The sequence below is a fragment of the Papio anubis genome, chromosome 12 (assembly GCF_008728515.1).
Source record: "Papio anubis isolate 15944 chromosome 12, Panubis1.0, whole genome shotgun sequence".
NCBI classification, from domain to species: Eukaryota; Metazoa; Chordata; class Mammalia; order Primates; family Cercopithecidae; genus Papio; species Papio anubis.
Window position 1 is genome coordinate 109,456,720 of NC_044987.1, and position 121,896 is coordinate 109,578,615.

General features: G+C 41.2%; 6 protein-coding genes and 10 non-coding genes across 16 annotated transcripts; 10 read left to right on the plus strand and 6 right to left on the minus strand.

Annotated features, from left to right (window-relative positions):
- Positions 1-12,509: 12,509 nt before the first annotated feature.
- On the minus strand, positions 12,510-14,811 carry LOC101021925 (olfactory receptor 5A2). Its single transcript, XM_003909788.5, has one exon. The coding sequence runs from the start codon at positions 14,152-14,154 to the stop codon at positions 13,180-13,182; it is 975 nt and encodes a 324-aa protein (XP_003909837.2). The 5' UTR covers positions 14,155-14,811; the 3' UTR covers positions 12,510-13,179.
- Positions 14,812-33,198: 18,387 nt separating this feature from the next.
- LOC101021556 (olfactory receptor 5A1) lies at positions 33,199-34,995 on the plus strand. Its single transcript, XM_003909787.4, has one exon. The coding sequence runs from the start codon at positions 33,840-33,842 to the stop codon at positions 34,785-34,787; it is 948 nt and encodes a 315-aa protein (XP_003909836.1). The 5' UTR covers positions 33,199-33,839; the 3' UTR covers positions 34,788-34,995.
- An 11,317-nt stretch (positions 34,996-46,312) lies between these two features.
- Positions 46,313-51,500, plus strand: LOC101021194 (olfactory receptor 4D6). The gene has a single exon (XM_021925707.2). The coding sequence runs from the start codon at positions 47,965-47,967 to the stop codon at positions 48,907-48,909; it is 945 nt and encodes a 314-aa protein (XP_021781399.2). The 5' UTR covers positions 46,313-47,964; the 3' UTR covers positions 48,910-51,500.
- A 12,155-nt stretch (positions 51,501-63,655) lies between these two features.
- On the plus strand, positions 63,656-65,972 carry LOC101020859 (olfactory receptor 4D10). Its single transcript, XM_021926918.2, has one exon. It carries the CDS (start codon positions 64,499-64,501, stop codon positions 65,456-65,458), a length of 960 nt encoding a protein of 319 aa, XP_021782610.2. The 5' UTR covers positions 63,656-64,498; the 3' UTR covers positions 65,459-65,972.
- A 5,096-nt stretch (positions 65,973-71,068) lies between these two features.
- On the plus strand, positions 71,069-71,170 carry LOC116269845. The gene has a single exon (XR_004177664.1). It is a non-coding gene; the product is annotated as a U6 spliceosomal RNA (small nuclear RNA).
- A 3,814-nt stretch (positions 71,171-74,984) lies between these two features.
- On the plus strand, positions 74,985-76,754 carry LOC101020503 (olfactory receptor 4D11). Its single transcript, XM_003909784.5, has one exon. It carries the CDS (start codon positions 75,734-75,736, stop codon positions 76,667-76,669), a length of 936 nt encoding a protein of 311 aa, XP_003909833.2. The 5' UTR covers positions 74,985-75,733; the 3' UTR covers positions 76,670-76,754.
- Positions 76,755-87,241: 10,487 nt separating this feature from the next.
- On the plus strand, positions 87,242-88,629 carry LOC101020146 (olfactory receptor 4D9). Its single transcript, XM_003909783.3, has one exon. The coding sequence runs from the start codon at positions 87,657-87,659 to the stop codon at positions 88,602-88,604; it is 948 nt and encodes a 315-aa protein (XP_003909832.2). The 5' UTR covers positions 87,242-87,656; the 3' UTR covers positions 88,605-88,629.
- Positions 88,630-102,413: 13,784 nt separating this feature from the next.
- TRNAV-UAC lies at positions 102,414-102,486 on the minus strand. Its single transcript has one exon. It is a non-coding gene; the product is annotated as a tRNA-Val (tRNA).
- A 293-nt stretch (positions 102,487-102,779) lies between these two features.
- TRNAV-UAC lies at positions 102,780-102,852 on the minus strand. Its single transcript has one exon. It is a non-coding gene; the product is annotated as a tRNA-Val (tRNA).
- Positions 102,853-103,090: 238 nt separating this feature from the next.
- Positions 103,091-103,176, plus strand: TRNAR-UCU. The gene is given in 2 exon segments: positions 103,091-103,127; positions 103,141-103,176. It is a non-coding gene; the product is annotated as a tRNA-Arg (tRNA).
- Positions 103,177-103,553: 377 nt separating this feature from the next.
- TRNAL-UAA lies at positions 103,554-103,636 on the plus strand. The gene has a single exon. It is a non-coding gene; the product is annotated as a tRNA-Leu (tRNA).
- Positions 103,637-106,563: 2,927 nt separating this feature from the next.
- TRNAK-UUU lies at positions 106,564-106,636 on the plus strand. The gene has a single exon. It is a non-coding gene; the product is annotated as a tRNA-Lys (tRNA).
- Positions 106,637-107,639: 1,003 nt separating this feature from the next.
- On the minus strand, positions 107,640-107,712 carry TRNAF-GAA. The gene has a single exon. It is a non-coding gene; the product is annotated as a tRNA-Phe (tRNA).
- Positions 107,713-108,939: 1,227 nt separating this feature from the next.
- On the plus strand, positions 108,940-109,000 carry LOC116269872. Its single transcript, XR_004177684.1, has one exon. It is a non-coding gene; the product is annotated as a U7 small nuclear RNA (small nuclear RNA).
- Positions 109,001-110,516: 1,516 nt separating this feature from the next.
- Positions 110,517-110,589, minus strand: TRNAK-UUU. The gene has a single exon. It is a non-coding gene; the product is annotated as a tRNA-Lys (tRNA).
- A 6,033-nt stretch (positions 110,590-116,622) lies between these two features.
- Positions 116,623-116,695, minus strand: TRNAF-GAA. The gene has a single exon. It is a non-coding gene; the product is annotated as a tRNA-Phe (tRNA).
- Between the last annotated feature and the right edge of the window lie 5,201 nt (positions 116,696-121,896).

Sequence of the window (121,896 nt, forward strand, 5' to 3'; positions counted from 1 at the left end):
TTCTCACCAGGTAAAGAAAGATTTTTATGATTTACTGACTAGGAACAATCAACCTCTTCACAATCTAGAACCTGAAGATTGGATCTTCTGAAAACATCAGAAAAAGACTGCCCTTGCCATCCACACTGCAGCAAACTTTGAAACCTTGAACCTTGGGTTAATAATCTCACAACTGAGAAAGGTCCCTCCACACTCTTGGAACTTTACATGCATTGGAACCCTTAAAGTAACACTAACTGGGAAGCTTCTCCTCAGAAGAAGATGGCATCCTTGATGTGAACAGCTTCTCCTGAGATCATGGATCAAGACATCTGTACTATAATGATACTTATTTTTGAATATTTTCCTTGCTTATGCCTCCATGAACAATAGAAGTGAATAGGGGGTCGTTTGTGTGCATTCATGGGGTATATTTTTATTTGTGAAGGATTTTTGCAGCCAGTCTTTTACATGGATAACTTTATACCTTGACAGAAAAAAGACAAAGGCCCCAATGTAGGTGAGAAATTTTCATGGTACATACATTGCCCCATAATCAGTCAGAAATGGAACATTGGTTCAATCCTCCTAACCTACATCATGGGCTAAAGAGAATATTGCCAAGAGGCCTTCACTCTTCTAGAAGGGCACCAATTGTTAAGTCCTTTTTCCCATGGTTTGAAGTAAAAAAGGAAATGGTTAGAAATGTATCCCTCATGATAGGCTCTACAGAAGATTCTACTGTAAAGGCTATCACTACACAACAGACTTTACATTCTCTTGTGAAAGTTATGCTAAATAGTAGAATTGCTCTAGATTACTTACTGGCTAAACAGAAGTATCTGTGCAGCTGCTGGCATTTGTGGTCTATGTAGAAATACACCAAATGTAGATGATAGAGATTCAGCTGTAGGGGATTAATGAAGAGACTGCTTGCTTAAGTGAGTGAACTCTAGCTAATTCTTCGATCTACTTGATTTCAGGTAGTTTGGTTTATGGGGACTCTGAGAAATAACATACTCCAAAATCTTGGTATTGCCCTCCTGATAGTCATAATAGCAGTCTCCCTGGTGGGCTATGTTCTCTCAAAAGTTTTCAATGTTTGCATGCAGCCATCTCTGCAATGTCTCTTCAACTGGAATGATAAGAGCTGACAGAAATGTGTGACCATGAGGTCACTGTAACCTATGAATGACATGCTGAGACCAGAAACCAAAACTGAGGGTAACTGAGAGTGGAGCTAAGGCCCTAAGTTTTGTCACACTCTCACCTACATGAGAACCTGACCAAAAAGGGGGACTTTTTAAACAAAATTATGGGAGCCATTGTTTTTGACTGAGCTCATGCAGTAGGCCCCAAGAAACCAGACCAAACCAAAATGGAGTCACTCGTGCTAAATGTGACATAATCAAACTAAGACTTTAAGGAAACACATAGATCCTACAACAGACAAGGTTTTGTTGCTGTTTTGTTTTGTTTTTTCATGTAAACAGGACATTCCAGCATAAGAGGGAACCCTCTACTGAGTCCTTGTTCCTACTTTGTAAAACCTACTCTTTTATTGTTTCCCAGTGGGTTTCAATACCAAATAAGTACATTTACAACGGTGATAGTGACATCAATGACTAAAGTTTCAGTCAATCTTTCAAAATTGAGAAGATAACCAAAAGGGAGGGATTGTTAAATCAATTTTAGCCTAAAGCTGCCTCCTAACATATTTTAAGTTCAACCTAAAGATTTTTCTGTAAATTGTGAACTATGAAGAGTGGAGGTGTAAATAGACCGTAGCCCACACTTGTGCCAATCACTGAGTTTTGGCCAATCAAGTATAGCCAACTGTTCAAACCATGTTCAAATAAGGCAAACGCTGATATGTAACCAATCTAGTTGTTTCTATATCTCATTTTTGTTTTCTGTAGGTCACTTTCCTTTCTCTGTTCATAAATCTTATTCCGCCACATGACTGTGCTGAAGTCTCTGAGCCTACTCTGGCTCAAGAAGCAGCCCAATTAATGAATTGTTCATTGCTCAATTAAACTGTTTTAAATTTAATTTGGCTGAAGTTTTTATTTTATCAGGAGTCAAGGAGGAAGAACTGAATAAAGTGGGCAGGAAAGTTTGAAAAGATAAATAATATTCAGCCACCCCCACCTGCCAAGCATGAACACTTTCACCTCCTTCCTCCCTGCCTTACTAGGTCTTTATCTTCTGTCTCCAGATTGAATAGGAAGAGAAGAAATCCTTGTTTTCTAGCCCAAGACACTAACAGGGATTAAGCCTATGTCATTTGCTCTTCAAAGTCTGACTTTTCTTTCAGAACACACTGGACATTATATGGGAAGAACACTTAGGGACTGGGCTATGGAGAAAACCAAAGAGTCTGTTGCAATATATTAGCAAATAAATTCTCCTAATACTTCTAACATGAATTTAGCCTTTGCTTTATCCCATCCAACCTTCCTGTTAGAAATTTTACTTAGCTGTATATAACGAGATAAAATGTTTGAAATATCATGTAGCTTCTTACCTAATATTCTTTTCCCCCTATCTCTAATCATTTCTTTTCTCCCAGGCAGGTAGGTTGTTAGGTTCTCAAGCCTCAGAGAAAAAATTTGACAGCAAAAGGCAGTTGAATTAGAAGTGATAAGACCAAAATCATGAGTGAGTCTTCAGAATGGCTTACAGACAAAGCCTGAGACACATCACAACCTTCACCCAGGTTAGGAGACACCAAAAGCAGAGAGCCTCTAACTTTGTTTTGTTCCAGGTCTTGGTTGGCAGGCAGAAACTTAAGAAAACAGAGTCATGGGGGCTTCCAAGTAGACATGTGAGTGGTGCAGTTTCCTGTGCAATATTCAGGATGGGAGAAACGGAACAATCTCCATCTAACCAAGGGTAGCTTATCAGAGTTATCGGACCTAATAAATCTTGAGGATAGGAATAAACAGAAATCACCAGCAACCCGTTTGTGATTTAACAGCTGGTATCTGATGAAACAATAGATATTTTCAGAGTTGCTAGTATGGTGAGATCAAGGATCAGATGCCCCCAATACTCTGACATCATTCAAGTTCTATAGAACTTAGACATAAACCTGAGGGATGGAGAAGAAAAGGAACTTGAATTGATTTTTTTCCCTCAGTGGAGGAAAAAGGAGAGCATAAAGTAAAAATAGAGTTATGGAATGATGATGAAAATTACATTTCTTGAATACCAGAATTTGTAGGTTGTCAAAATCCCTTGAGTGCTTATATAAGTATTATCATCTTCCAGGTGCATTATAATAGACCAACTGACTATACCTCTATTTATTTAACCATTTTCTTCTATTTTTGTTTTAAGCCACAATGTTTTGTAGTAATTCCCTGTACAGTAATAGGCAATTAACATCCCAAGAATTTAGACAACTTATTCAAAATGAGTCCTATTTTTGTGATTCTTGGTATATATTACAAAATTAATTTTAGACTCAGGAATCTTTTATTTTAATGGCAGAAAAAAAGAACTCAAACTGAACGAAGCATTAAAGTGAATCTTTTAGCTCATAAAACAGAGATATTCAGAGAAAATTTGATCCACTGGCTCAAACAGTATTACCAAATATCCAATTTCATTTATTCAGTTTAGTATGCCTTATGCAGGAATTGTGCCACCCTGTGGCAAATTTTCCTAGTAGTAGCATAATTCTTGTACAAGTTCCAGATCTCATGGTCTCACCTCATGTCATCCTAAAGAAGACAGCATCTCTCTGGTAGATACCACAGATGAAAGATTTCTTCCCAGATGCCTAGCAAGGATCTCCTTGCATTTTTCTGGCTTTGATTGGGCTATATTGCCCACTTCTACTCCAAGCTAGTTGTTACAGCTTTTGGATGATATTTGCTGATTGCTGATTGGCTTAAACAAATCAGGATTTATGTCTAAGCCCAGAATTGGAACCAAACTTACTCTATGACAGCTGAGAACAGAAAAGGACATATTTCCCCACTGTAAACAAAAAAAAATCAAGATAATCCTCTGAGAAAGAATGATTCTGGCATATAAATAAATAAATAATCACTGACTTTTGAAACAACTCTCAATGTAATAAATGTAAATTACACATAGTTACAGTTTTAAAAGTCAAGTTAATTTTAATACTTAAAATGAAAAACAGTTCTGGTTCTATCCTCATTCTTGCTCCTAATATGGCACCCTGTTCTTGTTTGAAGGACACAATATCTTCTTTAATCTGAGTGTATTAATTTTTGAATTTTTTTCCTATTCTTATAGCCCTTGGATTGTCTTTTTGTCATTGGGTTCCTTTTTTCTGTTTGTTTTAGGGCTCTGTCTCGTGGTCCTTGAGTATGCTTTCAAATTGCAGAATGAACACTAAAAAAACAAGATCTGAAGCTTGGTGTTCATGGTCAGATAGTCTTCTGGCAGACTTTCTGCTAGGTGATCTGGCAGCAACTTCACAATTGCTGAGATGGACCCCTCCTGTAAGCATCAGTAATTATGTTCCCTTGGGCAGGATTTTCTCTACATAGAAATTCAGTCTTTTGCCTAGAAGATACCAACCCAGTTAGGAGTGTTCCAAACGTTGAATGAGTGAATGGAGTAAGTGCATGGTGAACAGAGGAGCTCAAACCGGGGAAATCTCCCTTTTCACGAGGCAGATGTTATTGTAAATGGCTCTTTTTTCAACACTCCTCCTTAGCTATGTCTGATAGCTCTGAGCCCACAGTCCGTGGTTCAGTTCTCATCCAGAGAACAAACTTCCGGTCTTCTGATAGAGTTAGGGAGGGATGGTTAGGGGAAGGTTGCTGGATGCAAGAAGAAGAGAGGGGATGGTCCGGGAATCCAGTTGTTTCTTAATAGATTTTCAACCAAACTGCCAGTTCTAAGCCTCACCCACCCTGTGCAGGTTCCTAGTGATTTCTGTTTCTGATCCTTTCTGAGATCGTGCAATCAAATGGCTTCTTCCCTGCTCTTCCACCCTAACCCGTCCAAAACCCATAGTTTTCTGATTTATTTATTCTGAGTTGGTTGCCTCTCATACATCTGCTTTCTACCTTCCAACTCTTGTCACCACTTCTCCTATTCTCTACATCCTGGTGGTTTTATAATTTAAAAACAAAAAAACAAAAAAAAAAACCCTTTATTGTCATTTAAGTGGGCTACAGGAAGAAGTAAAGACAAAAGTGTGGATTTAGCCTAAATGTTTAACCAAATATCACCACAACTATATTTTCAAAATGTTGAAATCATTTTATATTTTCCCTAGAAATAAGTGACTGTATACTATCACTTACCGTATTTTCCCCCACATTCAGATAATGCAATTTTTAAATTATTTTAATATTTGTTTTGGGCTGATATTTTATTAGGTAGAAAAATTGCTTTAATTTTCCTTTGTTACCTTTGAAATAGAACCTTTTGTTCATATGTTTATATTTTTAAGCAGATTAATTTAATTCTAATTTCTATTGCCTCTGCTTATTAAAACGTAATCAGCTTACACTGTTATTATACCAATTTCTGTAGCCTACTGATTGCTCATAAAAACATGTTTTAATATTCCTAAGGCCTTATTCCTGAGTAATAAACATATATACATATATGTGTGTAGATTAAAGATACGAGGAAACCACATTTTGCTTTCATTCTAAAAGTATAATTAAATCATAGTTTTAAAAATTAAATTGCAATCTGTCAAATTTGACTGAAAAACTGAGAAATTCTGTATCCTCAACATAGAATCTGAAATAAATAACTTTATTAACATACTTTAATTGATCTAAAAAACAAGGCCGATCAACACATAATTTTGATTTGCACTATAAAAAGCTAATTATTTCTGAAACAAAAAAGAATATATGTTGTTACAATATAATATAGCATAAAAATTAGATAGTCTTGATAACCATATTTCCCCCAGAAGAAGTCTACTGAGAACTTACCTGCCACATAAATTATTTGTTTTATTTTTTATCAAGTACTTTTAGGAACTTTGCTGAATGTAAGTGATAGGGTAATTTTGACTCAGTAGAAGCCCAAATACTAAGATTTGTTTGTTCTAAAATACAAATGTTTATTCATTCATTCAACAAATATTGATCAAATGCATACCTAATGTGCCAGGCACCGTTCAGATGCTGGGACCTCAACAGTCTTATTATCAATGACAGAAGCCTAGGTGTCTGAGAGTGTACAGCATACAGTTCATCTTCCCTTCCTCTTTAGAACCCAAAAAAGACAGGTAGGTAATAATGTCACAGAAAAATTTGCTGAAGTGAATGATATGGTTTGGCTGTGTACCCATCCAAATGTCATCTTAAATTGTAGCTCCCATAGTTATCTCATTTTGTGGCAGGGACCTGGTGGGAGATAATTGAATCATGGGAGCAGTTTGCCCCATACTGTTCTCATGGTAGTGATTAAGTGTCACAAGATCTGATGGCTGTATAAGGGGTTTCCCCTTTTGCTTGGCCCTCATTCTTCTCTTGTCTGCTGCCATGTAAGATGTGCCTTTCACCTTCCACCAGGATCGTGAGTGAGACTTCCCCCAGTCATGTGGAACTGTGAGTCCATTAAACCTCTTTCTTTTGTAAATTGCCCAGTCTTGGGTATGTCTTTATCAGCAGCTTGAAAACAGACTAATACAGTGGGACTCCTACAAGACGAAAGCTGCCTTTCAAGAATAGAGAAGAGATACTATCAAACTCAGCTTTAGGGACATATGCTGAACACAAAAAAGAAGGGGAAAAAAGATTAAAATGATTATTTTAATATTCTTTAATTGACTTTAATTCTTTAATTGACTTTATCATTCTACATTGTACATACATATCAAAACATCACATTGTACCCCAAAAATATATATAATTATGATCTGTCAATTAAAGTAATACAATTTTTTAAGTGTAATGGTGAGTTACAGTTCATTGTAATTGTAAAATAAAAGTAAATCAAACATCAATCAGCCATAAAAAGGAACAAAATCATTTCTTTTGCAAGGACATGGATGGAGTTGGAAGCCATTATCCTCAGTAAACTAATGCAGGAACAGAAAACCAAACACTGCATGTTCTCACTTACAAATGGGAGCTGAATGATGAGAAGACATGAACACATGGAGGGAAACAACACACACTGGGGCCTGTCAGGGTCGGGAGGGAGAGCATCAGGAAGAATAACTAACGGATGCTGGGCTTAATACCTAGGGGATGGGATGACCTGTGCAGCAAGCCACCATGGCACATGTTTACCTATGTAAAACCTGCACATGTATCCTGGAACTTAAAATAAAAGCTGGAAAAAAAGTGATGAGGAGGACTCTCCAAGTAGGTAACTACTTTCCAGGTAGGACTCAATGGGAGAGGGTTCTTGGGAACCTTCAGGTTATTCCTGCTGCTTGGCGGGGGAGGTGGGGGAGGAGCTGAAGGGGGAGGAATGAAATCAACCACAAAAATAAAATGTATGTAAAGCTTAAAAAAAGAAACATAAAACCACATGATAAAGTTATTTGTTTTTGAAATGTTACTACAAATAGTTTGTAATGTTAAAACATAGGAAGAGGTTTTTAAAAATGGGAAATCAAATGAATAAAGAAGACCAAAGTCCTAATAAAAAGATGCTTAAGTTGCTAAAGCAAGAAAATCTCATGCATCATCTGCTGTTGGAAAACTACCAGGGATGGCACGTATGATGAAAAACAATTCCAGAGCCTTTCAAGATCTGAAAGCCACAGACATTGAAGGTGTTAAACAGAGAAGGAATACCTGCTTTGCCTTCTGGTGTCTACAAGAAAACCAGAAGTGTCTGCAAGAAAAAAAAGTGACATTTATACAAGTAGCACAGACAATACAGGCAATTGTCAGTAGTATCTCTCACAGGGCACATGAAATGTAGAGAGGGAAGACTAGATTGGTACAAGACTTCTCAGAATCTACATCTTCTTGATGACTCTCCCAGGACACCTCCCCCTGCAGCTCAGCCCCAGATGGAGTCTCACTGCCAATCCTGCCAGGCTACATACATAGCTTTCAGTTGTTAGGAAATGAGCTATGAGTTTCAGTGTTGTGTCTGACTTATAGGCTTTTCTCCTTCTAAACCATGCGGAGCAATTTTGCTTCTTAAGAATTTCTTAAGATCAAAGCAACCCAGCCTCTTGTTGCATAAGAAAGATGTTTTATTAGAACAAACAAGAATATGCCATACAATATCAAAGTGATACTTTATGCATGCCAATTTTTCTATGCATGCTCACATTTAAGTCTAGTTTGACATCATAGTTCTCTTTCAGAATAACTTGGCTTTGAGCGCAAGATGAATTCTCTGTTTTTCTATGAGGTCTCCCTGGGTCCCAGCTGCTGGTTTATTTATAGAATGTGGTCCCACCCAAAGTGTGTGGTTAGTCTCTTCAACTAGATAGTGCCAGCCATTTGGTCTGGCAACTCTGAAGAGAGATGCTGCTATATCTAGTTTGTAAAAGTTCCAAGCCATGCATGCAAGAGATTAGTGTCACTATTTATTTGCTTGTAGGAAAGAGTGAACTCTCATCCCTGGCCAGGCCCATAAGCATTATTGCATATAGGAGGTCTTAACCAGCATAAGGAGAGAAAGAAGCACAAGAAGAGAGAGGGTGGAATAAAGTCAGTGAAGGTTGATATAAACAGCTGGCTTATCATCCCCAGTGGGTTTGAAAAATGTTACAAACATGGGGATAAGTCACCAGGAAATCAGGGAGGTAGTCACAGATCAAGCTAGTGGGAGAATGTGTTGGTATACATGGCGTATCTCCTTACATGCAAGGTAGTCAGGTTGCCCCTGCTTACTTTTATGTCAGGGAGATCCAGATTCATTATCTGGACACAAGCAAGTGAAATGCAAATGATTCCTCATTTCTGTGGATGATCACAGAATAGGCAAGCTCTAGGTTTGTGAAGGTTTAAGACTAGAAACATGAGACTATTCATCTTTAGAAAAATGTTAAGCATCTCATCAGAGCTCCTTTAATGCATCACTCATTAATTCATGAGTGTGCATAATTATATGTACCTACAAAGAAAAAAAAAAGTAGGTGAATGCTGTTGGTGCCTAGGACAACAACAAGGTGTCTACGAAACTCTAAAACTTAAACCATAAAATCAGCCCGTGGTTTCACTATGCACTCTCTGTGTGTAAATTGTGTAACAGAAGCATTTTACAGAAAAAAATATATATTTCTTAGACTAAAAGTAGGAAAAGCTGTAAGTTCATCAATCTATAAGTATTGATTAGAAGGGAGGACAGTCATCTTGGAAGAGAGGAAAAGGAATGCTTGGGGAGAAAATTTGGTAGTGCCCTTGCCCAGGGCCTCAGCCGATCTGGACCCTCTAGCTGGGTGTATCAGGAACTGATCCACTTTATCCGCTTTGCTGTGATCCCTTTCTCTCCAAATAGACTTTTCATTGTAATTTGTCTTTCTATATGGCTTCCTGACAGATGGAGAATTGTGCCACTGGCACAAGTTCAAGCTTGGCAGCTTTGTTCTCCACTGAAAATTAAATCTGTCATTCTGGCTTATACAGCTAGCTGTTCTGAGCTTTGTTAACTTCAGTCCATCTGGAAAAGATTTTTGGAAGTTGCAAACATGAGTGCCACACCCTGGATGATGGTAATTTTACTAAAGTGAATTCTATCTCCAGCTGACTAGCCCTCCCAGGAAAGAGTTTTACCTCCTCCTCCTTCAAATGGAATGCCTGATTCCTTAAGGGCCCAAAATATTCTGTTTAATGTATGTCTGATTATAAGCCCCATAATAAATACACTTGTTTAGGAAACATTCAACATGTTGCTTACTGTAAACCCCAAAACATTCAAGTCTTACAACCAATCTCCATCTTATGCAATAGAATTAATCACTATTAATAAGACTTACATTCTTCTTGGTAGTTTGGCCAACTGCAAAAGTACCTTATATCTTCTCAGTGCAATGAGAAAATTACCATTACTGGTAGATATATATGTGGTTGAACAAGAAAAAGTTTTATGAAGACTTTTTATTCAGAATCTCCATTCATCAAAAAAGTTTGGATATAGTAAAGATTGATAATAGCTCCATGTAAATCCAAAGCATGAGATATTTTCATTAGTTAATTGTGTCATTTCAATGACTTTTGACATTAGGAGAACTTAAGATTAACTACCATTTTGAAAATTGACAAACTGAAGGATAGGAGCTTGGTGAGTTGGAGTACAGGTCAAGAAAGGTGGAGGGGAAAAAAAGCTATAAGGAAAAGGGGGAGAGGCATCCAGATAGCTGATAGAGTTGGCGAAATAGTCACAGCTGTGAACCTGAGCTCACTCTAATTCCCTAAGAACTGCTTCTGATATACAAGAGAAATCATAGAGATAGTAATATGGGTGTGCCTCTTGGCTGAGACTAATATGTCTCAATTGGAGTGGATACCCTAAACCTATTTCTTTGGTCTCTTTTTAACACATTACCCTGGATTTTTCTTGATTTATATAAAACTGAGTAAAGATATTGACTAATAATATAAGCTAACTTGTACTAAGTATTACCATATGCCAGGCACTGGGCTAAGCCCTCTTTATGTATATTCTCAATTAATTGTTGCATCAATTTTATGGGGTATGTTGACAAAAAGAGTCAAACTCTGTAAAATATTTGAAGAGATTTATTCTGAGCCAAATATGAGTAACCATGGCCCGCAACACAGCCATCAGGAGGTCCTGAGAACATTTGGCCAAGGTGGTCGGGGTACAGCTTGGTTTTATATATTTTATATATTTCAGGGAGGCATGATATATCAATCAAATACATTTAAGAAAGACATTGGTTTTGTTCAGAAGGGTGGGACAACTCAAAGTGGAAACTTCCAGGCTATAGGTAAATTTAAACATTTTCTGGCAGACAATTGGTTGAGTTCATCTGAAGACCTGGGATTAATGGAAAGAAATGTTCAGGTTCAGGTAAAGGATTGTGGAGACCAAGTTTTATTGTGCGGAAGAAGCTCTCAGATAGCAGACTTCAGAGACAGCAGGTTGTAAATTGCTTCTTATCGGACTTAAAAAGGTGCCTGGCTCTTAGTTGATTATCTTCTATGTCAGGGAATAAAGGAAGGAAAACAAAGGGGAGAGGAGATTCTCTATAGCATGTGGATTTTTCCCACCAGAGACTTTGCAGGGCAATTTCAAGGTGTGGCAAGGAAATTGTTTTTGGTATAAAACATTTTGATTTTCTTCCTTGTTATGCTAGAGTCAGATTGTAAAGTAAGTCACTATATCCAGGGTTAAATAAAATCCATCTGATGAGAATTTATGGTTTGTAGGGCATGACTCCCCAGACCCCTTAGAAAGGAAATTGAGCAAGAGAAAAAAATCAGAGCTTAGTCCTCAGGTAGCTACAATTATTATCCTCATTTCACAGATGAGGAAAATAGAGTTTCTAAATAACTTGGATCAGGCTATGAACCTACAAAATGGCAGAGATGAAATTAATAATCTCAGTCCGATTACTTAAAAGTGAATATTCTTAACCCTCTTTGCAATAGTCCCTCCAGATCCTCTTTCTAATGCAATAAAGCCATTGCAAAAATTACATTTCCTACCAAACTAAGGAAATCTCTTCCATTTTTTTCTATTTGGATAATGATTAAGCATTATATAATAATAATAGTAATAGCACCTCTTGGACATTTTCTATTCACAATGCAGTATTCTAAGTATTTACATGTACTGACTCATTTAATTCTTCATAATAATCCTAGGATAAAATTACTATTACAATTTCCATTTTATGATGAGGATCTGAGGCACCTGGAGTCCAAGCAACTTGCCTAAAGCCACACAGGCAGATATCATTTACTCACTTATTTATAGCCTAACCAAGAAAGGCCACAGCTGAATGAATTTATTCCAGTTCTTTACTGCCAGTTCAAGGATACATAACAAGTTCTGAGAAAATGTAGAGGAGAAAAATCATTTTCTTCAATTCCTTGGCTAAGTTCTCTTCTAGAATTAATCACAACCCTGGTAAAAATAGAGAACTTTTCATCTCAGATGAGCGTATGCTTCTCTTTAGATTCCTAAGAAACTTTAATTGTTGGTTAGAAAGCTGTCACTTTGGGCTTAAGCAATAATTCCTTGGTTTTATTTAAATTGTTTTAGTGGCCTCTTTTTGTAGTTGATTGAATTGGCCAAAAGGTTGTTTGTTCAGTCATTAAGGACTACTATTCTTGCACTGTTATAAAAATATTCCTTAGACTAGTTAATTCATAGAGATTTAATTGGTTCACAGTTCTTCACGCTTTACGGGAAGCATGGTGCTGGCATCAGCTTAGCTTCTAGGGAGGCCTTAGGAAGCTTACAATCATGGCAGAAGGCAAAGGGAGAGCAGGCACATCACATGACAAAAGCAGGAGCAAGAGAGAGAGAGGCAGAGTGAGAGGAGAGAGAGAGTGACAGGGGGTGGCGGGGAGTGCTACACACTTTTAAATGACCAGATCTCACAAGAACTCACTATCATGAATACAGCACCAACCTATGAGGGATCCACCCCCAGGATTCAAACACCTCCCACCAGGCCCCACCTCCAGAACTGGAGATTGCAATCAGACATGAGATGTGAGTGGGGACAAATATCCAAATTACATCAAGGGCCAAATCAGAATTCTTGCTTTAATGCATCTAAAGAGTATTAAAACTCCCCCATCAGTCACAGGGCCTCCTATGGCCATGATTCTGAAACACGGGAAAGTGTCTGCCCTGTGGTTTTCATGGGCTCTAAAGCAAACCATTTGAGAATCTCAGAAGAGGGAAAGGCAACTATGTTTAGAAAAACATCATCCTCTTCAGGTCATTATACCATGCTGTACCTTGAAGATCACCACACTAAATGCTGGACTAACATTTTTTCGATGATTTTCTTCCTATACATACAAACTCTGTTTTGACATTCCAGGACGTGTTTTGTCATGGTGAAGTTTTCTGCTAGGCAGAGCATTTAAAATCTCAAACTATACAATGCTATTCATTTTACAAAGCAACAATGGCCAAAATGTTTTCTAATAGCCAACAGGCAAACTATTAGTGAAATCTTAAGAAGGAGGGGAAAAAGCCTGATTCACACAATTCATTCTATAGATCAACTAGTTTAAAATTACGTAAATGCCTGCATAACTGACCCAGCTCACAGCTTCATTGTAAACATTAGCCCAAGGTCATAAAAATGAATGGTCCACCATGAGAAATCCCGAGGTCCCTTTCCATGGCTTTCCTCATGGCATTTTTAATCTCCTTATTCCTAAAACTGTAGATGATGGGATTCACCACAGGGATCACCAAGGCATAGAATATGGACACCACCTTGTCCCTGTTTAGGGAGTAGCTGGAACTGGGTCGCATGTACATGAAGAATCCAGAACCATAGAAGAGGATCACAGCAGTCAGGTGAGAGGCACAAGTGCTGAAGGCCTTGGTCCTACCTGTAGCTGAGCTGATCTTCAGAACAGAGGCAACAATGTAGCCGTAAGAGATGAGGACCACTAGTACAGACACTATTCCAACGAGAACACCCACTATGAAGGTCACCACCTCGCTGGTGAAGGTATCAGAGCAGGACAGAGCCAGGACTGGAGGGAGGTCACAGAAAAAGTGGTTGATCATATTGGGTCCACAGAAATCATGCTGATAGACAGAGTATGTTTCAATGAAAGAGCTAAGGAATCCACCCACATAGGCGCCAACCACCATCTTTAAACAAAGGGTATGGGATATGAGGACTGTGTAAAGCAAGGGGTTGCAGATTGCAGCATACCGATCATAGGCCATAGCTGCCAGGAGAAAGCATTCAGTCAGCCCCATCCCACAGAAGACAAAGTACTGAGTGGCACAGCCAACAAACGAAATGGTTTTCTGCTCTGTGATGATGACAGAGAGGATCTTGGGGGCAGTGGAGGACACATAGCAGATGTCCAGGAAGGACAGGTTACTGAGGAAGAAGTACATGGGCGTGTGCAGGTGAGAGTCCATCCTGATGAGAGCAATGAGGCTTAAGTTCCAGGTCAACGTCAGCAGGTAGAGTCCCAGAAATAACATGAAAAGGAAAATATTTATTTGAGGATGGTCTGAAAGTCCCAGGAGGATAAATTTTGTCACAATTGTGTTGTTCCTTCCTACAGCCATAGGCCTGCTTCCTGCATAAAGGAAAGAAGAATCCCGTGGTCAGTTAAATTTTGTTTGTTATTGTAAGAGTGGGTATTTCCTGGAAGATCATACAGTCAGCACCCAGTTAAACAACACCCAGTTAAAGCCCAGCCACCTGCCAGGCAAAGATTTTTCAGAGGAAGTCAGCCTAGGATAATCCATATGCTCTATGTTTGTTGACCAAAAGAGAATCCATCTAATAATAAAGTAGAAACTGATTGGGAGTTAGAAGCGCGAGTTTTGTCTTCAGCTCCATTCATAACTTGCTGGGAACTTTGGAAAAGTCATTTCTCCAGATTCTCATTTTCTCAAATGGGAAATGAGAGGGTTGAATCAGATGAATTTGAAGTGTCCCTTTGGACTTAGGTTTGCTATGGCTTTTTTAGACTTTCTGACTTGAAAATAAAGTATAAATAAATAAAGTATAATAAAGTTAGCCATTTTTATGCATTATAGATCTTTAGTATAAGAACTCAGAAGAAGGGAACTGAATACAGTGGGCTACAATTTTTGACATATCCCATTTTGTGGGAGGAAATCCAGGCAACAGTCTAACAATCTATTCTTCTAGGTAGTAAAACTAAGTGGGAAAAAAATATGTGTGTGTGTGTATACATATTTGTGTATATATGTATACTTGTGTGTGTATATATAGATATATATATGTTATACATATGTGTGCAGGGATAATTGTATATATGTGTATGTTTGTGCACATATATACACACACACACTTATCATGTTTAAGACCAGAACATTTATTCTAATTATATAATGTTCTTAATAAAAGTCATTGCACAAAATTCATAGAATGATGAAAATTTCAACTAGCACAGTCGGCACAATTATAGGAAAGAAGGGATATGAACAGGTCTCCATGAAGGGGAAAGGGGAGCATTACCTAAGCTGACTGAGATGGGCTGAGCCATTGTGGTCAAGAACCAACAGCAATCAATATTTCCTGGGCAAGAAAAGCAGCAGGGAGAAGAGGGTTCATTCAATATTTAAAGACAGTGATAAGCAAGGGACAACTTTGATGTCATCAGGCCAGATCAGACAATCACTATGAAGACAAGAGGTAAGCCCATACATATCTGGCAGTTAAGAAAGACAGACTGGCACTGATGTAAGATCAAACTGAGGAAACAGGCCAGGCGCAGTGGCTCACTCCTGTAATCCCAGCACTTGAGAGGTGGAGGCAGCCCGATTGCTTGAGCTCAAGAATTTGAGACCAGCCTGGACAACATGGCAAAACCCTGTCTCTACTAAAAATACAAAAATTAGCTGGGCATGGTGGCATGCTTCTGTAGTTTCAGCTACTGGGGAGGCTGAGATAGGAGAATCGCTTGAACCCAGGAGGCGGAAGTTGCAGTGAGCTGAGATCGCATGCCACTGCACTCCAGCCTGGTGACTGAGCGAGACTCCATCTCAAATAATAATAATAATAATAATAATAAAATAATAATAATACAAAAATTAGTGGGCTGTGGTGGCACATGCCTGTAGTCCCAGTTACTTGGAAGGCTGAGGTGGGGGGATCACCTGAGCCCAGGAGGTCTAGGCTGCAGTGAGCCATGACTGCACCACTGCACTCAAGCCTGGATGACAGAGTGAGACCCTGTCTCAAAAAAAAAGGAAACTTTTTTTAAAAATTAGGAAATACAAATGGGTATAAAGAGGCAGAAATGCCCTGAGAAAGAAGACTCTGGTGAAATTAAGGTTACTGTATTTTATTATCTGCATGGAATTTGTTTGCCCATGCATGTTTGCACCCAATGGTAACTGTGGTTCTCTGTCATTCATCATATTAAAAACTTCTCCAACTTTGTGTTTTTTACAAATTTCTAATCTCCCTGCAAGTCACTGGTCAAGCAGTCAAAACCAAGACGAGCCTAGATTGATCTTCACTAAAACATCAATCTATTTAATCCTATCAGAAAGGAAGTAAGATGAATTTGTTATCTCTTATCTTGGTGAAATCTTCCCTACCAGAATTTAAGTTACTCAAAGACAGGCAGAGAGTTTTGCCCATTCTGTTTACTGATCTAACCTTGTAACCACCCAATGGGTTCACCTTGCCCACTGCCTAGACAGAGCTCATTTATCAAGACAGGGGAATTACAATGGAGAGAGAGTAATTCATGCAGAGCCGGTTGTGCAGGAGACCTGAGTTTTATTATTACTCAAATTAGTCTCCCTGAGCATTCAGGGATCAGAGTTTTTAAAGATAATTTGGTGAGCAGGGGCTTCGGAAGTGGGGAGTGCTGATTGGTTAGGTTGGAGACGGAATCAAACGGACCCAATTGAGTTTTTCTTGCTTTCTTCGGTTCCCCGGTGGGATGGCAGAACTGGTTGAGCCAGTTTACAGGTCTGGGTGGTGTCAGCTGATCCATCTAGTGCAGGGTCTGCCAAATATCTCAAGCACTGACCTTAGGTTTTCCAATAGTGATGTTACCCCTAGCACCAATTTGGGAAGATTCAGACTCTTGAAGCCAGAGGCTGCATGACTCCTAAACTGTAATTCCTAATCTTGCATCTAATTTGTTAGTCCTGCAAAGACAGACTGGTCCCCAGGCAGAAAGGGGGTATCTTCAAGGAAGAGTTGCTATTAATTTTGTTTCAGAGTCAAACCATGAACTGAATTCCTTCCCAACATTACTTCAGCCTATGCCCAAGAATGGACAAAGATAGCTTAAAAGTTAGAAGCAAGATGGAGCAGGTAGGTATGATTTCTTTGACTGTCATAATTTCCTCAGTTATAATTTTGCAAAGGCAGTTTTATCATAAGTACAAAGAATAGGGCCTGGGACATAGGTGCCCAGTAAATCTTTTGTTGAATAAATAGATTTTTTTTCCACCACTTATCCTCAAAGTTTGGCAGAAGGGTTTGGCCTATGACTTACTATATTTGGCCTGTTATTATTATAATAACAAAACATGTAATATATAACTAATCACAAACAATAATCATATAACAATCATAATATAATAATATAATCAAACACTTATTTAGTACTTATTGTGTGCCAGGTACTGTTTGAAAGGCTTGATTTCTATAAACCCATTTAATTATCCTAATAGACTCAAGAAGTGGCAGCATTACTCGGCCCCTTTTACAAATAAAAGGCAGAGTAGGCTGTAAATGTATAGTTGTGATTTGCCGCTGGATGGATGAGGTACGAGGGAATGAGCTGGACTTACTGGATTACACTGGGCAGAAGGATCCTTCAATCTTGTGCTACAAGAGAAAAAATATTGATTGCTTTGCTGCCATAACATCTTTTGCAAACTAGGTCATCTGCATTTCCCACTGCTCCATGACTGGTTTCTGGTTCCATCAATTTCTTATGCCTTGGCCTCATGTAAATAGTAAACCATGCTTCTGGAATCCCCGCGCCTTTGTTAACAAGTCTTCCAAATAAATGGGCTGTGGGAGTTCATTATTTTAATGGGCAGAGGTAGCCACATTCTTTCTCCAAGAGGCTGCCCTCTGCCACTCACTCCAGGGTCCAACATAAAAAGCCCAGCAATCATTAGAGCTAAACATTTCTGAGCACTAATTGTTCCCTGGAGTGGTGGCAAAAAGGGCCAACCGCTCATCACAGGAGCCTCTTTCCATCCCCCTACCTATTCTTCTCTGAGCTTTCTCTGATTTGAGTCCAGGAAAACTCCCTGCTGGGTTAGTAGACGCCTTTTGTTTAAGAGAAATTTCATCAGAAATAAACCACACATAAACACACCAAGCCTTGTACTGAAATATACTGGTTAGAAACACATGTTTGCAACACAGAGAATTGGGTTTAAATTCTGGCTCTGCCCTTTTATCAACATAAACATGTTCAACGTTGTTTAATGTCTTAAACTTATCAACTCCCTCATTTGTAAAACTGGTGTAACAAGAATACCTACCTCAAAAGAGTTGTGATAATTAAATAAGCTGTGAATAAGGTAGGCATAGCACAGTGCCTAACAAACAGAAATCACTCAATGAATGTAAACTAATGATGTCATTAACTCTGTTTCTTGGGTCATGGCCAAAAATGTGTCTCTCCTTTCTGTCTTTTTCTTGTGACTTATTTGTACCACGATAAAAAGATGTCTTTTCTCTTTATTTTTTTTAATGAGGCTGGATGGGATGAAGGGCTTGATGGGGCTCTTCTTTTCTCTTTTTAATATTTTGGGTGCTACTGCCAGCAATGCCACTACCTGGATGTGCCACTGTGGGCAAGTCAATTAACCCCTCCAGTCTGAGCGAATTGGGCTCACTCTCCAAGAATTCATCCAGCCCTGAAAGTCTGATGTTTCAAAACATTGATTTCCTGTTTTTTGAAATGTTTTCTTTAGGAATGAAGTTCATAAAAAATGAATTAATCTATTTCGTGGAGACCAAGTTAGCAATCCTCAGTCTCAAAAGAAATAAAATTAAATGAGAGAAATGTCTTCTATATAAAGGGATATAATTACTGAGACTCTTGACTTACAAGGTAATAAGCTTAATTTAGGAAAGAAATTTAGTAACTAAGATTGTTGAAAGAAAGGAAGGTAAATGGCTTCAAGAATCAACTGTGAAGATGAAAAGGCAAGGAAGTTCTTCATCAAGAGAAACATTCTTATCTAAGGTTGAAGATAAACTATTCTAGGAAATTCTGTGCTGAAAGAGTAAACTCCAACTAATTTATGAATGAGTTTTGATACTGAGTTAAGATCTGGGGAATTTAAAAGGTAAATCACACAGTTATGATCGATACATTTTTCTAGGATTAGAAAAGGCTGATAAGATAGGGTAGTGATAGATTTCATCTATCATGGCAACTCTGATTATAGTGATAATGACTATCTACAAAGTAAGACTGAAAATCTTAAGAATAAAGAGCAATAACGTCTTTTGCACCAATTTGGAAGGAACTGGAGGCCATTATTCTATACGAAGTAACGCAGGAATGGAAAACCAAATACTGTACATTCTCACTTAAAAGTAGGAGCTAAGCTATGAGAACACAGAGACATACAGAGTGATATGGACTTTAGGGCCTCAGGGGGAAAGGTGGAAGTGGGATGAGGAATGAAAGACTACATATTGGTTATAGCATACACTGTTTGAGTGACAGGAACATTAAAATCTCAGAATTCACTACTAATAGAATTCATCCATGTAATCAAAAACCACTTGTACCCCAAAAGCTATTGAAATAAAAAAAGAACAAATTATAAATTAACAATGTCTGCATTGGACAGAAAAATGCAGAATGAGGACTCAGAATGTATTTATTAACCTAGTCTATAAGAAATCTGAGAATGAGGAAGAAAGTCATCCTACTAAATCCATCTGGATAAAACCATAAACTCTTCATGCCCTTACTTTCAAAAATCAAATTTAATCAAAATAGCAGAAGTTTAAGTGAACATCAGAAAGTATCCAAGGAAATATGTTACAGAACAATATGAATATATTTAATATTAGTCAAGTGTACACTTAAAAAATAATTAAGATGATGTGATGGTTAATTTTAGGTGTCAACCAGACTAGATTAAGAGATATCCAGATAGTTGGTAAAGCACTATTTCTGGGTATGTCTGTAAGACACAGGATGTTTTGAATCAGTGGACTGAGTAAGGAATATCCGCCCTCACTTAATGTTGATGGGCACCCTCCAATCGGTTGAGGGTCTGGAAAGAACAAAAAAGCAGTGGAAAAGTAAATTCCCCGTCTCTCCTCTGAAGCTGAGATACCTTTCTCTCATCCTTTGATATCATATCTCCAGGGTCTCCTTTGAAGTCTGGGATTTGCATTAGTATCCCCTTAGGTTATCAGGCATTTGGCCTCATGTTGAGAGTTACACCATTGGCTTTCTTGGTGTAGGGGCCTTTGAACTTAGAGACTGAACCACGCTCAGGAAGTCAGGATTCTGTGATTCTTCAGCTTGCAGATGTCACATTATGGGACTTCTCAGCCTCCATAATCTCATGAGCCAGTTCTCCTGATAAACCCACTCTCACCTATCCATCTGTTAATATCTGTCCATCTGTTCATCTGTCTGTCTGTCTGTCTATCTATTAATACATCCTCCTGGTTCTGTCTCTCTAGAAAACCCCAACTAATAAATATGGTAAATTTAACATCATATGCTTTTTACCACAATAAAAAAGTATGAAAGCAAATAGCACATAAAGGCAAATAAACTCCACACAGAATTATAAGTGTTTACAATTGGAAGTGCTTTGAGGTTCGACTCAAAATATATCTTCCTAGGATCCTATGCATCTTAGAGCTTGTTCTCTGAGAGCATCTCCTGAAATATTATTTACTTTCGTTTTAGCTTAACATTTTAGCATAGCTATTTTGATGAGTTTACTTGAATCGTTTCAAAGAAACCCCAGAGAAAAATCCAAATATGCTTAGTAGTAAAACATCTTAACTCTCAAATTGGAATTTGGAAAGTTATCACGGGGTGCATTTCTTCCACTGGCGACTAGTAAACATTTCAACCTGATACGGATCCAAAGTGTTTTTACAAGACATCCCTAACAAACCCAAAGTGAAGGTATATTTAAAAGCTGTAGAGGTCTTTAACAATTTATACAAGAAGGAAAGCGCAAAGACATCATAGGACCTGAATTCTAATTCCCATTCTACTATGGCAGATTGGGCTGTTGATCTCTCCTGACCCCTCTCTGGACTTCAATTTTTTTATTCTGAAACCAAAGAGCTAAAATAGCAAACCTCTAAAAACTCAAACAGCATGATTACAACTAACTTTATTACTAAACCATTGTCTGTCAAAAGCAAGCGCCTATTAGTTTTTATCCGTATGGAATGTTGCTGCCACCTAGTGGAAACATGCCTAAATTGTAGGGTCAGTTGCAATTGTGACTGATCATCTTCAAACACATTACATCCTCACTGTGATCCAAGCACTGAACCATGTGCTTCTCAAGCACCTGAACTCAATATTATCATGAAGTTCAATTCTGAGAAATAAACCAGATCAGGGAGAGGGGCAACATACTAAGCATAATGTAAATGATAAATAACAATAACAAGCAAATACATTTAGATAAGGGTGATGTAACTGATAACAGGTAAGTCATAAGTTTACATTCATGGCATAATCTTTTTAATCAGATTTTTAAATATTTAAAAAGAGATGCAATGATATAACAGGAGACAAATGAGAAGAGTAGGCATCAGAAGTAAAAATAATTGGTAGTAGGACCACACGTCGTGGGTTGAAATCCATCCTATTGCCAGTGTGTGGTCTTGGATGCCTCAGTTGATCTTACATAAGCTTTTCCTTTATCTCTGAAAGTGCACCAAATATATCAACATTGTATGTTTGTGTGAAGAGCATATAATATACAATCTATATGAAAATCATTATATAATCTATTCAATCATGAGGGGTTATCATTTTGATTTTTAAATTGCCCATTTGTCTCAGAAGAAACATCTCCAGTGTAATATTCTGATAATTAGTTTATTAGAGATAGCATGATAATCTATATTATTGTTGTCCCTGGCTAACTATATGTTTTTGTTAAATACCAGTTAGCTATATGTTTTCATTAAAATGTCATCTAATTTGGATATGGTTTTTAAAAACTTTCAGTTTTAGCCAATCTTGGCACAGTATTTTTTAATAAAAAATTACCTTAGCTATCAGGGTCATTTTTATTAATTGTGTACTTAATATTATCATAGCCCTAATTATTTGTAAATAATATAAATTTTATGCTCCTGAAAAACACTTGAAAGTATTAAACTCTCATGAAATTGTCAGGTAAGACTTAAACTAAAAAATGAATCATTAGAAAATTTTAAGTGTTAATTCCAACTCAAATGAAAATATGCTTAATCATTGATATAGTGAAAGTTGCAGTGAAGATTTAAAATAATGTTAATGCAAAAAATAAAGCACAAGTTTCTCTACTTATCAAGGTATTTGAGGACTCATATGAATTGACAACATCATGAGTATAAATTTTCCAAGAAGACTTTGAACATTGCTCTGACTAAACATCCATTGAAATGAATTTCCCTCAGGAACTCTCAAAGGGAGCATCTCAAAAGAAAAGAATCACAAGGTACTCATCTAGTTTCAGAACAATGACCTGAGCTCAGAAGAGAAAGGAGGTTCTGGAAAGAAGCAGTTTTCTATCACTTAAATTATCCTTCAGCCCAGCCCCCAGACACATTCCTGAGTCCTGGTCCAAAGGGACTGGGGAAAGAATGCTGGAAAAAAGAAACTGAAATGAGTATTAAAGTACCAGTAGTACTAATGCCAGCAGTTTGGCATCAAGGTATGATGCTCTCAGTGCAGATACCTGTATCTTCAATGCCAGCACCTCAGCCATGAGACACTGTATTGTGCATCAGAGCTAGTGACATGGTGACTATCTGCAGGAAATACCATCCTGATCCATAACAGGAAAGAAGTAAAACAATAGATAACACAATAGGAGATTATTATACAAAGAGTGTGTGAGCCACTCCCTGATGGCTTCCAGAATGAGGAGGAATTTTGAGGACTGTGTGGGTATAGAAGGAATTCAAAGGAATCTGGGGTGGTAAGACACCCTGGAAACTTTGTTTTGATAACTATTATTGTGATCATGTTTCAGTCTTTCAGCTGATGTGGGCAAGAAGAGTGGTTATACATAGCATTATTAATTTAAACTCTGAGATAAGAGGAAATAGCCTAGGTAAAGTGTGTAGAAGATGAAAAACAGCCCACAGACAAGACTTTGAGGATTATTCCCGCATGTAAGGATATAGAGGGAGAGAGAATCTGATGATTACAATGAGCCTACCATCTCTTATGTCCATTCTGTTACCCCAACACACACACATACACACAACATATTTTCACCTACAGTTGTGAGGGCTGAAGGCAAGAAAACAATAAACAAATGCAGCCGGTGACTCCTCCGTAGTACCAGAGTAACTCCTGGCTATGTCTTTATTGAACTGCCACCCATGGCTACCTTGGCTTTTAGAATTGAAAATTGCATCTACTTCTGCTTTAGGATTCCACTCCTGAAGATCGACTGTGTGGCTCTTGTTCTGTTATCTCTCTTAGAATTAGGTTCTTTGGGAATTACCTTCTCTCAAATCCAAATACCTGGTTAGGGATATATATTATATACATATTTCCAAGTTGGATGTATCCCCAAAAATATGTAAGTCTGGTTCGACATTTTAAAAATCAGTCAATGAATCTCTCTTTATCAATAAAGTAAAAATCAAGAAGAAAATGTATAAAATCAATGAATTTGATATATGTCTTTTACAAAATCCAATATCCATTTATGATAAAGACTCTTGGCAAACTAGGACTAGAAAGAACATCTGACAACTGATATAGTTCATAGATCAACAACAAAAATACCCTACAGCTATTATTACACTTAGTAGTTAAAGACTAAATATTTTTCTCCTAAGATCAGGAAAAAGGCAATGACGTCTGCTTTCACCATTCATTTTATACATTGTACTGGAGTTCCTATCAATAAAGCAGGAAAAATAAGTAAAAGTTACATAGATTGCAACGAAAAATATAAAACTTCCTTTATACACTGTAGTAGTCTGTTTTCACATAGCTGTAAAGAACTTCCGAAGACTGGATAATTTATAAAGGAAAAAGGTTTAATTGACTCAGTTCTACATGGCTGGGAAGGCCTCAGGAAACTTACAATCATGGGGAAAGGTGAAGCGGAAGCAAGGACCTTCTTCACATGGCAGCAGGAGAGAGAGTGAAACAGCGAAGCAGGAAGAGTCCCTTATAAAACCATCAAATCTCATGAGAGCTCACTCGCTATCATGAGACCAGAATGGCGGAAACTACCGCAATGATTCAATTACCTCCCATCAGGTCTTTCCCTCAACACTTGGGGATTACAATTCAAGATGAGATTTGGGTGGGGACACAAAGCCTAACCATATCATCCTCAAATAATATGATTGTAGAAAATCCCAAAGAATCTATAGCATAGGTTCAAGAACTAATAAGTTAAACAGTGCCCCAATAAACAGTCAAATTATAAAAATTAACTGTAGTGAACAATGGTAATTGAGCTAGTAATGAACAATTAGTAATTGAACACTATTAGTAAATGGTAATTGAAATTTTCAAATGTATCATTTACAATACAATAACATTTTTAAAAACATGAAATACTTAGGTATAAACCTAATGAAATAAATAAAAGATCTGTGTGCAGCAAACTATAAAACACTGATGAAAGAAATCAAATATCTAAACATACGGAGATATATACCATGTGTATGGATTAGAAGACTCAATGTCGTATCATAATAAATATCAATTCCCCCAAAATAGATCTCTATATTCAACACATTTTAAATCAAGTATCAACAGGATTTTCTGTAGATATTTTCAAATTGATTCTAAAATTTTTATGTTGACGATGATCACTTTGAAAAAATAAAAGTAATACAATATTTATGGAAAGATAAAGGAACTAGAAGAATCAAAATAATTTTGATATAGAAGAACAAAGGTGAGGGACACACATTACTTGCTTTGAAAAGATACGCATATATCTACAATAATTAAGAAAGTATGACATTAGAGAAAGAAAAGAATACATAAATCAATGCAACAGAATAGACAGTTCTGTTCTGAAGAACAGAAATAGACCCACATACTTACAATCAAATGACTTTCATCAGTATGCAAAAAACAGCTCAAATGAGAAAGAATATACTTTTCCATGAATAGTGCTGGGACAATTGGATATCATTGCGCCAAAATATGAAACAGTTCATACTTCTCACCATACACAAGTAATTAAATCATACAACTAAATGTAAAATATAAATTATAAAATTTCTAGAAGAAAAAATAGAAAAAGGTCATTATGACAGCGTTATGCAAAGATTTCCTAGATGTTACACCAAAAGCACAATTAAAAAAAGGAAAAATGGTAAATCAGACATGCAAAAATTGAGGATTCTGCTCTCAAAAAATATTATTAATGGCATGAAAAGACAAGTTACAGATTGGAAAAAAAAAGTTCAAATTATATATTTGATAAAGGAATTATATGTAGCATATATAAAGAACTTTCAAAACTAAGTATTACATTTTAGAAACTTTTTAAATGGGCAAAATATATGTGAACATATAATTCAGCAAAATAGATATATGGATGGACATACGATACTCAATGCCACTATTCATTAACAAAAAAGAAATTCAAATCAAAACTAAACCCCGCTAATATCTATTAGAATGGCAAAAAATAAAAATAAAAAACAAGTAGCATATAGTAAGTATAGCCATTCTAGAAAACAATATAGATATTCCTCAAAAAACTAAACATAGAACTGCTATATAACCCAGCAATCCCACTACTGGGTATATATTCAAAGATAATGAAATCAATATGTCAAAGAGATAACTGCACTCTCACGTTTATTGCAGTACTATTCACCATAGCCATGATATGGAATCAAGCTAAGTGTCCATCAATGGATGAACGGGTAAAGAAAATATAGTATATATACACTATTCTGCCTTCAAAGAGAAGAACATCTTGTCATTTGCAACAACATGAATAAACCTGGAGGGCATTATGGTAAGTGAAATAAACCTGGCACAGAAAGACAAATACTGTATGCCCTCAATTATGTGAAATCTAAAAAAAATTGAACTCATAGAAGCAGAGAGTAGAATGGTGGCTACCAGGGGCAGGGGTTGAAGGAGCAGGCAGCTGTCACTTAAAAGGTACAAAGTTTCAGTTAGACAGGAGAAATAAATCTTGGAGATTTGTTGTACAGCATGGTGACTATAATTAATGATAATGTGTGTAGTATACTTGAAAATCACTGAAAAAGTAGATTTCAAAATGTTCTCATCAGAAAAATGATAAGTAGGTGAGCTGATGGATATGTTCATTTGCTTGACTTAATAATTCTTCTATGTATACATATATCAAAACATTATGTTATATATCATAAATATATATAATTCGTCATTTGTCAATTTAAATAAATAAATGAAGAGACCTAACTCTCAATAAATAAATAATACATACTTAAGCAATGCACAAATGAATAATTTCTCCCTTATCTATATTTTTCTTTGAATTCTACTCAGTCTATCCTGGCTGTATCTCCGTTCATTTTTTTCTCTGCCTGGTTGGATAACTTTCTCTCCTTTAATTAGCCATGGAATTGAGATCAATCATCCACTGTTTATCGTAGCTACTTTGAAAAGGCCAAAGTTCCATGTTCTCAGCTTAAGAAACAAGAGAATCAAATATTTTACTTTTTCCCCTCCACCTGCAAGCACATGTACTAATGGCTTGCCTTTTGTTAAATGTGTGGACCAATATTACTTTTTATTCGTATGTAGCTCTCCATAGAATAAAAGTCCTACATCTTTATATTACACCTTTATATTCCATAGCAGAGTAAGTTTTTTTAAATGTTTTCAGAAAAACAAAATGCCCTATTCCTAATGTCTCTTTCCTGGAAGAAGATAGTAGGTTTCTGTGGAAAGAAAATGGATTTATGAATTGAGGGGTATGATTGACCATATCAACACATTTATGTGAGTTTCAAAATAAATGCATGTGCCATATGTTTATATGCAATGTTTGGTATTACACAGATTCAAATATTGGATCAATCCCTTACTAGCATAAAATTTCAAGCAATTTATTTAGCTTCTCTCAATTTCGGTTTCCTCCTCTGCAAGGGGAATTTGGGAGAACTTACTGAGCTAACACTCATAAGGCACATAGTATAGTGCTTAGTACATAGTAGGAGCTCAGGAAGGTTAAGTTCCCACCCTTTTAACATACTTCTGGCCAAATAGGTTATACTAAGAAATGGAAAAGGGTCAATAAATATATATGTATAGATAGGCAATGTTGCTTTCTTTTGTGGAGTGGTGTTTAACCTATCCTTATGCTCCATTGCTATCTTGAGGATTTTCGTCATGTACTACCAGAAAATGTCTTGATTGGCCTTGGGGGATTGGAGGCCCTGGCCACTGGGATGGAGTTTAATAAGCATCAGTTTTGGAGCTTTTAGAGTTTGTGTTCTAGACAACCCCAGAGAGCAATTAACCATAAAGCCATGAAGTTCAGGTGATACATTCCTCCCTTTCAAAAAGACCCTCAGGGGCAAATGTAATGAAACATCTCCAAGGAGAGAAGAAAAAAAACCTCTCCCCAATTTACCCCCAACCCCAACTTTGAATGTTTTCCCTAAATGACCCTAAATGCACATATTAGCTGATACGAGAAGAGCTTCTTAAAGATTGCAACCTCCATCCTTTCTGTACATATCTTTTTCCTCCTTTACTCTGCCCCAAAACACACCTTCTATGCACCAAGAGGATATTTTGATCCTTGATGAAAAAACCAGCCTCAAGCTCTCTCCAAACTCATTAGCACTTTGGGAATTGGAAGCAGCCACTGAAACCCGATTAAACTCCTTCCAACAGGGTAAGTGCAGTTTACTCTTTGTCTTCACCCCCATATTAATCTCACATGATAGAATCCCCTATATCCACAAGCCCATTTAGGTAACCAAGAAGTTCTTTGACTTTTAGTTTTTCTCCCTGCACCTCTCAATGCGATTTGTCTTTCCTCAAATTCAGCCAAATCTTTTTGTACTTTTTTTAATACTTTTTTTGTACTTTTTAAAAAATAGACCTTATTTTTTAGAGCAATTATAGAGTCACGGCAATATTGACCAGAGATTTCCTATTTATCCTTTTACTGCTACACATGCATAGCGTCCTCCATGATCAACCTCCCCCACCACAGTGGTACAATGTTACAATCAATGACCCTACATTGGCACATTATCCATAGTTGACATTTAGGTTCATTCTTGGTGTTGTGCGTTCTGTGGGTTTGCACAAATGTATAATGACATGTATCCACTGTTATAGGATCATCCATAGTAGCTTCACTGTCCTAAAGACCCTCTGTGCTCTGCCTGTTCACCCTTCCCTCTCTGACCCCTAGCAACTGCTGATCTTTTTACTGTCTCCATAGTTTTGCTTTTTCCAAAATGTCTCATAGGTGGAATTATACACTATGTAGCCTTTTCAGGTTGCTTTATTTCACTTAGTAATATGCAAGTAAGGTTCCTCCATGTCTTTTCATGGCTTGATAGCTCATTTCTTTTCAGTACTATACTTTTCAAGGTGTCTGCTGTATACTTTTTTGTTTTCAAGCATTCTCTGCTGTCATTTAAGTACTTAAGTAGAATACGGAAAATTTGAATTTACAGATTTTTTTGCCACAGTTTTTCAAATGTACATTATTCTTTTCATATTTGAGCTTTCTCCAATTCAAAATTGAAATTCCAGATAATATGCAGAAATTTAGGATTTACGTTCAATTTTGTTATCTGTCTCAGATAATTCTATGCTCTTGATTTATCAGTTGAATAGATTTCCCAGTGCAGTGTTTTATTAATTGTTGTATACGATAAGCTGGACTCTGTTTGATATAGTTTGAGTGTTTGTTCCTTCCAAATCTCATGTTGAAATGTAATCCCCATTGTTGGAGGTGAGGCCTGGTAGGAGGTGATGGGGCGGATCCCTCATGAATAGGGTAGTGCTATCCCCTTGGTGATGAGTGAATTCAGGCAACAGCGGGTTGCTTAAAAGAGCCTGGCCCTTTTCTGTTGCTCTCTCTCTCTTGCTTCTGCTCTCACCATATGAGACGTCTGCTCCCCCTTCAACTTCCACCATGATTATAAGCTTCCTGCAGCCCTCATCAGAAGCAGATGCCAGCACCACACTTGTACGATCTGCTGAACTGTGAGCCAATTAAACCTATTTTCTTCTTTTTTTTTTTTTTTGAGACGGAGTCTCGCTCTGGCGCCAAACCTCTTTTCTTTATAAATTATCCAGCCTCAGGTAGTCCTGAAAAAGGGCCTAATACACTATTCTATATTGTCTTAAAAGGGCCATATTACTAAAAGAGAGCTAAAAGAAACACATGGTCTCTTTAACTGGTAAGCAGTTGACTATTAAGTATTCAGTAGTATTTTTTAAGTCTTCAGAAAACCATGATGAATTATTAGCTTTATAAATGCATTAATTGTTCATTACAAATTTTGTGAACAGTAAACCCAGCATACTATTAGATGCTATGGTAAAACAAATATGAAACCAGTCTTTTCAAAAACCAAGGTTACTCTAAGGAGGGAAATTTGCTCACCATGATAATCTGAGTAAGGCATTTAAGAGCCTGATTCTGAAATCACAGCCCAATCTTGGTTATTCTCTACTGCTCCTGTGATGGGCTTCCTGAAGTACATTTGAGCCCTTGCAACTACCAAGATGATTAAAAGGGAATGACATTTCTGAAGGAACCTCTATGCCCTTAAACAGAGCCTCAATTATTAGTAAGTAATCCACAAAGTAATTTAGAAGACCTGTAATCCAGACACACTTTACATAGCAGGTTTTCTAAACACTGCAGATGCCTCTAAACTCCAAAACCCTCCTTCTCTTTTCTCCCTAATGCTGTGAATCATACCATCTGAATCTTAATTCTTGAATTAAAGTCTTGACCCCTTTAGCATTATCACCTTACATTGAGAGGAACTCCTCATTTCATCAATCATTTGTACATTCAGATGAAAGAAAGACCTGGAAGAGCAGTACCTTGAGGGCACCAGGCACCGGCAGGAGCGAGAGGAAATGGCATCATGAAGTGAAGGACATGCAGCTCAGATCAGGATTGATGGGGAAATCACAGAACACCTCCAACTCCACAATTTGGCTGACTGAGGTCCTTCTCATCATTCAATTTTTTCCTCCATCACCAACTGTGTCTGTGAAGTTCAAATGAGGCAAACTTGGTTATAAAGTTTAGCACTTCCTCCAGATATATTTGATGGAAAATGAACAGAATCATAAATCAACTCTACAAGTCCCCATCAATTACCCAGTATTTTCTATGTGCAAAGGACTGTGCTAGGTGCTTGGTTTTACTGTATTATTATCTTCCCGTGTCTATCAAGGACAGTGTAGTTCATGAAGATCCTGGAATTGCATCTACGAGTCTAATGAGGTCACTGAGCCTCTCAGACTCTTCCTCTTCAGCTCTGTAAAATAGACCCGGTGTTGATTACACCTGTATCATAGAATTGTAGGGAGTCCAGGCTCCCCAAGTTTGCTGCAAGAGTGAATAAAACCTCCTTTCCCTCTCAAGGGAAGAAGCACCTCTTCGTGAGCGGGGTTCCGTGCCATAAAGCACTCCATACGACCCTTAAGATACCTTCTCTCTAATGTTCTAAAATAAGCTCCAGGGCATCCATACGTGGGAATAAAACTCTACATACACTTTTCCTTTTGTTTCAATTTGTCCAGCTCCACTTTCTGTTTCTGGGGCTGGGAAATCTCATCCTTAAATACAAAATTTCTCCCTCCTGATGACAACATTCAAAACAGACTTTCAATTAACCCATCAGACCTCCAGTCATTAAGTTCCTCAACCTCACTCGTAAACACTTCTTACAAACTTGCATGGTCCATTAGTGAACTTCTTATTTCTCTAACATAAGCATACTTCAACCTATTATACAAGGAGGAAGTGTTTCAAAATTAATGGTCGGTTCTATCAATAATACTTTAAGGAATAGGTGCTGCTGATAACAGTCACAGTCCAAGTTTATTAAGCAAACATTCTATCTCAAGACCCATCATGAGCCCTTTATATATTATCTTAAGCAATTTTCAAGCTCTGTTGTTACTGTTGGTTTTGTTGTTGTTTTGAGACAAGGTCTCCCTTTGTCACCTAGTCTGGAGTGCAGTGGCACAATCACAGCTAACTGCAGCCTCAACCTTGTGGGTTCAAGCAATCCTCCCACCTCAGCCTCCCAAGTAGCTGGGACCACAGGTGTATGCCATCGTTCCCGACTAATTTTTTTCATGTTTATTTTTATTTGTAGAGATGAGGGCTCACCATGTTGCTCAGGCTGGTCTGGAGCTCCTGGCCTCAAGCAATCCTCCCGCCTGTGCTTCCCAAAGTGCTAGGATGATGAGCATAAGCCACCACACCTGGCCAGTAGTGGCTGTTATTCCCATTTTACAAATGAGGAAATTGAAACTCAGAAAGGCTAAATGAGTTGCCCAACATCCCACAGCTGGCAAGTGGCAGAGTCAGAATTAGAACCAGGCTTTTTCTAAAGCCTACCCAGGATCAAACCACTACCTTCTTGCAGAGCTCTTTTTGTTTTAGCTGCCAATGTCTCCATGTGGCTCTACGTCTGCTCTCAATTATGCCAAAGTTTGTTGCACGTTCCTCTTTTATTTCCTCAAAGGATAAAGAATCTTCTCTTGACTCTAGAAAGTTCACAAACCTTTTACAAACAGGAGCAAAACCTTAGAATATAGGATGAAGCTTAAAGTCATACCAACAATATTGTGACTACTGTGATGAAGATCTAAAACTCTGCACAAATGGCAGCATGGTGATAGCTAAAAGGAGCTTCACATTCTCCCATTATCCAAATTTGAGGGGTTTAGCACTGAAAAATATGTAGAAGGAACTATTGAGAGGGGAGCAAATGAGGCCCAATTTCAAGGGCATCTGTCTGAGCAAGTTCCAGGAAAAAAACATTAAGAATGTTAATGAGACCTTAACTGGCAATGAGTAGATGTAGACTGATTTGTGAAAACTGAGGATGTCAAAATAAAGTGGCTCTCCTAAACTGAGCAAGAAAAATTCAGCACAAATAGAGTATTACTTCCCAAATTGTGAAGTTATTGACTTGCAATGATTTCTATAATGTATACAAGTTACAAAGGTTTGCGTACTGTGATACAAACACCTATGCACATAAACATATACTTGTACATAAAAACTATACACCAAAATGTTAAGAGTTATTATTTCAAGAGATAGATCATAATGTTCAGTTTCCTTTTTTTTTATTAATCAGGAACATCATTTTTTGTTTCAATAGTTCACATTTGTATATTGATCGTTAACCAAATATCTCACAGTTCTTTAATTTAAAAGGCAGTTAAAATAATTTCATTGATTTCCAAATTATTTGGGTTAAGAATTGAAGAAGGATCAAGATATATTCCAAACCTTTAAGGGTCATTCACCATGAGCCACATGGCCATCTGACCACATTTTTCCCGATGCTTTCTGTAGGATTAGGGACCCAGATTCAGAGACTCGATGACTGCAGTTAGCTTCTGATTAATGTGCATTGACACTCAGTGTGGATGTGTGAGGGAGCAATGGGAGTCCTTACTGGTGTGGATTTAATAAAATCAAGTCCCTGATCTTGAAAGATGCTTCATGCACTGAAAATTCAAATAATTTGATTGAGGATACTTTGTAACTTAGGTTTAAAATAACAACAGCAACAACAACAAATACTTATAGAACAGTTACTATGGGCCAGGCATATTTTAAGAAGATTAGAAGATACATGACGATGATGATAGATGATAGATAGATGATAGACAGACAGATAGATAGATGATAGATAATTAGATAGATCCTATAACAATGTAAATGCTATTATTATCTTTAATTTTACAGAGACCTAGTCAACATCGCACACCTACTAAGTGAGGCTGAGAATTGAATCCAGGCAGTCTAGATCCAGAGCCCACACTCAACAATTAAACAACTCAGGCCAGGAGCAGTGGCTCACACCTGTAATCCCAGCACTTTGGGAGGCTGAGGCAGGTGGATCACCTGAGGTCGGGAGTTCGAGACCAGCCTGACCAACATGGAGAAACCCCATCTCTACTTAAAATGCAAAATTAGCTGGGCGTGGTGATGCATGCCTGTAATCCCAGCTACTCAGGAGGCTGAAGCAGGAGAATCGATTGAACCCGGGAGGCGGAGGTTGCAGTGAGCCGAGATCGTGCCGTTGCACTCCAGCCTGAGCAACAAGAGTGAAACTCCATCTCAAAAAAAAAAAAAAATTAATTAAAAAATAAATAAATAAAATAGAAAGCTCAGACTGAGATAAATTTGAAATTCAACCTACATTAGTATATTTGGACCCAATATTTGACAATTAAGAACATTTTTATATACATGTGGCCTAATCCTTTGCATTAAAAACATTCTATCTGATTAATCATCTCACAACTACATAGCTGAACCTAGTTCCATTGATCTTTCCCTCCTAATTGGAAACTTAGGTAAAGGAGATGAATAGTTATTCCAAGGCATGACCTGACTGACCTGAGGCACACAGGACTGTCCTAATAACTACCCACTGGTCACTTGTTATATGTCAGGCACTTAAAACAAATCTATAAAGTAATTGCTATCATCCAGTTTTAAGGATAAGTTGAAGCCAGAGATGTTAGCTATCTCACCTGAAGTAACACAACTAGTAAATAAATGGTCAAGGCAGAAGTTGATCCTAGGGATCTGGGATCCAAAGTTTAAACCCATATCAGCTACACTATACTGCCTAAATGTTTAAGATGATGACTGCAATTGCCTTCGAGAGAGAAAGAGACTGAGACTGAGACCGAGAAAGGGAAACAGTCTTTGCATAACGCTGTAACCTGTAATCCTCTGCCTTCCCTCTCATGTGTTTTGTAATTATTTGCTAATACCACCTGTAATGCGGACTGTCGTTACCATCTCAGGTCTGCATCTTGTCCTTGTGGTCCACGGGAAGCATGTCCATAATCAAACCCTGGAACAGCTCATCAGTGACCATGTTCATCCTCCTGGGATTCACAGACCATCCAGAACTCCAGGCGCTCCTCTTTGTGACCTTCCTGGGCATCTATCTTATGACCCTGGCCTGGAACCTGGCCCTCATTTTTCTGATCAGGGGTGACACCCATCTGCACACACCCATGTACTTCTTCCTAAGCAACTTATCTTTCATTGACATCTGCTACTCTTCTGCTGTGGCTCCCAAGATGCTCACTGACTTCTTCTGGGAGCAGAAGACCATATCATTTGTGGGCTGTGCTGCTCAGTTTTTTTTCTTTGTCGGCATGGGACTGTCTGAGTGCCTTCTCCTGACTGCTATGGCGTATGACCGATATGCAGCCATCTCCCGCCCCCTTCTCTACCCCACTATCATGACCCAGGGCCTCTGTACACGCATGGTGGCTGGGGCATATGTTGGTGGCTTCCTGAGCTCCCTGATCCAGGCCAGCTCCGTATTTAGGCTTCACTTTTGTGGACCCAACATCATTAACCACTTCTTCTGTGACCTCCCACCAGTCCTGGCTCTGTCTTGCTCTGACACCTTCCTCAGTCAAGTGGTGAATTTCCTCGTGGTGGTCACTGTAGGAGGAACATCGTTCCTCCAACTCCTTATCTCCTATGGTTACATAGTGTCTGCTGTCCTGAAGATCTCTTCAGCAGAGGGCCGATGGAAAGCCTTCAACACGTGTGCCTCGCATCTGATGGTGGTGACTTTGCTGTTTGGGACAGCCCTTTTCATGTACCTGCGACCCAGCTCCACCTACTCGCTAGGCAGGGACAAGGTGGTGTCTGTGTTCTATTCACTGGTGATCCCCATGCTGAACCCTCTCATTTATAGTTTGAGGAACAAAGAGATCAAGGATGCCCTGTGGAAGGTGTTGGAAAGGAAGAAAGTGTTTTCTTAGGTCATGTGTAGAAACTTATGTATCCAAACTGCTGGAGAATTAAATGATCCAAGCCTTCACCTCCACCTCTGCCTCGGGCAAGGGAGACATTTGGTGCTCTTACTTGAACGTGGAGACTCTTCCCTCTAGATTCCTCTCACCCTTCCTCATGGTCACTTGTCTACTGACCATGCCATAGATAGCCAAAAAGGAAAAGGAATTTCTTCAGGAAAAAAAAAAAAAGAACCTCCACAATAATCACAATAACTAACATTTATTGAGCACTTAGCATGTACCAGGCACAAAAGTGATTTAATTAAATACTCATTGCAGTAGTAAAATACACATTGAACTATCCCCTATGTTACAAAATAAGGAAACGATGTGTCAGCAAGGAAAACTAACTTGCTCAGGGTCACCAAGGAAGGGGCAGAACTCTGATTCACACCAAAGCCTTCCTGACTCCAGAACCCACGGTCTGCCCAAATGCTGCAGTCCACATTCAACAAAAAATAGCCCAAAAGTAGTACAAGTATATAACTCTTGTTATTGGCATATGGCAGAATCTGAAAAGATACACTGTGTATAGTTAAGGTAAATGACAAGAACAAGATGACACCTCATCAAATGCCCTCTCTAGGATCTCCCTGTTGAATTCCCATTATGGCTACTGAGTAATTTGCTAAGCAAATGCTGAAGGACATTCCCTCCCCTTGGCTGCCATTTCTCTCTATCTCAGCTATGTAAGGACTGGGGAAATTTGAGTCCAATGGTGTCACACCAATACTCTTCTTTTCTCAGTCTCAGTCCCCTAAACTGCCTACTCAGTCAGAGCCTCCTTGATTTTTCTTTAATATTTTGCTAAATGTTGTGTTTTTTTCTTTTAATTTTATTTTATTTTAAGTTCTGGGATACATGTGCAGGACGTGCAGGTTTGTTACATAGGTAAACATGTGTCATGGTGCTTTGCTGCACCTATCAACCCATCACCTAGGTATTAAGCCCCACATCCGTTAGCTATTTATCCCGATGCTCTCACTCCTCCCTGCCCCCTGACAGGCCCCAGTGTGTGTTGTTCCCTCTCTGTGTCCATATGTTCTCACTGTTTAGCTCTCATTTACAAGTGAGAACATGGGATATTTGGTTATCTGTTCCTGTGTTAGTTTGCTGAAGATAATGGCTTCCAGCTCCATCCATGGCCCTGCAAAGAACACTAACTCCTTCCTTTTGTGGCTGCATAGTATTCCATGGTATATATGGAATGGTCTTTTCTTTATCCAGTCTATCAATGATGGGAATTTGGGTTGATTCCATGTCTTTGCTATTGTGAATAGTGCTGCAATGAACATACACATGCATGTATCTTTATAATAGAATTATTTATATTCCTTTGGGTATATACCCAGTAGTGAGATTGCTGGGTCAAATGATATTTCCATTTCTAGGTCTTTGAGGACTTGCCACACTGTCTTCCACAACGGTTGAACTAATTTACATTCCCACAAGCAGTATAAAAATGTTCCTATTTCTCCACAGCTTCACCAGCATCTGTTGTTTCTTGACTTTTTAATAATTGCCATTCTGACTAGTGTGAGATGGTATCTCATTGTGATTTTTGATTTGCATTTCTCTAATAATTAGTGACGCTGAGTTTTTTTTCATATGTTTGTTGACCACACAAATGTCTTCTTGAGAAGTGTCTGTTCATGACATTAGCCCACTTTTAGATAGGGTTGTATGTTTTTTCTTGTGAATTTGTTTAAGTTACCTTTGTCAGACGGATAGATTGCAAAAATTTTCTCCCATTCTGTAGGTTGTCTGTTCATTTTGATGATAGCTTCTTTTGCAGAATCTCCTTAGTTTAATTAGATCCTATTTGCCAACTTTTGCTTTTGTTGCAATTGTTTTTGATGTTTTCATCATGAAATCTTTGCCAGTACCTATGTCTTAAATGGCATTGCCTAGATTTTCTTCTAGGGTTTTCATAGTTTGGGGCTTTACATTTATACCTTTAATCCATCTCGAGTTAATTTTTGTATAAAGTGTAAGGAAACAGTCCCATTTTCAATTTTCTGTACATGGCTAGCCAGTTTTCCCAGCACCATTTATTAAATAGGGAATCCTTTCCCCATTGTTTGTTTTTGTCAGGTTTGTCAAAGATTCGATGGTTGTAGATATGCAGTCTTATTTCTGAGATCTCTATTCTGTTCTATGGGTCTATGTGTCTGTTTTTGTACAAGTACCACGTTGTTTTGCTTACTGTAGTCTTGTATTATAGGTTGAAGTCAGGGAGTGTAATGCCTCCAACTTTGTTATTTTTGCTTAGGATTGTCTTGACTATACTATCTCCTTGATATTAACCATGCCATTCCTTTACCAGTTGTGTCCTTTTTGATCACCACACCTGAATTCCCCTTACTATCTTCTATCTGAACCCATTGCTCCTATAAAATTCCTGTTTCTCCTCTTGAATAAATTAAACCTTGCAGCCCACATTGGGTATAATTTATTTGGCATCAACTCAGGGAGATATATCCCAGGTTCCCACTTCCAGATAATTACCCCTTCATTTCAGGCAGTTACAGTGGAGTTGTCCCACACAACTATTTCTGCTGGTAAATCTCTCTCTCTGGCCACTTGCAACACATTCACTTTTCCTTGGTGTAGGTCAATTGGATAAGTAGATATTTGACTCGATCATTCATATAAGAGAAGTAATTATTTCCTCCATATCTGGAAGAACATAAACAATGCATAGGAAAGCAGAGATCCCTGTCTCAGGTTTCCTGGGTTCTTCATCCTCTAAATTCATTCCTATCCATGGCCAATAAAATGTAGAATGACTCCTACTATTCATATATACAGGTACTCAGAGAGAGAGAGTTGAAATTTGCTGAGTGTTACTAAGTTTCAAGTTCTATTCTGAACATTTCATACATGTTAAGTCACTGAATCCCCACTCACACAGCCATTGAGTGGAAACTGACTCAGCATGGCTTCTGAGACAAAACTCATCAACACTTTGTGACATTTCCCCCAAGTGGGCCCCTGATAAGGTTGAAGTGGGGAGGTTTTATAGTGGCAGCCAAATATACCACCTAGGGAAAATACTAAAGAATCTCAACATATGCCTCCCACTTCTGTCTACTGGAAGCATCCCATGCCTCCATTTTTCTATTGCACATCTTCCAAATGTAGGCCCAGAAGCAGAGGCCACAGTTATGTCTAGAACTACAGAACCATTGCCACTGCGGTCAAGCTGGTGTACGAAACTGCAACAATTAAGTCAGTAACATTTTAGGAATGAAAAGCTGACAGTATATCTATATATTAAGGGACACTTGCTTTACAGAAATATAAGCAAATGAATCAAAAATTTACAGGCATTTTACTATTACAAGGGAAATTCAAGAAAGAATATGAGGAGAGATTGTCTGATCCTCACCCCTATTTGCTTGCAGTTACATCATTAGCTTCTTCAGGCATTATTGGGTAGTAGAGAACAGCAGAAGGCAGGGAGACAAAAATCAAAGTATCAGTTTAATAATGTTAAACCGACAGATAATGTTCTGGTGGAGGACATGGCTTTGACCTGGTCCTATGGCTGCCCCACACTGTACACCACAATTAGACAGGCTAACCCAGAAGAAGCAGGCTTGCCCTGTTGCACTAATTGCGTAGATGAGAGAAAATCAGTCCACATGCTGTCTGCAGGGAGACAGATCCCAAAGAAAGAGAAGGAAGATCAGGAGGCCAAGTTCTCCTGCCTAATTGTTTTCCCCGATTCACCAGTCCTTTAAATCAGGGGTGTCCAATCTTTTGGCTTCCCTGGGCAACACTGGAAGAATTTGTCTTGGGCCACACGAAAAAACACATTAATAATAGTTGATGAACTTTTAAAAATATCTCAAAAACACTCTTAATGTTTTAAGGAAGTTTACAAATTTGTATCAGGCCACATTCAAAGCCGTCCTGGGCCACATGCAGCCCACGGGCTGTGGGTTGCACACGCTTGCTTTACATCACTCCTACCTTCCTAGAAAAGACTGAGTGAAGAAGGAGGCACAAAACCTGCATGCCATTTCAGTGTAAGTTCCTCTCCAGGAAAACAGGAGGACAAGGGAAGGAACTCCCCATACACATACTAAGACCTTTAAGGTTCCTTCACCCTGATCCTCTAAGAAGCACTAAACTGAAGTTCCATCCATGACTATGAGGGGCCACCAGACCAGGAAGCCTCATTTAGTGGAATCCAATTTGCCAGTATCTCCAGGTCTCAGTCGAGGCCCCTTTATGATGACATTGGTCACATCCAATGCTTGGATCTTACAGGATTATTATGAGCCAAAAATAAAAAAAAAAAATTGATTTTTAGAAACTTCTTAGAAAAAAATTAAAACATTATGTAAAAACCAGAGATTCTTGTTGTTACCAAATGCCGCTTCCCCCAAGGAAGCATTCCCAGACTCCCTGGACCTCACTAAATCCCTGGGCCAATCTCGCCACATTCTTGCCCTTTGGTGTGAATCATCACAGTTGTAAGTATATGCTTGAGGGTGGGGGTCACATCTGTCTCTTCGTGAATATATTCTCAGCATCTAGAACTCTGCCCGATACACAAAAAGGAATAAATATGCATTTTTGGTCAATCACTGTAATTGATCTGTTTGAAGAAAATCAATTATGTGACCCAAATTGTAACCACTGTCACAAGAAATAGACTCTTGAACTATAATATTGTTGATGAAATTGCTGTAATGGTTATCATACAAGGACTTTGCATCACATTGATGTTGTTATAATTTAGAGAAGGGACCTTTAGAGATTCCTCAGACTTCCCTGTACACAGTTTCATCACCTCCTTATTAGATGTGCTATCATAATTGTGTGTGTGTGTGTGTGTGTGTGTAAAGGAGAGAAAAAACATGCATACGTGTTGCTTAGTGACTTTTTAATAACTCCCATTGCATCTGCAACTGCCTGCTTCTCCATTGAAAATTGTATTTCCTACAAATATCCAACGTTATTCCCTATGCTAATTATTATAGTAGACTTCTAATTCAGTGTCAGTTAGGAACAGTGTAAACTGTTCCTGTGTTTGGGTGAAGAAGGGCAGAGCAGTGATGATGGGGAACTTGTCAGGCTCACTTTACCAATGCAAAGGTAGGTGAGGGCATCCTGAAAATTTTGCATACCTACAACCTTATGATTTCGATAGTGTCTCTGAAAGGCAAAATGTCCATTTGCAATTCTGGAAGGATATGTCATCTTGAACTAAAAGTTTCGGGCCGATTAAGATCTCCTGCCTCTAACCTAAAATACTGGGCTTCTTAAGACACATTCAAATTAGGTAATTTTTCAAAAATTAAAACTCATTCCATAAACATTACTAAGCCCCTACAATGTTTAAAAAAAAAAAAAAAACTGGTATGGTCTCTTTCTTAAAAGGTGATTAAAAGTTAGATGGCAGCAGAAAGAAAACTATATAATGATATTAGGATTATGATAATATTAATACCCTACATTTGTATAATGCTTTGAAGTTTACAGTATTCTCTCATATGCATTAAGCCATTTAATTGACTTATACAGCAACATAAGTGAATAGGGGATGTAAGATGAGGCTGAAAATGGCCTAAAGGAAAACAAATACTGTTGGGGAACTACTGCACATCAGGAGCTGGACACCCATTTGTTCATTCATCTTCAAAAAGAATTATTGAATAACTGTTATGTGCCAGGTAGGAGCTGGGGATACAATAGTGACAAACCCTTGCCTTCAGGAAAGGTAGAAACATTTGGAGGAAAAGGCAGACACACATAGACCCATAAAGGCAAGGAGTGAAAAGTGCTAGATTATGACAAGCAAACCTCACTATGCAAAGTAAGGTGTATGTTCCCCATTTCATGGAATAAGATCCCAGGGTTCATAAAGGTTAAATTGCTCCAGGTCACAAGAGCCACAGTTTAAAATACTGGAACCTGGCTTCAAAGGCTCTGCTCTTTTGAACAAGCTAATTCTACGTTCAATAATGTAACCCTGAGGTTACAAAATAGAAAGGCTATCATTTGACCCTGACCTGACATTGAACCTGATAGTCCAGAACCTTCTAAGGTGATTGGCCAGAATAATAATATTATGGAATAATATTAATCTGAAAGAGAAGTCAACAATAAGTAGATTTGATCTCAGTTCCCAGAGACCTGAGTTGGCTTGTCCCAGGTTCTCCTCTAGGTGCCTCCAGCCAATGCCTCATGGAGCCATAACACACCCAAAGAAAAATTAGAGCTATCTTTCCCACACACCCTTTTCTGTAATAAGTCAGCTTCTGAGAACAATTTTAAAAACAAACAAAAAAAGAAAAATACAAGATACATAATATCAGAGCTCAAATTAACGGAGAACTTTTTTCTTCGAATTGTAAATAGGTATAGTAGTTTTTCTGATTTTCAAAATCAGAAGCCATTTAAAATCATTTTTTTAATTAGACACAACAGAATATCTTTTTAAAATAAAAACACCAAAATCCAATTATCAACAGATAATGGCTACTACTGTTGTCATTTATTAATACATCTTTTCAAACTTCTAGCCATGTAAATATTTTTCCCAAAAATAACATCATGTGACATATTCAGTGTTTTCATCTGTCACTAAAAAGAAGTCTCTCCATGTTTAAAAGTACAATTCTACGTTATCACTTTGAATGTCTGCAAATACTGAATTGTACTATTGGGCCGTATTTATTGAACAAATTTTCTGTATCGGACGCTAACTTAAATTCTAATTTCTACTATTTGAAACAGCACTGAGATGAACTCTGCTTATATTTAGGACATTAAGCATTTGGTTTATTAACTCTTTAGCATAAATTCCTAAAGTAGAAATTTTGAGTCACGGTGTTTGTACATTTTACATTTTGACAACATATTTCCAGAATGACCCCAGAAATGTTGCCCATGTGTGCACTCCTATTAACCATATAAAGGTGTCACTTTCCCCACATCTATGCCAACAGTGGACTATTCAACATTGGCTAATCTTCTAGCTGAGAAATGATACCTCATTGCAACTTAATTTGTATTTCCTTTTTCTTTCTTTCTTTCCCTTTTTTAATAGAGACAGGATCTTCCTATGTTGCCCAGGCTGGTCTCAAACTTGTGAGCTCAAGATATCCTCCCTCCTTGGCCTCCCAATATATTTATTTGATCAATAGTTGATTGATTGTCTTTTCACATGTGGGCTAACCAACTGTATTTTTCTGTGAATCACGACTCATTTTTGTTTTAAAATATCAAAATGTCTGTGTCTTACAGATTTATAAGAGCTCTTTATATATCAAAGATGTTTAAGCTTGTTTTATTTTTTTTAGATATTTTCCCAAGTTTTTTATTTATATTTAGTTTTAAGCTTATTTATAATGCTTTTAAAATGTAAAAGCTTTATATTTTTACTTAGTCAAATATAATTATTATTGGCATAATGCTCCCCTACTCCAAAAATTATGAAAACATTTATGTAAGTTTTAGTCTAATATTTTAATTGCTTTTTTTGGTATTTATATTATTAAGGTGACAAAATCTTCTTGTCTTCCATTTCTATGAGAAGTTAAAGAGTGTTGCAATTTATTTCAGCTCACAGTATCTATCTATAAAAAGAAAAGACATTAAACATTCAAACACAATTAGAATTGGGCTGTGTTTTTTGTTTTGTTTTGTTTTTTGTTTTTTCTTTGGAGACAGGTTCTTCCTCCATCACTCAGACTGGAGTGCAGTGGCGCAATCACAGTTCACTACAGAGCTTCGATGTCCCAGGAAATTTGATGTGCCCAGTTCAGCCTCCTGCGTATCTGGGACTACAGCACACACCACCAGGCGCAGCTAATATTTTTTGTAGAGAAGTTTCTCCATGTAATCCAGGCTGGTCTGGAACTCCTGGCCTCAAGTGATCTGGCCACCTCCACCTCCCAAATTACTGGGATTAAAGGCGTGAGCCACCACACCCATTCTATTTCTTTTTTTCATTTTTCTTTTTTATTTTTTTTTTCCACTTTTATTTTAAGTTCAGGGATGTAAGTGCAGCTTTGTTACATAGGTAAACTTGTGTCACGAGGGTTGTTGTACAGATTACTTCATCACCAAAATGTTAAGCCTGGTATCCATTAGTTATTTTTCCTGATGGTCTCTCTCCTCCCACCCTCCACTCTCCAAAAGGCCCCAGTAAGTGTTGTTCCCCTCTATGTGTTCATGTGTTCTCATCATTTAGCTCCCACTTACAAGTGAAAACATGTGGTATTTGGTTTTCTGTGCCTGCGTTAGTTTGCTAAGGGTAATGGCCTCCAGTTCCACCCATGTCTCTGCAAAGGACGTGATCTCATTCTTTTTTATAGCTGCATAGTATTCCATAATGTATATGTACCACATTTTCTTTACTCAATCTATCATTGATGGGCATTTAGGTTGATTCCATATCTTTGCTATTGTGAATAGTGTTGCAATGAACATACACATGCATGTCTTTATAATACAATGATTTATATTTCTTTGGGTGTATATGTAGTAATAGAATTGCTGGATGGAATGGTATTTCTGTCTTTAGATCTTTGAGAAATCTCCACACTGTCTTCCACAATGGCTGAACTAATTTACATTCCCACCAACAGTGTATAAGCATACTTTTTCTCCACAACCTTGCCAGCATCTGTTATTTTTTGACTTTTTAATAGTAGCCATTCTGACTGGTATTAGATGGTAACTCATTGTAATTTTGATTTGCATTTCTGTAATGATCAGTAATGTTTAGCTTTTTTCCATATGATCATTGGCTGCATGTATTTCCTCTTTTGAAAAGTGTCTGTTCACATCCCTTGCCTCCTTTTTTACGGAGTTGTTCGGTTTTTTTCTTGTAAATTTATTTAAGTTCCTTATAGATGCTGGATATTAGACCTTTGTTGGATGCATAGTTTGCAAAAAATTTTCTTCCATTCTACAGGTTGTCTGTTTACTCTGTTGATCGTTTCTTGTGCTGTGCGGCAGCTCTTTACAATACCTTTATCATCAGTTAAAATTAGAAAACGAACGTGCCATTTGACCTAGTAAGTTCATTTCTGGAAATGTATCTTTAAAAGAAATCATAGATGCACATGAAAATGCATTTACAAAATGTTGAGTGCAGGATTATTCAAAAAGACTAATCAGGGACTGACTAGGCAACTGAAGAGATCAAGGTATGACTTTTGTAGCCCCTCACTTCCTGTACATTCTACAAGCCTGACTCACAATGCCTCACACTCACCCTGGTTTCCATACTATCTATCTTAAGTCCTGAACCCCAAACTGCTGTGCTCTCCTGGCTGGTGTCTCATTCCATTTTAGCCATCATGACTGATGCTTATTCTTCACTTGCCTGACTCCCACATACCTATGAAAACCTGTCTCTACCTTAGTCACCGATGTATTTCCCATCACATTCCACAGGGGATCAGGGAGACCTTGCAGCAACAACAAAGAACTACATACAGTAAAACAGTAGAATGTACGTAAGGAACTGTTAAGAGGCTACATGTGAAAAATGATAGAGTAGGAAATTAAGTCACACATATGTTTTTGAATGTATGAAAGCCAAAACAAAAATACATAGTCAGGGCCTGGCGCGGTGGCTCACGCCTGTAATCCCAGCACTTTGGGAGGCTGAAGTGGGTAGATCACCTGAGTTCAGGAGTTCCAGACCAGCCTAGCCAACATTGCAAAACCCCGTCTCTACTAAAAATACAGAAATTCGGCCGGGCGCGGTGGCTCAAGCCTGTAATCCCAGCACTTTGGGAGGCCGAGATGGGCAGATCACGAGGTCAGGAGATCGAGACCATCCTGGCTAACAAGGTGAAACCCCATCTCTACTAAAAAATACAAAAAATAACTAGCCGGGCGAGGTGGCGGGCGCCTGTAGTCCCAGCTACTCGGGAGGCTGAGGCAGGAGAATGGCGTAAACCCGGGAGGCGGAGCTTGCAGTGAGCTGAGATCCGGCCACTGCACTCCAGCCTGGGCGACAGAGCGAGACTCCCTCTCAAAAAAAAAAAAAATACAGAAATTAGCCGGGCATGGTGGCTCCTGCCTGCAATCCCAGCTACTCGGGAGGATGAAGTAGGAGAATGGCTTGAACTGGGAGGCGGAGGTTGCAGTCAGCCAAGATTGCACCACTGCACTCCAGCCTGGGCAACAGAGAAAGACTCTGTGTTAAAACACACACACACACACACACACACAAAAATACACAGTCAGTTACACAATTCTTATTGCCTCAGAAAAGAATGCACACTGATGTCCCACAGGAGCTCTGCCTTGCACTTTCGTCTAGGATAAATGTCTTCTTTGGAGTCTCCTGTGAAGAACTAAATAGATCCTGCTCTGAGTACAATCCAAAGATGGATGCTCTTCCTTGTAGACACTCTAATAAAAGGCAATGACATAATTCCAAATACATTGTACCAGTTAGTATGTTACTGGAGGCTAGCATATTAAAGTAAGATTTCTTTTGGGCTGTATACCTTAAATATGTGCAATTTTTAAAAGATTGTAAAAAGTTTTTTAATTAAAAATAAATAAACAAAAATAAAAGCGGCAACTCACTTCCACAGGAATGAAATTATTCTAATGGTGGAAACATCAGGGATCTAACAAGATAACAAGATTTTTAAGAGGACTTCTGTATGTTCTAACCCCACAAACTAAACTATAAAATACACTCAACTGTAAGAGAACTGAAATAAGAAAAATTAAGAACTATGTTGCTTATGGAACACTTTCTTTTGCTTTTATTTCAGGGAAAGTGCTCTATCCTTTGTTCATCTGGTATACTGTCTTCTTTCTTATCCTATATTTTTTCAGACATAATTATGTTTTTTCAAATGCCAATTGCCTACTTTTTATTGTTGAATTAGATTTTGGTCATCTCAATTTTTTTTTTTTTTTTTTTTTTTTGAGGCAAAGTCTCGCTCTGTCGCCCAGGTTGGAGTGCAGTGGTGCAATCTTGGCTCACTGCACGCTTTGCCTCCTGGGTTCACGCCATTCTCCTGCCTCAGCCTCCCGAGTAGCTGGGACTACAGGCGCCCACCACCATGCCTGGCTAATTTTTTGTATCTTTAGTACAGACGGGGTTTCACTGTGTTAGGATGGTCTCAATCTCCTGACCTCGTGATCCGCCCACCTCAGCCTCCCCAAGTGCTGGGATTACAGGCGTGAGCCAGTGTGCCCGGCTCCTTAAATTTTTAAAAATTATCTAGAATATGAGTCCTTGGGACATACAGATATTCTTTTGTTTCACAGGCCTGCTGTATCAAATGGTTTGGGGGCGGGGTTATTGTTTTGTAGAGACAGGAACTTGCTCTGTCACGAGGGCTGGAGTATAATGGCACAATCATAGCACACTGCAGCCTTGAATTCCTGGGCTCAAGCGATCCCCCTACTTCAGCCTCCTGAGTAGCTCAGGTGCACACCACCATGCCTGGCTAATTTATTTTTTTTAATTTGTTGTTGTTGATAAGATGGGGTCTCACTATTGCCCCGGCTGGTCTCAAACTCCTGATCTCAAGCAATCTGCCCGCCTCGACCTCCCAAAGTGCTGGGATTACAGGCATTAGCCACGGCACCTGGTTCATACAGATATTCTTACTAAAAGAAGTTTGTCCTCACATGACTGAATTTCTGATTTGGGGAAAAGCGGTATTAATATAGTAAATTGCTATTATATAGCAATAGTAGAATATCCCTAGAATCTGAGTCAATAAACCTGGTTACAACTCTCTATCTTTCACCAATTCAAACTCTGATTCTGAAAAAAAATAAATGTCCTTCTCTAGTCACTCCTGAAGTAAGAAGCATTAGACTAATTTATCTCTGAAGTCCTGTGATGCTCTAATGATCAGTTTCTCTGTGATACTAAAACATGCCCTTAACAATGATTGTAGCTCTATACTCTACCAAGAGCCCTGTGTGTCAATAGCAAGGTCCAGGCTTCCCAGAGTGCCAAAGAGGAGTAATTATGAGGGCCTGACTCTTCTCTTTTTATAAAGGATGAGATGAGGAATAGGTAGACAGGCTACTTAATAAACACTCTAAGCCTTACATACACACTAGAATTCTCGTAAGCCAAAGTAAGCCCCAGACTCTCTGATTTCTCAGAGTGGTACTGAAAAACCTCTGGAGACTGTTATGTTAAAGAAAAATTATTCACCAGACAACTATTAAAGACAGGAAGATAGATTTCATTTAAAACTCTTGCAATAGAAGAAAAAGATTGAACTCAACTTAAAATATAGCAAAGACAAGTGAAGATTTATAAGCAATGAGCAGAGTGAGGGAGGTCAGTGGACTGGAAATTACTAAGAAGTGATATCAAAGGTAGGGTGGTTCTTGCTAAACTAGCATAAAAGAATTCTTGCTAAAGACTGGCCAAGGACTTAGACACAAGGACTTAGATATCGAGGGTGAGGGATGAGGTTAAAAATAATAAATACATAAAAGGGTAACGGGTGAGGAATTTGATTAGATTTCAAGGGTGGGAAATTCTCATTAAACTGACTTGGCAAGATTCCTGTTAAAACTGGGCTCAGCAAAGACAGACACAGAAGGTCAAGATTGAGTCATAGTCAAGAAAAGGGCTCAGAGGAGCCTAAGCAACATTTGGTCAAGGAGGGAATCTTTCTCAAGTCAGGAGAATGATTTGGATTTGAATCCTCAATTTACAATTCACTAATTTTGCAACTATGCAGATGTGAGTAAGTCATTAACTGCTCTAAAGCTTCAGTTTCCCCATATATAAAATGTAGATAATCGTTCTAAAAACTCTTCAGAAACTTCATGAGAATCGAAATCAAGATGAGCTATTGCAGGTGAAAGCCCTTGGTAAAGCATAGGCGAATGGCCACAGTCCATCCATCTCTCTCTGGTCAGAGTGAGGATACAGACATATGATGGTTTTTCCCTGTCAACCCAGGATATTTACAATAAGAAAGAAGAACCATATGGAAGAAGAATTTCCAGACCACAAAGGGAAGGCTGGCCCAGTTTTTCTGTGTAGTCATGATGACCTCGATGCTTGAGAGCAGTATGTGATCAATGATTTTGCCACCTCATGTCACCATAATCCAAGTTCTAATATATCTTCGCCCAGGGTAGGACGTGGAAGACAGTCATCCTCGTCATGGACCAGATCAACCACACTAATGTAAAGGAGTTTTTCTTCCTGGAACTTACTCGTTCCCGAGAGCTGGAGTTTTTCTTGTTTGTGGTCTTCTTTGCTGTGTATGTAGCAACCGTCCTGGGAAATGCACTCATTGTGGTCACTGTCACCTGTGAGTCCCGCCTGCACACTCCTATGTACTTTCTCCTGCGGAACAAATCAGTCCTGGACATCATTTTTTCATCTATCACCGTCCCCAAGTTCCTGGTGGATCTTTTATCAGAGAGGAAAACCATCTCCTACAATGGCTGCACGGCACAGATCTTTTTCTTCCACTTTGCTGGTGGGGCAGATATATTTTTCCTCTCTGTGATGGCCTATGACAGATACCTTGCAATCGCCAAGCCCCTGCACTATGTGAACATGATGAGGAAAGAGGTGTGGGTGGCCTTGGTGGTGGCATCTTGGGTGGGTGGTGGTTTGCATTCAATCGTCCAGGTATTTCTGATGCTTCCACTCCCCTTCTGTGGCCCCAACACGCTGGATGCCTTCTACTGTGATGTGCCCCAGGTGGTAAAACTGGCCTGCACTGACACCTTTGTTTTGGAGCTTCTCATGATCTCTAACAATGGACTGGTGACCCTGCTCTCATTCCTGCTGCTCCTGGGCTCCTACACTGTCATTCTGGTGATGCTGAGATCCCACTCTGGGAAGGGGCGGAACAAGGCCCTCTCCACGTGCACTTCCCACATCCTGGTGGTGACTCTTCACTTCGTGCCTTGCGTTTACATCTACTGCCGGCCCTTCATGACGCTGCCCATGGACACAACCATATCCATTAATAACACGGTCATTACCCCCATGCTGAACCCCTTAATCTATTCCCTGAGTAATCAAGAGATGAAGTCAGCCATGCAGAGGCTGCAGAGGAGACTTGGGCCTTCCGAGAGCAGAAAATGGGGGTGAGCAGTCAGATGGAGAGTGGAAGTCCATCTGATCTAGTTTTCTCAAAATGCTAGCCTAAGAGTAACAGGTAGCTAGCTCTTCTTCCACCACTTCATTGTATATCTTCATAGCCACTCGATTCTATTAGCGAGAGTATACAAACAAAAAGAAGAAATGAGATTAAACAATGTGAGCTATCGAGTTTGTGGACTCAGGAGAAGAAGGCGGTATAAGGTTGAAAGCAATACCCTAAATGCTTTTTGGTGTTATCTGTGACTCATACCAACACTTATCTCACTTTTAGCACCCGTAATATGGAAATATCATTACTTACTCACAACGTTGTCAAAAGAATGAAATGTGATCAATGCAGTGACGATGATAGTTGTGAAGGTTAGTACTGCTCCTGGCATTAATCAGGTATTCAATCAACTTTCCCTATTACCTATCCCTCTCTTCCTAAATGTGCATATATGCAGAATATAGACACATTTATTTCATATATGCTTTCTGTGGTGACTCTGCTATATCCAGTCAATTATTAAAATCACTTGATTTTATATTTTAAGTACAGAATTTTAAGTATATTTCACCAATTAGTGAAAATGGGAAGAATATTTTAAATTGTAAGTCAAATATGTACATGGACAAATTTATACATGGACCAAGTATTTCCTGTTCTCAGGTCTAGTCTACTGATTTACTAACTGAAATTAAAAAGATGCTTGTACAGTTTGGGTACATATATGCACAGAGACAATTTCTTTATGTTAACCTGAACTTCCTTTTCTTCTTTATACACTCTTTACATTTCACCCTCGGGGCTTTTGTGATTGGAATAAAACCATAGTTTTTGTTTATGTATGGGTAGACAATTCAAGACAAATCATGGTGGTTCAAGAAAACAAAACCTGTCTAATAAATACATTTTATGCCTTCATGGCCCTTGGCCCACTTTTTGTTCCAGGAGAGAAAAGAAACACATTGTATTCAGGGTCATTTGGGAATAGCCACTGGGTCTGTGTTAGAATCCATCTCTCTCTCAAGGGAAGGATTCCAAGACAGTAGATATGTAAAGACAATGAATCCTCCTTCTTCCTCTATACTCATCTCAAATCCACCCTTCGGCCTTCAACAGTCATTCAAAAATTATCCAAGAGAAGTAAGGAAGCTCAAGAAATTGCAACACATTGAAAAAAGTTTTGCAAGGTACCGAACTGTTATAATGCATTAATATTTGGCCACGAAGATCCTAGTAGTTGACATACATCTGTGATCCTCCCTGAGTCCTACAAGACCGAGATAATGAGCCAAGACCCTGCATCAGCTCACCGTGCAGCCCCAAGGGCCTAGAGTCACAGCTACTCATGGCAGGAGGATCATTTGAACCCAGGAGTTGGAGACCAGCTTGGACAACACAGCAGGACCTTGTTTCCACACACACACACAAAAATTATTAGCCCCCTCAGGGAGCTTTATTAGCTGTTTTTCCTAATTGCTCCTTTATGAGGAAATTCAATACCAAAAATATACTGTATATATTTATGTGTACTGAAGCCTTTTGAAGGGCCATACCTCACTGTAATAAGTAAGTTTTGTTGCTTCCCTGAGAATGAATTGTCTCTTTGGACATGTCAGGCTCTCATTGAGTATGAATGATTATATGACATTAAATGTTTCCAGAGACCAATATTTCCCCAAAACTCAGAGAATCACAGAAGAGGTAGATTCATGTCCATGCGTTCTGGGGCCTTGAAAGAATTTGGAAAGCAGAGAAATGTGGGCATCCTTGTGTGTGTCTGTGTGTGTGTGTGTGTGTGCATATGTGTGGATTTGCTTGCAGTAATAACTTGGAAACTGTTTAATAACTCCCTCTGGAACTCTGACACTACCAGAAGGATGCCCATTCTATTTCCACACTCACATCCAATAAAATTTCCTTTGCTAATTCTCATATTAGGCCTGAGCCTGAGACATTAGTGCACATAGCAAGGACATTTTGAGCCAAGGAGAAGAGCCAACAATGATGTAACTCTCTTAGTCGGCTCTTTCCAACATGAAGGCTGAAGAGAAGACATTGAAATCTGGTATGATTTATTTTCAGAAGGACTTTACCGTCAAGCGCTATATTTCCCCATGATTGTATATGCTGAGGCCCGGCTACCCAGTCTCAGATGGTGTAAATTCATAGTTGGACACTGAAGGATTTAGGTAAGAATATTGAACTGTCAGAGTGTGAGATATTATGGATTATGCATGAATATGATGAGCATGAAAAACACGTCAAGTGTATAAGATATGGCAAAAATAGTTGAAAACTTTAGCAACAGGAAACCAAAAAAAATGGATGTTAAATATTGGGAAATAAGTAATATCTTCATAAAAAGGATCCACAGCAATGGGGTCAGCATAACAAAAGAGAAGGCAGTTTGTATTTGATGGAAAGAATAGACCAGGCGGTGGCTCACATCTGTGATCCTTTGGGAACCTGAGATGAGCAGATTGCCTGAATTCAGTTGAGTGTTCAAGACCAGCCTGGCCAACATAGTGAAATCCCATCTCTACTAAAAACACAAAAAATTAGCCAAGCGTGGTGGTGCACCCCTGTAGTCCCAGCTACTCAGGAGGCTGAGGCATGAGAATTGCTTGAACCCGGGAGCCTGAGGTTGCAAAGAGCAGAGATCACACCACTGAACTCCAGCCTGGGCAGCAGAATGAGACTCTGTCTCCAAAAATAAATAAGTAAAATAAAATGAAATAAGAAAAAGAAAGGAGCAGATTTTGTTTCAGTTTAGGGTTTGCCCATGAGGATCATGAAGCTCTTTCTATAAAATAGGTGCTTACTTACAAAGACATGACCTTAACCTCAAATTCCCTTAACAACTGTGAAGGTTTCAGAGTCAGCTCCATATGCATACTTTGCCCATGGCTCACTGGGTGTCGTTTCTCTTTGATTCGGAGACAGCCTTATTCCCAAACCCATTCACCCAGTGCTGAAGCCTTGGTTCCACTCAGTCAATTCACACATGTTCACTGAAACAAAACTAAGCAAGCTGATTCAAAGAGAAGCTGTCCTTTCACAGAATAGCATTTTACATTTCGCAAATGTCTTCATAAATGACCTTTCATGATAGGCAGGATTCAGTTTTAGCTATTGCAAGAACAGAAGTCCAAACACAACATGTTCTCACTCAAAGGTGGGAATTGAACAATGAGAACACTTGGACGCAGGAAGGGGAACATGACACACCGGGGCCTGTCATGGGGTCGGGGGATGGGGAAGGGATAGCATTAGGAGATATACCTAATGTAAATGATGAGCTAATGGGTGCGGCACACCAACATGGCACATGTATATATATGTAACAAACCTGCATGTTGTGCACGTGTACCCTAGAACTTAAAGTATAATAAAAAATAAATTAATTAATTTTAAAAAAGATTCGGTTTTAGGAGAAACAGAAAGGAACCAAGTTAACTAAATGCCTACTACTGAATGATGGGTATTTTACAAACACTACTTCATTTACTCCTTATGCTACCTAACAAAGTGTTATGCTTCCCAGTTTCCAGAGGAGTAAACTAAAGAAAACTAAAAGACGGCCGGGCGCGGTGGCTCAAGCCTGTAATCCCAGCACTTTGGGAGGCCGAGATGGGCGGATCACGAGGTCAGGAGATCGAGACCATCCTGGCTAACATGGTGAAACCCCGTCTCTACTAAGAAATACAAAAAATAGCCGGGCGAGGTGGCGGGCGCCTGTAGTCCCAGCTACTCGGGAGGCTGAGGCCGGAGAATGGCGTGAACCCGGGAGGCGGAGCTTGCAGTGAGCTGAGATCCGGCCACTGCACTCCAGCCTGGGCTACAGAGCGAGACTCCGTCTCAAACAAAAAAAAAAAAAAAAGAAAACTAAAAGACTTGCCAAGGTAACAAAGCAGGAAGAGACAGAATTCCAGCCCCGGCGTGCCCTACTCCAAAGCTCTTAACATTATCCCACACTGCATTGTCATAGACCGCTGCGGCATTTCACCACTGAGGATCTGAGGCACAAGAGGCAAAGCGGTTTTCTCAAACTCACAGAACCTTTTCATAGCCTGGATCAGAACATGAATCTCTACCTAGCATCCCTGAAACCAAGTCAAAGATATGAGCAACATAGGCTGGGCACAGTGGCTCACATCTGTAATCCCAGCACTTTGGGAGGCCAAGGTGGGAGGATCACCTGAAGTCAGGAGTTTGAGACCAGCCTGGCCAACATGGTGAAACCCCATCTCTACTAAAAATACAAAAATTAGCCGGGCGTGGTGGCGTGCACCCGTAACCTTGGGTACTCGGGAGGATGAGGCAGGAGAATTGCTTGAACCCGGGAGGCAGAGGTTGCTGTGAGCTGAGATCACGCCATTGCCCTCCAGCCTGGGTGACAAGAGTGAAACTCTATCTCAAAAAAAAAAAAAAAATGAGCAACGTAGCTTATTAGCCTGTGTTTGTCAAGATCCTTCTCACTCACTCAGACTCAAAGGCCAAGGACATATAAGTCACGATGTGCATTTATCAACTAGATTTATTCATTAAAACAAAAAATATTAATAAGCATCTAACACGTGCCCCACACTAGGTGAGGCTTTAACAACATTAGGATAAATAAAACATTGAGCAGACAGGATGAACTTGAGACTTAATAGGAAAATTATACTGAATTATGGAGAGACGGACATATAAGAAATTAGATGCTATAAACCATGATAGGTGTCAGGGCAGAGAATGGCGGAGACACAAAGGAGGGACCTGGGTGAGGGGAGTTAGGAACATGTGCTCAAAAGAGTATACCATGAACCTGAATGTTGAAAGACCAGGATTGGTCAAGGCAGATAGTTGGGATATTCTGAGAATGGGAAGGACATGGTAGGCAGAGGGAGCAACAGGAACGTAGACCCAAAAGCACAGGCAAACAACAATTTGCATAATATTTGAGCCACTGAAACCAGAATCAAAGGAAAAAAGGCACCAGATAATATCCAAGACGAAGAAAAGTCTTGGATGTAAAAAAAAAAAAAAAAAAGGAGTTTGGGGGCTTTTTTGGTGCTTTTCTTGTTTTGTTTTGTTTTGTTTTTTTGAGACAGAGTCTCACTCTGTCACCCAGGCTGCAGTGCTGTGGTGTGATCCCAACTCACTGCAACCTCCACCTCCCTGGTTCAAGCAATTCTCCTGCCTCAGCCTCCTGAGTAGCTGGGATTGTAGGTGCGCACCGCCATGCCCAGCAAATTTTTGTATTTTTAGTAGAGACTGGGTTTCACCAAGTTGACCAGGCTGGTCTCGAACTCCTGACCTCAAGTGATCTGCCCACCTAGGCCACTACGCCTGATCCAAAAAAAAGGAGTTTAAACTTTATTTTTCAGGCAATAGGGCACCATTTAAAAAATTAAACAAAGAAATAACATGGTCTTATTTAGGATATAAAGACATTTCTGGAAACAACAAAGAGAATGAGGTAAGAGGAATGTAGAACAAACAAAAGGAGACCAGTTAGGGAATTCCCGCAATAATCTAACAATAGATGAGAGGCTTTAACTGAGGATGGAGAAGAGAGAACAAGAGAAGTAAAGAAAGTGGAATCCTAAGAGAGTTAACTTTGCACAATGTCCTGGTGCCTTTCCAAGTGGGTAGCTCAGTATATGTCATTGGGATGAAATGCCGTCCCCATTAGTACATGCTGTGGTGTTCACTGTGCCCACGTGGAAGAAATAGACTCAGGAAACAAAGGGTCACATTCTCTGGAGCATGTGAGAGGCAACGTGTGTTTTGGGTTTGTTTATCCACACGATTTTTTAAGGTTATCATCCTTCCAAAGCTTGTTTTTCCACAACCAGAGCACGATGCCTCCCAGCTGTGCACTGAACTGAGGACCTTCCATCTGTAATATGGTGCCAGATGACTCACGCAGATGCTTACACTGAGTATGGCTATTTTCCCCTGAGTTAACTTTTGTCATGCTGCCACCATCATAAATTTTATAAATTATTGAAATGATGGTGTTAGACTCCAGAAAAATATATATATATTGAAGTGTCGTGAATAGAAAATGTGTTGGGCTGAAACTCAAAAACTGACTTCACCACTACCTTGCTGTGTGGTCTCCTACATGTCACTTGAGCCTAACAGGAAATTTATTTTTCTTTAATTGATCCAAAAGCAACAAAAGGTTACTGGTTCTTTGAAAAGATAAATAAAATTGACAGACCATTAGCAAGATTAACCAGGAAAAGAAGAGAGAAAATCCAGATAACCTCACTAAGAAACGAAACAGGAGATATTACAACTGACACGACCAAAATACGAAAGATCATTCAAGGCTACTATGAACACCTTTATGCACATAAACTAGAAAACCTAGAAGAGAGGGGTAAATTCCTGGAAAAATACAACCCCCTAGCTTAAATCAGGAAGAATTAGATACCCTGAACAGACCAATACCAGTAACAAGCAGCAAGATTGAAATGGTAATTTTTAAATTACCAACAAAAAAAGTCCAGGACCAGACAGATTCACAACTTAATTCTACGAGGCATTCAAAGAAGAATTGGTACCAATCCTTTTGACAGTATTCCACAAGATAGACAAAGAAGGAACCCTCCCTACCTCATTCTATGAAGCCAGCATCACCCTAATACCAAAACCAGGAAAGGACACAACCAAAAAAGAAAACTACAGACTGATATCCTTGATGAATATAGATACTAAAATCCCTAACAAAATACTAGCTAACCGAATCCAACAACATATCAAAAAGATAATCCACCATGATCAAGTGGATTTCATACCAGGGATGCAGGGATGGTTTAACATACACAGTTCAATAAATGTGATGCACCACATAAACAGAATTAAAAACAAAAACCACATGATCATCTCAACAGATACAGAAAAAAACATTTCACAAAATCCAGCATCCCTTTCTGATTAAAACTCTCAGCAAAGTCAGCATATGAGGGACATACCTTAATGTAATAATAGCCATCTATGACCAAACCACAGCCAACATAATACTGAAACATTATGTTGAAAACATTCCCTCTGAGAACTGGAACAAGACAAGGATGCCCACTCTCACCACTCCTGTTCAACATAGTACTGGAAGTCTCAGCCAGAGCAATCAGACAAGAGAAAGAAATAAAGGGCATCTGAATCAGTAAAGAGGAAGTCAAACTTCCACTGTTTGCTGACAATATGATCTTTTACCTTGAAAACCCTAAAGACTCCTCCAGAAACTCCTAGAACTGATAAAAGAAACAGCAAAGTTTACAGATATAAGATTAATGTGGCCGGGCGCGGTGGCTCAAGCCTGTAATCCCAGCACTTTGGGAGGCCGAGATGGGCGGATCACGAGGTCAGGAGGTCGAGACCATCCTGGCTAACACAGTGAAACCCCATCTCTACTAAAAATACAAAAACTTAGCCGGGCGAGGTGGCGGGCGCCTGTAGTCCCAGCTACTCGGGAGGCTGAGGCAGGAGAATGGCGTAAACCCGGGAGGCGGAGCTTGCAGTGAGCTGAGATCCGGCCACTGCACTCCAGCCTGGGTGACAGAGCGAGACTCCGTCTCAAAAAAAAAAAAAAAAAAAGAAGATTAATGTACACAAATCAGTAGCTCTTCTATACAATAGCAATGACCAAGCAGAGAATCAAATCAAGAACTCAACCCCTTTTAAAATAGCTACAAAAAAAATAAAATTCTTGGGAATATACTTAGCCAAGGAGTTGAAAGTCCTCTACAGGCAAAACTACAAAACACTGCTGAAAGAAATCATAGATGACACAAACAATTGGAAACACATCCCATGCTGATGGATGGGTAGAATCAACATAGTGAAAATGACCATATTGCCCAAAGCAATCTACGAATCGAATGCAATCCCCATCAAAATACCACCATCATTCTTCACAAAATTAGGAAAAAATTCTAAAATTCATATGGAATCTAAAAAGAGCCCGCATACCCAAAGCAAGACGAAGCAAAAAGAACAAAATCTGGAGGCATCACACTACCTGATTTCAAACTATACTATAAGGCCATAGTCACCAAAACAGTGTGGTACTGGTATAAAAATAAGCACATAGACCGGTGGAACAGAGTGGAGAACCCAGAAATAAACCCAAATACAGTTGAATTAATTAATGCAAAAAAACAAAAATTCTAAGTTTCAGCAAGTTATAGACGGCTACAAACTAATTATGTCCACTTCCTGAAAAAAAAAAAAAAAAGAGGTATTTGTTGGCTCTTTATTGGTAGAGCCAGAGGCCAACAGAGAGAGCAGCACGAAATGCACACATAATAAGCACCCAATTAGTGAAAAAAAAACTGATGAATAAAGAAACATGAGTTTTAGCTTTTTAATGGTTTCTTACTGCCTAAAAAATAAAGTTTAAACTCCTTTTTTGGGCCAGGCATGGTGGCTCAAGCCTGTAATCCCAGCACTTTAGGAGGCCAAGGCAGGTGGATCACCTGAAGTCAGGAAGGCAGAGGTTGCAGTTGCAGTGAGCCAAGATAGTGCCACTGCACTGCAGCCTGGGCGACAAGAGTGAAACGCCATCAAAAAAAAAAGGGAAGGAAGGAAGGAAGGAAGGAAGGAAGGAAGGAAGGAAGGAAGGAAGGAAGGAAGAGTTTTAGTGACAGAAAAACAATAAATAAAATTTATGTACTTCAGAATATATCAAGAAAATTAAAACAAGCTGTAGACTAGGCAGATTTATTTGCAATACATATTTCTAATAAAGGACTTGTATCCAAAATATATCCTAAAACTCAAATTAAGACAAATTAATATAGGAAAAAATTTGAATAGACACAAAATCAAAATAAACTATATGAAAAGTACATTAAAAATGTGCAACCTCACTGGTAGTCAGGCAAATAAAAATTAACACCATGGCCAGGTGCAGTGGTTCACGCCTGTAATCCCAACACTTTGGGAGGTCTAGGCAGGCATATCACTTGAGTCCAGAAGTTCAAGACCAGCCTAGGCAATATGGCGAAACCCTGTCTCTACAAAAAAATACAAAAATTAGTCGGGCATAGTGGTATGTGCCGGTAGTCCCAGCTGCTTGGGAAGCTGTGTTGGGAGGATCATTTTAGCCAGGGAGTTGGAGGTTGCAGTGAGCCAAAATCACGCCACTGCACTCCAGCCCGAGCGACAGAGTGAGACCCTGTCAGAAAAAAGAAAAACACCACAATGAGATACTACCACATACCCATGAGAATGATGAAAATTCATGATGCTAACAATATCGAATGTTGGGAAGAACATGAAGCAACTGCAACACTGCTGGTAGATCTGTCAATTGCTGCAATCACTTTTCAAAACAGTTGGGCAGTTTCTTATAAAGTTGAACATGCATTACCATATAGTGCCCTAATACCTCCAGGTATTTACCGAAGAGAAATAAAAACCTATGTCCACAAGACTTGAACAAGTTTGTTTAGAGTAGATTTATTCATAATAGCCAGAAATGAGAAACAACTCAAATGCCCATCAACAGTTAACTGGACAAATGAATTGTGATATATCTATTCAATGGAATACCATTCACAATAATTAGGGGTAATTAACACATTCAAGAAAACAGATGAATCTCAAAAACTCTTTTTAAAAAGCCAAACACAAAAGAGTTTCTCTATATTATAACTCTATAAAATTGATTTTTTAGAACAGAAATGAAATTTTTTGAATATATATATTTATTTTCTTGACTATTATACTTTTAAAAATTATTTCTGTTCTAATATATATATCTTGTTATATATTCTGTTCTCTCTATCTATATATATTGGTGGGAGGTGTATATGTTTCCATTGCTTGTCAGTCTTTTTTTTTTTTTTTGAGACGGAGTTTCGCTCTTGTTGCCCAGGCTATAGTGCAAACTTCAGTCTTTCATACAGCTGCAAGAATGATCCTGTATGATTATGTCAGTGCCCTATTTAAACCCTCCAATTTCACTCAGAATAAAAATAAAATTCTCATAATGGACTACTCATTCTGTATAATCTTGACATCATCTGCTAAGCACTGGTCTTTTTGATGTTCCAAAAACATGGTGCCTCTCTCCTTAATACGCTTGTATAAAACTCAGTTCCTATCCATTCCCACCTATCTCACTGCCTACCTAGTGGTTTTTATTCTGTTTACCACCAACATACTCTATACATTTGACTAATTTACTTTATTTATTGCCTGGGCTATCCCACTAGAATAGTAGCTCCATGAGGACAGGATTTGGGTCTGTTTTATTCACTGCTGTACTTTCAGTTCCTTGGTTATAAAATAGACTCTTGAGAAGTAATTGTGGTGTAAACAGGTTTTTACACTTTTCTGTGTATTTGATATAAATCACAGACGCCAGAGAGCTTATATAATCACTAAGTCCCTGTGTCACATGAATGCCATTACTGCATCCTATTCACATATTAATTCTTGTTTCCAGTTAAATTTAAAATCTTAAAGTTCTATTCCCCAGTACTAAAATTCCAAAACAGATTCACATTTGTCTGGATCCAATTCATTATTCTCCTCACCTTCATCGAAAAGCATCAACCACTCTCAGACTCATTGCCTGTTTAATACGTCTGAATCAGGAGTCTCCACACATGTAACACAATTCACCATAAAGCTTGTAGGTAAAGTACATTCTTGTTCTTTTTATTAATTGATTCTCTTCCTTTCCTTGTATCTGCTGCTTCTGACTCAAGTCAGACATTGATGACTGAGACAGAAGAGGATGGAGACAAACGTCCATTCAGTCTGCTACTCCAGAACCATGTTAGTGAGACCCAGAAAAAGGTAAGAAAAAAAAAAAAAAAAAAAAAAAACAAGCATTTTCTATCTCAACATGCATGTTCAGTCTCATGCTGTTCTTTGTAGACTAGTTTAATGTAATAAAACACAAGTTCAAACTCATTGTCATTCTGGAAAGAGTGGAGGTGGATTCTATGGAAAATCAAACCTTTCAACAAATTGAGTTAGGCTAAAATAATTATTGCATTTATGTGAACAGTTTTATTATCTTGCACTGACCCATCTGTCTCCCAATTGAAAGAGTCCACATAAGTAGTGTTGGAAATAGGAAAATGTATATTCCCCAAATATCACTTAAGTTGTGTATGTTTATATGGGCAGTTATTAAAACATCATGGTCATACTCAAATGAGATGGACAGTAAGAGTGTGTGTGTGTGTGTGTGTGTGTGTGTAAAACAAAAAAAGGCATCATGGGGCTATATTTATTCTGAGTTTAATTAGAAACTGGACTGGTAACAAATTACTTGAGGTCCAGTTCTCCCAGGTTTTTGGCAATTTAATTGGAACCCACCGGTAGATGATGTCCTCTGAGCCTTGCAAGCTGTGAAAATTGGACTCAAAGCCTCTCTGGCATAGCATTTGGCATGTATTAACAAAGTTCTTATTAAACTGTGGTTAAGGAGATAGGTTTCCTCTATTGCCTCTAGAGAATTTGGACACCAACCAAAATGTACCCAGATGTGTCTACGTACACATGGTATGCTCTGGCAACACTTTAATAACTCCCATTGAAACTCCATCACCAACAGCAAAATCAGCCACTTGACTTCTCTGTTGTCCAGTAACATTCTCTTTCCAATTCATAAATTAAGCATAAGCCTCAGAGGTTTGAACATAAGTCAAGGACACAATGGAAGAACTTTTATAGGTGTGATTCTTTGAGTCTGACTTTTCTCTCCAAAAGTGGAGCAAAGACACTGAGATATTTAGCATTGCAAAGGGCTTAACCTTTAGGCAAGATTTTCAAGAATCAATGTCAGTAGTCTTCTGTTATGCACTGTACCTAATAGCATCCAATTTGTAGTTGGAGTTTTGGGATCAAATGAACTAGGTAGAGACAAACTTCTAGGTAGGATTAAGGTTATGCCTAATGAAATTGAGACGTTGTTATTGATTATGTATGACTAATTTTACTTTGAATATTTTCCAGGTATACCAAGTGCTTCAGACTTAATCATCTCAATGACAGAAACAACAAAGGTGGGTGTTAAATATCGGAAAAATTGATATTGTGTTAAGAGAGATGCTGGAAACGTGATCCATTTGGTGTGAGAGGAGGCATCATGCGTTCGCTGTGACCCTTTGAATTGCTTATGTGTGAGGCCACCTCAGCCTAAGGTCAATGCAAAAAGGGTTTCCAGACCGCTTTCTGCCAAATGCTTACCTTCAGAAAGACTTTTTCACATGCTTTCCCAATACAAAGTTTCAACCTATAACGACTGAACTTTGGGAAAAAATAAAATATTGTGTCTTCTATTCTGTTTCCTTACCTTCCATTTCACACGGCCTTTCTTCACCCAACAAAGGTTCATGCTATATTCCATATGAAAGACAAGATTTACACTAGTGCAGACTTACCTAACAGGTGGTGGTGAGAATTACATAAATCATGTTTTTATACCACTTCACATATACAAATGACTCAAATAATGGATTTCGTTACTGCCAGAAATGATCATATCTCCTACCATATGTGCTGTGCCACCCAAATCTCTTACAACACATCTCACTTTGTATCATGTATCATGTTCACTTATTTGCATAAATTTTCCATTTCTGTTGGTCTGTAAACACTTTAGAAATGTGGCCCAACTTATTTGTATAATTTGAAGATTATGATAAATGTCCACAGGCTATGTATAAGGTGGCGCGAGTAATAACAATTACAAAATTTATTTCAAATGACCAATGACAGCTGATAAACGTAGGCATTATTCTAAAGATGACAATGTCTCTCATTGCTGTGTGATCCCTCCACCCTCTAAGCTTTGATCCAAAGAGGGATAGAGCAGAAGAAAGCGTGACGGTATAGTATCAGCTGCCTCCCAGAAGGGGGTCACTGTCTTTTTCTCACCCCAACACTCAAGCAAGATCTATAACCTTTCATCACCACTTTCCAGAACATGCACTCCATGTAATACTAGAAGTGCATGGATCAGAGTTGAGGAGTAAAGAAGTCAAAAGGACCGGGCACGGTGGCTCACGCCTGTAATCCCAGCACTTTGGGATGCCAAGGCGGGCGGATCACGAGGTCAGGAGATCGAGACCATCCTGGCTAACACAATGAAACCCCATCTCTACTCAAAATACAGAAAATTAGCCTGGCGTGGTGGCAGACCCCTGTAGTCCCAGCTACTTGGGAGGCTGAGGCAGGAGAATGATGTGAACCCGGCAGGTGGATCGCGCCACTGCATTCCAGTCTGGGCGACACAGCCAGACTCCGTCTCAAAATAAAAAATAAAAAAAAAAAAGAAGGAGAAGTCAAAGGACATTGTCCCTACCCATCATGGATGAACATTTCAGGCTTTCCTATCTTGATTAGGAGAACAAGAAGCTCAGTAGGCTTAAACCATTCATTCACAAACCAAACAATACCTAGGCACCATTGAATGTAATAATAAATCTTTGATTAATGAGGTTTCTGTTACTAATAAAAATCTCCTTCCATTCCACACTTCCTCCCTCTGTGCCAACCACACTGCATTTTCCAGTGTTATCTGTACAAGCATATCATCTTCACCACTGACTGACATTTTACAGGCTGTTTTCTTTGCATGATACATCTTGCTTTTGTTTCCTGGAAATTCATCTAAATTGAAGGAAAACTTCCCCTCCTCTAGGAAGGCTTCCCGCACTAGTCTCAGCTAGAGTGCTGCCGTGCTTCCACAGCACTATATTGGTACCAGCATCATCTCCTATGTGTGGTTATGCACTTACATTTTTATATTTTCCATCAGAGCGAAAATTGCTCCAGAGTAAGAACTTTGCTGTGGTCATATATATACTGCTAGTACTAGCAGAATCCCAGCCACACCATAAGGATTACAAAATGTGTGCCAAAGGACTGAAGGATTCATTGGCTAAACAAAAGCCTTCTCACTGGCCTAATACATGGAGGGTCAGGAATGTAATCAAATCCAACATTAAAGAGTCAGGTTCCATTTCAATGACATTGATTTCTGCCGCACAGTCTTATCGGAGGTGCTGCAGAGGTGTGGAATATTGGGCTGAACCTATGCTGATCCAAACTCACCTGAAAATTTTATAATTTTTTTAAACAGTGCTTCTGAGACTGTTTTTCTGCCACCTTTACCCTAAAGTGAATGGGAAGAAATAACTGATCAACTGAATGCTTAAACAATGATCATATGTTACAACATATGTCATGTTGTAAGCTTTGGAGGTAAACAGAATCACATCCGAAGTTCAGTTCCACCACTTACTACTGCTGTGAGTTTGAGAAAATGAGCCCACCTTTCTGAAGATCATTTCTTTATCTGTGGGGAGAAATTTTTTTAAGAAACCTTCTTTATAGGAATACATAAAAGAATAATTCACAAGGCACGTTAGCTCTTGGGGTATGGAGATTGCAGGGACATCAAGGCTCTCCAGCTGATTTTCTCCCAGCCACATGCAGTTGGTGAAAACAGGATCTACTGTTGGTGAAGACAGGAAAGGGGAAGGAAAAACAGGACAGGAGGTTAGACCTTTCGACAAAGCCTGAAATTGGGCATCAACATTCAGACCCCAGGGTCTATACCCTCACTCAGTCTACTTTTCTCTTTTCTGAGACAAGGTCTCACTCTGTCACCCAGGCTGGAGCACAGGGTGCAATCATGGCTCACTGCAGCCTGGACTTCCGGGGCTCAAGTGATCCTCCCACTTCAGCTTCCTAAGTAGCTGGGACCACAGGTGTGTGCCACCACACATGGCTAATTTTTTTATTTTTTGTAGTGATAGGGTCTCCCTATGTTGCCTCACTCAATCTTGTCTTCTCTTAAGTGAATCTTTCCCTTGACTCACATTGCTACTCCTCCCTGCTGACTCGAACTAGTATTAAACACGCAGAGTCCATCTGACACAAGGCACAGTGGAGGAGTCAGAGCCCGAGTCGTTCAGCTAGTTGATGGCAGAATAAGGACCAAGTAGAACCAGTGCTTCAATCTCCCCAATCCAGAGCTCTCTTCACTACATCCCACTGCCTCTCTCGGCAGGGAAATTCTTCCTTTGGGGAAAAAATAAATCACCTTTCAGATTTTCAAAACTTCTGTTGGTTCCTATCAAAATTTATTCCTGTACAGGGCAAAAAAATAACTGATAATAATAATAGTGACCATAAACCAGGAGCAGCCACAGCATAAAAAAAAAAAAAAACTGGTACTTTCACTTCTGTCTTTTGAGAAAGCCAGAACTTTTGACCTCCAAAGCAGTATAAGTGATAAGAAGAGATGAAAAGATTTCCTTAAAGCAGAATAAAGAGAGGAAAAATTTATTACATTGGGAGTTTTGTACCAAAAACATCAAACTAAACTTGGGTAATTGATTTTTTAAAATACACTATGTCACTACTTAACATATTTTCTTTCCCAAAATAGTTCTATAGGAGAAGAATTATTGAATGACTTTGCATATGATAATTTGATTTTATCACCAAACTAACTGTAACAATGCAACAAATTGCAAAAACTACAACCACATGGGAAGTTTCTGCACTGAATTCTAGGTGTTTAGGAAGAAAACAAAATAAATATCCCAGTGCTTTCATATGACATGGTTTAAACCCAAAGAGAATAAAGAGGATGATTCAATGGAGATGAAAAACTGCACCAGGGTAAAAGAATTTATTTTCCTTGGCCTGACCCAGAATTGGGAAGCGAGCTTGGTCCTATTTCTTTTTCTACTCTTGGTGTATGTGACGACTCTACTGGGAAACCTTCTCATCGTGGTTACTGTCACCTGTGAATCTCGCCTTCACGTGCCCATGTATTTTTTGCTCCGTAATTTATCTATTGCCGATATCTGCTTCTCCTCCGTCACAGCGCCCAAGGTTCTGGTGGACCTTCTGTCGGAGAGAAAGACCATCTCCTTCAATGGTTGCTTCACTCAGATGTTTCTCTTCCACCTTATTGGAGGGGTGGATGTATTTTCTCTGTCAGTGATGGCACTGGATCGATATGTGGCCATCTCCAAGCCCCTGCATTATGCGACCATCATGAGTAGAGACCGTTGCATTGGGCTCATAGTGGCTGCCTGGGTGGGGGGCTTTGTCCACTCCATCGTGCAGATTTCCCTGTTGCTCCCACTCCCTTTCTGTGGACCCGATGTTCTTGACAGTTTCTACTGTGATGTCCCCCAGGTCCTCAAACTGGCCTGTACAGATATTTTTGTACTTGAGCTACTAATGATTTCCAACAATGGACTGCTCACCACACTGTGGTTTTTCCTGCTCCTGGTGTCCTACATGGTCATATTATCATTACTCAAGTCTCAGGCAGGAGAGGGCAGGAGAAAAGCCATCTCTACCTGCACCTCCCACATCACTGTGGTGACCCTGCATTTCGTGCCCTGCATCTATGTCTATGCCCGGCCCTTCACTGCCCTCCCCACAGATAAGGCCATCTCTGTCACCTTCACTATCATCTCCCCTCTGCTCAACCCCTTGATCTACACTCTGAGAAACCATGAGATGAAGTCAGCCATGAGGAGACTGAAGAGAAGACTCTGACCTTCTGATAGGAAATAGACCAGTACTTCCCTCCTTCTCACCACTTTTGAAAATGCTTGCCCAGGAAATACATTCTACTCACTAATTGATTTCTAATTATTTTTTGGTCTAATAAGAAACACATGACTTTCAAACATTCTGATTAGCAGGTCATAATAATGTAAAAAAGATTGGTTCTGTGTCACAGGAGAAAGTAGAGAGATAAAATTGTTAGCGGGAGAGGTGTATATTGTTTTTGCAATACAGCCTTGGAAAAACTAAAGGAAATGAAATCAAAATACACTCAGACATTTCCACTACAATCTTGTACTACTGCCAGGGATGGAGCTGAGACACACATTAGAAATATGATGCAGCTTGGGCATTAGGAATCTGTAAGATCTTTCATGGAGTCATCATATCCTAATTAAAGAAATCACATCCAAGTTAAGTTCCTCCTCCAATCCTATAATATGAACCAAATAAATATCACTGCTAGGTTTTTTAATCTAAAGCCCACCTACTGGTAGCTGACAGCAAGTTCTTGCATCAGCACAGCTTGAGTTAGAACATGACCTCACATATTGTGACCTCTGTAACCTTGAACATAGTTCTAACTTGATCTTCCCCTGAATCCCAGGTCTGCTGGCCCCCACTCCAGGACATTCCCTCAGTAGCCTCTGCTTGGCTGTAGCACAGAACTTGGGACCTTGTTTCAATTCCCTATTCTCTTTCTCCCAATCTCCCCCAGTAGGATTATGCTTTATTTATTGTCATATCCCCAACACCTGGCACAGGTATAATATAATAAACACTACTGAAAATTACTGAATTAAAACATTCAGTGAAGGACTATCACCTCTCACTCATTTCTGGTATTCAAATCATTGGAAGGTATTGTTAAGAAAATAATTCATTTTTACTCTCTGAAGACATGACTTCCTAAAAAGGACTGAAATCTTGGAAGCCGCTTCAGACTGTACATACTTATTCAAAAAGCTGGAATAATAAAATGGAAAACATTATGCAATATATCAAGTTGGTTTTTATTTGTTTATTTAATGTGCTATTACAGCTGCTGGGAGTTATTCTTTTGTTTTTTCTTTCACCCATTTCTGAAGGTAGATCCTAGATATCTTAAAATTGTTGAAACTAGCAAAATTTGTGTGTCTGTATACAAATCTCAGTTCACAAATCAGATATGCAAAGGCCCTGAGATGGGGATGTGTACACAAGGTCCAAGAAACAGCAAGGAGACCCTTGGGACTAAGTGAGAAGAAGCAAGTAAGAGAGAGGAAGTGCCTGTAATTGAGTTCAGAGAGATGGTAGGGTCATGGGGCCAGGTCATCGCAACTTTGTGGACTGCTGCAAAGCTTTTAGCTTTCACATTAAGATGTGACACATCTGGAGGTCTTTGAGGAGCAGAAGAGGGGTAAGGACAAAAACCGGGGAGCAATTCAGAGCCTACTACAATAGCCCCATGAGAGAAAGAATGGAGACATGACTTAGAATGGTAATGGTGGTCATGGTGAGAAGTTTGAAAAAATTTGAAGGTCAAGTTGGCACGATTTGCAGATGAACCCAACATGGGTTTCCTGACTACTACGTATCCCATGAGAACTCCATCATCCAATTTGGTCATCAGGCCATTGAATGATCCCTTCAGATCCAATATCTCCTTTCGGTACTTATGTGTCACACTTCAGACTCATCCTGCATGCATGAGATTGCAAGAATAGAAACTTATTTCCCAGCAGAAGCCAAAGGTTAACCTCTTTTAGTCCCATTGTAGGAGTCAATATAGCTGTGGAATCTTCTTACGGACTCATGCTTCCCAGAAAGCATCCAGGTAATCAAAGCTGGGAAAATAAATTAATTAAAATTAAATTAACTTTTTATATTCATGAATAAATGCTGTACCTGGAAATAATCAATAATGTAGAAAGTCCGGTTTTTGTTTTGTTTTCTTTGGTTGGTACCATGTATTGTGTTCCTTATTTATATTTTCAAATCACTTAATAAATATTATTTTTTAACAAAGGCAGCAGTATTTCTTGGAGAAATGACTGATTTTAGGACTGGGGCAGGGAATATACAATATAAGCCTGGAGCATCTTTTAGCACCAAAAAACAAGGAAGTGTTTAAAAAGCAAAACGGTGGAAGTATGTCAAAGGGGCATAGGAGTCAACTGAAAGAACTTCCCATAGCCAAAGTTGGAACAACAAAATACATAAAGTAGTCATGGATTATATTCCAAAGTATAAAATAAATATCCATGAACCCAATCATAAATAAATGATTCAATAAATAAATAAATGAAGGATAATAGACAAGTCTTGCATGCAGAACAATTCCAAACAATGTATGTAGATTCTCTGCCCTCAAGGACATGGAGCATGATTCCAATTCTTTTTCTTTTTTTTTTTTAAATTGAGACATGGTCTCACTCTGTTGCCCAGGCTGGAGGGCAGTGGTGCGTCTCGGCTTACTGCAGCCTCAACCTCCTAGGCTCAGCCGATCCTCCCACCTCAGCCCCACAAGTAGCTGGGATTATATGCAGGTACCACCATGCCCAGTTAATTGTTGCATTTTTAGTAAAGACAGGGTTTCACCATGTTTCCCAGACAGGTCTCAAACTCCTGGGCTCAAGCAATCTCCTGCCTTAGCCTCCCAAATTGCTGGAACTACAGGCACAAGCCACCACACCCAGCCCCAACTCTCTAAGTGTGAGTTATAAGTGGTTATCTCCTCTCTCCAAAAAAGTACAGTTTTTTTAAATCCTGGAGAAACCTGACAGACTACCTCAGCCAGGTGTTCAAAGTTAACATCATCAGTGACCAATCATGTTAATGGCACGTACCCTAATATGGTTTGACTATGTCCTCGCCCAAATCTCATCTTGAATTGTAGCTCCCATAATTCCCATGTGTTGTAGGAGGGATTTGGTGGGAGATAATTGAATCATAAGGGTGGTTTCCCCTGTACTGTTCTCATGGTAGTGAGTAAGTCTCACAAGATCATATGGTTTTATAAAGGGTTTCCCCTCTTTCTTGGTTCTCATTCTCTCTTCCCTGCCACCATGCAAGACATGACTTACTCCTCCTTGCCTTCCGCCATGATTGTGAGGTTTCCCCAGCCATGTGGAACTGTGAGTCAATTAAACCGCCTTCCTTTATAAGTACCCAGTCTCTGGTATGTCTTTATCAGCAGTGCAAAAACAGACTAAGACATACCCTTTGATATGATGTGATGAGAGTGGCATTTGGCCTCTGCGTTCTTTCTCCCAGATATCTGCAACCCCTGTCTAACCATGAGAAAATCATCAGGACCAGCCAAATTGAAGAACGTTGTATAACAAGAGTCCCCAACCTTTTTGGCATTATGGGCTGGTTTCGCAGAGGATAATTTTTCCACAAATGAAGGTGGTGGTGATGGTTTTGGGATGTTTCATGTGCATTACATATATCGTGCACTTCATTACTATTACATGTAATATATAATGAAATAATTATACAACTCACCATAATGTAGAATCACTGGTAGCCCAGGGCTTGTTTTCCTGCAACTAGATGGTCCCATCTGGGGTGATGGGAGACAGTGACAGATCATCAGGCATTAGAGTCATAAAGAGCATGCAACCTAGATCCCTCGCATGCAGAGTTCATAGTAGTGTTCTCACTCCTGTAAGAATCTAATGTCCCCACTGATCTGACAGGAGGTGGAGCTCAGGCAGTAATGCCAGCAATGAGGAGCGGCTGTAAATACAAAGGATGCTTCTCTCACTTGCTTGCCCCCCACTCACCTCCTGCTGTGTGGCCTGGTTTCTAACAGGCCAAGAGCTGGTAACAGTTCATGGCCTGGTGGTTGGGGACCCCTGTTCTGTACAATACTTGACAAAGACTCTTCAGTACTGTCAAGGTCATCAAAAACAAGGGAAACAATGGGAGCAATTATGGCCAATATTCCATTTTCAGAAGCTTAAAGCTGTAGATCTTAAAGATGGTCAAACAATGAAGCTAGCTATTGAATAGAATCACATTTCTCACTGTGTGGCCATCTTGGTGTCTCGTTTCATTTGACTTTATTTTTCTTAGTATAGACAGTCAACCATGCTACTCTGTCCTGTGCCTGCTTCAACTTCTTCCCAAACTGGGGATTCCCAGTCAGTAAAGTAGGTGTTGAGATCTGGAGAAGGGAAGAGCCTTCCCCAAAACTTGCATGCCCCTGTGCTGTTTGTTACTAAAGGTTCCCTTTCCAGTTCTCTTTGTGTAAGTTGTTAGACTTGGATATAGAATAGAATGGAAGACCAGGCAGTGAGTCCAGTCCCCTCGTCAGCTCCAAGTTTCTCTGCACCATGGGCACTCATGGAAGGGTGCCCTCTGATCACCAAGAACAGCACTTTTTGGACTTTCTCAGGAATACAGTTGACATATTTCAACACAACCTTTCTTCCTTTTGGAGCCAGAAGATAAAGGGAATTCACTCTTTCAGTTGCCTCTGGAAAATTTTAGGCTCTAGACAAAATGTGTATTCCTAAGTGTATGTGTCTGAGTGACTTCTTAATTACTCCCACTGAAACTACCTCACTGTCAGCAGAATTTTTCCACAACTACATCCAACTGTAATCCCTCAGATAATTCTCACGCTAGTTCTGGGATTAAGGAACTGGTAAATATCATGGGAACCCTGTGAATCAGTGTGAAAGAGCCAAGACAATATTATTCCCTAAGTCCTTTCCACATTAAGATAGAAGAGATGCCATTGAAATAACCGGCCTTCAGAGGGGTGTTGAGCAGAATTTTCTGAAGTTGAATGATTCCTGAGGTTCATGTGAACATTATTTAAGATGTGGGAATTCTTGGAAGAAGGTTGCAGATTTTAGGTAAAAAAATAAAAGTCTGCATGTGTGCGTGTGCCTGGGGTGTCTGGGTGTTTATGCATAGGGTGAGAAATAAGAATAAGAAAAATTAAAATCTAGGTGTAATCATTAAGATTCACAAATACACTATGACTAAAAATAATGTAATATGTATACAAGATGCTGCATTCCGGGGAGAACCTTCCTTTAGTAACAGACAGCACAAGTTAGAAATGCTAACAAAGAGTACGTTGTGGAATGAGAGACAGAGTTGAGGTCAGTTTGGAATTGGGGAAAAGGCAGCTTTTGCTCTCTGCGACCTCTTGAATGATACGGACAAGACATTTTTCTCAGTCTTGTTTTCTCTAGACAGATCTTCTCAGGCTGAAATCAACAGAGGTAATTCTTCGCCTGAACTTCAACCTGCAGTAATAAATGAAATATTTCAAACGCTCACAAAAGTTGAGAGACTCAGACAATAAACACCTGTCTACCCCTCTTTAGATCTAACACAAAAATAAGAAGTTTATGGTGTAGATGACAGGGGAAAACTTCACCTTCATCCCCTGAAAGTTCACTGAAAATCAGCTGACAAAAGGCAGACAATTAGGAGGAAAGGAATACAAATTTATTTGATCATAGTTTTACATGACATGGGAGCCTTCCGAATGAAGACCCAAAGATACAAGGAAAAGGTTCATTTTTATGTTTAGGTTCAACAAAGTATGGACAGCCATGTAGAAATACGATTGGACAAAAAAGGTATGGTTGCTTGCTTTGGCAGCACATATACTAAAATTGGAACAATACAGAGGAGATTAGCAGGCCCCTTTACCAGGATGGCACGCAAATTAGTGAAGCGCTCCATAAAAATAAAAATTAAAAATTAAAAAAAAATGGTATGATCTCATGCTAACGGACAATGGGGAAACCCAGCAAGGCCTGTCTGTTTAGATCGTATTTGGCCTCTCTGTGCAGCAATTCCTTCCTCCTGGGTATGAGGAAGTGCTCTCTCTCTCTCTCTCTCTCTCTCTCTCTCTCTCTCTCTCTCTCTCTCTCTCTCTCTTCTGGAATGGAGTTCCTATGACCTGCAATCAAACAAAGTAGACCTGAGAATTTATTTATGGCCGACTCTTACACAGAAAATTGGAGTCATGGGGAAGTTAGAGTAATATGTTTAGGTTTTATGGCTGGCTTTGGAGAAAGAGGGTTCTGGTTTCCATGACCCGCCTTAGGGAAGAGGTATTGGAGTTTCTACAGCTAACCTTGGGGAAGAATGAAGGACCAGCCACCCAACACAGGAAGGCAGGAGGAGGTCAGAGAAAAACTTTTACTTCTGAGGCTACTTCTGAGGCCTTCATTATGGGGTATTGTTTTCTGAGAGCTTACAATAGCAATGATTTTCTTTTCTCTGTCTTTCCATGCTGTCATGTTTGCACCCTTTCTTTCCAGCCAAACTTCCCACTCATTAGCAACTTTCATACATTTAAATAGTCTCCTAAGGCCAGAAGGTCCTTTCTCCCCATTCCTATATGTCCGAAACATAAATGCCACTTCCTCCTTACAGTTTCACTGAGCCTCTTATTTGGAAATCATCCTCTTCTCACACTCAGCTTTTCATCTGTCCTTAGATGGCCCCCATCACTCCCATGTAACTATCAGATTTCAATGCTTCCCACTCACTGCATTTAGATTTTATTCCTTTCTCTCAAATAACCTAGAATTCTTCCCATACTCCATCAATATTTGCTAAATAATTGGATGGATTAAAAGTAGCAGAAGGGTGAAGCAGAAGCTGGGGGATGTTGTCTTTAAATTACCAAAGGCAGTTCATGAACATGAGACCTATTTCTTTTTGACCAATAGGCCCGGCCTGGGGTCTGGGATATGGTTTACCTTCCACCCATGTGTGTGTAAACAATGTGCTGTTTACATGGGGGTCCCTTTGCAGAGTTTAATAACTAAATTGGTTTTCCTCACATTTCTAGTAACTATACTGAGTTGGTGTTCCTAGCGACCATTTCCTCTCTCTTTAAGCTAATCAGGATTGATAGCTACCATTTAGTTCAATGCACTCCATTTACTGATGAGGCTCCACTGTTAGAGTTACCCGGCGTAGCACTAATCATGACAGATAACCAGCCCGTATGCTGAGAAGCTTACACATGCTAATTCTCCAACCCTCATAACTTCCCTGTGAGGTGAGTAATATTATTATCCCCATTCCACAGATGAAAAAGTAGAGGCTCAATAAGGTTATGCACTTGCTCAAATTGCACAGTGGCAAAGCCAGGACTTGAACCCAGACGAGCCTTGATCCCAGAGCCCTTGCACTGAACAGTTTCTCTGGTCTGCTAATAAGATGTCAGAGAAGAAGCCAAACCAAGCAAGTGCTCTTTTTACTGTCATACACTGTCACCACTCTCTGGGTCACTGGAAGGCAAATACCTCCTAATTCCTTTGAAACAGCAAATGTTCTGATGAAGTGGTTGAGGATACACGTTTGGGAAACATGCAGCTCCTCCAAAAGAATGTCCATAAATATATTGGAAATATATTTATTAAAGAAGCCGTGTGTGGGAATTATTAACCTGGAGTTTTCTTTAAGGTAGCATACATATAATTATACTTATTACAGATTAGGCAATGCTCTAAGTACTGATGCTCTACATAGATTAATTTATTTAACCCTCACAAAAGTCTTATGAAGGAGATGCTATTGTCTCCAAATTACTGATACAGAGAATGAGGTCAAGGGATGAAGCAATTTGCTCGTGTTAGCACAACCAGTAAGTGCTCAGTTGGGATTTGAACAGGCTGTGTGGTCCCAGAGTCTAGCAGGCATCTACCTCGAAGGTAAAATACTTCTTGGCAGCTTGCTTTTGGATTTACCTATTAAATAGATTTTGGACAAAATTGCATAGAGAGGAAAGAAAACTTGAAGACAAAGTGAGCTAAGTGAGAAGAAATACCTTCATTTAAATTGGAGAACACACCCAAAGAATGGGAAGAAAGGGACTTTTGCCCTTCATTTGTTTCTAATTATAGAAAGAAAAAGGAGGTAAACTAGGAAGAAAGAAAATAAGGCCCATTTCAAAGATATACCAAAAAAAAAAAAAAAAAAAAAAAGAAAAGAAAGAAGAAAGGAATTCAAAAGCAACACAGTTATAAGGTAAGTGTATGTGTAACAGCTTTTTAAAAAACTGCCAGCCAGGTGCGGTGGCTCACGCCTGTAATCCCAGCACTTTGGGAGGTCAAGGTGGGTGGATGACCTGAGGTCAGGAGTTCAAGACCAGCCTGGCCAACATGGTGAAACCCTGCCTTTACTAAAAATACAAAAATTAGCTGGGCATGGTGGTGGGCACCTGTAATCCCAGCTACTCGGGAGGCTGAGGTGGGAGAATCGCTTGAACCCGGGAGGCAGAGGTTGCAGTGAGCCAAGATGGTGCCACTGCACTCTAGCCTGGGCGACAGAGCAAGACTCCATCTCAAAAAAAACAAAAACAAAAAAAAAACTGCCAAATTATTTTCAAAAGTGATTTTACCCTTTTACCTTCCCACTGGAGTTCCATTCCTCTACATCTTTGTCCACTCTTGATATAACAATCTTTTTCATTCTAGTGACTCTACTATATACTATTTTTAAATTACACTGTGGTTTTAATTTATATTTTCTCAGTGATAAATGATGTTGAGCCTTTTCATGTGCTTATTTGCTATCTCTGTGTCTTCTTGCTGAAGTGTCTGTTCAAATAATTTGTCCTTTTTTCTCTTCTGTTTTTTTAACTTCTTTTAGCGACTTCACTTTGTTAAAATAATTTGTCTTTGTTGCTTAATTGGGTTGTTTGTTCTCTTACTATTGAATGTTAAGAGTTACAGCCATTCCACTCCTAGCTAGTTACCCAAGAGAACTGAAAACATAAGTCCACACAAAGACCCAAACGTGAATGTTCATAGCAGCTTTATGGGTAATATTCAAAAGCCACAAATAACCCAAATGTTCACCTACAAGTAAACAGATAAGCAAACTGTGGTATATTCATACAATAGAAAGGAACAAAATAGCAGTACACACAAAACGATGGATGAATTTCATGGTTGAAAGAAGGCAGACAAGAAGAAAATACACATAGAATTTCACTTATAGAATATTGTAGAAAATACAAACTAATATACAATGACAGAAAGCAGATCAGTGGTTGCCTGAACAAGGAAGGGTAAATGGGACAGGTTACAAAGGGGCACAAGGACATTTTCTGGGTGATAGGTATATTCACTCTCTTAACTATAGAGATGGTGTCACAGGTATATACTATGTCAAAACTTATCAGCTGAGTGCAGTGGCTCACGCCTGTAATCCCAGCACTTTGGGAGGCCAAGGTGGGTGGATCACAAGGTCAGGAGTTCGAGACCAGCCGGGCCGATATGGTGAAACCCCGTCTTTACTAAAAATACAAAAATTAGCCAGGTGTGGTGGTGTGCACCTTTAATCCCAGCTACTCGGGAGGCTGAGGCGGGAGAATCGCTTGAACCCGGGAGTCAGAGGTTGCTGTGAGCCGAGATCGCGCCACTGCACTCCAGCCTGGGAGACAGAGTAAGACTCTGTCTAAAAAAAAAAAAAAAAAATTATCAAAGTGTGAATTCAAATATGTGCAGTCTATGGTATGTCAATGATAGCTCAACAAAAATTATTTTTTAAGAAAGAAATTGAAACAACAGAAGAGAAGCTCTGAGTAATATTTTTATTTCCATAGCTAAGGAGCTATTTACCACCCAGGGGTTTCAGTACCTAAAGTAGATTAAAGTAGAGAAAGAAACAAAGAAGTCCCCTTAAAGAAGAGTAGAGCAATAGAGATGAATTTTATGGCTTAAACATTTTCTAATTTTTCACAAAAATAAGTTTGTGATTTAAGAAGACAGGGGTGCTGCTTCCGTACAATTCAATCCAGTGGGGGGCCATTTTGCAGACAGGGGTTCTTAGAACCATTTAAATGGAGCATCCAGTCTCGGAAAAAAACAACAAAATCCTCAGCCCTGTGAAACTCAAGGTGTTCTAGTCACACCAAGTAAGCACTGCCTTACTCACACAACAAACTAATCCCATTTTTATATTTCCCATGCCACAAGTCTCTTTCTAAATAGTTAACATCCCCCTCTGTTTATCTTGAATAATGTTCTAAGTATCTTGAATAACTGGAACATTATTTTACACATTTTATGCATTTTTTAAAATTGTAATTTACATAAGTGTATGCATGATTGTGTAATAAAATGTCATTTTACATGCATTGGCAATAAACTTGAAATTGTATTTCATGTGGTGGTAATATCTCACAAGTTTTCAAGCCAAATACTTGAATCTGTTAAGAGAGAGTAAACACTTTCTGAAATAACATTATTTTTTCCAAGATATTCAGGAAAGAGAAAACATGATTCAATGGAGTTGGGAAATGTCACCAGAGTAAAAGAATTTATATTTCTGGGACTTACTCAATCCCAAGACCTGAGCTTGGTCTTGTTTCTTTTTTTATGTCTTGTGTACATGACGACTCTGCTGGGAAACCTCCTCATCATGGTCACTGTGACTTGTGAGTCTCGCCTTCACACCCCCATGTACTTCCTGCTCTGCAATCTAGCCATCCTTGACATCTGCTTCTCCTCCATAACTGCTCCTAAAGTCTTGCTGGACCTTCTGTCAAAGAAAAAGACCATATCCTATACAAGCTGCATGACACAGATATTTCTCTTCCACCTCCTTGGTGGGGCAGACATTTTTTCTCTCTCTGTGATGGCATTTGACCGCTACATGGCCATCTCCAAGCCCTTGCACTACGTGACCATCATGAGTAGGGGTCGATGCACTGCCCTCATCTCTGCCTCCTGGGTTGCGGGCTTTGTCCACTCCATCGTGCAGATCTCCCTGTTGCTGCCCCTCCCTTTCTGTGGACCCAATGTTCTTGACACTTTCTACTGTGATGTCCCCCAGGTCCTCAAACTCGCTTGCACTGACACTTTTGTTCTTGAGCTCCTGATGATTTCCAACAATGGCCTGGTCACTACCTTGTGGTTTACCTTCCTACTTGTGTCCTACACCGTCATCCTAATGATGCTGAGGTCTCAGGCAGGAAAGGGCAGGAGGAAAGCCATCTCCACTTGCACCTCCCACATCACTGTGGTGACCCTCCATTTCGTGCCCTGCATCTATGTCTATGCCCGGCCCTTCACTGTCCTCCCCACAGATAAGGCCGTCTCTATCACCTTCACTGTCATCTCCCCTCTGCTGAATCCTTTGATCTACACTCTGAGGAACCAGGAAATGATGTCAGCCATGAAAAGACTGAAGAGAAGACTCGTGCCTTCTGAAAGGGAATAGAAAACAAATCCAGGCCAGGTGCAGTGGCTCACGCCTATAATCCCAACACTTTGGGAGGCCAAGGCAGGCAGATCGTGAGGTCAAGAGATCGAGACCATCCTGGCCAACATGGTGAAACCCCATCTCTACTAAAAATACAAAAATTAGCTGGACATGGTGGTGTGCGCCTGTAGTCCCAGCTACTCGGGAGGCTGAGGCAGGAGAATTACTTGAACCTGGGCGGCAGAGGTTGCAGTGAGCCGAGATCACGCCACTGCATTCCAGCCTGGCAACACAGCAAGACTCCATCTTGAAAAAAGAAAAGAAAAGAAAAGACAATAAATTCAGCTCTTCATCATCAAGGACACCTTATATTATTTTTCCCATGAATTCACATTTACATACACAGACACACTGTCAGTAAACCAACTATACTGACTACGAACAATTTGTCTTCCTATTTAAGTTAGCAGATAACTGATAACCCAAGCTTCTGTGCAGCATGAAGTAACTAGTGTTATAGGAGTGAACTGACTGTTATTTTTCCAAAGACCAAGTAACCGTATGTCAATCAAGACAGCTATATGGCGGGCAGATAAGATGATTAAGTCCAACATTTTTTTCAGAAGATAAGGAAATAAAAGCCCAGAGAGATAAAGTGATGTATTCAAGGTCTTATATTAAGTTAATTACAGAGACATCTTCAGATGCCCAACCCATTGTTCTTCCACCACATGAATGTAATGTATTACATTGTTAGACTTGTCTATACCAAACTATAATCCTGTTCCAGAAGGATCTCATGATCAACGCCTCTGGTGTACATATACGTGGGTATGTATGGCCCACTGGAGTTTGAGAAATTGGCCTCTCCTGAGTTAAATTAAAGTGGGCTCATGAGCTACTGAGAACTTCATAGGTTCATAACGGTTATCCTCCTGGATTCCTATCAAGATTGATGAGGCTTGGGAAGATTTCTTATCATGGCCTAAAGGTATGTATCTTAATGCAGAACTAGACATGCCAGACATTCTCCTGATGAGTTTGGATAAAGGCAAGACTTCAGGAACCACACACATGAAGCAATCTAGCTCTACCATCAAAGGACTGATTTTCCAGTTGTAGCCTTACAAGGGTCAGTTTTGACTTGGCCTTGCCATTGAGAATTCACATTTCTTTTCACTGGAAAGAGACAGGATGGGAGAGTTAGAGAAGGGAAAACTCTACCCGGTCTATTTTTTCAAACTTCTAGTGTTCGTGAAGAGGCAGTATAGGTATAGGCTAGTGAGAGACAGCAGTAAAGCATGGTGGATGAAAGTTCTAGTTTCAGAATCATACAGACCCAGGTATGAATCCTATTTCTGCCATTCACCAGCTGTGTGATCCTGAGCAAGTTATTTCATCTCTCTCTCCAAAGGTCATAGTTCACCTACACAAAGATTCCCATTATAATATCCACCTCATGAGGTTGTGTAAAGGACAAAATGAGATGGTATACATGAAACATATGAAACCTGGCAGAGAATAAATGTGCAATGAAAGATAAATGTTATTATTAATATCACCTTTATTGGTTTGCCTAACACACCTTCTGTTTCCCATTGGCCTGTCACACCCTTCCCCCATATGACCCATACTCCTCATTTTTAGATAAAACTGGTTGAGTAGAAAACATGAAAATGTATATTGAGCTCAAAACATCTATCATGTTAAAATGTCTAGCTATTATTAAAACATGACAGTAGGTTTGCTTGTTATTTATGAGGCTTAAAGAGTCACCCTGGGCGGGTGCAGTGGCTCATGCCAATAATCCCAGCACTTTGGGAGACCGAGGCAGGTGGATCACCTGAGGTCGGGAGTTCAAGACCAGCCTGCCCAACATGGTGAAATCCTATCTCTACTAAAAACACACACACAAAAAATAGCCAGGCGTGGTGGTAGGCACCTGTAATCCCAGCTACTCAGGAGGCTGAAGCGGGAGAATCATTTGAACCTGGGAGGCGGAGGTTGCAGTGAGCCAAGATTGTGCCACTGCACTCCACCCTGGGCAACAGTGTGAGACTCTGTCTCAAGAAAAAAAGAAGAAGAAAAAAAATTCACCCTTAAGCTAATGAGAGAAACAGTACAGGAGAATTTAATATCAAAAGAAAATAATGGGTCAAAAATAAACCCTGGCTTTCAGAGTAGCCAAGAGGACAGGCCCCATGGGATGGAACAGAGAGCCCAAGGAGAGTAAATTAGCCAAAGGATAACGAATGTTGAAGGATAGTGAATGTTGAAGACAAACTTTACTTAAGTCTCTCATTGGATCCTGCCTGGCCCTATAAGCATTCATGAACTAACTGGCTCAAATGTTTGCCACTTCCTGTCACCTGATCGACAAAATCTAACTTCTTACAATATTAACTTACTTCTGCAAGCAAACAGATTCTAATAAAAAGTCACACTTGCCAAATTACTATTCATAGGGTCCTGCTACGTTTGCCCAAGTAGGTTTGGTCTCAAGAGTCCCTAGGCTTTTCTTTATGAAATCGCCTATGAAAAAATACACACTACAAGCCACTTAATAGCCCATTTCATGCCAATCTGTCCTTTGCCCTTTTCTTTTCTTCCTAACTCTTGTGACTCACCCAGATCAATTTTTTATCTCTATATCAGAATCAGATGACACCACAGATCTGTAGGGCCTGACTCAGAAGCAGAATCCCAAGAGATCAAGAACCCAGGAACTCTTGGCATATCATTGCCAAGAGTTGACTTCCTCATGACCGTGTCTAAACATGCAACATAACCTGATTCAATAAGTCAGGACAGAAAAAGCAATTGCATCTGATCACACAAACAAGTATCTACAGTGACATAAAATCACAAGTTGTGTAGCATTTTTCCCATTTAAACTAGTTTTTACTAGTTTTTGTTTGTTTGTTTTGTTGTTCGTTTTTTGAGATGGAGTCTCGCTCTGTCACCTAAGCTGGAGACAGTGGTGTGATCCCAGCTCACTGCAGGCTTCATGTCCTGGGTTCCAACAATTCTCCTGTCTCAGCCTCCTAGGTAGCTGGGATTACGGACGCCCACCACCACACTCGGCTAATTTTTGTATTTTTAATAGAGATGAGGTTTCACCATGTTGGCCAGGCTAGCCTCAAACTCCTGACCTTAGGTGATCTGCCCACCTCAGCCTCCCAAAGTGTTAGGATTACAGGCGTGAGCCACCGCACTCGGCCTAGTTTTTACTTTTTTATTTTGTTTTGTTTTGTTTTTGAGATGGAGTCTTGCTCTGTCACCTAGACTGGAGTGCAGTGGTGTGATCTTGGCTCACTGCAACCTCTGCCTCCTGGGTTCAAGCAATTCTCCTGCCTCAGCATCCCAAGCAGCTGTCATAGATAAATAAAAATTATATATATTGACAGTGCACAGTACAATGTGATGTTTTATTATACATATACATTGTGAAATGATTGTTGTATGCTTTCATGCTTTCACTATTTTTTAAGCTCTGCTGCTAAGAACTGTAGAAAAGTCAACTGACTCTGGAGACACACGTGGTTTTCAAACTGCTCTTTTGTATATGCGCTCCCCAAATCAAATGTTTTCATAATGAATATCTCTGAGTAAGCGTGAAAAAATAACGTAAAATAATTATGAAGTAACTGAGTTGATGAATATCAAGAGCTGTCCCTAGATGTGAAGTGAGCTATACATTTCAGAGATGTAGGTTGAAATAACTGTAGGGGCTGACAGGGCACAGTGGCTCATGCCTGTAATCTCAGCCCTTTGGGAGGCCAAAGCAGGAGGATCATTTGAGGCCAAGAGTTCAAGACCAGCCTGGCCAACATGGTGAAATCGCATCTCTACTAAAAATACAAAAATTAACTGGGCATAGTGGCTCGTGCCTGTAATCCCAGCTACTTGGGAGGCTGAGACAGGAGGATCACTTGAACCCAGGAGGCAGAGATTGCAGTGAGTTGGGATCATGCCACAGTACAACTCCAGCCTGGAAAACAGAGTGAGACACTGTATAAAAAAAAAAAACTGTCCTGGGACAACGTACATGTTGCTTTAAACAGAAAATATGGCCGGGCGCTATGGCTCAAGCTCGTAATCCCAGCACTTTGGGAGGCAAAGGCCGTTGCATCACCTGAGGTCAGGAACAGCCTGACCAACATGGTGAAGCCCCATTTCTACTAAAAATACAAAGCTGGCCGGGTGTGGTGGCAGGTGTCTGTAATCCCAGCCACTTGGGAGGCTGAGGCAGGAGAATCACTTGAACCTGGGAGGCAGAGGTTGCAGTGAGCCAAGATCACACCATTGAACTCCAGCCTGGGCAACAAGAGCAAAACTGCATCTCAAAAATTAAATTAATTAATTAATTAAATAGAAAATGCTTACATAAATCTACACAGTCTCTGAGAGCTGCTCTGACAGTAGCCACAGAGTTTTGAATTTTTCATGGCTACTCTTTTATTTATTTAAGTTTCATTTCCTAGCTGATTGCAGGCAAAGTGACTTTGGTCAAGAGGAAGACTGCACAGTCACTGGTGTGGTTTAACAAAACACTTTCTTCCTGGGCCAAATGGGAAAATGCACCGTCTCATGTGTTTCCTCTAGAGGAAAGGGTATGTCCTGAGTGCACGGGGGCGTCTGCATGTATGTATGAGAGGGAACAGAGAAAAAATGAGAAAGAGGGAGAGAGAACAAAAGAGAGAGAGCACTTGGTGACACTTTAATGACTCCCACAGGAACTCCTGAGTTGTATTGTAGTGTATTGTGTTGGCCACTGAGCTTCCACATTCCTGCCTAACAATATTCCCTTTGCTAATTCCTATCTTGGGCTTGTCGCTGAGAGACTAATACAGGTGGCCAAAATGTAATAAGGCAGAAAAGAGTCAGAATACTGTAATTACCTGAGGTTGCCTTTTCCCATCTGTGGAAAGAAGATAACGAAATCACTCACCTTGAGGTAGGCTTTACATTAAACAGAGAATTTCCCCAGTACCTATTTCTTCTAAAAGGCAGCTGGAGCATCATAAGAGGATCAATTTCCCACTTGAAGAATAAACCAGCAGTTAGTATTAGTGCCTATGAACTTCTGAAACTGAAAAGCTGTTCATGCTGAATTTTGAGAAATGCTGCAAATGTGTAGAATGTTCCTATAGAAGCCAAGACTCTTAATAAGCAAAGAAAAGAGGTCATTTTTCACTATTAGAAAGAGGGAAAGTATGGCTTGCAAAATATAGGAAGATGGTCAGTTGGCTTCAGGAAATGTGGTTGTATTTTACTTGTTGGGATATTGAGGTTCAAAGTTCATTAAAGGTATTTGAGAAGGTGCTGACATCACCAGCTCTCAGGAGGATGACTGAATCGGAAAAACAGCTTTTAAAGGCAGTAATTCCTGAGTTTAGTAGATGCAATTTTGCCTCTTGACTGGGAATGAAATTTTGGAGGCTTTGAGTAAGATGTTTTCATGACTGGATTATCTGTGCCTTAATGTGCCACTGAATATGAATGCTTCTAATAAAAGTTTCAGGGATTCAATCAAGAGTAAAGGATTTTCAAAATTGGAAAAGAGAAAACCATGACATGTGGGGCATCCTAGAAAGTCAACTTAATATAGAGAATGAGGAGGAATTTGCTCAGTGGGATGCTGGGGTATGGGGGGGATCCCTCAGTTTGCAGACTTTGTCCAAGATACTTGATAAGCTTGTTTCCAAAGAAGGGTCCCCTTTGAGGTGATTTTTAAGAAATCCTCAGTATCTTTATTGTGACCTTGCAAAAACACATGAAACTGTATTTTTATTCATTTCCCTATCCGCTCTTTTTTTTTTTTTTTTTTTTGATACGGAGTCTCGATGTTGCCCAGGCTGGAGTGCCATGGTGTGATCTCGGCTCACTTCAACCTCTGCCTCCCAGGTTCAAGTGATTCTCCTGCTTCAGCCTCCCAAGTAGCTGGGATTACAGGCACGCAGCACCATGCCCAGCTAATTTTTGTATTTTAATAGAGACAGGGTTTCACCACGTTGGCCAGGCTGGTCTCGAACTCATGACCTCAAGTGATCCGCCAGCCTCAGCCTCCTAAAGTGCTGGGTTTACAGGTGTGAGCCACCGCGCCCGGCCCCCACCCACTCTTTATTGTGCATGTGTTTCAATGCATTGTGCATAATTCTATACTTTCAAAGTATCCTTCCCCCTCTGTAAAAGACACCCTCTAGGGGGACATAGTGGCTAACACCTGTAATATCAGCATTTTGGGAGGATGAGGCAGAAGGATTGCTTGATCTCAGGAGTTCATGGCTGCAGTGAGTCATGATCATGCCACTGCACTCTAGCCTGGGTGACAGAGCAAGACCTTGTCTCAAACACACACACACACACACACACACACACACACATACAATCCATAAGAACCTATCAGTCTATTATTTTCAAGGGGAGTTCACGTTTGAGATAACGTTGCTCACAACTCATTTCTGTACCTTGCCATTGGAACACTATGTGGTTGATGCAGGTTCTTTGTGAAAATGTATCTAAATACCGCAAAGTCTGATTCTTCATACTCTGCTTTTTTTTTTTCAAGGTCACCTCTGACATACCCTCACGCTAAGTCACTCCCAGCCATACCTCTCGCTTGCCATATCCTGGCTTCTAACAGCTCCACCTTATACTCATACTACTTTCACTTGATTTGCTAAAACTTTTTGTGAACTCTTTCTTTTGCAGCATCTTCTGGGAAGGACTGATCAACATCAGGAAGAAGTGTAGTTGAAGTAGGTAAGAGCATCAGTCTTTGAAATAAGACAAATCTTGGTTTGAGACAAAGTTCTACTAGTTGTGAGACCTTAAGCAAGTTACTTAATCTTTCTGTGCCTCAGTTTCCTCATCTATAAAATCAGGATAATAATATCTATTTCACCTGAATATTACATATTCTGAAACAGATACAATGAAGCAGTTGGAGGCCGGGCACGGTGGCTCACTCCTGTAACCCCAGCACTTTAGGAGGCCGAGGAGGGCGGATCAACTGAGGTTAGGAGTTCGAGACCAGCCTGGCCAACATAGTGAAACCCCATCCCTACTAAAAATACAAAAATTAGCCGAGCGTGGTGGCAGGCGTCTATAATCCCAGCTACTTGGGAGGCTGAGGCAGGAGAAATGCTTGAACCCGGGACACGGAGGTTGCAGTGAGCTGAGATCATGCCACTGCACTGGAGCCTGGGCAACAAGAGCAAGACTCCATCTCAAAAATAATAAAATAAAATAAAATAAAATGAAGCAGTTGGTATAACACATGAGAATCACCCCATAAGTGTTCTCTAAAAGCAAACAAAAAATTAGCAAAGCAGAGCTCCATCGTTCTGCCCACATTTCTACAATGCTGAGACCTTGAAAATTGCATGGAAGTCCTGGGGTTTGATGGTTGGATGACTGGATTTCTTATTGAGGATTACGGTGTATATTCTTCCAGTATAGGTTTATAATATAAATATCTATATTTACAACTGCACACAAAAATTAATTTAATTTATATTTTTGTTTTGTTTTGTTTTGTTTGAGATGGAGTCTTGCTCTGCTGCCCAGGCTGAAGTGCAGTGGCATGATCTCAGCTCACTCCAACCTCTGCCTCCCAGATTCAGGTGATTCTACTGCCTCAGCCTCCAGAGTAGCTGGGATTACAGGCACACGCCATCAAGCCCAGCTAATTTTTGTATTTTTAGTAGAGACGGGGTTTCACCATGTTGGCCAGGTTGGTCTCGAACTCCTGACCTCAGGTGATCCTCCTGCCTTGGCCTCCCAAAGTGCCAGAATTACAGGCATGAGCCACTGCGCTCAGCCCACTCTTTCTATCTTAACTGTAAACTTCTTAAGGACAGAATCTAATTTGAGTCACCTTTCCCTCAAAAAGACCACCTTTGTGTTATGGAAATCATACATAGAGGAAGGAAATAAGAAAGAATATAGAAAAAAGTAAAGAACAGGAGAAAGACATAGGGGAGGGAAGGAGAGGACAGGTGATACAGGACACTCTTAGGCTTGTCACAGCGGTTTCCTGAGCAGAAGATTTGAAAACCATCGACTGATCATTGCAATATCCAAAAGAAAGTTCCTAGAGTGGGCTGCTGTCATTTACTAAAATACGTGTCTACATTCCAGATTAACCAAAGGTGCCTTCTTAGATGATTGCTTCACTTTCCAGCCCTGGTAAGTACAGTGTAGGGAGTTCTTCCTTCAAGGATTCTGGAGACTTGAAATCTGTGGTGATTATTCTGAACCCTTATTCTTGCCACCCCAGGTTGTTGACATAAACACCTTCGGGGGTGATTGAGAGAATCTGAATAAATACCAAGGGAATGGGAAAGACAGCTGTTGTTTTGCCACGTGAGTGAAAGAAAGAGTGCTGCTTAGGGAAGCATAGTCTTTTAAGGACTTTTTTTCCCTAAGTTTAGAAGAGTAAAATGGAAAAAAAAAAAAAATAGAGAAATTAAAGCCAGAATCAGAGAAAGAACTACATGTGGACACCAGGGTCACCTACATAACACAAAAGTTTAAGAACACCTAAAATCCATATGTGAGTAAAAAATAAAATGGTAACTCTTGGGATGGTCACAGTGGCCCCTGCCTGTAATCTCAGCACTTTGGGAGGTCCAGACAGGTGGATCACTTGAGCCCAGGAGTTTGAGACCAGCCTGAGCAACATGGTGAAACCCAGTCTTTTTATAAAAATACAAAAAAATTAGCCAGGCATGGTGGCACAGCCTGTAGTCCCAGCTACTGGGGAGGCTGAGGTGGGAGGATCAATTGAGCCCAGGAAGCGGAGGTTGCAGTGAGCCACGATTGCACCGAGCCACGATTGCACCACTGCACTCCAGCCTAAGCAATGGAAGTGAAATCCTGTCTCAAAAAACAACACAACAAAAAGGTTACTCTCAGATGATAGCTGGTGAAGACTATAACCATGTAACTATAAAAATAACTGTTATAAAAGTGAGTTGTCCATTAAATTTTGCTTTAAATGTAATTCATTCTTTAACCATGAGATTAAAGTGTTATAAATGATAAATGTTATATGTTTGTTATTTAAAACTTTATACTGAAGTATAATATGCTAACATACAGAAAAATGCACATACATATACAGCTCAATGAATTTCTTTTTTTTTTTTTTTTTTTGAGACAGAGTCTCGCTCTGTCACCAGGCTGGAGTGCAGTGGCATGATCTCAGCTCACTGCAACCTCCACCTCCTGTGTTCAAGTGATTCTCCTGCCTCAACCTCCCAAGTAGCTAGAACTACAGGCATGTGCCACCACGCCCAGCTAATTTTTGTATTTTTAGTAGAGACGGGGTTTTACCATGTTGGCCAGGCCTCCACCCGCCTCGGCCTCCCAAAGTGCTGGATTACATGAGTCACCACGCCCCGCCAACTCAATGAATGTTTTTACACCAGCGGAATATGACTACTGGTGTAAACCAGCACCCAGATCAAGAAACAGAATATTACCAGCGCCCAGAAGCCTCCCTTAGGCTCCCTTCAGTTTTGTACATATGAATAAAATGGAAGAGTGCATACTCTTTGGTCGCTGGATTATTTAGAATGACATTATGTTTCTGGGATTCACTTACATTATTATGTATAGTGCAAATCATTCTCATTGCTGTATAGTATTGTGTGAATGTAACACAATTTGTTTATCTTTTCTACTGTTGATGGGTTTCTGAGTCATTTTCCAGTTTGAAGAAATTATAATCAGTGCTACTGGTCAGGTGTGGTGGCTCATGCTTGTAATCTCAGCACCTTAAGAGGACAAAGTAGGAAGATCACCTGAGGCCAGGAGTTTGAGACCAGCCTGGGTAACATAGGGAGAACCCCAACTCTATAAAAAAAAAGTTAAAAATTATTCCAGCTTAAAAAAAAGAAAAAGAAAAAAAGAAAAAAATTATTCAGGTGTAGTGACAGGCACCTGTAAGTCCCAGCAACTAGGGAGGCTGAGGTGGGAGGATCGCTTGAGTCCAGGAGTTAGAGGCTACAGTGAGCTATAAGCTCACCACTGCACTCCAGCTTGGGTGACAGAGTCTCAAAAAATAAAAATAAAAAATAACAGTGCTGCTATGAATATTCTAAGACATGTCTTTTGATGAACATATGTACATATTTCCTAGAAGCAGAAATATGTACTTAGCAGATATATAGGTAATGACATACAGATAGATCCTTTAAAAGAGATATATCATCATACATGTAGATATATAGATATCCTCCTATGCATATATAAAACTATATCTATATACAGTCTTAGCAGAGATATTCAAATAGCAAAGTGGTTATACCAATTTTACACACCCACTAGCAGCGTATTAGAGCTCCAATTGTTCCACATCTTCACCACCACTTTTTCATCTTTTCAGTTTTTATCTTTTTCAATTTAGCCATTTTGGTGTGTATATTGTGGCTTATTGCTCTAACTAATGAAGTTAAACTGGCATTTGGATATCCCTTTTGTGAAGTATTGGTTTCAACCTTTTGCCATTTTGAGGTTGGGTCATCCAGCTTTTTTACTGATTTGTAGAGGCTCTTTGTATATTCTGAACATGAGTCATTTCTCAGATAAACGTATTGTAAATATCCTGCTCCATTTGCAGGTTACCCTTATAATGATGCCTTTATGAACAGAAATTCTTAATATATTCAGATTTCTTCCTATTATTTATTACTTTAGGTGTCAGATTTTATAGTGAAAGTACAATTGAATAGATTCACAGACTTGCAACCTCTGTTTCAGCAGCAGCCATGAGAGAACCTTGTCTCCTTGGATGACTGAATCAAAAACTTGGGTAATCTTTCATCCAGTGGTGGCATAGTGACTTGCAGACACAGCGAGTGCACAGAGAAAAGAACTTCCTCCTAATTCTAAGCCAAAACTTAAAAGACCACACTAGATTTTAGGACATGTTAATATAATTTAACTGCACTATTATTTCTTCCAGAGATGAACCTGATAAAGGATCTGTGATTCAATGGATCAGGGAAATGACACCAGAGTGAAAGAATTTATCTTTCTGGGAATTACTCAGTCCCGAGAACTCAGCTGGATCTTATTTATCTTGCTGTTGTTGGTGTACATGACAACTCTGATGGGAAACCTCCTCATCATGGTTACAGTTACCTGTGAATCTCACCTTCACACGCCCATGTACTTCCTGCTCCGCAACCTGTCTGTTCTTGACATCTGCTTTTCCTCCATCACAGCTCCTAAGGTCCTGATTGATCTTCTATCAGAGAGAAAAACCATCTCGTTCAGTGGCTGTGTCACTCAGATGTTCTTCCACCTTCTTGGGGGAGCAGACGTTTTTTCTCTCTCCGTGATGGCGTTTGACCGCTACATAGCCATCTCCAAGCCCCTGCACTATATGACCATCATGAGTAGGGGACGATGCACAGCCCTCATCGTGGCTTCCTGGGTGGGGGGCTTTGTCCACTCCATAGCACAGATTTCTCTATTGCTCCCACTCCCTTTCTGTGGACCCAATGTTCTTGACACTTTCTACTGCGATGTTCCCCAGGTCCTCAAACTTGCCTGCACTGACACCTTCACTCTGGAGCTCCTGATGATTTCAAACAATGGGTTAGTCAGTTGGTTTATATTCTTCTTTCTCCTCGTATCTTACACGGTCATCTTGATGATGCTGAGGTCTCACACTGGGGAAGGCAGGAGGAAAGCCATCTCCACCTGCACCTCCCACATCACTGTGGTGACCCTGCATTTCGTGCCCTGCATCTATGTCTATGCCCGGCCCTTCACTGCCCTCCCCACAGACACCGCCATCTCTGTCACCTTCACTGTCATCTCCCCTTTGCTCAATCCTGTAATCTACACGCTGAGGAATCAGGAAATGAAGTTGGCCATGAGGAAACTAAAGAAACGGCTAGGACAATCAGAAAGAGTTTTAACTCAACAAGGATAAGATAGTACCCATATTTTAAAATAGACATTAAAGGCCGGGCGCGGTGGCTCAAGCCTGTAATCCCAGCACTTTGGGAGGCCGAGACGGGCGGATCACGAGGTCAGGAGATCGAGACCATCCTGGCTGACACGGTGAAACCCCGTCTCTACTAAAAAAATACAAAAAACTAGCCGGGCGAGGTGGCGGGCGCCTGTAGTCCCAGCCACTCGGGAGGCTGAGGCAGGAGAATGGCGTGAACCCGGGAGGCGGAGCTTGCAGTGAGCTGAGATCCGGCCACTGCACTCCAGCCTGGGCGACAGAGCGAGACTCCGTCTCAAAAAAAAAAAATAAATAAATAAATAAAATAAAATAGACATTAAATTTCGCTTTCTCAAAATGGGAAAAGAGCATGTTCATGCCCAAAATAAAGAGATACCTATGGCTACCATCGAGTCCTAAAAGAAGTTGTTCGATAGTATGTGCTGGGGACCACGTGGATGATACTGCTTTAAGACAAAATCCGTTCAAGTCTTTCCCTACTCACTTTCAATGATTCATTCCACAAATTTTTATAGAACATACACTATATGCCTGAAAGTACTGGGATTCAGATTGCTGCAAAAAGATTACATGTAGTCACCTTCCTGGAGGCATAACCCAAAATACTTTTTAAAAAATATAAACAGGCTGGGCGTGGTGGCTCATGCCTGTAATCCCAGCACTTTGGGAGGCTGAGGCAGGCAGATCACCTGAGGTCGGGAGTTCGAGACCAGCCTGACCAACATGGAGAAACTCAGTCTCTACTGAAAATACAAAGAAAAATAGGCCAGGCGTGGTGGCGCATGCCTGTAATCCCAGCTACTCAGAAGGCTGAGGCAGGAGAATCACTTGAACCCGGGAGGCAGAGGTTGCAGTGAGCTGAGATCGCACCATTGCACTCCAACCTGGGCAACAAGAGCAAAACTCCATCTCAAAAGAAATAAAGAAAATAAAAAATAAATAAAGTGCTAGGGAAACTGTTGCCACGATGTTACTTGAGAGTTTCCAAAGACATTTAACAGCCAGTAGACATTTTCAAGGGGGAAAAGATAAGAAAAGAACAATACAAACAAAGAAAACAACATGTACATGTCCATATGAGGTATCTTATGCCTGTAATCCTAGCACTTTGGGAGGCTGAGGTGGAGAGATCGCTTGAGCCCAAGAGTTCAAGACCAGCCTGGGCAACTTAGTGAAACCTCATCTCTACAAAAAATCATAATAACAGGCCCGGCGCGGTGGCTTATGCCTGTAATCCCAGCACTTTGGGAGACCGAGGCAGGCAGATCACGAGGTCAGGAGATCGAGACCATCCTAGCTAACACAGTGAAACCCTGTCTCTACTAAAAATACAAAAATAAAATTAGCCAGGCATGGTGGTGGGCGCCTGTAGTCCCAACTACTGGGGAGGCTGAAGCGGGAGAATGGCATGAACCTGGGAGGCCGAGCTTGCAGTGAGCCGAGATCGCACCACTGCACTCCAGCCTGGGCAACAGAGCAAGACTCTATCTCAAAAATAATAATAATAATAATAAATAAAAATTAGCCAGACATAATAGTGCATGCCTGTAGTCCCAGCTACTCGAGAGACTGAGGCAGAAGAGGTTGAGACTGCAGTGAGCCATGTTCACTTTACTGCACTCCAGCCTGGGCGACAGATCAAGACCCTGTCAAAAAAAAAGAAAAGAAAAGAAAAGACAAAAAGAAACCAGCATGTGCAAAGGAAGAAAATGAAGCGAGATTGTGCCACATTTGTGCAACAATGAACTCAGCGCAGCCATGGTGTAATACACTCTTGGGGTGAATACTGGCACTGGACCTTTAAAAGAAAAGTAGAGAAGAATAACTCCATTTATGACCACCTGAACAATGCAAGCCCATGATTTCTGTTGAGGAGAGAGAATCCCCAGTTCACTTCAAGGACATAATTTCCTCCTAGGAGAAGGAGATAATGCTGTTAGTGAGAGTGTTCATAAAGAAGAATCATTGTTGAGGCTGTGGACAGCTCCTTTGATTGTGTGGGAAAAAAATGAGCAAAGGCAGATGCCAAGTTCTCACATGGGAAGCAACTGACTGCCCGTTATATAGCAGGATTAGCCAGACCCAAATTTCCCATTGTTTCTGTACATAGGGATCTCACCACTCCTTTACCTGTGCCACTCAATCTATTAGAAGGTAAAGAAAGGGTATAAAAAGCAGGATTGTTTAATCAGTGAACCTGAGAATTTGCCAGTCTCTGTTGTGAAAGAGACAAGGATAATGCTAGGAGATTTCTCTGACAATCCAACTGATATTCTGCTAAGATCTATTGACTTCACTGTACTGTGATCCCCACTACGATAAAGCTCAAGCCAAAGCAGCTGGCACACATTTATCAATCAGAGTAGGCCAACCATTGCAACGAAAGCATCCACAGTCTAAGCAGTTAGCCACAACAACAGTTTACTTCTTACTCATGTCACAGACCAATGCTGATCTGCGGAAAGAGGGCTCAGTGCCACACTGTCATTCAGAAATACAGGCTTCTTCTGTCTTGGGCTCCACATTCTCTAGATTCTCAGAATCCTGTCCATGATCCAGCAGATGGAGAAAGGGAGAGAGAATTAAGAATAAGTGATTCTCCTGCCTCAGCCTCTTGAATAGCTGGGACTACAGACATGCACCACCATGTCTGGCTAATTTTGGGTTTTTTTTTTTTTTTTTTTTTTTTTTTCGTAGAGATGAGGTCTCACTAAGTTGCCCAGGCTGGTTCAAACTCTTGGGCTCAAATGATCCCTCCATCTCAGCTTCCCAAAATGCTAGAATTACAGGCATGAGACACCTCGTCTGGACATGTTCGTGCTGTCTTGGGCTCCACATTCTCTAGATCCTCATAGTCCTGTTCCCATGGTGCCAGCAGAGGAGAAAGGGGAGAGAGAATTTGGAAGAATTAAGTGGGAAGGCGCTGGGCACAGTGGCTCACGCCTCAATCCCTGCAGCACTTGGGAGGGCTGAGGCAGGTGGATCACCTGAGGCTTGCAAAGTTCAAGACCAGCTCTGACCAACATCATGGAGAAACCCTGTCTCTACTAAAAATACAAAATTAGCCGGGGTGGTGGCACATGCTTGTAATCCCAGCTACTTGGGAGGCTGAGGCAGGAGAATCGCTTGAACCCGGGAGGCAGAGGTTGCGGTGAGCCGAGATCGTGCCATTGCACTCCAGCCTGGGCAAAAAGAGCGAAACTCTATCTCAAAAAAAAAAAAAAAAAAAAGAATTATGGGGAAGGGAAGGGTGTGTCTTCATGGGACAGTCCTGGAAGTGGAGTGAACTACTTATGACCACATTCATTGGTCAGCCCTTGGTCACATAGCCTCACCTAACTGCAAGGGAGCTTGGAGAATGAAATCAAACTCTGCTCCCAGAAAGAAGAAAATATGAAGAATGAACTGTAGTGATCTCTTCCACATGTGAGATTCACTGCTAAGAAATCACAATTGGGTTACATTACAAAGATTAAGACTTTGTCTCTAAAAGGATTCTCTTAATACATAAAAATGTTTGCAACAGGGCTGGGTGCGGTGGCTCATGCCTGTAATCCCGGCACCTTGGGAGGTCGGGGAGGGTGGATTGCTTGAGCTCAGGAGTTTCAGACCAGCCTGGGCAACATGGAAAAACCCCATCTCTACAAAAAATATAAAAATTACCAGAGCATGGTGGCACACGCCTGTAGTCCTAGCTACTCAGGAGGCTGAGGTGGGAGGATCACTTGAGCCAGGGGAAGTCAAGGGTGCAGTGAGCCATGAATGCCCCACTGCACTCGCGCCTGGGCGACAGAGTAAGACCCTGTCTCAAAAAAAAAGAAAAAGTTTGCTGGAAATATGACTAGACCCTTAGAACACACAGAGAACCAAACCAGAATGAAGGAGATGGGGGAAATTTTTTCTTAACTTAAAGGAAGAGCGAAATGATCAGAGTAAACCCTGGGATTAAGATGACAGTAGACTAGGGGCCGGGCGCGGTGGCTCAAGCCTGTAATCCCAGCACTTTGGGAGGCTGAGACGGGCGGATCACGAGGTCAGGAGATCGAGACCATCCTGGCTAACACAGTGAAACCCCGTCTCTACTAAAAATACAAAAAATTAGCCGGGCGTGGTGGCGGCGCCTGTAGTCCCAACTACTCGGGAGGCTGAGGCAGGAGAATGGCGTAAACCCGGGAGGCGGAGCTTGCAGTGAGCCGAGATCGCGCCACTGCACTCCAGCCTGGGCGACAGAGCGAGACTCCGCCTCAAAAAAAAAAAAAAAAAAAAAAAGATGACAGTAGACTAGAAGGACGGGGTCCCATGAGATAGAACATTAGGGTAGAGTGCCCAAGAAGACAATTGTCATAGAAGGCAACTCTCACTTAATCCCAAACTTTTCATGGGCTTGTTGTAAACAAGTTTTATTAATGCAGAAGCTCTTTTAGCAATGAATGTTCTCCAAAACTACCATTTGACACAGCAATCCCATTGCTGGGTATATAACCAAAAGAAAATAAATTATTCTACCAAAAAGACACATGCACCTGTATGTTCGCAGTAGCAAAGACAAGGAATGAGCCTAGGTGCCCACCAATGGTGGACTGGATGAAGAAAATGTGATACATTATATACCATGGAGTACTATGCAGCCATTTTTTTTTTTTTTTTTTTTTTTTTTTTTTGAGACGGCGTCTGGCTCTGTCGCCCAGGCTGGAGTGCAGTGGCCTGATCTCAGCTCACTGCAAGCTCCGCCTCCCGGGTTTACGCCATTCTCCTGCCTCAGCCTCCCGTGTAGCTGGGACTACAGGCGCCCGCCACCTCGCCCGGCTATTTTTTTGTATTTTTTAGTAGAGACGGGGTTTCACCGTGTTAGCCAGGATGGTCTCGATCTGCTGACCTCGTGATCTGCCCGTCTCGGCCTCCCAAAGTGCTGGGATTACAGGCTTGAGCCACCGTGCCCGGCCTATGCAGCCATTTTTTAAAATGAATTATTGTCCTTTACAGTAACATGGATGCAGCTGGAGGCCATGATCCTAAGCAAATTAATGCAGGAACAAAAAATCAAATACCACATGTTCTCACTTATACGTGAAAGCTAACCATTGATTTACACATGGACACAAAGATGGGAACAATAGACACTGGGGCCTACTTGAGGGGAGGAGGGTGGGAAGAGTATGAGGGTCAAAAAACTACCTATTAGGTACTATGCTCACTATCTGGGTGACAAAATCATTTGTACACCAAACCCCAGCAACACACAATTTACTCATGTAACAAGCCTACAAATGTACCCGCTGAACCTAAAATAAAAGTTAAACAAAAATGAAATCAATGTTCTCTTCTTTGCTGATTGACATTCCCTGTGTTCTATTTCCACCACTCAAAAATGTTCTGAATTATTTTCCAATATTGGATATCTTTCCCCAAGTATGAAAATGCTAATATAGACACAAATTAGTTTTCAGCTGGATCCAGACTCTGTTGCCCAAGCTGGAGAGCAGTGACACGATCTCAGCTCACTGAAACACTGCCTCCCAGGTTCAAACAACTCTCCTGCCTCAGCCTCCTGAGTAGCTGGGATTACAGGCGTGTACCACCACGCCTGGCTAATTTTTGTACTTTTGTTTTACTAGAGAGAGGGTTTCGCCATGTTGGTCAGGCTGGTCTCGAACTCCTGGCCACAAGCAATCTGCCTGCCTTGGCCTCCCAAAGTGCTAGTATTACAGGTGTAAGCCACGGAGCCCAGCCAGAGAGCACTGAATAATCCTAAACACTACATGAACTGATGATACTCATCAACCCCTTAGTCATCAATATCTTTCTTGTTTTCAGTTTTATTTTACCTTCCTTGATGCTGGTATTGCATTTTGTTGTCGTTTTGTTTGTTTGTTTGTTTTGAGATGGAGTCTCACTCTGTTGCCCAGGCTGGAGTGCAGTGGCATAATCTCGGCTCACTGCAACCTCCGCCTCCTGGGTTCAAGCGATTCTCCTGCCTCAGCCGAGACTACAAGCATGCGCCACCACGCCCGGCTAATTTTTGTATTTTTTAGTAGAGAAAGGGTTTCACCGTGTTAGCCAGGGTGGTCTTGATCATCCTGACCTCGTGATCCGCCCACCTTGGCCTCCCACAGTGCTGGGATTACAGGCGTGAGCCACCGCGCCCGGCCTTCTTCTTGTTGTTTTAAACGGAGTTTCGCTCTGTCACCCAGGCTGGAGAGCAGTGGCATGATCTTGGCTCTCTGCAACCTCTGCATCCCGGGATCAAGCGATTCTCCTGCCTCAGGCTCTGGAGAAGCTGGGATTACAGGCACCTGCCACCATAACCAGCTAATTTTTGTATTTTTAGATTTTTAGTACAGAGGAGGTTTCACCATGTTGGCCAGGCTGGTCTCAAACTCCTGACTCAAGTGATTCGCCCACCTCGGCCTCCTCAAGTGCTAGGGTTACAGGTCTGCGCCACTGAGCCTGGCCTGTTGCTAATATTTCAATTTAAAGTAATAAAAATGGAATAAGGACCAGCATAAATATAATTGGTTGAGGCCATCTGGGGCCGAGGAAGAGCAGGGGCACAGACACTGTCCAGCAAAGTTCAGTTTGGAAGGAGAGCACTGTATGTGCAGGGCAGTAATCAAAAAAGAAAAAAGAAAAACCAAGAAAGGAACGGAAAGTGTTGGAGCCAGGTAGGAAGGTAGGAACTGGGGTCAAACGCTGGAAGTTGACTGGGAAGACGTTAGCATACCTTCAAGTAAAGGTATCCAAGGCTTATTGATTAACTGTTAAGCATATGAATGTCAAACTCAATTTTAATCCTACTTCTATCATTTACTAACCTATGAAAATCTTGATGTTAATGTACAGAAGTGACTGCAAATCACATAAATGCATGCTGCTAGATCCAAAATAAGTGTATCCTAACTCAACCTCACCTTAACAAGATCCGCAAAATGCCTGTGACCTCTCTAAAGCCACCAAAATAAGAACTGTGATGGAAGGGAGGTCCGAGTAGAAACAGGAGCCCTAGCTGATTGTGGTTATAATATTTTACTATTCCAACCTCTACAAAACATGTGACCATGTGAGCGTATTGCTAGGGGTCTTCCCAGGGCCTTGGGCCCCACAAATAAGGGGCTACAAGGCTTAAGCTCCGTTAGCCTCATGAGAAATCCAATTTTAATCCTCCAGCCAGACTAAGGTCTTCTCAGAACTGGCACCTCTGGGCCTGAGTCAAATGTACTAATATGGGTCTGTCATGGATTTCATCTTTTTAGAATTTCATAATGGCCGGGCGCGGTGGCTCAAGCCTGTAATCCCAGCACTTTGGGAGGCCGAGACGGGCGGATCACGAGGTCAGGAGATCAAGACCATCCTGGCTAACATGGTGAAACCCCGTCTCTACTAAAAAATACAAAAAACTAGCCGTGCGAGGTGGCGGGCGCCTGTAGTCCCAGCTACTCGGGAGGCTGAGGCAGGAGAATGGCGTGAACCCGGGAGGCAGAGCTTGCAGTGAGCCAAGATCCGGCCAGTGCACTCCAGCCTGGGAGACAGAGCGAGACTCCGTCTCAAAAAAAAAAGAATTTCATAATATAGGTATCAGTGAAGTGCTGCATAAACCACATTCAAAACTAAGGTTTTATTTCTAGACAAATCGGACCTGTGAATATATTGGTGCCAAGTAATCTGTTTAACAAACAAACCACATTTACATTCAAAATGGCATCTGCAGGGGTGAGATGGCGTTTTCCACTGGATCCCGGAATGGCAAGAAGAGGCCCTTGAGCCTCAGGGGTACTAACAGGTTGCTTCCTTCTAACAGAAGTTCCTGGGGACAGGAGCCCTCCGCTGTGATTTAAGGTGCGAAAAACTGACTATTTCATCCTGCTTGCTCCTTCTTTACATTTGGGAATTTCTAAATCTTTGAACGTTATAGCTAACTCCAAGCTAACAAAGACCTCCCTTCTTTCCACACTTTGTTAAAAATCTTTCTCGTGACTAGGTACAGTGGCTCATGCCTGTAATCCCACTGCTTTGGAAGGCTGAGGCAGGAGTTTGAAAACATAAATATTCCACCTTTGCTCTATGAAGATAGCAAGGTTGGCATCCAAAATTCATGACCTCCAAGTGTCTTTTCTCTATACCCCATTACTTCTAATTATAGTTCAACACAAAAGGAAACAAACAAACAAACAAAAAACTTGTATGCATTATCTTGTGTTCTGATTTTTCTTAATACTTTTAAATACTTACTCTGAAGAAAATACCTGGCCTTTTAAAAACTAAAAATGTTTGAAAATGATGACATTCTGTGAGTTATTGATGGATTAATAGTTAATTGGGAGTCAGCCTAGAAAATTAGCTTTGTGTTGCTTGAACTTCAAAGGGAAGATCATAGGAGGTAAGTTAACTGAGTAGGAGTTGTGCTCTGATGAAACAATGAGAGCTAAAGTACTGTGAAATCCAGAGAGGTCAGTGGTTTGCAGCAGGACCAGACATTGGCCTCAGTATGGGCAGAACATGGAGGGAAGGTGTACAAAGGCACGTCAAAGATACACACAGCAGGACATTAGTTAAAGCGGCAAAAACAGATTTTATTCAGTAACTACTGACAGTAGGGGAATGAGCTGGGCTCCACTGTGATTTGTGCAGAGGTGGTTCGAGCATTTTACAGGGAGAATGAATGAAGAATGGGCGAGTGTGAGGTCTCAGTAGAGTCAGAGAAGTGAAAAATTGCAAACGGTTCATCAGTAGCAATGCAATGAGGCCAGCTGTGTCTGTTAGCTGGCAATTATCCAAGTTAGGATTCCACCCTCCCACAGAGACTGGAAGACAGAGGCTTCATCCTTTTTGATGATTACGTTTCAAAGGAATGGCTCCCAGGTCCTTAAGAAAGGCATTTCTCAGTTCTAAGAGATACATGCTCACAATCATAAGCCCTTTTTTGTAAATGCTCTAAGTAAGGGAGGTCAGGGGCCTATCATCAGGGTTTGGGTAAAACAAACCGTAAATTCTCCTGGTAGTATTGAGCTTACTCAGGCAGGCATTTAATGGGGGGCTGGGGTCATTCTAAGGACACAGCCTTATGCTGCTAGAAGCCATGTGAGAGTTTGGTCTAGTTCAGGGGTTTGGACGGAGCTATATGCCAAGAGTTCTGCAGTTCTCAGGAGCATGAGGTTTAGGGGATAATGGAGATACTCATTACCCTAATTGTAGTATCAGTTTCACAGGTGTGTGTGTTTAAGTGTGTCTGTGTCAAAACTCATCCAGTTATATCCTTGAAATATGTGCAGTTTACAGTGCGTAAGTTATACCTTAACAAAGCAGGGGGCTATTTCATTTTAGGCAGTTTGCAAAACACAAGAGACATCCAGAAGCCTGTCAGTACCCAAAGTGGTATTTATTTTAAATGTTCTTTTTAAAACAGAGTGGAAAGCAGGAGGAGTTAAATTAGGATTTACAAGAAGTGATGTTTGGCAACAAAAGTTAAAAAGAGTGTTTCTTTACTTTGTACTCTAATTGTTTTATCCCTTGACTTATCTACTTTTTAAAAGTTAATATCTTTTGTTTTGTTTTGTTTTGTTTTGTTTTGAGACAGTGGTCTCACTCTGTCACCCAGGCTGGAGGGCAGCGGCACAATGTCGGCTCAGTGCAACCTCCGCCTCCCAGGTGCAAGCAATTCTTGTTCTTCAGCCTCCTGAGTAGCTGGAGCTACAGGTACACACCACCACACCCAGCTAATTTTTTGTATTTTAGTAGAGACGGAGTTTCATCATGTTACCCAAGCTGGTCTGGAACTCCTGCTACTTGGGAGGCTGAGGCAGAGAATTGCTTGAACCCGGGAGGCAGAAGTTGCAGTGAGCCAAGATTGCGTCACTGCACTCCAGCCTGGATGACAGAGCAAGAACTCCCTCTCAAAAAAAAATAAATAAATAAATTACAAAAGAGGTTGAATTAAATTTACTTCACAAGAAAGATCAATTTTTTAAATATTAAAAAGGTCTTTTTCTCAGAAACACATTTAATTGGATATGCACGAACCACATGCCAATCACAGAATGGGGACCAGCTGGAGCACTGACACATTCCGTCCTTAACCAAACACCAGTCAGGCTTCTCTGAGCCCTCTTCTCCACTAGGCCTAGACCTTGGCCTCAGTTCCATCCTCAGCTTGCAGATAGTCCAGATTTATTAAGTATCCTGCTAATTCAGTGTATCAAGAATCCCTCTGACCCTTGATATCTGATCACCCTGGTCCACCCTCAGCAAGAATCCTGTTAATTCAGTGTACCCAGAATCCCCTTACCCTGGATGTCTCCTGTTCCTAATTTTCCATCCACTGACCCCACCCCACCCCAATTCTGCTCCTTGGCTGTAAATTCCCAGCTGTCTCTACCACATTTGGAGTTAAGCCCAGTCTGTCTCTTCTCTTGTGATAATCTTTTCTTTAAGAATACCTGGGAGTAGGAGAGAGAAATAAATAAAAATAAATAACAAACTAAGTGTGGTGGCTCATGGCTGTAATCCCAGCACTCTGAGAAGCTGAGGCAGGAGGATTGCCTGAGCCCAGAAGTTGAGACCACGGTGGGCAACATAGCGAGACTCTGTCTCTATAAAAAATTTTTAAAATTAGCCAGGCGTTGGCCGGGCACGGTGGCTTACACCTGTAACCCCAGCATTTTGGGAGGCCGAGGCGGGTGGATCACGAGGTCAGGAGTTTGAGACCGGCCTGACCAACATGGTGAAACCCTGTCTCTACTAAAAATACAAAAATTAGCCTGGTGTGGTGGCACATGCCTGTAGTCTCAGCTACTGAGGAGGCTGAGGCAGGAGAATCACTTGAACTCAGGAGGTGGAGGTTACAGTGAGTCGAGATTGCACCACTGCACTCCAGCCTGGGCGACAGAGCAAGACTCCGTAACCAAAAACAAAAAGAAAAAAGAAAAAGAAAAAAAAGCAAAGGAATAAAGAATCACTACTCCATAGGCAGAGCAGCCCACTAGGGCTGCTGGCTGTCCATCTTTATGGTCATTTCCTGATTACATGCTAAACGAGGGGCGGATTATTCATGAGTTTTCTGGGAAAGTCAGGGACAATTCCCAGAACGGAGAGTTCCTCATCTTTTTAGACCATATAGGATAACTTCCTGACATTGCCATGGCATCTGTAAACTGTCATGGTGCTGGTGGGAGTGTCTTTTAACATGTTAATGCAGTATAATTAGCATATAATGAGCAGTGAGGACACCAGAGGTCACTCTCCTGACCATCCTGGTTTGGTGCGTTTTGGCCGGCTTCTTTACCACAACCTGTTTTATCAGAAAGGTCTTTTTGACCTGTATCTTGTGCCAACCTCCTAGCTCATCCTATGATTTAGAATGCCTTCATCTCCCAGGAATACAGCCCAGTAGGTCTCAGCCCTATTTTACCCAGCCCCTATTCGAAATGGAGTCGCTCTGGTTCCCAGGCCTCTGACAAAAGGTTGAAACATTAGAAAACGTTTAACCGTACAACAATCAGGAGAAAATATAGCATAATTTTTGAAGTATAATTTCAAAGTGAGGAAGTATTTTCTAAGCAGGAAATGTTAAAAGCCCCTCTCCCGCACCCACCCCCAAAAAGATGATGAAATTGACTTCATAAAAATGTTTACTTTCTGCATCGCACAGAATATCAAAAATAGAATCAAAAGATAAATGGCAAATCTGGATACATTTGCAAAATATATCCTAAATCTGAATTTACAAAGAGCACCTAAAAACCTATTTATTTATTTATTTATTTATTTATTTAGAGACGGAGTCTTGCTGTGTCACCAGGCTGGAGTACAGTGGCCCGATCTCGGCTCACCGCAACCTCCAGCTCCCAGGTTCAAATGATTCTCCTGCCTCAGCCTCCTGAGTAGCTGGGACTACAGGTACGTGCCACCACACCAAGTTAATTTTTATATTTTTAGTAGAGACAGGGTTTCACCATGTTGGCCAGGATGGTCTCGATCTCTTGACCTCATGATCCACCCTCCTCAACCTCCCAAAGTGCTGGGATTACAGGCATGAGCCACCGTGCCAGGCCTAAAAACCAATTTAAACACAAATTAACAGAATATATATATTAGAAAATTGAACAAAAGGGGTGAACAGATGGAAGGAAGAAAGGAAGCTTTTAAGTACATGAAAAACGTTCAACCTAACTCACAATAAAACACACATACCATTTCTAGCTGACTCAAAATTCAATTATTTTCATTTGAGAGAGACAGGAAGAACAAGGGCTTTCATATTGGTGTGAGTGTAATTTGATACAAACTGTTTTGAAAGGAGCTGTGGCGGGTTTGGTGGGGACAGCAGGGAGGTTGGTGGGACGGGTTTGCGGAGGGCGTCTCGCTTTTTTGCCCAAGCTGGTTTTGAAATCCTGGGTTCAAGCCATACTTCCACGTTGGCCTGCCAAAGTGCTGGGATTACAGGTGTGAGCCACAGCGCCCAGCCATCAATTAAATTTCTAAGACAAAAAGGCAACCCTCTTCTTGCTTGGGTTGGTACTGTGTTCTGTCCCTGACCAGGGGTGTAACCCTGGGCCATTTCTTAACCTCACTATGCTTCCTCCTCCTCGTCTGTAAAACGGGATAAATAATAATAGAGTCATGGTGAACATTAAATTAGCTACCCATGTAAGTGCCTGTTCAAGGTTTTGCTAGGATTATTTTACATATTGCCCTATCTAAAACCAAGAAACAAGGAAATCTGCTCAGCCTTGTTCCTAAGACTAGATACAATTTAAGTGTTCATCAAAAGGCATAAAGAACTGTGATATATCCAAACACAGGAAGTAAAAGGATAAGCCAAGATGTATGAACGAAATAGGAAGATTTTCAGAATATTGTTGAGGAAATGGGAGCGGTACCTATGTGTGTTACCTTTGTACAAAAAGCGTCAAGTGGCTTATAAAGTAAATGTACATGTATACTGGTGAATGCATAGACGTTTTCTGAAGGGTCACAAAAGAAACAGCTAATCGTTGAAAGATGGGACGGAGACATCACTGTGAAATACATGGGGAATTCTGAATTCTGTGCATGATCAATTTTTTCACAAGCTTTTTTTTTTTTTTTTTTTTTTTTTTTTTGAGACGGAGCCTCGCTCTGTCGCCCAGGCTGGAGTGCAGAGGCACTATCTCGGCTCACTGCAAGCTCCGCCTCCCGGGTTCACACCATTCTCCTGCCTCAGCCTAATTTTTTTGTATTTTTAGTAGAGACGGGGTTTCACCGTGTTAGCCAAGATGGACACCATCTCCTGACCTCGTGATCCGCCCGCCTCGGCCTCCCAAAGTGCTGGGATTACCGGCGTGAGCCACTGCGCCCGGCCTCAAAAAGCATTTTTAATTTAAATAAATGCAGTATGAGGGCAGTGAACTTGGAGGTAATCAGCAAACAGGGCGCGGCCTTCGTGATGTCCTTCGACTTAGTGGTAGCAATTTTTAGAGATGGCCCAAGCAAGGCTTAGAAGAAGGTAGGTCAGCCAAGGTGCAACACCCAGGAACCCAGAAGCCGGCTCGCCAGGCAGTGGAAAGGCGCAGGCGCAGGGGTGCGCGATGCCTCCGTGGAGCGGAGCCGCCTGCACCTCCAGAGAGGCGCCACACGGGGGCAGCCTCGGAGGCCGACTCCGCGCCGCGCGCTAACAGGAACCCAGCTGGCGCAGCAGGCGGGGAGTAAGCCGCAGAAAACCCGTGAAACACAGGTGCGTTGTCAGCTTCCTGGTGCAAAACCCAACACCTGGCTCACAAAACACAAGGTAATACCCCGTGGTTCCACTGGGGCTCGAACCCAGGACCTTCTGCGTGTAAAGCAGACGTGATAACCACTACACTATGGAACCTCACAGGAACCAATGGCTTCTCCAGAATTTAATAACTGTTCCAAAAGACGTTTTAGCACCGGGAAATGGTTATGTGGACTTGACATCCGGCGATTGTGCACAGAGAAAAATTTTCAAAAGGATTCCTCATTTTCCAGTGTTCAAAGGAAGACGACCGCGCAGAAACATTGTAGAAATGTCTGCGTCTCCAGCTTCCTGAAGCAAAACCCAAGATTGGGCCCGCAAAATGTTAATACTAAGCATTTTAGAGAAAGGAAAGAAAAGAAAAAAAAAAAAAATTGGGGACCATGCCGTGGTTCCACTGGGGCTCGAACCCAGGACCTTCTGCGTGTAAAGCAGACGTGATAACCGCTACACTATGGAACCGCGTGCAGGGTTTTGACGTCTGGATTTAGTAATTCTGCATAAAGACATGTTAACTACATGGACCGAAACGGGTTTACTGCTCAGCGATCGTGAACAGAGAGACAAATTTACACAAGGATTACAGATTTTCCAGTGTAATTCCTATCCACACTCTCCTTAGAGGCAAAGGTTTCACACTTACTCGTCGAAAGAAAGTGCCTCCCCTGATGTATTCATCGCGGAGAGATCATACGTGTCTGGCTCTGTGGCGCAATGGATAGCGCATTGGACTTCTAGATAATTAGAGAAATTCAAAGGTTGTGGGTTCGAGTCCCACCAGAGTCGCTTTTTTGTTTGAAGGAGGGCAAACGGAAAGTTAGGCAGAGGGAATGGATATACAATAGATGAAACGAAAAACATCTACCACTTAAAATTTCCAGAAGGATGTGAATTGCAGCTAATCGCAGTTCCTGGTTATGTCCCTTCACTAGAAGGCGTTAAGAATCCCACTCCTCTATCGAACCTTTTCTCCTTCACTTTTATGTGGCCCCAGTTTCTGGTGACGAGATAAAGAAATTAGGGAAAGGTAATCAAAGTTACCAAATTATTTCTCCCATATTATTCTTTTATATCAGGAATAAAAGTAATTTTAAATTGTTCTGAAACTTTAGTCGCCTAGTGTTACCCGAGTTGCCTTAAAATAAGCCGTCGTTTCGTCAATTACCAGAATGGCCGAGTGGTTAAGGCGTTGGACTTAAGATCCAATGGATTCATATCCGCGTGGGTTCGAACCCCACTTCTGGTAAAGGTTAGTTGTTTTTCCGAGCAAAAACCTTTTTTCCTAATCCTTGGCAATCCATTTTGCAATCTTAGGCGTCCAGATAATAATAACTATAGTTAATATCATTTTGCCAGAAACCTTAAACATGGCGACAGCTTCATAGTTTATATTTTGAAAAGTAGAAAGAAAACGTCTGAAAGAAAGAAAGAAAGAAAAGAAAACGTCTGGGTCCAGCTATACTACATGGGGGTGAGGGAGCACACAAAGAGAGACCCATTGTGCTGCAAAAACGTTCACTCTGAGTCGACAGTTATTACTTGAGTTCCTATTACGTGCCACGTACTGTTCTAAACACTGGGGTTGTGGTGATGCAGGCAGGTTTTCTTTTCTTTTCTTTTTAAGTAAAACAACAAAAAATACAAGAGTCTTACAATCAAGACCACTGCCCAATACCACTTACATGACAAAGTGACAGAAGAAAAATATGGGTTAAAAACAAGCAGACAGCTGGGCGCGGTGGCTTACGCCTGTAATCACAGCACTTTGGGAGGCCGAGGCGGGCGGATCGCGAGGTCAGGAGTTCGAGACAAGCCTGGCCAACATGGTGAAACCCCGTCTCTACTAAAAATACAAAACTTCGCCGGGCATGGTGGCGTGTGCCTTTAATCTTAGCTACTCAGGAGGCCGAGGAAAGAGAACCGCTTGAGGCGGAGGTTGCAGTGAGGTAAGATCGCGCCACTGCACTCCAGCCTAAGCGACAGAGCCAGACTCCCGTCTCAAAAAAAAGTGGAGGTTCAGAGGTTTGGAAAGAAAGAGGCCAAAGGCTAATAACCCGTGGGACTGACCTCACAAGGCACAGGCAGCTGGTTTCCAAGGGCTCTGGTTTTAGTTTTCTTCCTTGAGCCGAGACTGGCCATCTGATGTGTAGGGATCCGCATCTTCATTTGTGAAAACCGTACCTGTCAAATTTGTGATTTTTCAATACCAGCAACTCCCATCCAAAGCAATGAGGCATGGAGGGAGTCCCCCAGAGGAGGAAGTGTGTGATTTAACCCTTCTCTTCTGGCTCTTTATAGAGAAACTTCAAAGGAAGCTTTGATCTAAGGTGCCACCTATGCCATCCCAGAAGCATGGAATATTTTATTAATAACAAATCATATTTTTCACAGCACTTTGCTAGGCTGTGGCAGGCGGATCACGTGAGGTCAGGAGTTCCAGACCAGCCTGGCCAACATGGTGAAACCCCGTCTCTACTAAAAATACAAAAATTAGCCGGTCATGGTGGTGGGCGCCTGTAGTCCCAGCTACTGGGGAGGCTGAGGCAGGAGAATCGCTTGAACTCTAGAGGAGGAGGTTGCAGTGAGCCGAGGTCGCGCCACTGCACTCCAGCCTGGGCGACAAAAAGAGAAAAAAAGAAAAGAAAAAGAAAAAAATCAGAACGTCCTCTCATAGGTTTCATTGCCATTCCTCAAGATGTAGCCATTTTAACAGGTTGTTTTCTATCTTTATAGACCTTCTATGTATATGTAAGGAACATTTACATATAATTATATGTAGTATTAAAGGATATATGTTTATATACTCTCATATACATAATACACAAATATTTCAATTTCTTCACAAGCATTATGCCATTCACATTGTTTGGCACATTTTTTTTTCCTTAACATAACCTCTTCCCATATGGCTTTTTAACCTTTGTCGATTGTTCTCTTGATGTATTTCTTTATTTAAAAATCGGAATCTTATCGTTTCCCCCACATAGTGGACTGTCACCCAGGCTGGAGTGCAGTGGGCCAATCCCGACTCACTGTAGCCTCCGCCTCCCGGGTACAAGCGATTCTCCTGCCTCAGCCTCCCGAGTAGCTGGGACTACAGGTGTGTGCCACCACACCCAGCTAATTTTGTATTTTTAGTAGAGACGGGGTTTCACCTTGTTAGCCAGGCTGGTCTCGAACTCCTGACCTCGTGATCCGCCGGCTCGGCCTCCCAAAGTGCTGAGATTACAGGCGTGAACCACCGCGTCCGGCTGAATTCTCTTTGAAGGGATCCAATGCCTTAAGAAATGAGAAGGCAAAGAATTTATGAAGAAGTAGGTCGAATTATAGAATTGACTAATTAGATACGTCTGAGACCCAGCTACCAAGGTATCAGACTCCCTAAAAAGATAAAATCCATCCTGTAGCTTGCCTGATCAAAATCTTTCAATGGAAGCTTCCGCTAAATGGTCAGATGCCCAAGGTTAGTAAATATTGTCATTTTCCATTTGCTATTCCCTCGGCTAGAAATTCTTTTTCCAAGTCTTCAGGTGCCCAGTCGCTATCCAGGTTCAGGCATGATCGGTTCAGGCATGATCAACCCCTGGAAAACTTGGCTCTTACTTCGGGTGCCGACCAAGTCCTCCGGTGTCCGAAAAGGCTGGCCTCCCACCACCAAAGCGCGTGACTGGGGGCTTCTGTTTTGCGCGTCTTCCAGTTCCACTGAGGGCCGAGACTTGGTCTTTGCGGCCCCAGTACCTGCTTAGTTCCGAGAGTGCGGTATGCACACAATAAATGTCTAATCGATTATTGGAAACCTAATTTTTCATCACTGCTTCTCCCACAAGAAGGTCTAGGACTGACTCCTCAAAGACCAAAACCGGAATTAGAAATCCCGCTGTTTACCCGGAGGCCCGCTCAAATGCCTTAAATCTGGGGGGATTTCCTCGTGGGAAATTCCCCTTAGGGCGCGGGGCAGGTCAGGCAGGCGGTTACTTTTTGGGTCATTATTGTCTGTGATGGGAGAAAAGGAGAAATGAAGACTCGATTTTGCTGAACCCCTGTTCAATGTCAATTTTGCAGGTTCACCTCTCAAGAAATCAGCAAAAAGACTCAGAATTGTAATCGCGGAAAGAATGTGGCCACGTGGCCTACTTTCCCGTGGATAGATTAGGCAAATGCGTTTCTTTAGGGGCCCGGATAGCTCAGTCGGTAGAGCATCAGACTTTTAATCTGAGGGTCCAGGGTTCAAGTCCCTGTTCGGGCGGATGCTATTTTAGTTTCCAACATAAATGGATTTGGGCGAGGTTGAGCAAAAAGAGCGTTATGCAGAATTCGTTTGGGTTGCCCCATCCTTGAGGGAAACCAAAACTTGCTAGTGGGTTTTTGCTGGAAAAAGTGAAACATGTGGAAAGTGCCAAGAAACTTTCTCTTCCAACATCAGGCTTTCTTTTCCAACCTTTATACGTTGCTTTGTCTTAGGATATTCTTTCTTTTAAATTGCGTTTATTTTATATTCAAAACAGATCAATTAACACACCTGTCGTCAGAGTCACAATAGCAATATTCTTGGCAAGAATTGTGCAGTTTTTGGCACCGAGGAATGTTTTCAGGCACTTTTATTGAAAGTGCGATGAGGAAACTGAGATTCAAGAAATATTTCAGATGAAGACAAGTGAAGACACAAGATTCCTACATCTACAACTGGACAGAGTCCTTCACCAGATTCTTCATGCTCCGGTGGGCCCCTGACTTGTGTCTCTTGCGGTAAAGACTAATGCTTTTGGACACTGTCCTCATGTCTGTAGTCGATGAAAAAAACGTGCAGCCCCAGAGAGCTGACTACACTGGTGATCAAACCCAAGACCTTCCTCCTGTGAAACAGGAGTGTTGGCCACCTCAATAAAAAATCTTGTGCCACGTATTGCCATTTAACATCCAATAGTATAAATAGGGCGATTACGGAACTGGGAAGAAATCGCTCTACGACTTCTGATTCCTTTGAGAGGCTTAAGCTCATTATGCATCCTCATAATGACTTTGACTTCTGATTTCTTGAGAAGCTTATTCTTTGCATCCTTACACTTTACTAAATACTATCGTGTCATTAGTTGGTGCCCGCTTAGGAGACAAGGAGAACAGCTGTCTCTGGGTGTGTACGGCGTAGGTGCAAACGTGCAAGGGGACTGGGGAGGGAGGCGAGCCTCCAGAGAGGCTAAGAAGTGGACTATAGCCCTGTGTGTTCAAAGCGGTTAAGCCAACAAAAGCTCTGCCGAAACCCGGGATCGAACCAGGGACCTTTAGATCTTCAGTCTAACGCTCTCCCAACTGAGCTATTTCGGCAAGGACATGAGAACATCCCGCCCTGTCAAGGAAATTTAAAAGAAAAAAAAGAAGAAGATGAAACCGGGCTCAGTGGCTCACGTCTGTAATGCCAGCGCTTTGGGAGGTTGAGACGGGCGGATCACCAGAGCTCAGGAGTTCGAGACCAGACTGGCCAGCATGGTGAAACCCTGTCTCTACTAAAAATGCAAAAAAAATTAGCCGGGCGTGGTCGCAAGCGCCTGTAATCCCAGCTACTCAGGAGGCTGAGGCAGGAGCATCGCTTGAACCAGAGAGGCGGAGGTTGCAGTGAGCCAGGATGGCGCCATTGCACTCCAGCCTGGGCGACAAGAGAGGAACTCCGTCTCAAAAACAAAAACAAAAAAATCCTGTTTCCTCCCACTTTCAGCCTTTTAGTTCTTCATTTCACCTTCCAAACTGTATTATTTTTAGCCCTGAGGTTTTAAGAACAATCAGTGAGAAAATTAATTCCTTTCATGTGAGGAAACTTTCGCGTTCTGCCTTTTCCTAGGCCACATTGTATTGCCTTTCTCATGCTTTCTCTCTTCCCAGAGCCCTAATATGAGTAAGAACCGCCGCTTTCTAAGAACCTACTGTGTGTCCAGCAGGAATCTGCAGTGTTGCATTCAATCCCGTCCTCCCCCACGCCTGCCTTTAATTGATATGATAATATACAAATTTTTAAATGAGTTACTAATGTGCCACCAATCACCCAGAACTATTTGGGAGGCTCCAAAGCATCAAAGGCTGAACACCAGGGCTGGAGAAGGAATGAACTGGAGGAAGGAAAGGAGGAAAGACTGGGGGAACCCAAAGCTCTCCACCCTTGTCCTCTCGCCCCACCCTGGTCCGTTCTTGCTCGTTCAGAAACTGGTTGGAGTAAAGAGATTCCTCTTTTCAAGACAGCCAAAAGTGGAACTGATCGCTTTCGAAGGGACTCCCTCCGGAAGAAGGAGAAAAATTCGAGAAACTTACCTGTTTCTCTCCCTGGAATGCCTTCTGACCCCCGTGATTTACTTTCCGCAATAAAGAATCTCGACTCGCCCACCCAGCCCACTCTTCCTACGAGCAGCGAGGATCGCTGTCCCTCCAGCACATACCAATCAACTCAAGTCACCTGAATATGGGCATATTGGGCACACATTTCTTTGTAATGGTTCCTCTCCTATTACAATATGTATCTGTTGTTTCATCCCTGGATAGAAAACCCTTTAAGAATTATGGTAACAGTGTTACAGCTCTTTTAGAATTTGTTTAGCAGGTTTTTTGGTTTTCAGAGGAAAATAAAATAAAAACAATAATTATAATAATGGCTACCGTGTTTTGAATGCTTGCTTTTAGGCTATTAAGCACAGTACATGCATTGTTATGCCATTTAATTATCACAAGCTTATGAGATGGAAGCTATTATTATTCCCTTTCTGCAGGGGAAGCTGAGCTCTAGAGAAGGGGGAGGTAATGCTGGGATCTGTGTGCACCACGGTAGAGCATTCCTGTGGGCAGGGTGAAGGCCCTGCCTCACGATTGGGTGCTGTCTCCATCCTGGCCTTTCTCCACTAATCAGGACTCACTGGGCACCATAGTCCACCAGGTAAGAGGGCAGCCTCTTACACGTTCAGCCCACATCCCCATCCTGTCAATGAGGAGATCAAGACCGACTTTCTTCTGTTGCCTGGCTGAAGCCAGGAAGGCTCCATCATTAGCCAAGCAAGGGATGCAACCGGTCCTTTCACCTCACAGGGAAAATTAGCTCACCTTGATTACCTTACATTTCAAAAACCTCTGCAGGAGCCGGATGTTTCTCCCACACCCCGCCTTTTTTTTTTTTTTTTTTGTTTTTTTTTTTGTTTTTTCTTTGAAACGGAGTCTCGCACTGTCACCCCGGCTGGAGTGCAGCGGCGTGATCTCGGCTCACGGCAACCTCCGCCTCCCGGGTTCAAGTGATTATCCTGCCTCAGCTTTCCGAATACCTGAGATTACAGGCGCCAGCCACCACGCCCAGCTAATTTTTTTGTATTTTTACTACAGGCGGAGCTTCACCATATTGACCAGGCTGTTCTCCAACTCCTGACCTTGTGATTCGCCCGCCTCGGTCTCCCAAAGTGCTGGGATTACCTGTTTCCCTTTTTAATTTGTAGTAGGGGAGAACTAACGTTTCATTTTTCCCATTTCGGTCCCTTGAATACGCTGTCTCCTAATATGCACCCTCTTTCTCCCACCAACAGAAGCTGCTGTCTCCACCTCAACTTCTTCCTGTGTTCAGATCACATTTTTGAGAGGGGAGTCGGGGGTGGATTTGACCTGTTTTAACGAGGGAAATGGCTCTGTTTGGGGCTTCAGTTTCTAGATGATCATCTCTTCCTTTTTATGATACAGAAAACTCTTTCCTAAGGTAGTAAGGAGGTCTAGGAAGGTGCAGGATCCCAACCATATTCCTCAGGCACCCAATCAGAGAGAACCCAAGAGGGAAGGTCAGCAGGAGCCGTCACAGGTGAGCGAAGAGAGGCTGCACTGCGGGGGCGGGGGGGGCCGGTCCTTTGATAAATCCGCTGTTGGGATACAGCAGCTCAGCGGCTGACTACAGAATAATCTGCCTATTGCAGCCCCCAAAGCGATGGACTGGAAGTTTCCCGTATACCTCTGCACAAAGGCCTATCCCCACAGGGGCCCCAGGTTTACCCTCCTATAAGCGATTGGGGTCGCAGTTTACACAATCCAGGACTTGATTGCCTTCTTTTGCAGTGGGTTAACAAACAAAGACCCTAAAATTGGTTCTCATTCCCTTAATGAAGAAAAATTAGAGCCGCCCGAACAGGGACTTGAACCCTGGACCCTCAGATTAAAAGTCTGATGCTCTACCGACTGAGCTATCCGGGCTCACGGCAGAGATTCTGCTTCCATTAATGAAGACTGTGTTATGATTATGCCGCGAACTAATGGGCAGGGCGATGGACGAGTTACTGGGCTCTTTTGTGTGTGATCCAATCCAATTCCGAGGCAGAAATCCTGCGAGGACTGGGAGGAGGCGAAGTCGGGCGTGGGGAAGAAGGGTGATTAGCTTGTTCTTTGGCAGCTGAATACAGATTGTTAAATAAAGCACGCTCTCCTTATATTTAGAGACTGCTCGGCAAACGCGAACCCTCAGTTCTGCAAAACCGAGCAGGGGAGAGAAAAAGCCGCCCACGAATTGAACTGTGTGCACCGCCTACGCGTGTCTTAGCCCTGAACCCAAAGCGCATCTGGTCAGAGACCACAGTTCAGTGTTTAAAGACATCAGGCTGCCCCTTCCGAGAAGACGCCACTTCGTGATTCCTTGCCCCCATCCCAGGTGCCCACCTCCAAAATGTAGCGCGAAGCAAATTAGCTGAAAAGAGATGACGGGTGGTAACCACAGCCCTCCGGCGATCCGGTGAGCGCGCTCCGAGCCCGCCCCGCCCCCACGGCCCCGGCCTCGACGCACGCGCAGCTCAGTCGCAGCGCGCGAGCCGACCCGCCCCTCCCACTTCTTCCCTCTACACGCAGCTATTTTCTGCCCACAGACATCAAGAACTTTCAGTTCTCTAGGCCTCGCACGTGCTGTCCCATCGCTAACTGAAATGTCACCTTCCTTTGAACTCCTTTCCCCTCGTTGACTCCAAGCACCTGTAGAGAAGGAAAAATAATCTTCCCTCTACCAGTTTGAGTTATCAGCCGGACTCCTGTAACAACAGACAGAATGAAGACAAAAACAAACAGAAGTGTATTAACGTGTGGGACATACCCAGGGAATGAGTAATTCCAAAGGTGTGGCTGAGAACTCCATTTTATACAGCATCGGCAACGAAGAACACCACGTTTTTGGAGAAGTGACAATACAAAGGAAAAGGACCTTAAAGGGAGGGCGCGGTGGCTCACTCCTGTAATCCCAGCACTTTGGGTGGCCGAGGCGGGCGGATGACCTGAGGTCAGGAGTTCGAGACCAGCCTGACCAACATGTGGTGAAACCCTGTCTCTACTAAAAATACAAAAATTAGCCGGGCGTGGTGGCGCGCGCCTGTAATCCCAGCTACGCAGGAGGCTTAGGAAGGAGAATCGCTTGAACCCGGGGGGCAGATCGTGCCACTGTACTCCAGCCTGCACGCTTTGAGACAGAGCGAGACTCTGTCTCAAAGAAAAAAAGAAAACAAAAAAAAGAAAAGGACCTCGGGTCTCCAGGGACAGCAAACTGTGGGAAAGCAAATATGTGGGAAATTAATTTTAGGTAGATAAATGCAGGTTCCTAAAGCTTGTTAAATATACTCCGCTGGTCCCGTCTCCAAGCTGTTAAGGGTCTAAAGTTGTCTTAGGTTATCAACTTTTGTCCTTCCTGGTAGAGAAGGGAGGAAGAATGCCTTTGTAAATATATATCCTGCTTTTAGGCAGATAGGGGGAGGCTACGGAGCTTTATTTCAATCAGCTTCTTCCCAATTGCCTTTAGCGCAAAATAATCTTTGCGCATATTTTGGCATATTTTGGGGTGGTATATACTGCTACCCTTTACACCTTTGAGAATGCAGCTTGGCCAAAGCAGTGGTTCACGCCTGTAATCCCAGCGCTTTGGAGGCCGAGGCGGGCCAATCACTTGAGGTCAGGAGTTTGAGACTAGCCTGGCCAACATGATGAAACCTGGTCTCTATCAAAAAATACAAAAATTAGCCGAGTGCGGTGGCGCCCGCCTGTAGTCCCAGCTACTCGGGAGGCTGAGGCAGGAGAATCACTTGAACCCGGGAAATGGAGGTTGCAGTGAGCCGTGATGGCCTTTAATCAATGCTTTAATAGAGAAATATACAAGACCTTTGGTAACCCAGAGGAATGACTAGAAGGAAGGCAGAGTAGCACCTCGTAGGGGTGGAAAAGGCATTAGAACTGTGCCTTGAAAGGTGAGTAGGAGTGTGCAGGCATGCAGGAAATGTGATTCAGCCAGAGATACCGAGTCTTCCTCTCTGAGCTTGAATTCCAAATACTTCTCACCAGGATTCCCCCTCTCCTCTTCAGGCTGAAAACCAGACAGGCTTTTTAGGGCAAAGGCTAGGCCCAACATTTCCTAGGAATATGCCTCCCACTTTTGGTCCCAAGGCGGTTGGCTTTTGCTCAGAGCAATAGTAACAATCTCATTCTTCACTCTTACCTGTGTGTAAATAACACTTTAAAGCATGTTGTCAGGTTCTCCAAAGAAATGGAACCAATAGGACAGAGACAGATAGAAACAGAGGTAGAGACAGATTATTTTAAGAGCTTGGTTCACACATTGTGGGGGTCAGCAAACCCAAAACCTGTAGGGCAGACTAACAGTTTGAAAATTTAGATAAGAGTTAAGGTTGCCATCTTGAGTTTAAATTCAGCAGGGCAGGCCAGGTGCGGTGGCTCATGCTTGTAATCCCAACACTTTGGGAGACCGAGGCGGGTGGATGACCTGAGGTCAGGAGTTCCAGACCAGCCTGGCCAAAATGGTAAAACCCCATCTCTACTAAAAATACAAAAATTAGCCTGGCATGGTGGCACACACCTGTAATCCCAGCTACTTGGGAGGCTGAGGCAGGAGAATCTCTGGAACCCAGGAGGCAGAGGTTGCAGTAAGCCCAGATCATGCCACTGCACTCCAGCCTGGGTGACAGAACAGGACTCTCTCTCAAAAAAAGTAAATAAATAAATAAATAAATTCAGCAGGGCAGTAAGCTGGAGACTCAGGAAAGCAGGTTTTCTATACCAAAGTTTTTTTTTGTTTGTTTCTGTTTGAGATGGAATCTTGCTCTGTTGCCCAGGCTGGAGTGCAGTGGCACAGTCTCGGCTCACTGTAACCTCCACCTCTCAGGTTCAAGCGATTATTCTGCCTCAGCCTCCCGAGTAGCTAGGATTACAGGCATGCGTCACCATGCCGGGCTAATTTTTGTATTTTTAGTAGAGACGGGATTTCACCATGTTGGCCAGCTGGTCTTGAACTCCTGACCTCAGGTGATCAGCCCGCCTCGGCCTCCCAAAATGCTGGGATTACAGGCGTGAGCCACGGTGCCCGGCCTATAGCAAAGTTTTTAGGAGAATTCCTTCTTCAGAAACGCCAGTGTTTGCTCTTAAAGGCTGAGGCAGGAGAATGGCGTGAACCCGGGGGGGCGGAGCTTGCAGTGAGCCGAGATCGCGCCACTGCACTCCAGCCTGGGGCACAGAGCAAGACTCCGTCTAAAAAAAAAAAAAAAAGGCTTCAGCTGTTTTAACGAGGCACATTACGAAGGGTAATCTTCTTTACCTGGAGTCTACTAATTTAAATGTTAATCACATGTAAAAAACACCTTCATTGCCAGGGGCTGTGACTCACACCTGTAGTCTCAGCACTTTGGAAGGCCGAGGGCAGGTGGATCACTTGAGCTCCTGAGTTCGAGACCAGCCTGGGCAACATGGCGAAACCCCGTCTCAATACCAAAAATACAAACAATTAGCTGGACGTGATGGTGCGTACCTGTAGTCCCAGCTACTCGGGAGGCTGAGGCCAAAGAATGACTTGAGGCCCAAGAGGTCGAGGCTGCAGTGAACTGTGATGGCGCCACTGCACCCCACCCCTGAGCAACAGAACAAGAACCTGTCTCAAAAGAAACCAACAAACCAAAAACATCTGCCTAGTAACATCTAGAATGGTGTTCGACCAAACCTCATGAAAAGTTTAATTCTCTAGTCTGTTAGATGATCACTTGGGGTTTCTTCTTATTGCTCATCATTGAATTTTCAAGAGCCCCTCATCAAGATACATCTTTCCACCCAAGAACTCAACGATTTTGGGGGTGAAGCCCCATATCAGATAGCATATTGGCAAACATTAACAGAAAGGGGACAGGGGTATAAATAGGCCTAAAAACCATATGGCTGGTTTCATTTTGCCTTTTACCACACTGCGAGTTCTTAGAATGTGACACATGGATCTCCTTCCTCCCTCTCTCCATGGTCCAGCCTGGCTAAAAAGAAGGCACCCCCTAAGTGTGTTGTTCCATTGCCTTGCCTTGAGTGGAGTGGCTCAGTGGCTCATCTTCTTTTTTTTTTTTTTTTTTTTTTTTTTGTTGTTTAGATGGAGTTTTGCTCTTGCTGCCCATGCTGGAGTGCAATGGCGCAATCTTGGCTCACGGCAACCTCTGCCTCCTGGGTTCAAGCAATTCTCCTACCTCAGCCTCCCGAGTCGGTGGGATGACTGGCATGCGCCACCGCGCCCAGTTAATTTTGTATATTTAGTAGAGACGGGGTTTCTCCATGTTGGTCAGGCTGGTCTTGAACTCCCGACCTCAGGTGATCCGCCCGCCTTAGCCTCCCAAAGTGCTGGGATTACAGGCGTGAGACACTGTGCCCAGCTGTGGTTCATCATCTTAATGAGGCTTTCTACCGGAATTCAATCCAGATCCTCCGAGTTCCACTGACATCCACCCCCATGCCGGACCAGGGTGGACAACTCTGGAAGCCTAGAGACAGATGGGATGGCCGATTCCCGGGGTGTTTCCAGGTGATCTCTGCCAGGAGCTTCTCTATTGGCGTTGATAACAAATTAGCCAATGGATACAAACCTATTTTGTAAACTGCCAGGTGTTGAAGATCCAGCGGTGTCCTCTGAAATCCAGTTCTTCCTGCATACAGTGTCTGGATATCTTTGCTGGGGCGGAGAGGGTGGTGCATCGAGTTCAGAGGGGTGCGAGGATAGGATGTACAAGTGACTTGCAATTTGGCACATAAAAATACAGGACATCCCATTAAATCCAGTTTCACAGAAACAACAGATATATACTTTGTATGTTCCATGCAATATTTGGGACATGTTTATACTCAGAAGTATTTGTTGTTTCTCTGAAATTCAAATTTTGGCCAGGTTCAGTGGCTCACGCCTGTAATCCCAACACTTTGGGAGGCTGAGGTGGGCGGATAACCTGAGGTCAGGAGTTCGGGACCAGCCTGGCCAACATGGTGAAACCCTGTCTCTACTAAAAATATAAAAATTAGCCGGGTGTGATGGCAGGCACCTGTAATCCCAGCTACTCGGGGTGGCTGAGGCAGGAGAATCACTTGAACCCGAGGCGGAGGTTACAATGAGCTGAGATCCCGACACTGCACTCCAGGGAGCAAGACTTTGTCAAGAAAGAGAGAGAGAGAAATTAATTGGACGTCCTGTATTTGGTCTCCTGACCCTAGTGTAGATTTAAACCAGAAAGGACTTCTGATCCCTGTCTCCCACCCCAACCAAGAGCTGTTCTGGGATCATTGCTATTGTTTTTGTTTTCTTTTTTAAAGACAGGGTTTCACCGTGTTGGCCAGGCTGGTCTCGAACGCCTGACCTCAAGTAATCCGTCCATCTCGGCTTCCCAAAGTGCTGGGATTACAGGCGTGAGCCAGTGCGCCCGGCCCCGGCCCTTGTGGTTAAAACAGCTGGACGAAGCCCGTGCGCCTAACGCTTTCGAGAACTTCTTTGGCCAAGAGGGGGCCGGGCTGTCACCATTCCCGGCGTGCCCGCGACCAAGCAGGCGACGGAGGCGGCGCAGGCCGAGAGCTCCCGCCCCCTGACACTGAGAGAAAGGTTGCAGCGCCCACGGCTGCCTATAACCCGAAAGAAGAGAAGCGGGGTGCGGGGGAACAGGGTTGCTCAAGAAAGTGAGCTGTGCGCAGTGCTCCGGGAGAGCTCGGCTCAAACCAGGCCTCAAGTCAGGGCAGAGGTATAACTTCGTACTGGGCAGTTTAAAAGGTAGGACATATGTCCCCAGTATCCTCCCTCCCACAGGAAAATGCCGATGAGTCAGTATTCCCTTAACTGCTCCAGCCCGAGATCCCACAGGGTGTTGACCCTGTTGACTGTGCAGAAATCACATGTAGTGACCTGTTGACTGTGCAGAAATCACACGTAGTGATGACTAACACCTAAAACGGAAGCCCTGCCGAAACCCGGGATTGAACCAGGGACCTTTAGATCTTCAGTCTAACGCTCTCCCAACTGAGCTATTTCGGCTGTATTAGAATAACTTTTTCTTTTTTTCTACAAAATTATAATAAAATAGTATTTGTTCATGGTAACAGATTATATGGATTCAGCTAGAGGTAGGCATTTTACAAATGTTACAAAGGTGATAAGGCAAGGCCCTTGTTTACAAATTAGAAGTGATAAATCACTTTTCTCAGGGGTTTTTTTGTTTGTTTTTTTGTTTTTTAAGTTCCCTGCAATTCACTTTTTTCATTTAAAAATATGTTTTGATGGACTTGTTTCATGGCAGTTTTGTAGACCTATCGTGCTTTTTAATCCACGTTTACCAGTATTGGATTGTATGGTTATAATGTAATCTATGTAATCAAACTGACAATTATAGGCTTTTTTACGTTTTTCTATATCTCATTATTAAAAACAATACTGCAATTAATTTTTAAAATATATTTGTTGTTCTTGTGCAAAGGCAGATTTTGCAAGGTAGATATATATGAACATTATGATTTTTACAGATATCTTCAGATTGAAATCCAGGATATAGAGAAGAGGTAAGGAAGGCCACTTGTAAAGGCTTCAAATGTAAACTTTCAATCCTACCTCCACATGAGGTAAACATACAGTCACTGTACAGTATTTGTTAAAAGCATTGATTTACTAAACCTAGCATTAAAAATATACCTCAATTTTTGTAATACCATCTTGGCATTTTTCATTTTTAAATATATATAGTCAAAAAAATAGAATTTACTCAGGCTTCCCTCAAACTCTAAGAAGTAAGCTGTGGTTTAATAATATCTCTAAGATGCCGATTTTATTCCTCCCCCACCTCCCATTTCATAATTTTCATCTCTTGCATTTATTCACTTAAAAATGTTTTAGCTGGGCGCATCGTCTCATGCCTGTAATCCCAGCACTTTGAGAGGCCGAGGTGGGCGTATCACCTGAGGTCGGGAGTTCAAGACCAGCCTGACCACCATGGAGAAACCCCGTCTCTACTAAAAATACAAAATTAACCTGGCATGGTGGCGCATGCCTGTAATCCCAGCTACTCAGGAGGCTGAAGCAGGAGAATCCCTTGAACCCAGGAGGTGGAGGTTGCGGTGGGCAGAGATAGCACCATTGCACTCCAGCCTGGGCAACAAGAGCAAAACTCTTGTTGCAAAAAAAAAAAAAAAAAAAGATTTTATATAAACTCCATAAGGCTGTTAGAATAATTCAACACTTCATATTCACTTGTTTCATAAATAAGGAGCCAGCATGGGCTCATTATAATTTGAAATAAAAATATAACCTTAGTTTAGAATTTATAAACAATGGGATTAAAATGGAGGATGAGTATAGACTGTCATTCTCAAGAGAGATTAAGAAAAGAGTACATCTGAAATGAGATGTTTGTGGCTGTCACGCCTAAACTAGGTGACTTTACAATTTTTTCAGACTCAAGAGCTTATCATTTGTTTAGCTTAAATTTCACCCTTTTGGTTTCCCTGGGTAGTTGAATTAGGAAAAATTCTAAAATGACCCACAAAACACCCTCCCAGCCCCACAAAACCCTGCATAATCCCTGGGACTATGAAATTCATCATATTAATTTATAACCTGTTATTAGGTGATATTATATAATACAGGTGACTCTAAAATATGTGATTATCTGGGTGAGCCTGACCAATCACTTGAGCCCTTTAAAAGCAGAGGGTTTTCTCTAGCTGGTTGCAGAAAGGAGTCAGAGACCCAAAACACAAGACTTGAAGATGGAGGGGACCACGTGGCAAAAACATGTGGGCAGTCTCTAGAAGTTGAGGGTGGGTCTCAGCTGACAGTCAGCAAGGAAATTGGTCTTCATTTCTACAACTGCAGGAAACCTAAGTTAGCCAAGAACAAGAAGGAGCTTGGAAGCAGTTTTCTCCCCAGCGCCTCCAGATGAGAACTCAAGCTAGTCAACTCCTTGATTTCAGCCTTGTGACACCCTGAGTAGAGAACCCAGTCACATCATGTGGGACTTCTCATCCACAGATGAACAGATAAACAGTGAACAGATAAAACAGGTGTTGTTTTAAGCTACTGTGTATTAGTTATGCAGCTATGGAAAATTAATACCGTCGTATAGACTTGCCGCAGGCTAGGTATATTAATGACAAATAGTGGATTTAATTCCTTTTGTGGTCACTTATTTGCCTGTTCTTGAGTCACTTACTTGTCTATGCTCAAGTCGGTTTCGGCGGCTGTGATCTCAGCTCACTGTGCGCCCGGACTCCGGTTCACGCCGATTCTCCTCAGCCTCCCCGAGAAGTTGACTACAGGTACCGCCACCACACCGCTATTTTATTTTTAGTAGAGACGGTTTCACCGCGGTAGCCAGGATGGTCTTGATTCTCCTGATCTCGCGGATCCGCCTATTCACCTCCCATGCCGGATTACAGGTTGAGCCACCGCTACCGGCACTTTTCTCCTCTTTTTCTTTTTTCTTTTTTTTTTGAGACGGGAGTCTTGTTCTGTCAGCCAGGCTGGAGGTAGTGGATGCATCTCGGCTCACTGCAACCTCCTCAGCCCCGGATTCGCTTGATTCTCCGCCTCGACTCCCTGAGTAGCTGGGATTACAGGCGCCCGCCACCACGCCCAGCTTGCTTATTTATTTATTTATTTATTTATTCATTTATCTGTCTATTCATCTCATTCAGACAGAGGTCTCGGCTTCTGCTGTCGCCTCAGGCTAGAGTGAAGTGGCAGGATCTTGGCTCACTGCAACCTCCGCCTCCTGGGTTCAAGCGATTCTTCTGTCTCAGCCTCCCGAGTAGCTGGGCCTACAGGTATGTGCCACCACGTCCAGCTAATTTTTGTACTTTTAGTAGAGACGGGATTTCACCATATTGGCCAGGCTGGTTTCAAACTCCTGACCTCGTGATCTGCCCACCTTGGCCTCCCAAAGTGCTAGGATTACAGGCGTGAGCCATTGCACCTTGCCCCAGACTAATTTTTGTATTTTGAGTAGAGATGGGGTTTCACCACACTGGCCAGGCTGGTCTTGAATCCTGACCTCTCAGGTGATCCACCCTCCTTGGCCTCCCAAAGTGCTGGGATTACAGGTATGAGCCCCTGCGCCTGGTCCCAGTGTGATATATATATAAAATATAATTATATATATTATATATTTATATATTAATATAATTAATATGATCTATGATATATAATATATAAATAATATATGATATATACATATCCCAGGGTGTATGTGTGTATATATACATATATACATATCCCAGTGTGATAGATATATATATAAATTATATATATGTGTGTGTGTGTGTGTGTGTGTGTGTCTAAAATTGCCCTAGCCCCTAATTAAATTAGAATCTCTGCAGATGGTGTCAAGGTATTATATGTGTTTTTAAGTTGGCTAGTTGATTTTATGTGCAGGTTCTCTGTCTCTCATTCCTCAGTTCTCACAAAATGCCACTATCACATGTTAAGACCCATTTTTAAAAATTGCTCACTCGACCTCTGAACAGGAATGTCCTACAAGCATGTCTAAAAATGAACCTGTTGAGCTCTGTGGCTCATACCTGTAACCCAGCACTTTGGAAGGTTGAGGTGGGAGAATTGCATGAGGCCAGAAGCTTGAGACCATCCTGGGCAACATGGTGAGACCCTGTTTCTACAAAAAATAAAAAATTAGCCAAAAAATAAAAAATCAGCTACTAGAGAGGCTGAGGCAGGAGGACTGCTTGAGCCCAGGAGTTGGAGGGTGCAGTGAGCTATGATCATGCCACTACCCTCCAACCTAGGCTACCCAGTGAGACCCTGTCTCTAAATAAATTAAAAATGAACCTAATTTTCCTTCTAAACTTGCTTATCTTACCACCGTCTTCCATCTAGGTTTCCGAAGTCAGAAAAATAAGAATTTCTTCTTCCCTTTGCCCTCTATTTATGGGAAAGCCATGAAATGATTTCACTCTACTTCATCCTTTCTGGAATCCCTCCATTTCTCATCTCATCATATCCTCTCCAACCTCCTTTTTTTTCTTTTTTCTTTTTTTTTTTTTTGAGAGGGAGTCTCGCTCTGTAGCCCACGCTGGAGTGCAGTGGCACCATCTCGGCTCACTGCAACCTCTGCCTCTCTGCCTCCAGGGTTCAGGTGATTCTCTTGCCCCAGCCTCCCGAGTATCTGGGAATACAGGCACCTGCCAACATGCCTGGCTACTTTTTAAATATTTTTAGTAGAGATGGGGTTTTGCCATGTGGGCCAGGCTGGTCTGGAACTCCTGACTTTAGGTGATCCGCCTGCCTCAGCCTTCCGAAGTGCTGGGATTACAAGCATGAGCCCACCACACCCAGCCTCTCTCCAATCATTTTCCACCCTGCTTAAGAATGTTTCACTAGCTCTCCAGTTGAAAACAAAAACCCAGGCTCTTGGGCCAAATGCAGTGGCTCAGGCCTATATTCCCAGCACTTTGGGAGGCCGAGGCAGGCGGATCACCTGAGGTCAGGAGTTTGAGACCAGCCTGGCTAACATGGTGAAACCCTGTTTCTGCTAAAAATACAAAAAATTACCATGCCTGTAATCCCAGCTACTCGGGAGGCTGAGGCAGGAGAACTGCTTGAACCTGGAAGGGGCAGGTTGCAGCAAGCCTAGATCGCGCCACTGCACTCCAGCCTGGGAGCCTGAGTGACATAGCCAGACTCCATCTCAAAATAAATAAACAAACAAACAAATAAATAAAATAAAAAGCAAAGCAAAGAAAAAAACCCCAAGCTTTTTTCCCCCCCTTTAAATATAAACAGAGACCAGGGGCTCACCATGTTACCTAGGCTGATCTCGAGTTCCTGGGCTCAAGGGATCCTCCTGCCTTGGCCTCTCAAAATGTTAGAATTGCAGGCAGGAGCTACATGGCTTCTCCATAGGGTACGTAAAGCCTTCCATAACTTGGGGCTAACCTTTCTCCGGCAGCATATCTCAGTGTTCTCTCTTTGACCCTAAACGCAAGCTATTCATGCAGTCATCTGAACTCAGAATGTTTTGGCCTTGCATTTCATCTTCCTCCATGCAGCATTTTTGACATTGCCCTTCTCCTAATCCCTATGTAACCTGCAACTCTCAGCTCACATACATTCTCCTAGTTCTAGAAGTCTTCTCAGACATGTCTCTCTCCCCTCCCTCCTAATTCACTACAGAATAGTTGTCCCTACAGTGCTTTCACACCACTTATAAAACTGGATTGCAATTGCCTGTT

Excerpts from the sequence above, each read along its gene's own strand:
- LOC101021925 (XM_003909788.5), bottom strand. The coding sequence starts at position 14,154 with ATGGCTGTAGGAAGGAACAACACAATTGTGACAAAATTTATCCTCCTG.
- LOC101021556 (XM_003909787.4), top strand. The coding sequence starts at position 33,840 with ATGTCCATAATCAAACCCTGGAACAGCTCATCAGTGACCATGTTCATC.
- LOC101021194 (XM_021925707.2), top strand. The coding sequence starts at position 47,965 with ATGGACCAGATCAACCACACTAATGTAAAGGAGTTTTTCTTCCTGGAA.
- LOC101020859 (XM_021926918.2), top strand. The coding sequence starts at position 64,499 with ATGACATGGTTTAAACCCAAAGAGAATAAAGAGGATGATTCAATGGAG.
- LOC101020503 (XM_003909784.5), top strand. The coding sequence starts at position 75,734 with ATGGAGTTGGGAAATGTCACCAGAGTAAAAGAATTTATATTTCTGGGA.
- LOC101020146 (XM_003909783.3), top strand. The coding sequence starts at position 87,657 with ATGGATCAGGGAAATGACACCAGAGTGAAAGAATTTATCTTTCTGGGA.